Source organism: Pseudophryne corroboree (genome assembly GCF_028390025.1).
Source record: "Pseudophryne corroboree isolate aPseCor3 chromosome 3 unlocalized genomic scaffold, aPseCor3.hap2 SUPER_3_unloc_48, whole genome shotgun sequence".
Classification (NCBI taxonomy): Eukaryota; Metazoa; Chordata; class Amphibia; order Anura; family Myobatrachidae; genus Pseudophryne; species Pseudophryne corroboree.
Window position 1 is genome coordinate 201,108 of NW_026967539.1, and position 144,179 is coordinate 345,286.

Sequence of the window (144,179 nt, forward strand, 5' to 3'; positions counted from 1 at the left end):
AGATCCACATGGGCCTAGTGCAGAAAATGATCAAGGGCCTATTGTGAGAAAGTGAGGAGGTGTGGCTAATGTTGTGTGGGTGTGGCCAGTGACCTATGGGTGTGTACACTCCTTACACTATAATCCCCAAGGTCTCCCAAAATAAGTAAAAGTAGAAAAACAACATCACTTTGTGAAGAAATTAGAATTATAATTTAAATTCTCATCATTTATGGAAACCATGTGACCAGCTGGGCAGTTTATCATCATCAGGCTGTCATGTTGATGGGCCTATTTTTATCTGGGGCCTGGAGCTGTAGTTCCATCCGCCCCATTGTTAATCTGGCCCTGCCGGTGGTGCCTAACTCTACCAACTCTACCACTCCGCAGCAAAACCTAACCCTCCCTCTCCCACAGCCTACCCCTCCCCAGTCATACCTAACACTAACCCACCCCTCCCAGCAGCCTAACCCTAACCTCCCCCGGGACCCTAAAGGCCCTGAACGGATAATAGAGGGGTTTATATTTCCGCCTCAGGGTTGTTTGTTCCTCTTCTTTTGTCCTCTGCACAAAATATTTTTTTTAATCTGTCACTCGCTCCACCAAGGTCAGGGGACCAGTACTGATAAGAGTAGTAGCCCCCCCCCCCCCCCCCCCCCCCGCCATCTTAAGTGCGCCAGGCTCCCGAAAGGCTTTTTCCGGCCTTAGCCACGGTCTCCCCATCTACTTCCAGCAGGATATCATGCCCATATGGGCTAGATGCGTCATGGCGTGGAGAGTTATAAAATAGAGAGAGAAAGAAACCAGCCAATCAGCTCCTGTCATTTTTCTAACACATCCTGTAACATGACAGTTCGGGGCTGATTGGCTGATACTTTTTGTCTCCATTTTATCACTCTCCAAGTGATGACGCATCTAGCGCATGTCTCTGACCACACTGCGTCTATGACTGTGACTGCGCTCAGGCTGATCCAGTGACCTCCGGGCATTCCATATCCATCTGAATGCGCCAGAATCACTGCAGTGACTCCATGCCACAGAGAATTCAGGCTGGTATCAGGGCGACGGGGCACCTGCCCTGATCTACCTTACAAAGCGGCCAACCTGACATTGGCAATATAATCTATTGATGTCACCTGACTGAGACTCCTGATTTTTTTCGGTAGACCCCCGGATGAAAGAGGATCACCCACATTTTGTCCACTTTCTAGTGAAGTGGGAAGCATAGGTTCACATCAGGAATTGTGGGTCAAAATGGAGAATGTGAAGATAGTGGGTCCCACATCATTCAGGTGCGGTGGTAGAGGAAAACCAACAGAGGTTTATTATTATTATTACCAGTTTGTTATATAGCGCACACATATTCCGCAGCGCTGTACAGAGAATATATGGCCATTCACATCAGTCCCTGCCCCAGTGGAGCTTACACTCTATATTCCCTATCACATATACACACACACACACAGTCACACTAGGGTTAATTTTGCTGGAAGCCAACTAACCTACCAGTATATTTTTGGATTGTGGGAGGAAACTGGAGAACACCCACACAAGTACGGGGAGAACATACAAACTCCACACAGTGAGGGCCATGGTGGAATAGAACCTATGACCTCAGTGCTGTGAGGCAGTAATGCTAACCACTACCCCATCCGAATGGGTTATAAACAGCTCAGCAGCACACCTCTGTAATCCAAATTCACACCACAATTCCCACCACAATCTCCTGACAGAACATTACTGTACTTCTTAGTCTGGGAGCCGGGAGTCTCTTCAGCTCTCTGGGTAGCTCTACTTATACCCTCAGAAGCTTCATATTGCTGGGGTGTGTGTGACCTCTGTGTCTTAAGGGGGGTACACACGGAGAGATCAGTGTTTAAAATCTAAGCAATCTGACTAGATTGCTTAGATTTAAGCACGGATCTGCCGTGTGTATGCACCCCAGCAATAGTGATGCGCGGCCCAGCGTAATTCATGTTACTTTAGCCCCACCCCTTCCCCACAGACTCGTATGTCATTGTATACTGTGGTGCCTGATCATGTAAGCGCCTGGCCCCGCCCCTGGAGCGCGCTTGTATTGTCACAATGAGAACTTGGGTGACAAATATTTATCACATCCATATTAACATTCAGATTGTGGTAAATATGCCCCTAAGGGACTGGCAGACCCTCCCATCTCCTGCACTCTCTATGCCGCTGTCACCCTCTGTGTCCAGGCATTGCTCTACAGCACTTTGCCCTCTCTCAGTGGCTCCTCTTTGCTTGGTATAATGACAGTCCCAGTGCGGGATAACGTCTTCCAGCACTGAATTCCGCTGCTTCACTCTCTTTGGTGCAGTTTTCTGCACACAAAACAGTATTGGATGGCACCGTCCCATCACTCAGCTCCATCTATCCAACCCATCTAACAGGTGAGTGTTCTCTACGAGCATTACATGAGCAATGTGCCTATTTGTCATACAGGTTGAGTATCCCTTATCCAAAATTCTAAATCCCACATTTTTGGGTCCCCTACTGAAATAATGACATATATATTATATATTATGTGTATATATAGATATATTATATAGATAGATTATATAATATAATATATAAATATATGTGTCATTATCTCAGTAGGGGAACCAAAAATGTGGGATTTTTAATTTTGGATAAGGGATACTCAACCTGTATTAAGTAATGTTCTGTCTTTGTGGTCTTAAAAAAATAAAAAAAATATTAGATAGGCTTGTTTTATAGCTGTGCCTCTATGCGTGGGCCTTATTCAGAGTCGTTAGCAAACAAAAAAAAGTTACTAATCGGGCAAAATCATGTGCACTGCAGGGGGGGGGGGTAGATGTAACATGTGCAGAGAGAGTTAGATTTGGGTGGGGTGAGTTCAATCTGAAATCTTAATTGCAGTGTAAAAATAAAGCAGCCAGTATTTACCCTGCACAGAAACTATATAACCCACCCACATCTAACTCTCTCTGCACATGTTACATCTGTCCCCCCTGCAGTGCACATGGTTTTGCTTATTGGTGTGCTTTTTTAGTTGCTAACAAACCTAAACAACCCCCTGCAATGTTTAGTGTACGACACTTCTGATTAATCTGTGACTGTATGCAGGGGTGCTTTAATAGTGGAGGAGGCGCAGACTCCCGGTGACCCCCTCCTCTCCACGAGGCTCAGGCGCAATGGGCGGAGTCTAGTGCACATGTGCAGCTCTCCGGAAATATGGTGCCCGCCACGGTCCAGTGACAAATTTAGAACTGTGCGTGCGCTGCAGCTATTTTTGGTGGGACTCTTGCAGTGGCGGCAGAGCCTATCATGTGACTCCGGAAAAGTATTTACAATACTTTGCACCCATGATAGAAACGCCGGTGACTGTATGTGTAGGGAGACCAGGTGCTTTGTGTAGATGACTGCTCTCATATCCGTGCTATGTATATACCCCGGGAGGTGTCTGACTACCAGCTATCAGAGTGTAACGTATAGTACATTTATGTTTTATCACATCGTACTGTTACATCTACCCCTACTCTATTACCCCTATATCTACCCCTACTCTACTGCCCCTATATCTACCCTACTCTACTGCCCCTATATCTACCCCTACTCTATCTCCCCTATATCTACCCTTACTGTATTACCCCTATATCTACCCCTACTCTTATTATATCTACCCCTACTCTACTGCCCCTATATCTACCCCTACTCTTATATATCTACCCCTACTCTTATATATCTACCCCTACTCTATTACCCTATATCTACCCCAACTCTACTGCCCCTATATCTACCCCAACTCTACTGCCCCTATATCTACCCTACTCTACTGCCCCTATATCTACCCCTACTCTATTACCCCTATATCTACCCCTACTCTATTACCCCTATATCTACCCCTACTCTTATTATATCTACCCCTACTCTACTGCCCCTATATCTACCCCTACTCTTATATATCGACCCCTACTCTATTACCCCTATATCTACCCCAACTCTTATTATATCTACCCCTACTCTACTGCCCCTATATCTACCCCTACTCTTATATATCTACCCCTACTCTATTACCCCTATATCTACCCCAACTCTACTGCCCCTATATCTACCCCAACTCTACTGCCCCTATATCTACCCTACTCTACTGCCCCTATATCTACCCCTACTTTATTACCCCTATATCTACCCCTACTCTATTACCCCTATATCTACCCCTACTCTTATTATATCTACCCCTACTCTACTGCCCCTATATCTACCCCTACTCTTATATATCGACCCCTACTCTATTACCCCTATATCTACCCCTACTCTTATATCTACCCCTACTCTACTGCCCCTATATCTACCCCTACTCTTATATATCTACCCCTACTCTATTACCCATATATATACCCCAACTCTATCTCCCCTATATCTACCCCAACTCTACTGCCCCTATATCTACCCCTACTCTACTGCCCCTATATCTACCCCTACTCTATTACCCCTATATCTACACCTACTCTTATTATATCTACCCCTACTCTACTGCCCCTATATCTACCCCTACTCTTATATATCTACCCCTACTCTATTACCCCTATATCTACCCCTACTCTATCTCCCCTATATCTACCCCAACTCTACTGCCCCTATATCTACCCCTACAGTACTGCCCCTATATCTACCCCTACTCTATTACCCCTATAACTACCCCTACTCTATTACCCATATATCTACCCCTACTCTTATTATATCTACCCCTACTCTACTGCCCCTATATCTACCCCTACTCTTATATATCTACCCCTACTCTATTACCCCTATATCTACCCTTACTATGGCGGCGCGTTCTGACACAGCGGCTGTGAGAATGGGACAGAGGCACAGATGTGCAAGCCGAAAGAAGAACCATAGAAATATCACCGACTCCTGCGGTGTTCTTACCCCCGTGCTGGTTGTGCTGTGCCTGGCCCTGGGAGCCGTGCGAGGCTTGGAGGACAGGATCGTTTTCACCCGTGACCACCTGTTGGCGTTCCGCGATCAGGCTGGTCTGGCGTCACCTGTAGGGAGGCTGGTGCATGACTCGCTGGAGGGCTCCGTTACAGGCGCGACAGGCGGCGTTGGCTCCGGTGGGGTCAGCGCTGGTCCTGTGGTGGCTGGCGGGCCCGGCCGTGGTGCGACGGAGGGGGGCGCGTACCTGCCACGTCATCGCAGTGCGCGACCACCACGTGATCCACGGTCCGGAGTTGCTGCTGGAGCTGGCGGGGGGGCCCAAGGCCCGCATCACTGTGGTGTGCGAGTGCCAGCTGAACTGAGAACTGCTGCTGACGCCGAGGCTGACAGGGGTGATTGCAGCTTGTGGTCCAGTAAATGGACTCGAGCAGCTGATTCTCCTGCACCTAGTGGAGGTATGGGCCGATCAGAGGGGGCGAATATCTGGAGAAGGACCATGCCTGAAGGGGACACAGGGGGATGACGAGGGGGCACATCGAGGCCGCAGATTCTGGAGGCCAATTAGTTTGATTAGGTCTATATGGAAGCGTAGACCTCGTAGGGAGAGGAAGCAGAAGCGGGGGAAAAGAGCTGGCATTAGATTGAGACTGCGCCTATGCCCCTACAGAGCTGCTCTCCCCAGTGTTTTCTTCGCAAATGTGAGGTCTCTTCCAAATAAGTGAGATGAGATCTGGGCAATAACGGCCAGTCAGTTTTTTATTAATTCTTGTTCTCTTATGATATTTACAGAGACTTGGCTGAATGACTTTATGTTGGACACTGCTGTACAGATTGCGGACAGAACATTATTTAGATCAGATAGGACCTTGGATTCCGGTAAATCCAAAGGGGGAGGTGTTTGTGTGTACCTGAACGATAGTTGGTGTTCCGATGCACTTCTTATTGATACCTTTTGTTCAGCTAATATACAATATGCTATTGTTAGATGTCGTCCTTTCTACCTGCCGAGAGAAGTCTCAGTAGTAATTGTGGTTGTTGTCTATATTCCCCCAGATGCTCGTGTCGTATCCGCTTTAGGATGTCTGTATACTGCCATAACTAAATTAGAATCTAAATATGTCGATGGCGTAGTTTTAGTGGCAGGTGACTTTAATCAGGCTAGATTGAAGACTATCCTCCCTAACCATTACCAGTATGTAAAGACTCCTACTAGGGGGGGAAATGTATTAGATCATGTGTATTGTAACATCAAGGAGGCTTATTCATGCTTTAGGCATGCTAATATTGGTAATTCGGATCATATTTCCTTGTATTTGGTGCCATTATACAGACCCTTAGTCCGACGTTTTAAACCTGATAGTAAAATTGTTACAATATGGCCACAGGGCGCCATGACTAGATTCCAAGATATTTTGGAATTTACGGATTGGGGCTTGTTTGTTATAGAATCCCAGGAGGAGGAGAATGATAACGCGGTAAATGTAGACCATCTTACTTCTATGGTATTAGGCTACATTAACTGTTGCATCGAGAGTGTAACTGTTAAAAAACGTATGAAACTCTTTGCCAACAATAAACCTTGGATTAATAGCACGGTGAGATCGTTATTAGCAGCGAGGGATAGAGCTTTTAAATCCAATGATCCAGTCGCTTTTAGGGTTGCCAGATCAAACTTAAAACAAGGAATTTGTGATGCAAAAAAGGCTTTCTCTGTCATGCTTGAAACTAAATAAAAAAATGACAGGTATGCGAGAAGTATGTGGAAGGGAATTCAGGACATTACTGACCGTAAAGCAAATAAAAGTTATTTAAAACAACCAGTAGATCCCACATTTGGCGAAACGTTGAATATTTTCTATTCACGTTTTGACAAGGAAGCTGACCTCCCTCGCACATGTGTGGTTAATGAAGGTAACGGTGAGCCACTCGTGCTAGATGAGTTGTCCGTTAGGAAATGTTTTGCTGCTACCAATCCCAGTAAAGCCTCAGGCCCCGATGGAATCCCAGGGAGTGTTATTAAAAATTGCTCAGAACAATTAGCAGGTATTTTTACCATAATTTTTAATCTCTCCCTAGCACAGTGTATTGTTGCTCAGAACAATAATTTTTAATCTCTCCCTAGCACAGTGTATTGTTGCTCAGAACAATTAGCAGGTATTTTTACCATAATTTTTAATCTCTCCCTAGCACAGTGTATTGTTCCTAAAAATTTTAAATCAACAGTAATCACTCCCATCCCGAAAAATTGTAAAATTAATACTAATGAGCCAAACGATTTTAGACCAATTGCCCTTACGTCATTAATTATGAAGTCATTCGAAAAACTGGTTATTAGACATTTAAAGGGCTTTATACCAGCTACCCTTGATCAGTTTCCATTTGCATATAGGGCAAATAGATCTACTGACGACGCAGCCCTTACCCTATTTCACCATGTGCTTACTCATCTAGAAAACAGGGATTCTTCAGTAAGAATTTTATTCGTAGATTATAGTTCGGCTTTTAACACCGTCATTCCTACTTCTTTAATTACTAAATTGACTCAACTAGGTGTGGACAGTTTTGTCTGTAGATGGATCTTTGACTTTTTAACTAATAGGCCTCAGGCAGTCAGGGTCAATAACAAAATCACAAATGAGGTAATGATTAGTACAGGAGTGCCACAGGGATGTGTGTTGAGTCCATTTCTTTATTCCCTGTTTACCCATGATTGTGTCTCTATTTCTGACACGGTGCATATACTTATTGCAGATGATATTGCTATCGTAGGCCTCATTAGTGGAAATAATGACTCTGAATTTATATCCGAAGTATGTAGGGTGGAGAAATGGAGTCAAGATAATCATCTGATTCTTAACGTCACAAAGACAAAAGAGATGATCTTAGATTTTAGGACAACAAATGGGTATACTTATAGTCCTTTGGTCTTGGACAAGCAAGAGGTGGAGTTAGTTACATCTTTTAAATTTTGGGGTATGATCATATCTAGTGACTTGTCATGGTACTATCATATTGACAATATCATAAAGAGAGCCCAACAACGGTTATATTTTCTTAGAAAAATGCATTTAGCAGGAATATCTGAGCCAATTTTAGTTAATTTTTATTCATGTATTATTGAAAGCGTGCTTACATATGGTATTTCTGTCTGGTATGGAAACTGTAAGGTGGCAGAGCGTGAATCGCTTGACAGAATTGTTAAAACTGCCGGAAGAATAGTTGGTTTATCATTGCCAAATATCCAATCCATTTATGAAAAGAAGCTCCTTAAGAAGGCCAGGAGTATATTGAATGACGTAACTCACCCCAATTATGGGGTATTTACCCTGCTTCCTTCTAATTTACGTTATAGATCTTTGTTGTGTAAGACCAGTCAGTTGAGGCACAGTTTTTTCCCTAGGGCAATCAATATGTGTGACAGGACGGTCCCGTACGAAAGCACTCGCCGCTTTCGCGTCCCGTCTCCTGCGCACAGATTGGAAGGTTAGGTCACATGAGGCCTGACCACATAGGGGATTCCCGCTTACCGTCAGTAACCGCCTGTTACTGACTCCACCCACTGCGCTGTGGATGGGTTTATGCTGCCACCACCAAACTCCTAACCTGCCGTGGCGTTTGGAACCACGGTTCTGCTCTGTATGTGCCGACGCACTGCCTTACCACCCCTGTGTGGTGTTGACGAATCCCCACTAGCCACTTGCTAAGCCTCTACCGGTAGCTGGCGGAAGGCGGAACTTGGAGACGTTAGGTGCTTCCCTGGACAGCCGGAGGACGGGGCTATGTTTGGCATAACCCTGTAGGTCACAAGATGACGCTGTCTTCTTGAGGCAAATGGTATTTATTTGCTCAATAGTTCTAAAGAGAACTCTTCCCTATTGCTAGGGGCAACAGCATACAGCAAGATGATCCAGCAGAATAAGATGGTACAATTACAATACAACTCTGGAGGCACGCAGGTCTCCTTTTTATGTCAGTTTTCCACACAGTACCACAGGGGGGTAAGCCCTCCCTGTCTTCTCCAACCAATCAGGTTATTTTACAAAATACCAATAAATAAATTACATTTCAAAAGGAGATAAGTGCAATAAAACAATATCCTCCTTCCTGTCACCCAGACAACGTTTGGTATCAGATTAACATTCACTATTGATAAATTTATCACATAGCTTCAAAATACAAATGTTTCTGTCTCATTCACATCTACAGGCAAACCCAGTGTTTGAGATTACAACAGGAAAGGCTACAATACAACAATCAGTCTTCCTTCCTGCATCTGCCATTCAGGGTTCGTATATCAATTAAATCAGTTACATGAAACAGGTTCCAAGCCCAGAACTACTTTACATATGGGATAAGGAGATTCCTGTGAGTAACATTTCTCTCTAAGGTACTTACACATCAAAAGGTTTTGTCATTCACACCTCTCTGCTAGGACAGGGCCATTAGCATGCCACTTCCTACTGACAGGAGATGATTATTCAGACATTGATAAGAGTAAGTGCATTTTCCCCTTTAAGTACAGGTGACCATATCTTGAATATAAAATAGATACAGTTAAACATGCATTCCTACAATTGTGCACAGAGCACTACATATGACATGTTAAAACACATCATTAAACAAACTTTTAAACAGTCCGCGCCCAGCGCCGTAAGTACGTTTAACAGTGACGCCAAGCGCCCATTGTCCCTTAATATGGCGCCGGGCACGAGGGTTGACCCCTCAAGTGCCGCAGCGGCCATTGTCCACGTGGGCTGGGGTCTCTCCGGCCACACTCCTCCCCCCCATTCAAGCGGGTCAACCAGGGATCCATGTCCCAACGATTTGGTCCCTGGTCCCGCAGTCCTTAATGGGGTTGAAGGTGACGCTACCTGGGGGCGTAGGCTCCGGCCTAGACAGTTCATCCATAGTGCAGTGGGCCTCTCTTCGTGGGTGCACAATGTTCAAATAGTCCACCTGAAGTCCAAGTTCAAGGCTCCACCACAAAAGTCTGTCCAATTTCCCCAAGGTAGGTTGCAGCCACCTAACAGGTGGGTGGTAAGTCACCACGGTGGGGGGCCAGTTACACACAAGTGCCACCCACGGTGTCCCAATTGTGGCATACCCCACCTCCCACAATAGCAGTAGACTGCTCAAACAGGCCACAGGGTGCTCCTGCCCATATGGCTCTTTCTGGCTCGGTACTACTCCCAGTCCGTGCAGTGGCGCAGTAGTTCGTAACACACAGTCCTGGTCAAGAATGTGCGCCATCAGCACTGGAGCGGGTACCCGAGCCTCCTTCAATGACTGGAATGCCAACTCGCAAGTGGGTGCCAAGTCCACTGACTTGGGAATGCCCTTCCTAGCCATCTCTGTCAAGGGGTTCACTACAGGACTAAAGTCAATGACAACGTGTCCGTAGGGCCTTACAGGTTCTAAGGTCAGTACCGGTCTGGGTGATGTGGGTCGGGGACAGCCTCTGGTTGCTTCCACCCCCTCTGGTTTGGGCCTACCCCTGTCTCCTCCCACATGGTGCCCCAGGCACTGCACCTCCGTCATACCTATCTGGCAACTGTCTGCCCGAACTGTCAGACCTGCCCTCCAATCCTCTTCTGTCGACCTATGACTCGGGAAACCTACCCTGTCACCTAGCTCTACTCTTCCCTCCTCGTCCGCTACCTGTGCCACAGTGATGGTGGCCAGACCACCAGCCTCTGAATCCTGTGTGGCATCCACTACAGGGAGGCCGCGTGTCTTCCCCGATCTACTGAGCACAGGCAAGGGACCTGCGCTATGTCCACAGCAACTTGCTGCAAGGGTTCTCCTATGGGCAGAGGCCCAGAGACAACACAACCGCTGGAGTGCCCCAGCTGCCAACGCATGGCACCAGCCTTACAGTTGGTCTGGGCGTCATCCGACATTCCAGACCAGGGTAAGATCTGTGTCAGGCACTTCAGGGTACGGTCAGTCTCCGGGTTACTGTCCAAAGGGGTTTCGCTGGCAACCGACACCGGTTGCGCAGGAACGTTCCCTGGGGGGACCAGTTGGACACATTCCCTATCTGGTCTATCCCCTCCCACTTTCCTGGCTACCCTGTACCTTAACCCTTCCCGCCAGGTCAAACTTCCTGCCCCAACCCTGTCAAGGCCGCTGCCAGAGTGGCGTCTCATGCCTTTCAGGGATGGGTCAGAGGGTTGAGCCTCCCTAAACTCCTGCCTGCGGCCCTCAATCTCTCCTAAATTAGGACACACTACAGGGGGATCTAGGTGGGGACTACTAGGGTCAGTCTGGTAGGGGTCAGTCATGGAAAAGCCAGTGTGGTTTCTCATACTCACCGCCGGAGTTGGCAAACCACTTGGGTCAGGAGCATCATTGGGCACCCCCACAGGATCAAATGAGCTGGAACCAACATCCTCTGCGTTGCTAGGGGACGTAGGCATACCAGAGGCAAAAGGCATGCGGGGTCGATGTGCCGATCTAGCCGCTGTAATCTCTTCCTCTGCACTGGTTGATGCTGTGGTTGGCTGTGCTGGCAGTTGTCTAGCAGCTGTAGTCTTTTCCTTTGGGCTGGGCTGTGCTGGAGTAGCTGATGTCAACGGTGGTTGTGGAACTTGACTCCGGGGAATGGCGCCAGCAAACGTGGTGACGATCCCACCACCCAGGTCATTTCCTAGGACCACATCAGTTGGGAGACCATCCATGATGGCAACTTCTCGCAACTCTGGTCCAGCTCCTCAGTCCAGGTAGACTCTCTCCATGGGAACCTCTTTCTCTGTTCCATCTGCCAGGGTGACCTTGGCAGTGCGACCCTGCAATACTGCAGCAGGATCTATAAGGTGGTGGCTCACCACAGTGATTGAGGCCCCAGAGTCTCTTAGGCCTTCTCCCTGCAGGGGTCCCACGTGGACCGGCTGCAGGTGCCTCCACATGTTGTGTAGGGGCTGTTTGGCCATGCAGGTGACTCTCTCCGCAGAGTGCACCTGTCTCTCGCCACACTCCATCGGACTGACTGGAGGGGGAACAGTCTCTGTAGGCTCCTCTCGACAAACAAGCGATCCGGGCTCCAGCACTCGGATTTGGGGCACGAGTCTGGGGTGCTTGGGATGCAGGACAGTTCATCCTCAGATGTCCGATTTTCCCACAGCCGTAGCACTTCTCCAGTCGTGGCACCGGTGATCTCTGATCATCTCAAAATATCTCCCTACCAGACCTCTCCGCTCTGCACAAGATCTGCGTCTCTCATCCACATGTATTACCTGTTCCCACTCAAAATTACAGGACTTTACCCGGGCTTCACCCACTCTGTGGAATGCACTCCCACGCACAATAAGACTCTCCTCTAGTCTCCAAACCTTTAAACGTTCTCTGAAAACTCATCTCTTCAGACAAGCCTACCAAATTTCAGACCCACACACATAACCTTCACAGCTTCCCTATCAAGTTACATCCCCTCTGTACAGTCCACATAAACTCACATTTTGTCTTCCAACATTGCTGGGTGATCATATCATATAAGAACCTAGCAACCTGGGGAACCATTATGTGACAGGTAGCATCTATCCTTGTGTATCAATGCCTATTTCCCTATAGATTGTAAGCTTGCGAGCAGGGACTTCCTACCTCTGTCTGTCTGTCTGTCTGTCTTTGCCCAGTTTTGTTCTATAATTGTTGTTCTAATTGTAAAGCGCAACGGAATATGCTGCGCTATATAAGAAACTGCTAATAAATAATAATAAATAAATAAGGGACGCTGCAGTGCGGTTGCTGGCCAAGAGCACCCGGGTTGGAAGATGCTTGTCTTTGGGGGTGAAGAGCTGAAGAGGGGGGTCCCCTTGGTGGTACAGTCTTTTGGAGCTGGCTGCTGGCTGGGCGCTTCTGGCCCTGTGGCCGAATTGCCACATACTTGTCTGCTAACTGGGCAGCCATCTTTAAGCTGGGTGGCTCCCGATCTAGCATCCACTCCTTCACTTCTTGGGCGCACCTGCGGTAGAACTGCTCCCTGCAGATCAGGTCGATCAGTGCGTCTCATGTAGTGGCTTCAGAATCATTCACCCACTTCACCACGTACTGCCGCAGCTGGGTGGCAAACTGCCCATGGGTGCTGCTAGGATTCTTGGGCAAGTCTCTGAACTTCTTCCGGTAAGACTCTGGAGTGATGAAGAATCGCTGGAGGAGGGCCTTCGTGACTTTGTCGTAATCCCCACAGTCCTCCGTGGCCACTCCCCGATAGGCCTCCAATGCCTCTCCATGCAGAGTGGGCACAAGGTGTCTCACCCACTCCGACTTGGGTAAATCATGTAGTTTACAAGTCCTTTCAAAAACTTGTAAATGTCCATCAATGTCCCCCTTACTGTCTGCAAACTTGGCAAACTGAATGCGTCCCGATCTGTGTACAACAGCTGACAATGGCTCCCGGGGTACCACGGCCTGTGGTGCCCACTCATCACGCCACATCTGGATGATGATCAAGCGCTCTTGCTCCGTTGCCCTTTCCCCCAATTCAGCTAGCCGATCTGCTAGGGTATCCGGGCCGCCGCCCCTGGAACGTTGGGATCCTGGCCTTGCTAGGGATTGCTGGAAAACATTGCTGCTGTGAGAGAGGGCGGGGCTTGTGGGTCTCACCGGCTCCTTACGAAGGTCCACTGTTGGGCCGTCCTCTGCGATGCTGACGCCGTCAGTGCTTTCCACCTCCGCCCGATGGGACTCCTCCACGCTCATGAGCGCCGCCTTCATGACGCTTCTGGACGCATTGAAAGGGATATCCACACCCTTCTCCTGGCACACGATCTCCAGATCATCCTTGGACATTCCGCTGAATTCCGCCATCTTGTGCGTTCTCCTGTGCTGCAATTACTCCTCTCCTGAGTAACTCGGCTTCTCCAATCGGGTGACCGAAAAGCCGCCTGGGATTATCCCACCGCTATGCCACCAAATTCTGTGACAGGACGGTCCCGTACGAAAGCACTCGCCGCTTTCGCGTCCCGTCTCCTGCGCACAGATTGGAAGGTTAGGTCACACGAGGCCTGACCACATAGGGGATTCCCGCTTACTGTCAGTAACCGCCTGTTACTGACTCCACCCACTGCGCTGTGGGCGGTTTTATGCTGCCACCACCAAACTCCTAACCTGCCGTGGCGTTTGGAACCACGGTTCTGCTCTGTATGTGCCGACGCACTGCCTTACCACCCCTGTGTGGTGTTGACGAATCCCCACTAGCCACTTGCTAAGCCTCTACCGGTAGCTGGCGGAAGGCGGAACTTGGAGACGTTAGGTGCTTCCCTGGACAGCCGGAGGACGGGGCTATGTTTGGCATAACCCTGTAGGTCACAAGATGACGCGGTCTTCTTGAGGCAAATGGTATTTATTTGCTCAATAGTTCTAAAGAGAACTCTTCCCTATTGCTAGGGGCAACAGCATACAGCAAGATGTTCCAGCAGAATAAGATGGTACAATTACAATACAACTCTGGAGGCACGCAGGTCTCCTTTTTATGTCAGTTTTCCACACAGTACCACAGGGGGGTAAGCCCTCCCTGTCTTCTCCAACCAATCAGGTTATTTTACAAAATACCAATAAATAAATTACATTTCAAAAGGAGATAAGTGCAATAAAACAATATCCTCCTTCCTGTCACCCAGACAACGTTTGGTATCAGATTAACATTCACTATTGATAAATTTATCACATAGCTTCAAAATACAAATGTTTCTGTCTCATTCACATCTCCAGGCAAACCCAGTGTTTGAGATTACAACAGGAAAGGCTACAATACAACAATCAGTCTTCCTTCCTGCATCTGCCATTCAGGGTTCGTATATCAATTAAATCAGTTACATGAAACAGGTTCCAAACCCAGAACTACTTTACATATGGGATAAGGAGATTCTTGTGAGTAACATCTCTCTCTAAGCTACTTACACATCAAAAGGTTTTGTCATTCACACCTCTCTGCTAGGACAGGGCCATTAGCATGTCACTTCCTACTGACAGGAGATGATTATTCAGACATTGATAAGAGTAAGTGCATTTTCCCCTTTAAGTATGTCAGGTCCGGGTGTTTTTGTGAATCCGTAAACCCTGAACCAACCACAGGTGTAGGTGCTGGTGGGAAATGAAAGCAGGGAGGACGAAGGAAGTTCCGTTTCATATTTTATTAGAAATAACAATTCAGTAAGGTGTTAAATGGCAAGTTGTTAATCATCATATTATACTGAAGTATTGCAGGAATGGCAGAAACAATATGCAGAATAACACTCAAAGATAATTAAAAGAAATGTTCATGAAACTGTATGCAAAACAAGCTGATGAATAAATGTAGAATTGTCCAAATATAAACAAGCTTTGATGCTGAACTGCAGAATGTGTTTAACTGGTTAATGCAGACATGAAGAAATAACTGTAAGGGTTCGCAATGGAGTTTTGAGAGTTAACTGAGAGACTGTGAAGAATTATCCTTGTAATGACAACATAACAAATAAAAAGTTCTGAATTGGGTTACTTGCGGGTTCCGGGGATCACTGTGAAACTGTAGTAGATGACAAGGTGATGAATGGGTTAAATGCAGAGTTGAACAAACGAACAGCTGAGAGAAACAGAATCCTCCAGACTTTGAATGATAGGCAGACTGACAAGGTAACCTCATGCAGGACACTGGGAATCCAACTATTTCCAATAGGAGTGCAATTAACTGACAGCACAGCAGAGAGCCGGTAGATCTTTCAGCAGTGAAGGCTGCAGACGGACCTCTGGGAACGGAGGCGATATCTGGACCACGGGAATCACACAGGAATGCACGGAGAGAGCTCAGAGCTAGAGCACAGCTTTGATACAACAAAGCACTGGCCCAGAGTGACATAATCCCAGCCTACTTAAAGGCAGCACAAGCACGGGATTGGCTTACACCTGCCCACAGGTGTTTTCACAAGTGCTCAGTATTAGCTATTTGGTCTCCAACATGGCCACCTCCTATACAGCAGACACACCGCAGTGCCTTAGGCCATTTGGTCCCCGCACTCACAGTTCCCAGACTCTGCATTACCTGTGCCATTGATCACGCCATGTCCCCACACGGGCGCACAGCACCGCGAGCAACCGCACTGGCAACGGATGAACCCCAGAACCCGCAAAGGTGAGAGACCGGTTCGTGACAGTACCCCCTCTTCTACGGGTGGTCTCCGAACACCTTTGAACCTTGTCAGGATTTTTGGAGAAGTATTTCTGTACCAGTCTTGGAGCATGAACATCTTCAGAGAAAACCCAGGATCTCTCCTCCGGACCGTAACCCTTCCAGTCGACCAGAAACTGTAAACGTCCATATCGGGAACGTGAGTCCACAATCTCCTTAACTTCAAATTCCTCATTCTGCAAAGAGTGAACTTTAGGAGATTTGGACTGGGTAGTACGGAACTTATTGAGAATCAAAGGCTTCAGTAAAGATGTATGAAAGGCGTTAGGAATTCTCAAAGACGGTGGCAGCTTGACTTTGTATGACACAGGGTTGAGTACCTTTACAATGGGAAATGGACCAATAAACCTGGGAGCAAATTTCTTAGAAGGAACTTTGAACTTGAGATTGCGCGTAGAAATCCAAACTTGGTCTCCCACTTTGTAATTCGGTACAGCTTTACGTTTTCTATCTGCAAAAGATTTATAACGAGCGGAAGTTTTGACCAAGGACTTACGTACACAACTCCAGATGCTAGATAGACGTTGAAGCTCTTGATCTGCCGCTGGGACCTCTAGGGCTGGCAATGGATGAAACTCTGGCACACGAGGATGAAATCCGAAGTTAATATAAAAGGGCGTAGATTCTGAAGATGAATGGAAGAGATTATTATGAGCAAATTCTGCCAATGGAAGGTAGTCAACCCAGTCATCCTGTGAGGACGATATATATAGCCGGAGAAATGTTTCAAGGTCTTGGTTGACTCTCTCAGTTTGTCCATCTGTCTGAGGATGATATGCAGAAGAAAAGTTCAACTTGACATTTAAAGATGAACAAAGCGACCTCCAAAACTTGGCCACAAACTGTGTTCCCCGATCAGAGATAATTTCTCGAGGAAGGCCATGCAACTTGAAGATTTCAGAGAAGAACAATCTGGCTAGTAAAGGGGCTGATGGTAACCCAGTTAATGAAATGAAATGTGCCATTTTCGAAAATCGATCCACTATCACCCAAATGGTATTTCGCCCTTTTGATGGAGGTAGATCGGTCACGAAATCCATTGAGATATGAGTCCATGGTTGTTTGGGTATGGATAGTGGATGTAGTAGACCTGGTGGAGAACTTCTTGGACTCTTATGTTGGGCACATTTAGGACATGCTGCTATAAACTCTTGGACATCGGCTTTGAGATGTGGCCACCAATAAGACTGTTGAATAAATTTGAGAGTCTTTAGAACCCCAGGATGACCCATGAAGGAAGAGGAGTGAGCCCAGGTAAGCAGCCGTTTTCGAAGACTTGTGGCGACAAAGGTCTTGCCAAGCGGAGGAACTGGAGAGGTTCGAGTCATTAAAAAGGACGTAGGATTCACAATGGCTTGATTCGTGGTAGCATCGTTTAATTCAGAAGAAGCAAAGGACCGGGAAAGGGCATCTGCCTTTTTGTTCTGAGACCCTGGACGATAGGTGAGTTTGAAATCAAATCGTGAGAAGAAAAGCGCCCATCGAGCTTGTCGTGGATTCAAACACTGAGCTGACTGCAGATACAGAAGATTCTTATGATCAGTATAAACTGTAATGCGATGTTGAGCTCCTTCTAGAAGGTATCTCCACTCCTCAAATGCCAACTTGATGGCAAGTAACTCTTGCTCACCGATTGCATAATTACGTTCTGCCGGGAGGAACTTACGGGAGAAATATCCACAGGGATGGACCTTTTTATCTTCAAAGACTTGTGACAACACAGCTCCTACTGCTTCTGTAGATGCATCCACCTCTAGTAGAAAGGGACGATTCAAATCAGGCTGTCGAAGAATGGGGGCTGACACAAAGGCTTGCTTTAAATCAGAGAAGGCTTTGATTGCTTCAGAAGACCAGTTCGTAGGATTTGCTCCCTTGCGAGTTAGGGCTGTGATGGGAGCAGCTAACGTAGAATAATTCTTGATGAATCTCCTATAGAAATTCGCAAAGCCAAGAAATCGCTGAATCCCCTTGAGAGTTGAAGGAGTGGACCAATCTCGGATAGCTTGTACCTTACCTGGATCCATACATAGCTCTGATCCAGAAATGATGTAACCAAGGAACGGTATGGAAGATACTTCAAAAGTGCACTTCTCTAACTTACAATAAAGTTGATTTTTCCTCAGACGTGTCAGAACCTCTTTAACTTGGTGACGGTGAGACTTTAGATCCTTAGAGAATATTAGGATATCATCCAGGTACACTACTAGACACTTGTAGAGAAGATCACGAAAAAGTTCATTCACATAGCTTTGAAAAACTGCAGGTGCATTACAAAGACCAAAGGGCATTACGAGGTATTCGTAATGCCCATCCCGGGTATTAAAAGCAGTCTTCCACTCGTCCCCTGCACGGATGCGGATTAAATTGTAGGCCCCTCGGAGATCCAGTTTTGTAAACACAGTAGCTCCCTTTACCCGGTCAAATAATTCTGGAATTAAGGGTAATGGATACTTGTTTTTCACAGTGATCTCATTGAGTCCACGGTAATCTATGCATGGTCGTAACCCACCGTCCTTCTTCTTAACGAAAAAGAATCCGGCTCCTGCAGGTGAAGAAGATGGTCTGATAAATCCTTTGATTAGATTTTCCTGTATATAGTCAGACATAGCTTGCGTCTCTGGGATGGATAGCGGATAGATTCGTCCCCTAGGAGGGGTTTTGCCTGGAACCAGGACGATTGGGCAGTCCCATTCGCGGTGAGGAGGTAGAGAGTCTGCTGCTTGTTTACTGAAAACATCTGCAAAAGATTGATACACCGGAGGTAGGTCGGGAAGGCTAATTGACCGGAGAGGTACAATTGAGGCTAAACAGTCCTTGGTACAAGATTTACCCCACGAAAGGACTTCCATGGTTTGCCAATTGAGTTGAGGATTATGTTTCTGCAGCCAAGGTAAACCAAGTATCACATCTTGAGAGGCTTTGGGAATCACGTAGAAGGAGAGGTATTCGGAATGGAGCACACCAACTTTCATCTTGAGACATACGGTTCGATGAGTAATTATACCATCTGGAATTCGACTTCCATCCACTGCTGTAACGGCAACTGCTGCTTCCAGAGGCATGGTTTGAACTTTAGACCGCATGACAAAGGCTGAGGAGATGAAGTTCTCGGCTGCCCCGGAATCTAGGAGGGCTGAAACCTTCACTGTAGAACTTGGAACTTCTAATTGAATAGACAAGGTCGGCTCTTTCCCAGAACGTGGTTCTAAAGTAACTCCTAGCTTAAGCTCCCTTGAATAAGCTAGGAGCGAGAGTTTTCCAGGCCGGAGTTTGCAGGATTTAACTAAATGTTCGGAGGACCCACAGTACATGCAGAGGTTACCCTGTCGACGATGAAGTCGTTCCTCCTCTGTGAGGCGAGAGCGCCTAATCTGCATAGGTTCTTCTGTTGTTACCGGCGACTGTGATGAAGAATCTTGTCGAGGCCTAGGATGATAACGTGGACTAGATCGCTCTGTCCTGGATTTCTCTAAAAAGATCGCTCTCTGTAGCGTAGGTCAAGTTTGTTACAGAGAGAAATCAATTCATCCAGTGTAGTAGGCACATCCCGGATGGTTAAATCATCCTTGATTTTCTCTGAAAGTCCATTCCAAAACGCGGCGATCAGGGCCTCCTCATTCCAATTTAACTCTGAAGACAACGTACGAAACTGAATAATATATTGACTGACAGGACGTAAACCTTGACGCAGACGGAGAATCTCTAAAGATGCTGAGGTGGTTCTGCCTGGTTCGTCAAAGATTCTCCGGAAGGATGATACGAACTCCTTGTAATTAGAGAGGATAGGATCACCTCTTTCCCATAATGGAGATGCCCACTCCAGAGCCTGACCGGAGAGGAGGGCAATAATATATGCAACCTTAGAACGAGCTGATGGGAAACTGGCGGACAACAGTTCAAACTGGATCTCGCATTGATTCAGGAATCCTCTGCAAAGTTTTGGGGTTCCGTCAAACTTACTTGGAGAGGGTAACTGCAAACAGGACGTAGGTAGCGTCTCAGGAGAAGCTGTAGTGGTAACTGGGACAACTGGAGTTGGAATCTGGACTAGAGACGTTTTAATAGCTGTATGAAGAATCTCTAAACGGTCTGCCATAGTTTGCATAAACTGCACTATTTGTGTCTGTATAGACTCCTGGTTTTCCAGACGGGAAAGGATATCTGAGGTAGCACCGCCTCCTGCGAATTGGTCACTTGACGGATCCATGTGGCCAGTGCTTACTGTCAGGTCCGGGTGTTTTTGTGAATCCGTAAACCCTGAACCAACCACAGGTGTAGGTGCTGGTGGGAAATGAAAGCAGGGAGGACGAAGGAAGTTCCGTTTCATATTTTATTAGAAATAACAATTCAGTAAGGTGTTAAATGGCAAGTTGTTAATCATCATATTATACTGAAGTATTGCAGGAATGGCAGAAACAATATGCAGGATAACACTCAAAAGATAAATAAAAGAAATGTTCATGAAACTGTATGCAAAACAAGCTGATGAATAAATGTAGAATTGTCCAAATATAAACAAGCTTTGATGCTGAACTGCAGAATGTGTTTAACTGGTTAATGCAGACATGAAGAAATAACTGTAAGGGTTCGCAATGGAGTTTTGAGAGTTAACTGAGAGACTGTGAAGAATTATCCTTGTAATGACAACATAACAAATAAAAAGTTCTGAATTGGGTTACTTGCGGGTTCCAGAGATCACTGTGAAACTGTAGTAGATGACAAGGTGATGAATGGGTTAAATGCAGAGTTGAACAAACGAACAGCTGAGAGAAACAGAATCCTCCAGACTTTGAATGATAGGCAGACTGACAAGGTAACCTCATGCAGGACACTGGGAATCCAACTATTTCCAATAGGAGTGCAATTAACTGACAGCACAGCGGGGAGCCAGGGGATCTTTCAGCAGTGAAGGCTGCAGACGGACCTCTGGGAACGGAGGCGATATCTGGACCACGGGAATCACACAGGAATGCACGGAGAGAGTTCAGAGCTAGAGCACAGCTTTGATACAACAAAGCACTGGCCCAGAGTGACATAATCCCAGCCTACTTAAAGGCAGCACAAGCACGGGATTGGCTTACACCTGCCCACAGGTGTTTTCACAAGTGCTCAGTATTAGCTATTTGGTCTCCAACATGGCCACCTCCTATACAGCAGACACACCGCAGTGCCTTAGGCCATTTGGTCCCCGCACTCACAGTTCCCAGACTCTGCATTACCTGTGCCATTGATCACGCCATGTCCCCACACGGGCGCACAGCACCGCGAGCAACCGCACTGGCAACGGATGAACCCCAGAACCCGCAAAGGTGAGAGACCGGTTCGTGACAAAGTACAGGTGACCATATCTTGAATATAAAATAAATACATTTAAACATGTAATCCTACAATTGTGCACAGAGCACTATATATGACATGTTAAAACACATCATTAAACAAACTTTTAAACAGTCCGCGCCCAGCGCCGTAAGTACGTTTAACAGTGACGCCAAGCACCCATTGTCCCTTAATATGGCGCCGGGCACGAGGGTTGACCCGTCAAGTGCCGCAGCGGCCATTGTCCACGTGGGCTGGGGTCTCTCCGGCCACACTATGCTTAATGGTTTAGGGGGTAGATAGGAGCGTAGTACCTGCCTATCTGTGTTCCTACGGCTTTTATAAATATCTTAAAAATATTTTATGGTGTTGTACTTGTGAATTCTGTCTCACTCATACGGAAATCTCATTGTTTGTTCATACGTGAATATTTAATGATAATAAATTCAATTCAATTCAATACTCTATTACCCCTATATCTACCCCTACTCTACTGCCCCTATATCTACACCTACTCTTATAATATCTACCCCTACTCTATTACCCCTATATCTACCCCTACTCTTATTATATCTACCCTTACTCTATTACCCCTATATCTACCCCTACTCTACTGCCCCTATATCTACCCCTACTCTACTGCCCCTATATCTACCCTTACTCTATCTCCCCTATATCTACCCCAACTCTACTGCCCCTATATCTACCCCTACTCTACTGCCCCTATATCTACCCCTACTCTACTGCCCCTATATCTACCCCTACTCTACTGCCCCTATATCTACCCCACTCTACTGCCCCTATATCTACCCCTACTCTATTACCCCTATATCTACCCCTACTCTATTACCCCTATATCTACCCCAACTCTATTACCCCTATATCTACCCCTACACTACTGCTCCTATATCTACCCCTACTCTATTACCCCTATATCTACCCCTACTCTACTGACCCTATATCTACCCCTACTCTACTGCCCCTATATCTACCCCTACTCTTTTTATATCTACCCCTACTCTACTGCCCCTATATTTACCCCTACTCTTATATATCTACCCCTACTCTACTGCCCCTATATCTACCCCTACTCTATCTCCCCTATATCTACTCCTACTCTACTGCCCCTATATCTACCCCTACTCTTATTATATCTACCCCTACACTACTGCCCCTATATCTACCTCTACTCTTATATATCTACCCCTACTCTATTACCCCTATATCTACCCCTACTCTATTACCCCTATATCTACCCCGACTCTACTGCCCCTATATCTACCCCTACTCTATTACCCCTATATCTACCCCTACTCTATCTCCCCTATATCTACCCCTACTCTACTGCCCCTATATCTACCCCTACTCTATCTCCTCTATATCTACCCCTACTCTTATTATATCTACCCCTACTCTACTGCCCCTATATCTACCCCTACTCTTATTATATCTACCCCTACTCTACTGCCACTATACCTACCCCTACTCTTATATCTACTCCCTACTCAATTGCCCCTATATCTACCCCTACTCTATTGTCCCTATATCTACCCCTACTCTTATTATATCTACCCCTACTCTATTATCCCTATATCTACCCCTACTCTTATATCTACCCCTACTCTATTACTCCTATATCTACCCCTACTCTTATATCTACCCCTACTCTATTGCCCCTATATCTACCCCTACTCTTATATCTACCCCTACTCTACTGCCCCTATATCTACCCCTACTCTATTACCCCTATACCTACCTCTACTCTTATAATATCTACCCCTTCTCTACTACCCCTATATCTACCCCTACTCTATTACCCCTATATCTATCCCTACTCTATTACCCCTATATCTACCCCTACTCTTATAATATCTACCCCTACTCTGTTACCCCTATATCTACCCCTACTCTATTACCTCTATATCTACCCCTACTCGTATTATATCTATCCCTACTCTAATACCCCTATATCTACCCCTACTCTTATTATATCTACCCCTACTCTATTACCCCTAGATCTACCCCTACTCTTATAATGTCTACCCCTACTCTTATAATGTCTACCCCTACTCTATTACCCCTATATCTACCTCTACTCTTATTATATCTACCCCTACTCTATTACCCCTATATCTACCCCTACTCTTATTATATCTACCCCATCTCTATTACCCCTATATCTACCCCTACTCGTATTATATCTGCCCCTACTCTATTATCCCTTTATCTACCCCTACTCTTATAATGTCTACCCCTACTCTATTAGCCCTATATCTACCCCTACTCTTATTATATCTACCCCTACTCTATTACCCCTATATCTACCCCTACTCTTATTATATCTACCCCTACTATATTACCCATATATCTACCCCTACTCCTATTATATCTACCCCTACTATATTACCCCTACATCTACCTCTACTTTTATTATATCTACCCCTACTCTATTACTCCTATATCTACCCCTACTCTTATAATGTCTACCCCTACTCTATTACCCCTTTATCTACCCCTACTCTACTGCCCCTATATCTACCCCTACATCTACCTCTACTCTTATTATATCTACCCCTACTCTATTACCCCTATATCTACCCCTACTCTTATTATATCTACCCTTACTCTATTACCCCTATATCTACCCCTACTCTTATTATATCTACCCCTACTCTATTATCCCTATATCTACCCCTACTCTTATAATCTCTACCCCTACTCTATTACCCCTATATCTACCCCTACTCTTATTATATCTACCCCTACTCTATTACCCCTATATCTACCCCTACTCTTATTATATCTACCCCTACTCTATTACCCCTATATCTACCCCTACTCTTGTTATATCTACCCCTACTATATTACCCATATATCTACCCCTACTCTTATTATATCTACCCCTACTATATTACCCATATATCTACCCCTACTCTTATATATCTACCCCTACTCTTATTATATCTACCCCTACTATATTACCCCTACATCTACCTCTACTTTTATTATATCTACCCCTACTCTATTACCCCTAATCTACCCATAATCTTATTATATCTGCCCCTACTCTATTACCCCTATATCTACCCCTACTCTTATTATATCTACCCCTACTCTATTACCCCTATATCTACCCCTACTGTTATTATATCTACCCCTACTCTATTACCGCTATATCTACCCCTACTCTTATAATGTCTACCCCTACTCTATTACCCCTATATCTACCCCTACTCTACTGCCCCTATATCTACCCCTACTCTATTACCCCTATATCTACCTCTACTCTTATTATATCTACCCCTACTCTATTACCCCTATATCTACCCCTACTCTTATTATATCTACCCTTACTCTATTACCCCTATATCTACCACTACTCTTATTATATCTACCCCTACTCTATTACCCCTATATCTACCCCTACTCTTATTATATCTGCCCCTACTCTATTACCCCTATATCTACCCCCACTCTTATAATGTCTACCCCTACTCTATTACCCCTATATCTACCACTACTCTTATTATATTTACCCCTACTCTATTACCCCTATATCTACCCCTACTCTTATAATGTCTACCCCTACTCTATTACCCCTATATCTACCCCTACTCTTATTATATCTACCCCTACTCTATTACCCCTATATCCCTACTTTTATTAAATCTGCCCCTACTCTATTATCCATATAGCTACCCCTACTCTTATTATATCTACCCCTACTCTATTACCCCTATAGCTACCCCTACTCTTATTATAACTGCCCCTACTCTATAACCCTATATCTGCCCCTACTCTATTACCCTATATCTGCCCCTACTCTATTACCCCAAAATAAAATTGATAACACATTTGAAACAATTATTTGTACAGTAGCTGGCATTAACCAAATGGATATTTATCACTAATTTATCAACGCTAAGGGGTGTATGGGGCTCATTCCGAGTTGATCGCTAGCTGCGTTCAGTCGCTGTGCAGCGTTGAGGCAAAAAAAGGCACTTCTGAGCATGCGTATGTGGCGCAATGTGCACACGCGAAGTACTATTACAACGAACGATGTAGTTTCACACAGGGTCTAGCGTAGCTTTTCAGTTGCACTGCTGGCCGCAGAGTGATTGACATGAAGTGGGCGTTTCTGGGTGTCAGCTGACCGTTTTAAGGGAGTGTTGGGAAAAACGCAGGCATGCCAGGAAGAACGCAGGCGTGGCTGGGCGAACTCAGGGCGTGTTTGTGACGCCAAAACAGGAACTGAATAGTCTGAAGTGATCGCAAGCGCTGAGTAGGTTTTGAGCTACTCTAAAACTGCACAAAAAAAATTTGCCGCCGCTCTGCGATCCTTTCATTCGCACTTCTGCTAAGCTAAAATACACTACCAGTGGGCGGCGGCATAGCGTTTGCACGACTGCTAAAAACTGCTAGCGAGCGAACAACTCGGAATGACCCCCTATGTACTAAACCTTGCAGAGAGATAAAGAACCGGCCAATCAGCTCTTAACTGTCATTTTTCAAGCACAGCCTGTGACATGGCAATGAGGAGCTGATTGGTAATTTATCTCCGTCACTAAGTTATAATGCACAACACCCCTGATAGACAAACAGCCTGACACTTCCATGTACAGACACATGACCGCGCTTCAGCCAGCTCAGATCCTCCACGTGAAACGCCGTAATTCAGAGGATCTGAAGCGCGGTCCTGGCGCACAGAGGTCTCTCCCTGGCTCAGCACAGATGAGAGGACACACTCCTGTATTAGAAATGAAAGGGATAATAAGGGAGAGAGAAGGATACGTTCCCTCCTCCCAGGCCTGGCCCATACACTCCCGGATCAATACCTCCTGTCATTAGGTTCTGAGAGCTCTCTCCTGCTACCACTGGGATCTGCACATTAGATGGTAAGTGCTCCCCGCAGCAGCACCATGTCCACCACCCGCTCCTGCTCCAGGAGGACAAGCTCCACGTTCTGGTGCCTGTTCCCCCACGTCTGCCTGGTCTGTTCCCTGGTTGTGTATAGCATCATCGGAGCTGTTGTGTTCCAGCTACTGGAGGGCGCCGTCCACAACACAACATCGCAATTCACTAAACTACTGGATGAACTCTGGGATGTGTCTCATAACTCCAGTGTCAGCAACGGTAAGTTATCAAGACAACACAAATATACACACACAGCACAAATACACACACAGCACAGATATACACACTAACACAGCACAAATACACACACAGCACAGATATACACACTAACACAGCACAAATATACACACAGCACAGATATACACACTAACACAGCACAAATGTACACACAGCACAGATATACACACTAACACAGCACAAATATACACACTAACACAGCACAAATGTACACACAGCACAGATATACACACTAACACAGCACAGATATACACACTAACACAGCACAAATACACACACAGCACAGATATACACACTAACACAGCACAAATACACACACAGCACAGATATACACACTAACACAGCACAGATATACACACTAACACAGCACAAATGTACACACAGCACAGATATACACACTAACACAGCACAAATACACACACTAACACAGCACAAATACACACACAGCACAGATATACACACTAACACAGCACAAATACACACACAGCACATATATACACACTAACACAGCACAGATATACACACTAACACAGCACAAATGTACACACAGCACAGATATACACACTAACACAGCACAAATACACACACAGCACAGATATACACACTAACACAGCACAGATATACACACTAACACAGCACAAATGTACACACAGCACAGATATACACACTAACACAGCACAGATATACACACTAACACAGCACAAATACACACACAGCACAGATATACACACTAACACAGCACAAATACACACACAGCACAGATATACACACTAACACAGCACAGATATACACATTAACACAGCACAAATATACACACACAGCACAAATACACACACAGCACAGATATACACACTAACACAGCACAAATATACACACACAGCACAAATATACACACAGCACAGATATACACACTAACACAGCACAAATATACACACAGCTCAAATATACACACTAACACACAGCACAAATATACACACAGCACAAATATACACACACAGTACAAATATACACACACAGTACAAATACACACACAGCACAGATATACACACTAACACAGCACAAATACACACACAGCACAGATATACACACTAACACAGCACAAATATACACACAGCACAGATATACACACTAACACAGCACAAATGTACACACAGCACAGATATACACACTAACACAGCACAAATATACACACTAACACAGCACAAATGTACACACAGCACAGATATACACACTAACACAGCACAGATATACACACTAACACAGCACAAATACACACACAGCACAGATATACACACTAACACAGCACAAATACACACACAGCACAGATATACACACTAACACAGCACAGATATACACACTAACACAGCACAAATGTACACACAGCACAGATATACACACTAACACAGCACAAATACACACACTAACACAGCACAAATACACACACAGCACAGATATACACACTAACACAGCACAAATACACACACAGCACAGATATACACACTAACACAGCACAGATATACACACTAACACAGCACAAATGTACACACAGCACAGATATACACACTAACACAGCACAAATACACACACAGCACAGATATACACACTAACACAGCACAGATATACACACTAACACAGCACAAATGTACACACAGCACAGATATACACACTAACACAGCACAGATATACACACTAACACAGCACAAATACACACACAGCACAGATATACACACTAACACAGCACAAATACACACACAGCACAGATATACACACTAACACAGCACAGATATACACATTAACACAGCACAAATATACACACACAGCACAAATACACACACAGCACAGATATACACACTAACACAGCACAAATATACACACACAGCACAAATATACACACAGCACAGATATACACACCAACACAGCACAAATATACACACAGCTCAAATATACACACTAACACACAGCACAAATATACACACAGCACAAATATACACACACAGTACAAATACACACACAGCACAGATATACACACTAACACAGCACAAATACACACACAGCACAGATATACACACTAACACAGCACAGATATACACACTAACACAGCACAAATATACACACAGCACAAATACACACACAGCACAGATATACACACTAACACAGCACAAATGTACACACAGCACAAATATACACACTAACACACAGCACAAATATACACACAGCACAAATATACACACTAACACAGCACAAATACACACTAACACAGCACAAATACACACACAGCACAAATATACACACTAACACAGCACAAATACACACACACACACAGCACAAATACACACACAGCACAAATATACACACTAACACAGCACAAATACACACACACACACACAGCACAAATATACACACAGCACAAATATATACACTAACACAGCACAAATACACACACACACACACACACACACAGCACAAATACACACACAGCACAAATATACACACTAACACAGCACAAATACACACACACAGCACAAATATACACACTAACACACAGCACAAATATACACACAGCACAAATATACACACTAACACACACAGTACAAATATACACACAGCACAAATATACACACTAACACACAGCACAAATATACACACAGCACAAATATACACACTAACACACACAGCACAAATATACACACAGCACAAATATACACACTAACACACAGCACAAATATACACACAGCACAAATATACACACTAACACACAGCACAAATATACACACAGCACAGATATACACACTAACACACAGCACAAATATACACACAGCACAGATATACACACTAACACACACAGTACAAATATACACACACAGTACAAATATACACACAGCACAAATATACACACTAACACAGCACAAATACACACACAGCACAAATATACACACAGCACAAATATACACACTAACACAGCACAAATACACACACACAGCACAAATACACACACAGCACAAATATACACACTAACACAGCACAAATACACACACACACACAGCACAAATATACACACTAACACACAGTACAAATATACACACTAACACACAGCACAAATACACACACAGCACAGATATACACACTAACACAGCACAAATATACACACACAGCACAAATATATACACTAACACAGCACAAATACACACACACACACACACACACACACACACACACACACACACAGCACAAATACACACACAGCACAAATATACACACTAACACAGCACAAATACACACACACAGCACAAATATACACACTAACACACAGCACAAATATACACACAGCACAAATATACACACTAACACACACAGTACAAATATACACACAGCACAAATATACACACTAACACACAGCACAAATATACACACAGCACAAATATACACACTAACACACACAGCACAAATATACACACAGCACAAATATACACACTAACACACAGCACAAATATACACACAGCACAAATATACACACTAACACACAGCACAAATATACACACAGCACAGATATACACACTAACACACAGCACAAATATACACACAGCACAGATATACACACTAACACACACAGTACAAATATACACACACAGTACAAATATACACACAGCACAAATATACACACTAACACAGCACAAATACACACACAGCACAAATATACACACAGCACAAATATACACACTAACACAGCACAAATACACACACACAGCACAAATACACACACAGCACAAATATACACACTAACACAGCACAAATACACACACACACACAGCACAAATATACACACTAACACACAGTACAAATATACACACTAACACACAGCACAAATACACACACAGCACAGATATACACACTAACACAGCACAAATATACACACACAGCACAAATATACACACTAACACACAGCACAAATATACACAGCACAAATATACACACTAACACACACAGTACAAATATACACACACAGTACAAATATACACACAGCACAAATATACACACTAACACACACATCATAACTATACACACTAACACAGCACAAATACACACACACAGCACAAATATACACACTAACACACAGCACAAATATACACACAGCACAAATATACACACTAACACACACAGTACAAATATACACACACAGTACAAATATACACACAGCACAAATATACACACTAACACACACAGCATAAATATACACATTAGCACACACACACACACACACACACACACACACACACACACACACACACCACAAATATACAGGGTGATTCAAAAGTCGCAGTACACCCTTTTGTCTCAAAAACTGTGCAGGAAATGGGAAAACTGAATACTCCAGTAAGGTATGGGTGAGGTGGGCTATCTTTTAGGGTATGTACCGAACATGGGCGCCATCTTGAAATCGGCCATCGTAAATCTAAGTTAGTTTTTTCAAATGGGAAGGGTGTCGTGTAACATGTCAAACAGCATCAGAATTAGCTGAAACGTTTATTGCAGCAAACAGATGTAAAACAGCAGCTATGGGGGGTCATTCCGAGTTGATCGCTCGTTAATTTTTTTTCGAAACGGAGCGATTAGTCGCTAATGCGCATGCGCAATGTCCGCAGTGCGACTGCGCCAAGTAAATTTGCTATTAAGTTTGGTATTTTACTCACGACATTACAAGGTTTTTTCTTCGTTCTGGTGATCGTAGTGTGATTGACAGGAAGTGGGTGTTTCTGGGCGGAAACTGGCCGTTTTATGGGTGTGTGCGAAAAAACGCTGCCGTTTCTGGGAAAAACGCGGGAGTGGCTGGAGAAACGGAGGAGTGTCTGGGCGAACGCTGGGTGTGTTTGTGACGTCAAACCAGGAACGAAACTGACTGAACTGATCGCAGTGGCAGAGTAAGTCTCGAGCTACTCAGAAACTGCTAAGAAGTGTCTATTCGCAAATCTACTAATCTTTCGTTCGCAAATCTACTATGCTAAAATTCACTCCCAGTAGGCGGCGGCTTGGCTTGTGCAAAGCTGCTAAAAGCAGCTTGCGAGCGAACAACTCGGAATGGGGGCCATGGTTCTAAAGTTACACCACTTTTTTTGTTGCAGGTAAGTGAAGATGGCTTTGACAAAAGAGGAGAGAATTGAGGTCATTTTGATGTCTGGAGAATGAAGTTTCCATGTCATAGCTGCAGATTTTAACAACCGGCACCCAGAGAGACCTCCAATTTCACATAACACTGTCAGGTGCCTAATTTGCAAATTCCGAGAAACTGGGACTGTGGCTGACAAGTGACGGAGTGGTCGTCCAAAAAGTGCTACTGACGAGACAACCTCAGCAATGGTTTTGGCATCCTTCATGAAGAGCCCACAATGCAGCACATGACGTTTGTCAGCAGAATGTGGAATCAGCCAGTCATTGATCGTACGAATCCTTCATGCCATCGATGGCATCCATTCAAGATCCAGCTACTCCAGTACCTAGCGATGGATGACCCAGACAGACGTATGCAGTTTTACACGTGGGCCTTAGAGCAACATCAACTGGATCCCTCTTTTGCACGAGGCATCTTGTTCAGTGATGAGGCAAACATTTATGTCAGTGGTGAAGTTACCCGTCACAGCCACAGGATGTCATAGCTGCAGATTTTAACAACCGGCACCCAGAAAGACCTACAGATATCAAAATGACCTCAATTCTCTCCTCTTTTGTCAAAGCCATCTTCACTTACCTGCAACAAAAAAAGTGCTGTAACTTCTGGACCATAACTGCGATTTCACATCTGTTTGCAGCAATAAACTTTTCAGCAAAGTCTGATGTTGTTTGACATGTTACGCAACACCCTTCTGTTTTCCCATTTCCTGCACAGTTTTTGGAAAAAAAAGGGTGTACTGCGACTTTTGAATCAACCTGTACACACACACGGCACAAATATACACACTAATAAACAACACAAATATACACACAGCACAAATATGCACACTAACACACACACACACACACACACACACACACACACAACACAAATATACACACATGCGCAGCACAAATATACACACTAACACACAACACAAATATACACTAACACTTTCTTGAATCATGGTGCCCTAGAGTGTTAGTATTTTTTTTTAACTGCACCCCTAGGCCAGCGCAGATTGTGTTATATGTGGTGGTGGCAGGACTGCTCCTCTGTGTGTTATATGTCACCGGTGGGGTCAGTGATGTGGTGGTGGCAGGACTGCTCCTCTGTGTGTTATATGTCACCGGTGGGGTCAGTGATGTGGTGGTGGCAGGACTGATCTCCTGTGTGTTATATGTCACCGGTGGGGTCAGTGATGTGGTGGTGGACAGGACTGATCTCCTGTGTGTTATATGTCACTGGTGGGGTCAGTGATGTGGTGGTGGCAGGACTGCTCCTCTGTGTGTTATATGTCACCGGTGGGGTCAGTGATGTGGTGGTGGCAGGACTGCTCCTCTGTGTGTTATATGTCACCGGTGGGGTCAGCGATGTGGTGGTGGACAGGACTGATCTCCTGTGTGTTATATGTCACCGGTGGGGTCAGTGATGTGGTGGTGGTGGCAGGACTGCTCTCCTGTGTGTTATATGTCACCGGTGGGGTCAGTGATGTGGTGGTGGACAGGACTGATCTCCTGTGTGTTATATGTCACCGGTGGGGTCAGTGATGTGGTGGTGGTGGCAGGACTACTCTCCTGTGTGTTATATGTCACTGGTGGGTCAGCGATGTGGTGGTGGCAGGACTGCTCCTCTGTGTGTTATATGTCACCGGTGGGGTCAGCGATGTGGTGGTGGACAGGACTGCTCCTCTGTGTGTTATATGTCACCGGTGGGTCAGCGATGTGGTGGTGGTGGCAGGACTGCTCTCCTGTGTGTTATATGTCACCGGTGGGGTCAGCGATGTGGTGGTGGCAGGACTGCTCTCCTGTGTGTTATATGTCACCGGTGGGGTCAGCGATGTGGTGGTGGACAGGACTGCTCTTCTGTGTGTTATATGTCACCGGTGGGTCAGCGATGTGGTGGTGGTGGCAGGACTGCTCTCCTGTGTGTTATATGTCACCGGTGGGGTCAGCGATGTGGTGGTGGTGGCAGGACTGCTCTCCTGTGTGTTATATGTCACTGGTGGGGTCAGCGATGTGGTGGTGGACAGGACCGCTCCTCTTTGTGTTATATGTCACCGGTGGGTCAGCGATGTGGTGGTGGTGGCAGGACTGCTCTCCTGTGTGTTATATGTCACCGGTGGGGTCAGCGATGTGGTGGTGGTGGCAGGACTGCTCTCCTGTGTGTTATATGTCACCGGTGGGGTCAGCGATGTGGTGGTGGCAGGACTGCTCTCCTGTGTGTTATATGTCACCGGTGGGGTCAGTGATGTGGAGGTGGACAGGACTGATCTCCTGTGTGTTATATGTCACCGGTGGGGTCAGCGATGTGGTGGTGGACAGGACCGCTCCTCTTTGTGTTATATGTCACCGGTGGGTCAGCGATGTGGTGGTGGTGGCTGGACTGCTCTCCTGTGTGCTATATGTCACCGGTGGGGTCAGTGATATGGTGGTGGACAGGACTGATCTCCTGTGTGTTATATGTCACCGGTGGGGTCAGTGATGTGGTGGTGGACAGGACTGCTCTCCTGTGTGTTATATGTCACTGGTGGGTCAGCGATGTGGTGGTAGTGGCAGGACTGCTCTCCTGTGTGTTATATGTCACCGGTGGGGTCAGTGATGTGGTGGTAGTGGCAGGACTGATCTCCTGTGTGTTATATGTCACTGGTGGGTCAGCGATGTGTTGGTGGTGGCAGGACTGCTCTCCTGTGTGTTATATGTCACCGGTGGGGTCAGCGATGTGGTGGTGGACAGGACTGCTCCTCTGTGTGTTATATGTCACCGGTGGGTCAGCGATGTGGTGGTGGTGGCAGGACTGCTCTCCTGTGTGTTATATGTCACCGGTGGGGTCAGCGATGTGGTGGTGGCAGGACTGCTCTCCTGTGTGTTATATGTCACCGGTGGGGTCAGCGATGTGGTGGTGGCAGGACTGCTCTCCTGTGTGTTATATGTCACCGGTGGGGTCAGCGATGTGGTGGTGGCAGGACTGCTCTCCTGTGTGTTATATGTCACCGGTGGGGTCAGCGATGTGGTGGTGGCAGGACTGCTCTCCTGTGTGTTATATGTCACCGGTGGGGTCAGCGATGTGGTGGTGGCAGGACTGCTCTCCTGTGTGTTATATGTCACCGGTGGGGTCAGCGATGTAATGGTGGACAGGACTGCTCTCCTGTGTGTTATATGTCACCGGTGGGGTCAGCGATATGGTGATGGCAGGACTGATCTCCTGTGTGTTATATGTCACTGGTGGGTCAGCGATGTGGTGGTAGTGGCAGGACTGATCTCCTGTGTGTTATATGTCACTGGTGGGTCAGCGATGTGTTGGTGGTGGCAGGACTGCTCTCCTGTGTGTTATATGTCACCGGTGGGGTCAGCTATGTGGTGGTGGACAGGACTGCTCCTCTGTGTGTTATATGTCACCGGTGGGTCAGCGATGTGGTGGTGGTGGCAGGACTGCTCTCCTGTGTGTTATATGTCACCGGTGGGGTCAGCGATGTGGTGGTGGCAGGACTGCTCTCCTGTGTGTTATATGTCACCGGTGGGGTCAGCGATGTGGTGGTGGCAGGACTGCTCTTCTGTGTGTTATATGTCACCGGTGGGTCAGCGATGTGGTGGTGGTGGCAGGACTGCTCTCCTGTGTGTTATATGTCACCGGTGGGGTCAGCGATGTGGTGGTGGTGGCAGGACTGCTCTCCTGTGTGTTATATGTCACCGGTGGGGTCAGCGATGTGGTGGTGGCAGGACTGCTCTCCTGTGTGTTATATGTCACCGGTGGGGTCAGCGATGTGGTGGTGGTGGCAGGACTGCTCTCCTGTGTGTTATATGTCACTGGTGGGGTCAGCGATGTGGTGGTGGACAGGACCGCTCCTCTTTGTGTTATATGTCACCGGTGGGTCAGCGATGTGGTGGTGGTGGCAGGACTGCTCTCCTGTGTGTTATATGTCACCGGTGGGGTCAGCGATGTGGTGGTGGTGGCAGGACTGCTCTCCTGTGTGTTATATGTCACCGGTGGGGTCAGCGATGTGGTGGTGGCAGGACTGCTCTCCTGTGTGTTATATGTCACTGGTGGGGTCAGCGATGTGGTGGTGGCAGGACTGCTCTCCTGTGTGTTATATGTCACTGGTGGGGTCAGCGATGTGGTGGTGGTGGCAGGACTACTCTCCTGTGTGTTATATGTCACCGGTGGGGTCAGCGATGTGGTGGTGGTGGCAGGACTGCTCTCCTGTGTGTTATATGTCACCGGTGGGGTCAGTGATGTGGTGGTGGCAGGACTGCTCTCCTGTGTGTTATATGTCACCGGTGGGGTCAGTGATGTGGTGGTGGCAGGACTGCTCCTTTGTGTTATATGTCACCGGTGGGGTCAGCGATGTGGTGGTGGCAGGACTGCTCTTCTGTGTGTTACATGTCACCGGTGGGTCAGCGATGTGGTGGTGGTGGCAGGACTGCTCTCCTGTGTGTTATATGTCACCGGTGGGGTCAGCGATGTGGTGGTGGTGGCAGGACTGCTCTCCTGTGTGTTATATGTCACTGGTGGGGTCAGCGATGTGGTGGTGGTGGCAGGACTACTCTCCTGTGTGTTATATGTCACCGGTGGGGTCAGCGATGTGGTGGTGGTGGCAGGACTGCTCTCCTGTGTGTTATATGTCACCGGTGGGGTCAGCGATGTGGTGGTGGTGGCAGGACTGCTCTCCTGTGTGTTATATGTCACCGGTGGGGTCAGCGATGTGGTGGTGGCAGGACTGCTCTCCTGTGTGTTATATGTCACCGGTGGGGTCAGCGATGTGGTGGTGGTGGCAGGACTGCTCTCCTGTGTGTTATATGTCACCGGTGGGGTCAGCGATGTGGTGGTGGACAGGACTGCTCTCCTGTGTGTTATATGTCACCGGTGGGTCAGCGATGTGGTGGTGGTGGCAGGACTGCTCTCCTGTGTGTTATATGTCACCGGTGGGGTCAGCGATGTGGTGGTGGACAGGACTGCTCTTCTGTGTGTTATATGTCACCGGTGGGTTAGCGATGTGGTGGTGGCAGGACTACTCTCCTGTGTGTTATATGTCACCGGTGGGGTCAGCGATGTGGTGGTGGCAGGACTGCTCTCCTGTGTGTTATATGTCACTGGTGGGGTCAGCGATGTGGTGGTGGCAGGACTGCTCTCCTGTGTGTTATATGTCACTGGTGGGGTCAGCGATGTGGTGGTGGCAGGACTGCTCTCCTGTGTGTTATATGTCACTGGTGGGGTCAGCGATGTGGTGGTGGTGGCAGGACTACTCTCCTGTGTGTTATATTTCACCGGTGGGGTCAGCGATGTGGTGGTGGCAGGACTGCTCTCCTGTGTGTTATATGTCACTGGTGGGGTCAGCGATGTGGTGGTGGTGGCAGGACTACTCTCCTGTGTGTTATATGTCACCGGTGGGGTCAGCGATGTGGTGGTGGTGGCAGGACTGCTCTCCTGTGTGTTATATGTCACCGGTGGGGTCAGCGATGTGGTGGTGGTGGCAGGACTGCTCTCCTGTGTGTTATATGTCACCGGTGGGGTCAGCGATGTGGTGGTGGACAGGACTGCTCTTCTGTGTGTTATATGTCACCGGTGGGGTCAGCGATGTGGTGGTGGACAGGACTGCTCTTCTGTGTGTTATATGTCACCGGTGGGGTCAGTGATGTGGTGGTGGTGGCAGGACTGCTCTCCTGTGTGTTATATGTCACCGGTGGGTCAGCGATGTGGTGGTGGTGGCAGGACTGCTCTCCTGTGTGTTATATGTCACCGGTGGGGTCAGCGATGTGGTGGTGGTGGCAGGACTGCTCTCCTGTGTGTTATATGTCACCGGTGGGGTCAGCGATGTGGTGGTGGACAGGACTGCTCTTCTGTGTGTTATATGTCACCGGTGGGTCAGCGATGTGGTGGTGGTGGCAGGACTGCTCTCCTGTGTGTTATATGTCACCGGTGGGGTCAGCGATGTGGTGGTGGACAGGACTGCTCTTCTGTGTGTTATATGTCACCGGTGGGTCAGCGATGTGGTGGTGGTGGCAGGACTGCTCTCCTGTGTGTTATATGTCACTGGTGGGGTCAGCGATGTGGTGGTGGCAGGACTGCTCTCCTGTGTGTTATATGTCACTGGTGGGGTCAGCGATGTGGTGGTGGCAGGACTGCTCTCCTGTGTGTTATATGTCACTGGTGGGGTCAGCGATGTGGTGGTGGTGGCAGGACTACTCTCCTGTGTGTTATATGTCACCGGTGGGGTCAGCGATGTGGTGGTGGCAGGACTGCTCTCCTGTGTGTTATATGTCACCGGTGGGGTCAGCGATGTGGTGGTGGCAGGACTGCTCTCCTGTGTGTTATATGTCACCGGTGGGGTCAGCGATGTGGTGGTGGACAGGACTGCTCTCCTGTGTGTTATATGTCACCGGTGGGGTCAGCGATGTGGTGGTGGTGGCAGGACTGCTCTCCTGTGTGTTATATGTCTCCGGTGGGGTCAGCGATGTGGTGGTGGCAGGACTGCTCTCCTGTGTGTTATATGTCACTGGTGGGGTCAGCGATGTGGTGGTGGCAGGACTGCTCTCCTGTGTGTTTTATGTCACCGGTGGGGTCAGCGATGTGGTGGTGGACAGGACTGCTCTCCTGTGTGTTATATGTCACCGGTGGGGTCAGTGATGTGGTGGCAGTACTGCTCTCCTGTGTGTTATATGTCACCGGTGGGGTCAGCTATGTGGTGGTGGTGGCAGGACTGATCTCCTGTGTGTTATATGTCACCAGTGGGGTCAGCGATGTGGTGGTGGCAGGACTGCTCTCCTGTGTGTTATATGTCACCAGTGGGGTCAGCGATGTGGTGGTGGCAGGACTGCTCTCCTGTGCGTTATATGTCACCGGTGGGGTCAGTGATGTGGTGGTGGCAGGACTGCTCTCCTGTGTGTTATATGTCACCGGTGGGGTCAGCGATGTGGTGGTGGTGGCAGGACTGATCTCCTGTGTGTTATATGTCACCGGTGGGGTCAGTGATATGGTGGTGGCAGGACTGCTCTCCTGTTTGTTATATGTCACCGGTGGGGTCAGCGATATGGTGGTGGCAGGACTGCTCTCCTGTGTGTTATATGTCACCGGTGGGGTCAGCGATATGATGGTGGCAGGACTGCTCTCCTGTGTGTTATATGTCACCAGTGGGGTCAGCGATATGATGGTGGCAGGACTGCTCTCCTGTGTGTTATATGTCACTGGTGGGGTCAGCGATGTGGTGGTGGACAGGACTGCTCTCCTGTGTGTTATATGTCACCGGTGGGGTCAGCGATGTGGTGGTGGCAGGACTGCTCTCCTGTGTGTTATATGTCACCGGTGGGGTCAGCTATGTGGTGGTGGCAGGACTGCTCTCCTGTGTGTTATATGTCACCAGTGGGGTCAGCGATATGATGGTGGCAGGACTGCTCTCCTGTGTGTTATATGTCACTGGTGGGGTCAGCGATGTGGTGGTGGACAGGACTGCTCTCCTGTGTGTTATATGTCACCGGTGGGGTCAGTGATGTGGTGGCAGGACTGCTCTCCTGTGTGTTATATGTCACTGGTGGGGTCAGCGATGTGGTGGTGGACAGGACTGCTCTCCTGTGTGTTATATTTCACCGGTGGGGTCAGTGATGTGGTGGCAGGACTGCTCTCCTGTGTGTTATATGTCACCGGTGGGGTCAGTGATGTGGTGGTGAACGGGACTGCTCTCCTGTGTGTTATATGTCACCGGTGGGGTCAGCGATGTGGTGGTGGCAGGACTGCTCTCCTGTGTGTTATATGTCACCGGTGGGGTCAGCGATATGGTGGTGGCAGGACTGCTCTCCTGTTTGTTATATGTCACCGGTGGGGTCAGCGATGTGGTGGTGGCAGGACTGCTCTCCTGTGTGTTATATGTCACCGGTGGGGTCAGCGATATGGTGGTGGCAGGACTGCTCTCCTGTTTGTTATATGTCACCGGTGGGGTCAGCGATGTGGTGGTGGACAGGACTGCTCTCCTGTGTGTTATATGTCACCGGTGGGGTCAGCGATGTGGTGGTGGACAGGACTGCTCCTCTGTGTGTTATATGTCACCGGTGGGTCAGTGATGTGGTGGTGGACAGGACTGCTCTCCTGTGTGTTATATGTCACCGGTGGGGTCAGCTATGTGGTGGTGGCAGGACTGCTCTCCTGTGTGTTATATGTCACCGGTGGGGTCAGTGATGTGGTGGTGGCAGGACTACTCTCCTGTGTGTTATATGTCACCGGTGGGGTCAGCTATGTGGTGGTGGCAGGACTGCTCTCCTGTGTGTTATATGTCACCAGTGGGGTCAGCGATATGAAGGTGGCAGGACTGCTCTCCTGTGTGTTATATGTCACCGGTGGGGTCAGCGATGTGGTGGTGGCAGGACTGCTCTCCTGTGTGTTATATGTCACTGGTGGGGTCCAGCGATGTGGTGGTGGACAGGACTGCTCTCCTGTGTGTTATATGTCACCGGTGGGTCAGTGATGTGGTGGCAGGACTGCTCTCCTGTGTGTTATATGTCACCGGTGGGGTCAGCGATGTGGTGGTGGAAGGTCTGCTCTCCTGTGTGTTATATGTCACCGGTGGGGTCAGCGATGTGGTGGTGGCAGGACTGCTCTCCTGTGTGTTATATGTCACCGGTGGGGTCAGCGATGTGGTGGTGGACAGGACTGCTCTCCTGTGTGTTATATGTCACCAGTGGGGTCAGTGATGTGGTGGCAAGACTGCTCTCCTGTGTGTTATATGTCACCGGTGGGGTCAGTGATGTGGTGGTGGTGGACAGGACTGCTCTCCTGTGTGTTATATGTCACCGGTGGGGTCAGCGATGTGGTGGTGGACAGGACTGCTCTCCTGTGTGTTATATGTCACCGGTGGGGTCAGCGATGTGGTGGTGGCAGGACTGCACTCCTGTGTGTTATATGTCACCGGTGGGGTCAGTGATGTGGTGGTGGACAGGACTGCTCTCCTGTGTGTTATATGTCACCAGTGGGGTCAGTGATGTGGTGGCAGGACTGCTCTCCTGTGTGTTATATGTCATCGGTGGGGTCAGTGATGTGGTGGTGGCAGGACTGCTCTCCTGTGTGTTATATGTCACCGGTGGGGTCAGTGATGTGGTGGCAAGACTGCTCTCCTGTGTGTTATATGTCACCGGTGGGGTCAGCTATGTGGTGGTGGCAGGACTGCTCTCCTGTGTGTTATATGTCACCGGTGGGGTCAGCGATGTGGTGGTGGACAGGACTGCTCTCCTGTGTGTTATATGTCACCGGTGGGGTCAGTGATGTGGTGGCAGGACTGCTCTCCTGTGTGTTATATGTCACCGGTGGGGTCAGCGATGTGGTGGTGGAAGGTCTGCTCCTCTGTGTGTTATATGTTATGTTATGTTTAGCAGCTACCAGTGCTGGGTTTGCCTATCACATGGACCATAAATAATTTGATTTGGTCCTGGACCCCCTGCCCAGGGCACCCCTGATAGTGCCTCACTGCCCTAACACACACAAACCCTACTTAGCAACTTTCTGACTTCCCCATGTGGGAGGGGCAGTCCGGTCAGCACTGCAGGGGTGTGTGGCCTCATCCCTCATCACGGGTGGACAGTACGGTGATGCAGCGCAATCATATCATCATGCCCCCCCCTCCCACAATTCAATGACCAGATTACTGACATTGTATCCAGGGGCGTCAGAACATTTATAGGTTGATTGGGGGGGCTCACGATAGATCCTCATTTTGGTGGAGGCACTGGGTAGGAGGAGGCGATTCTAGGGTGGGGGGGGGTGGGGGGGGAGAAAAGGAGGCAGCACCATGGTGAGGAAGAGGCCGCACCATATAGATGAGACCGGGAGTCCCACTGATGAAGGCGCTGCAATGGGGGATAGAGAAGCCTGGGACTGCAGCACTGCGCCAGCAAACACCATCATGAGGCTGGCCCCCGGGACCTCTGGGGAGCAGGGAGGGACAGCAACAGAAATTTGGAGCCCAGTACACAGATATCTCTGCACACAGCCCCATCCCTCACCTGGAACCCATACCTACACATCCCACCCATCCACTGCCACCACAATTTCCCTTAGAGGAGCAGGAGAGAGATTGAGGGGAGTTAGAGAGAAAATAAGGGTGTCGTAGAGAGAGAGGGGGAGAGGGAGAGAGAGGGAGTGGGAGCGAGCAGGAGAGACTCTTACCTGACACATCACAGCCACAGGTCTGTCATGACGACAGGAACTTCTCTGCATTAGGCCACGCCCTGTAATCACGCGTGAATCGCGGCACTGCTCTGGGGCCTGGTATGGGGGGTGCACAGCCCTGATGAACTGGCTCGGGAGCAGGAGGGGCTGCACAGACACATCTTACACTGCAGCATTCTCATTATTAGACCTTAATCATTAATGACTTTGTACTGTATCAGTCATTTATTTCTCATCATACATTAAATATACAGTATTGTGGAAATGCTCAGTAACACTGCGATACTTGTTATTTTATTCAGGAAGGGAGAGCGCTGTAAGCCCCCCTCTGCTAGACAGTACACATACACCCTAACACAGACACACACCCCACAACGCAGATATCCACTAACACAGACACACACCCCACAGCGCATATATCTACTACCACACACACCCCACAACGCAGTTATCCACTAACACAGACACCCCACAGAGCTGAAATCCACTAACACACACAACTCACAACACATATATCCAGTAACACAGACACACACCCCACAGCGCATATATCTACTAACACAGACACACACCCCACAGCACAATATGTCTACTACCACACACCCCACAGTGCTTATATCCACTAACACAGACACACCCCACAGTGCAGATATCCACTAACACAGACACACCCCACAGTGCAGATATCCACTAACACAGACACAACCCACAGCGCAGATATCCACTAACACACACCCCACAGCACAGATATCCACTAACACAGACACACCCCTCAGCTCAGATATCCGCTAACACAGACACACCCCACAGCACAGATATCCACTAACACACACACCCCACAGACTTGAAATCCACTAATACACACACCTCACAACACATATATCCACTACCACAGACACACACCCCACAGCGCATATATCTACTAACACAGACACACACCCCACAGCTCAGATATCCGCTAACACAGACACACACACCACAGCGCAGATATCCAATACCACACACACCCCACAGTGCAGATGTCCACTAACACAGATACACCCCACAGCGCAGATATCCTCTAACACAGACACACACCCCATAGCTCAGATATCCACTAACACAGACACACACCCCACAGCACAGATATCCACTAACATAGACACACACTCCACAGCACAATATGTCTACTACCACCACCCCCACAGCGCTTATATCCACTAACACAGACACACCCCACAGTGCAGATATCCACTCACACAGACACACCCCACAGTGCAGATATCCACTAACACAGACACAACCCACAGCGCAGATATCCACTAACACACACCCCACAGCACAGATATCCACTAACACAGACACACCCCACAGCTCAGATATCCGCTAACACAGACACACCCCACAGCACAGATATCCACTAACACTCCCCATGTTGCAGATATCCACTAACACAGACACACGCAACACACACACACAGATATCCACTAACAGAGACACACGCCCCACAGCACAGATATCCACTAACACAGACACACACCACACAGCACAGATATCCACTAACACAGACACACACCCCACAGCGCAGATATCCAATACCACACACACCCCACAGCACAGATATACACTACCAGAGACACACACTACAGCACAGATATCCACTAACACAGACACACACCCCACAGTGCAGATATCCACTAACACAGACACACCCCCCATAGCGCAGATATCCGCAAACACAGACACCCCACAGCACAGATATCCACTAACACAGACCCCCCCCCCCCACAGCGCAGATATCCACTAACACAGAAACACACCCCACAGCGCAGAAATCCACTACCACAGACACAAACTCCACAGCGCAGAAATCCACTACCACAGACACAAACTCCACAGCGCAGAAATCCACTACCACAGACACAAACTCCACAGCGCAGAAATCCACTACCACAGACACACACCCCACAGCTCAGATATCCACTAACACCGACACACACCCCACAGCACAGATATCCACTAACACAGACACACACCCCACAGCGCAGATATCCACTAACACAGACATACACCCCACAGCACAGATATCCACTAACACCGACACACACCCCACAGCACAGATATCCACTAACACAGACACACCCCACAGTGCAGATATCCACTACCACAGACACACCCCACAGCACAGATATCCATTAACACAGACACAAACCCCACAGCGCTGATAGCCTCTAACACAGACACACACCCCACAGCACAGATATCCAATACCACAGACACACACCCCACAGCGCAGATATCCACTACCACAGACACACCCCACAGAACAGATATCCACTAACACAGACATACACCCCACAGCTCAGATATCCACTACCACAGACATAAACCCCACAGTGCAGATATCAACTAACACAGACAAACACCCCACGCCGCAGATATCCACTAACACAGACACACCCCACAGCACAGATATCCACTACTACAGACACACCCCACAGTGCAGATAGCCACTAACACATACACAAACCCCACAGCACAGAAATCCACTAACACAGACACACACCCCACAGCACAGATATCCACTAACACAGACACATGCCCCACAGTAGATATCCACTAACACAGACACACCCCACAGCGCAGAAATCCACTACCACAGACACACACCCCACAGCGCAGATATCCACTAACACAGACACACGCCCCACAGCGCCGAAATCCACTAACACAGACACACACGCCCCACAGCGCAGAAATCCACTACCACAGACACACACCCCACAGCGCAGATATCCACTGACACACACACACACCCCACAGCTCAGATATCCACTAACACAGACACACGCCCCACAGCACCGAAATCCACTAACACAGACACACACGCCCCACAGCGCAGAAATCCACTACCACAGACACACACCCCACAGCACAGATATCCACTAACACACACACACACACACACACACACACACACACACACACACACACACACCCCACAGCTCAGATATCCACTAACACAGACACACACCCCACACCACAGATATCCACTACCACAGACACACACCCCACAGCACAGATATCCACTAACACAGACACACACCCCACAGCGCAGATATCCACTACCACAGACACACCCCACAGCACAGATATCCACTAACACAGACACACACCCCACAGCGCAGATATCCGCTAACACAGACACACCCCACAGTGCAGATATCCACTAACACAGACACACCCCACAGCACAGATATCCACTAACACAGACACACACAACACAGCACAGATATCAACTAACACAGACACACACCCCACAGCGCAGAAATACACTAACACAGACACCCCCCCCACAGCACAGATATCCACTAACACACACCCCACACCACAGATATCCACTACCACAGACACACACCCCACAGCACAGATATCCACTAACACAGACACACACCCCACAGCGCAGATATCCACTACCACAGACACACCCCACAGCACAGATATTCACTAACACAGACACACACCCCACAGCGCAGATATCCTCTAACACAGACACACCCCACAGTGCAGATATCCACTAACACAGACACACCCCACAGCACAGATATCCACTAACACACACCCCACAGCACAGATATCCACTAACACAGACACACACCCCACAGCACAGATATCCACTAATACAGACACACACCCCACACCACAGATATCCACTACCACAGACACACACCCCACAGCACAGATATCCACTAACACAGACACACACCCCACAGCACAGATATCCACTTCCACAGACACACCCCACAGCACAGATATCCACTAACACAGACACACACCCCACAGCGCAGATATCCTCTAACACAGACACACCCCACAGTGCATATATCCACTAACACAGACACACCCCACAGCACAGATATCCACTAACACAGACACACACCCCACTGCACAGATATCCACTAACACAGACACACACCCCACAGCACAGATATCAACTAACACAGACACACACCCCACAGCGCAGAAATCCACTACCACAGACACACACCCCACAGCACAGATATCCACTAACACACACCCCACACCACAGATATCCACTACCACAGACACACCCCACAGCACAGATATCCACTAACACAGACACACACCCCACAGCGCAGATATCCACTACCACAGACACACCCCACAGCACAGATATCCACTAACACACACCCCACAGCACAGATATCCACTAACACACACCCCACACCACAGATATCCACTACCACAGACACACACCCCACAGCACAGATATCCACTAACACAGACACACACCCCACAGCGCAGATATCCTCTAACACAGACACACCCCACAGTGCAGATATCCACTAACACAGACACACCCCACAGCACAGATATCCACTAACACACACCCCACAGCACAGATATCCACTAACACAGACACACACCCCACAGCACAGATATCCACTAATACAGACACACACCCCACAGCACAGATATCCACTTCCACAGACACACACCCCACAGCACAGATATCCACTAACACAGACACACACCCCACAGCACAGATATCCGCTACCACAGACACACCCCACAGCACAGATATCCACTAACACAGACACACACCCCACAGCGTAGATATCCTCTAACACAGACACACCCCACAGTGCATATATCCACTAACACAGACACACCCCACAGCACAGATATCCACTAACACAGACACACACCCCACAGCACAGATATCCACTAACACAGACACACACCCCACAGCACAGATATCAACTAACACAGACACACCCCCAACAGCACAGATATCAACTAACACAGACACACACCCCACAGCGCAGATATCCGCTAACACAGACACACCCCACAGTGCAGATATCCACTAACACAGACACACCCCACAGCACAGATATCCACTAACACAGACACACACCCCACAGCACAGATATCCACTAACACAGACACACACAACACAGCACAGATATCAACTAACACAGACACACACACACCCCACAGCGCAGAAATACACTAACACAGACACACACCCCACAGCACAGATATCCACTAACACACACCCCACACCACAGATATACACTACCACAGACACACACCCCACAGCACAGATATCCACTAACACAGACACACACCCCACAGCGCAGATATCCACTACTACAGACACACACCCCACAGCACAGATATCCACTACCACAGACACACCCCACAGCACAGATATCCACTAGCACAGACACACACCCCACAGCGCAGATATCCTCTAACACAGACACACCCCATAGTGCATATATCCACTAACACAGACACACCCCACAGCACAGATATCCACTAACACAGACACACACCCCACAGCACAGATATCCACTAACACAGACACACACCCCACAGCACAGATATCAACTAACACAGACACACACCCAACAGCGCAGAAATCCACTAACACAGACACACACCCCACAGCACAGATATCCACTAACACACACCCCACACCACAGATATCCACTACCACAGACACACACCCCACAGCACAGATATCCACTAACACAGACACACACCCCACAGCGCAGATATCCACAACCACAGACACACCCCACAGCACAGATATCCACTAACACACACCCCACACCACAGATATAAACTACCACAGACACACACCCCACAGCACAGATATCCACTAACACAGACACACACCCCACAGCGCAGATATCCACTACCATAGACACACCCCACAGCACAGATATCCACTAACACAGACACACACCCCATAGCGCAGATATCCGCAAACACAGACACCCCACAGCACAGATATCCACTAACACAGACACCCCCCCCCACTGCGCAGATATCCACTAACACAGACACACACCCCACAGCGCAGAAATCCACTACCACAGACACAAACTCCACAGCGCAGAAATCCACTACCACAGACACAAACTCCACAGCGCAGAAATCCACTACCACAGACATAAACCCCACAGTGCAGATATCAACTAACACAGACAAACACCCCACAGTGCAGATATCAACTAACACAGACAAACACCCCACGCCGCAGATATCCACTAACACAGACACACCCCACAGCACAGATATCCACTACTACAGACACACCCCACAGTGCAGATAGCCACTAACACATACACAAACCCCACAGCACAGAAATCCACTAACACAGACACACACACCCCACAGCACAGATATCCACTAACACAGACACATGCCCCACAGTACAGATATCCACTAACACAGACACACCCCACAGCGCAGAAATCCACTACCACAGACACACACCCCACAGCGCAGATATCCACTAACACAGACACACGCCCCACAGCGCCGAAATCCACTAACACAGACACACACACGCCCCACAGCGCAGATATTCACTACCACAGACATAAACCCCACAGTGCAGATATCAACTAACACAGACAAACACCCCACGCCGCAGATATCCACTAACACAGACACACCCCACAGCACAGATATCCACTACTACAGACACACCCCACAGTGCAGATAGCCACTAACACATACACAAACCCCACAGCACAGAAATCCACTAACACAGACACACACACCCCACAGCACAGATATCCACTAACACAGACACACACCCCACAGCACAGATATCAACTAACACAGACACACACCCAACAGCGCAGAAATCCACTAACACAGACACACACCCCACAGCACAGATATCCACTAACACACACCCCACACCACAGATATCCACTACCACAGACACACACCCCACAGCACAGATATCCACTAACACAGACACACACCCCACAGCGCAGATATCCACTACCACAGACACACCCCACAGCACAGATATCCACTAACACACACCCCACACCACAGATATAAACTACCACAGACACACACCCCACAGCACAGATATCCACTAACACAGACACACACCCCACAGCGCAGATATCCACTACCATAGACACACCCCACAGCACAGATATCCACTAACACAGACACACACCCCATAGCGCAGATATCCGCAAACACAGACACCCCACAGCACAGATATCCACTAACACAGACACCCCCCCCCCACAGCGCAGATATCCACTAACACAGACACACACCCCACAGCGCAGAAATCCACTACCACAGACACAAACTCCACAGCGCAGAAATCCACTACCACAGACACAAACTCCACAGCGCAGAAATCCACTACCACAGACACAAACTCCACAGCGCAGAAATCCACTACCACAGACACACACCCCACAGCTCAGATATCCACTAACACCGACACACACCCCACAGCACAGATATCCACTAACACAGACACACACCCCACAGCGCAGATATCCACTAACACAGACATACACCCCACAGCACAGATATCCACTAACACCGACACACACCCCACAGTACAGATATCCACTAACACAGACACACCCCACAGTGCATATATCCACTACCACAGACACACCCCACAGCACAGATATCCATTAACACAGACACAAACCCCACAGCGCTGATAGCCTCTAACACAGACACACACCCCACAGCACAGATATCCAATACCACAGACACACACCCCACAGCGCAGATATCCACTACCACAGACACACCCCACAGAACAGATATCCACTAACACAGACATACACCCCACAGCTCAGATATCCACTACCACAGACATAAACCCCACAGTGCAGATATCAACTAACACAGACAAACACCCCACGCCGCAGATATCCACTAACACAGACACACCCCACAGCACAGATATCCACTACTACAGACACACCCCACAGTGCAGATAGCCACTAACACATACACAAACCCCACAGCACAGAAATCCACTAACACAGACACACACACCCCACAGCACAGATATCCACTAACACAGACACATGCCCCACAGTACAGATATCCACTAACACAGACACACCCCACAGCGCAGAAATCCACTACCACAGACACACACCCCACAGCGCAGATATCCACTAACACAGACACACGCCCCACAGCGCCGAAATCCACTAACACAGACACACACACGCCCCACAGCGCAGATATTCACTACCACAGACACACACCCCACAGCACAGATATCCACTAACACACACACACACACACACACACACACACACACACACACCCCACAGCTCAGATATCCACTAACACAGACACACACCCCACACCACATATATCCACTACCACAGACACACACCCCACATCACAGATATCCACTAACACAGACACACACCCCACAGCGCAGATATCCACTACCACAGACACACCCCACAGCACAGATATCCACTAACACAGACACACACCCCACAGCGCAGATATCCGCTAACACAGACACACCCCACAGTGCAGATATCCACTAACACAGACACCCCACCCACAGCGCAGAAATACACTAACACAGACACACACCCCACAGCACAGATATCCACTAACACAGACACACACAACACAGCACAGATATCAACTAACACAGACACACACCCCACAGCACAAATATACACGAACACAGACACACACCCCACAGCACAGATATCCACTAACACAGACACACCCCACAGCACAGATATCCACTAACACAGACACACACCCCACAGCACAGATATCCAATAACACAGGCACATGCCCCACAGCGCAGAAATCCACTACCACAGACACACACCCCACAGCACAGATATCCACTAACACAGACACACACCCCACAGCACAGATATCCACTAACACTGACACACCCCACAGCGCAGATATCCACTATCACAGACACACACCCCACAGCACAGATATCCACTGACACACACCACAGCGCAGATATCCACTAACACTGACACACCCCACAGCGCAGATATCCACTAACACAGACATACACCCCACAGCACAGATATCCACTAACACTGACACACCGCACAGCGCAGATATCCACTAACACAGACACACCCCACAGCGCAGATATCCACTAACACAGACACACACCCCACAGCGCAGATATCCACTAACACAGACACACACCACACAGTGCAGATATCCGTAAAAACAGAAACCCCACATCACAGATATCCACTAACACACACACACACCCCACAGTGCAGATATCCACTAACACACACACACACACACACACACACACACACACACACACACACACACACACACACCCCACAGTGCAGATATCCACTAACACAGACACACACCACACAGCACAGATATCCACTAACACAGACACACACCCCACAGCGCAGATATCCAATACCACACACACACCCCACAGCACAGATATACACTACCACAGACACACACCACAGCACAGATATACACTACCAGAGACACACACTACTGCACAGATATCCACTAACACAGACACACACCCCACAGTGCAGATATCCACTAACACAGACACACACCCCATAGCGCAGATATCTGCAAACACAGACACCCCACAGCACAGATATCCACTAACACAGACACACACCCCACAGCGCAGATATCCACTAACACAGACACACACCCCATAGCGCAGATATCCGCAAACACAGACACCCCACAGCACAGATATACACTACCACAGACACACACCACAGCACAGATATACACTACCACAGACACACACCACAGCACAGATATACACTACCACAGACACACACCACAGCACAGATATCCACTAACACAGACACACACTCCACAGCACAGATATCCACTAACACAGACACACACACCACAGCGCAGATATCCAATACCACACACACCCCACAGTGCAGATGTCCACTAACACAGATACACCCCACAGCGCAGATATCCACTAACACAGACACACACCCCATAGCTCAGATATCCACTAACACAGACACACACCCCACAGCACAGATATTCACTAACACAGACACACACCCCATAGCTCAGATATCCACTAACCCAGACACACACCCCACAGCACAGATATTCACTAACACAGACACACACCCCACAGCACAGATATCCACTAACACAGACACACACCCCACAGCGCAGATATCCAATACCACACACACCCCACAGCACATATATCCACTAACACAGACACACCCCACAGCACAGATATCCACTACCACAGACACACCCCACAGCGCAGATATCCACTAACACAGACATACACCCCACAGCGCAGATATCCACTAACACAGACATACACCCCACAGCACAGATATCCACTAACACAGACACACCCCACAGCACAGATATCCACTAACACAGACACACACCCCACAGCGCAGATATCCACTAACACAGACACACACCCCACAGCATAGATATCCACTAACACAGACACACCCCACAGCACAGATATCCACTAACACAGACACACACCCCACAGCACAGATATCCACTAACATAGACACACACTCCACAGCACAATATGTCTACTACCACCACCCCCACAGCGCTTATATCCACTAACACAGACACACCCCACAGTGCAGATATCCACTCACACAGACACACACCCCACAGCGCAGAAATCCACTACCACAGACACAAACTCCACAGCGCAGAAATCCACTACCACAGACACAAACTCCACAGCGCAGAAATCCACTACCACAGACACAAACTCCACAGCGCAGAAATCCACTACCACAGACACACACCCCACAGCTCAGATATCCACTAACACCGACACACACCCCACAGCACAGATATCCACTAACACAGACACACACCCCACAGCGCAGATATCCACTAACACAGACATACACCCCACAGCACAGATATCCACTAACACCGACACACACCCCACAGTACAGATATCCACTAACACAGACACACCCCACAGTGCATATATCCACTACCACAGACACACCCCACAGCACAGATATCCATTAACACAGACACAAACCCCACAGCGCTGATAGCCTCTAACACAGACACACACCCCACAGCACAGATATCCAATACCACAGACACACACCCCACAGCGCAGATATCCACTACCACAGACACACCCCACAGAACAGATATCCACTAACACAGACATACACCCCACAGCTCAGATATCCACTACCACAGACATAAACCCCACAGTGCAGATATCAACTAACACAGACAAACACCCCACGCCGCAGATATCCACTAACACAGACACACCCCACAGCACAGATATCCACTACTACAGACACACCCCACAGTGCAGATAGCCACTAACACATACACAAACCCCACAGCACAGAAATCCACTAACACAGACACACACACCCCACAGCACAGATATCCACTAACACAGACACATGCCCCACAGTACAGATATCCACTAACACAGACACACCCCACAGCGCAGAAATCCACTACCACAGACACACACCCCACAGCGCAGATATCCACTAACACAGACACACGCCCCACAGCGCCGAAATCCACTAACACAGACACACACACGCCCCACAGCGCAGATATTCACTACCACAGACACACACCCCACAGCACAGATATCCACTAACACACACACACACACACACACACACACACACACACACACACACACCCCACAGCTCAGATATCCACTAACACAGACACACACCCCACACCACATATATCCACTACCACAGACACACACCCCACATCACAGATATCCACTAACACAGACACACACCCCACAGCGCAGATATCCACTACCACAGACACACCCCACAGCACAGATATCCACTAACACAGACACACACCCCACAGCGCAGATATCCGCTAACACAGACACACCCCACAGTGCAGATATCCACTAACACAGACACCCCACCCACAGCGCAGAAATACACTAACACAGACACACACCCCACAGCACAGATATCCACTAACACAGACACACACAACACAGCACAGATATCAACTAACACAGACACACACCCCACAGCACAAATATACACGAACACAGACACACACCCCACAGCACAGATATCCACTAACACAGACACACCCCACAGCACAGATATCCACTAACACAGACACACACCCCACAGCACAGATATATAATAACACAGACACATGCCCCATAGCGCAGAAATCCACTAACACAGACACATGCCCCACAGCACAGATATCCACTAACACAGACACACACCCCACAGCACAGATATCCAATAACACAGGCACATGCCCCACAGCGCAGAAATCCACTACCACAGACACACACCCCACAGCACAGATATCCACTAACACAGACACACACCCCACAGCACAGATATCCACTAACACTGACACACCCCACAGCGCAGATATCCACTATCACAGACACACACCCCACAGCACAGATATCCACTAACACTGACACACACCACAGCGCAGATATCCACTAACACTGACACACCCCACAGCGCAGATATCCACTAACACAGACATACACCCCACAGCACAGATATCCACTAACACTGACACACCGCACAGCGCAGATATCCACTAACACAGACACACCCCACAGCGCAGATATCCACTAACACAGACACACACCCCACAGCGCAGATATCCACTAACACAGACACACACCACACAGTGCAGATATCCGTAAAAACAGAAACCCCACATCACAGATATCCACTAACACACACACACACCCCACAGTGCAGATATCCACTAACACACACACACACACACACACACACACACCCCACAGTGCAGATATCCACTAACACAGACACACACCACACAGCACATATATCCACTAACACAGACACACACCCCACAGCGCAGATATCCAATACCACACACACCCCACAGCACAGATATACACTACCACAGACACACACCACAGCACAGATATACACTACCAGAGACACACACTACTGCACAGATATCCACTAACACAGACACACACCCCACAGTGCAGATATCCACTAACACAGACACACACCCCATAGCGCAGATATCTGCAAACACAGACACCCCACAGCACAGATATCCACTAACACAGACACACACCCCACAGCGCAGATATCCACTAACACAGACACACACCCCATAGCGCAGATATCCGCAAACACAGACACCCCACAGCACAGATATACACTACCACAGACACACACCACAGCACAGATATACACTACCACAGACACACACCACAGCACAGATATACACTACCACAGACACACACCACAGCACAGATATCCACTAACACAGACACACACTCCACAGCACAGATATCCACTAACACAGACACACACACCACAGCGCAGATATCCAATACCACACACACCCCACAGTGCAGATGTCCACTAACACAGATACACCCCACAGCGCAGATATCCACTAACACAGACACACACCCCATAGCTCAGATATCCACTAACACAGACACACACCCCACAGCACAGATATTCACTAACACAGACACACACCCCATAGCTCAGATATCCACTAACCCAGACACACACCCCACAGCACAGATATTCACTAACACAGACACACACCCCACAGCACAGATATCCACTAACACAGACACACACCCCACAGCGCAGATATACAATACCACACACACCCCCCAGCACATATATCCACTAACACAGACACACCCAACAGCACAGATATCCACTACCACAGACACACCCCACAGCGCAGATATCCACTAACACAGACATACACCCCACAGCGCAGATATCCACTAACACAGACATACACCCCACAGCACAGATATCCACTAACACAGACACACCCCACAGCACAGATATCCACTAACACAGACACACACCCCACAGCGCAGATATCCACTAACACAGACACACACCCCACAGCATAGATATCCACTAACACAGACACACCCCACAGCACAGATATCCACTAACACAGACACACACCCCACAGCACAGATATCCACTAACATAGACACACACTCCACAGCACAATATGTCTACTACCACCACCCCCACAGCGCTTATATCCACTAACACAGACACACCCCACAGTGCAGATATCCACTCACACAGACACACCCCACAGTGCAGATATCCACTAACACAGACACAACCCACAGCGCAGATATCCACTAACACACACCCCACAGCACAGATATCCACTAACACAGACACACCCCACAGCTCAGATATCCGCTAACACAGACACACCCCACAGCACAGATATCCACTAACACTCCCCATGTTGCAGATATCCACTAACACAGACACACACAACACACACACAGATATCCACTAACAGAGACACACGCCCCACAGCACAGATATCCACTAACACAGACACACACCACACAGCACAGATATCCACTAACACAGACACACACCCCACAGCGCAGATATCCAATACCACACACACCCCACAGCACAGATATACACTACCAGAGACACACACTACAGCACAGATATCCACTAACACAGACACACACCCCACAGTGCAGATATCCACTAACACAGACACACACCCCATAGCGCAGATATCCGCAAACACAGACACCCCACAGCACAGATATCCACTAACACAGACACCCCCCCCACAGCGCAGATATCCACTAACACAGACACACACCCCACAGCGCAGAAATCCACTACCACAGACACAAACTCCACAGCGCAGAAATCCACTACCACAGACACAAACTCCACAGCGCAGAAATCCACTACCACAGACACAAACTCCACAGCGCAGAAATCCACTACCACAGACACACACCCCACAGCTCAGATATCCACTAACACCGACACACACCCCACAGCACAGATATCCACTAACACAGACACACACCCCACAGCGCAGATATCCACTAACACAGACATACACCCCACAGCACAGATATCCACTAACACCGACACACACCCCACAGCACAGATATCCACTAACACAGACACACCCCACAGTGCAGATATCCACTACCACAGACACACCCCACAGCACAGATATCCATTAACACAGACACAAACCCCACAGCGCTGATAGCCTCTAACACAGACACACACCCCACAGCACAGATATCCAATACCACAGACACACACCCCACAGCGCAGATATCCACTACCACAGACACACCCCACAGAACAGATATCCACTAACACAGACATACACCCCACAGCTCAGATATCCACTACCACAGACATAAACCCCACAGTGCAGATATCAACTAACACAGACAAACACCCCACGCCGCAGATATCCACTAACACAGACACACCCCACAGTGCAGATATCCACTACTACAGACACACCCCACAGTGCAGATAGCCACTAACACATACACAAACCCCACAGCACAGAAATCCACTAACACAGACACACACCCCACAGCACAGATATCCACTAACACAGACACATGCCCCACAGTAGATATTCACTAACACAGACACACCCCACAGCGCAGAAATCCACTACCACAGACACACACCCCACAGCGCAGATATTCACTAACACAGACACACGCCCCACAGCGCCAAAATCCACTAACACAGACACACACGCCCCACAGCGCAGAAATCCACTACCACAGACACACACCCCACAGCGCAGATATCCACTGACACACACACACACACCCCACAGCTCAGATATCCACTAACACAGACACACGCCCCACAGCGCCGAAATCCACTAACACAGACACACACGCCCCACAGCGCAGAAATCCACTACCACAGACACACACCCCACAGCACAGATATCCACTAACACACACACACACACACACACACACACACCCCACAGCTCAGATATCCACTAACACAGACACACACCCCACACCACAGATATCCACTACCACAGACACACACCCCACAGCACAGATATCAACTAACACAGACACACACCCCACAGCGCAGAAATACACTACCACAGACACACACCCCACAGCACAGATATCCACTAACACAGACACACACCCCACAGCGCAGATATCCACTACTACAGACACACACCCCACAGCACAGATATCCACTACCACAGACACACCCCACAGCACAGATATCCACTAGCACAGACACACACCCCACAGCGCAGATATCCTCTAACACAGACACACCCCATAGTGCATATATCCACTAACACAGACACACCCCACAGCACAGATATCCACTAACACAGACACACACCCCACAGCACAGATATCCACTAACACAGACACACACCCCACAGCACAGATATCAACTAACACAGACACACACCCAACAGCGCAGAAATCCACTAACACAGACACACACCCCACAGCACAGATATCCACTAACACACACCCCACACCACAGATATCCACTACCACAGACACACACCCCACAGCACAGATATCCACTAACACAGACACACACCCCACAGCGCAGATATCCACAACCACAGACACACCCCACAGCACAGATATCCACTAACACACACCCCACACCACAGATATAAACTACCACAGACACACACCCCACAGCACAGATATCCACTAACACAGACACACACCCCACAGCGCAGATATCCACTACCATAGACACACCCCACAGCACAGATATCCACTAACACAGACACACACCCCATAGCGCAGATATCCGCAAACACAGACACCCCACAGCACAGATATCCACTAACACAGACACCCCCCCCCCCCACTGCGCAGATATCCACTAACACAGACACACACCCCACAGCGCAGAAATCCACTACCACAGACACAAACTCCACAGCGCAGAAATCCACTACCACAGACACAAACTCCACAGCGCAGAAATCCACTACCACAGACACAAACTCCACAGCGCAGAAATCCACTACCACAGACACACACCCCACAGCTCAGATATCCACTAACACCGACACACACCCCACAGCACAGATATCCACTAACACAGACACACACCCCACAGCGCAGATATCCACTAACACAGACATACACCCCACAGCACAGATATCCACTAACACCGACACACACCCCACAGTACAGATATCCACTAACACAGACACACCCCACAGTGCATATATCCACTACCACAGACACACCCCACAGCACAGATATCCATTAACACAGACACAAACCCCACAGCGCTGATAGCCTCTAACACAGACACACACCCCACAGCACAGATAATCAATACCACAGACACACACCCCACAGCGCAGATATCCACTACCACAGACACACCCCACAGAACAGATATCCACTAACACAGACATACACCCCACAGCTCAGATATCCACTACCACAGACATAAACCCCACAGTGCAGATATCAACTAACACAGACAAACACCCCACGCCGCAGATATCCACTAACACAGACACACCCCACAGCACAGATATCCACTACTACAGACACACCCCACAGTGCAGATAGCCACTAACACATACACAAACCCCACAGCACAGAAATCCACTAACACAGACACACACACCCCACAGCACAGATATCCACTAACACAGACACATGCCCCACAGTACAGATATCCACTAACACAGACACACCCCACAGCGCAGAAATCCACTACCACAGACACACACCCCACAGCGCAGATATCCACTAACACAGACACACGCCCCACAGCGCCGAAATCCACTAACACAGACACACACACGCCCCACAGCGCAGATATTCACTACCACAGACATAAACCCCACAGTGCAGATATCAACTAACACAGACAAACACCCCACGCCGCAGATATCCACTAACACAGACACACCCCACAGCACAGATATCCACTACTACAGACACACCCCACAGTGCAGATAGCCACTAACACATACACAAACCCCACAGCACAGAAATCCACTAACACAGACACACACACCCCACAGCACAGATATCCACTAACACAGACACACACCCCACAGCACAGATATCAACTAACACAGACACACACCCAACAGCGCAGAAATCCACTAACACAGACACACACCCCACAGCACAGATATCCACTAACACACACACCACACCACAGATATCCACTACCACAGACACACACCCCACAGCACAGATATCCACTAACACAGACACACACCCCACAGCGCAGATATCCACTACCACAGACACACCCCACAGCACAGATATCCACTAACACACACCCCACACCACAGATATAAACTACCACAGACACACACCCCACAGCACAGATATCCACTAACACAGACACACACCCCACAGCGCAGATATCCACTACCATAGACACACCCCACAGCACAGATATCCACTAACACAGACACACACCCCATAGCGCAGATATCCGCAAACACAGACACCCCACAGCACAGATATCCACTAACACAGACACCCCCCCCCCCACAGCGCAGATATCCACTAACACAGACACACACCCCACAGCGCAGAAATCCACTACCACAGACACAAACTCCACAGCGCAGAAATCCACTACCACAGACACAAACTCCACAGCGCTGAAATCCACTACCACAGACACACCCCACAGCGCAGATATCCACTAACACAGACATACACCCCACAGCGCAGATATCCACTAACACAGACACACACCCCACAGCACAGATATACACTACCACAGACACACCCTACAGCACAGATATCCACTAACACAGACACACACCCCACAGCACAGATATCCACTAACACAGACACACCCCACAGCACAGATATCCACTAACACAGACACACACCCCACAGCGCAGATATCCACTAAAACAGACACACACCCCACAGCACAGATATCCACTAACACAGACACACCCCACAGCACAGATATCCACTAACACAGACACACACCCCACAGCGCAGATATCCACTAACACAGACACACCCCACAGCACAGATATCCACTAACACAGACACACACCCCACAGCGCAGATATCCACTAACACAGACACACCCCACAGCACAGATATCCACTAACACAGACACACACCACACAGCGCAGATATCCACTAACACAGACACACACCCCACAGCGCAGATATCCACTAACACAGACACACACCCCACAGCACAGATATTCACTAACACAGACACACACCCCACAGCACAGTTATCTGCTAACACAGACACACACCCCACAACACAGATATCCACTAACACAGACACACACCCCACAGCGCAGATATCCACTACCACAGACACACCCCACAGAACAGATATCCACTAACACAGACATACACCCCACAGCTCAGATATCCACTACCACAGACATAAACCCCACAGTGCAGATATCAACTAACACAGACAAACACCCCACGCCGCAGATATCCACTAACACAGACACACCCCACAGCACAGATATCCACTACTACAGACACACCCCACAGTGCAGATAGCCACTAACACATACACAAACCCCACAGCACAGAAATCCACTAACACAGACACACACACCCCACAGCACAGATATCCACTAACACAGACACATGCCCCACAGTACAGATATCCACTAACACAGACACACCCCACAGCGCAGAAATCCACTACCACAGACACACACCCCACAGCGCAGATATCCACTAACACAGACACACGCCCCACAGCGCCGAAATCCACTAACACAGACACACACACGCCCCACAGCGCAGATATTCACTACCACAGACATAAACCCCACAGTGCAGATATCAACTAACACAGACAAACACCCCACGCCGCAGATATCCACTAACACAGACACACCCCACAGCACAGATATCCACTACTACAGACACACCCCACAGTGCAGATAGCCACTAACACATACACAAACCCCACAGCACAGAAATCCACTAACACAGACACACACACCCCACAGCACAGATATCCACTAACACAGACACACACCCCACAGCACAGATATCAACTAACACAGACACACACCCAACAGCGCAGAAATCCACTAACACAGACACACACCCCACAGCACAGATATCCACTAACACACACACCACACCACAGATATCCACTACCACAGACACACACCCCACAGCACAGATATCCACTAACACAGACACACACCCCACAGCGCAGATATCCACTACCACAGACACACCCCACAGCACAGATATCCACTAACACACACCCCACACCACAGATATAAACTACCACAGACACACACCCCACAGCACAGATATCCACTAACACAGACACACACCCCACAGCGCAGATATCCACTACCATAGACACACCCCACAGCACAGATATCCACTAACACAGACACACACCCCATAGCGCAGATATCCGCAAACACAGACACCCCACAGCACAGATATCCACTAACACAGACACCCCCCCCCCCACAGCGCAGATATCCACTAACACAGACACACACCCCACAGCGCAGAAATCCACTACCACAGACACAAACTCCACAGCGCAGAAATCCACTACCACAGACACAAACTCCACAGCGCTGAAATCCACTACCACAGACACACCCCACAGCGCAGATATCCACTAACACAGACATACACCCCACAGCGCAGATATCCACTAACACAGACACACACCCCACAGCACAGATATACACTACCACAGACACACCCTACAGCACAGATATCCACTAACACAGACACACACCCCACAGCACAGATATCCACTAACACAGACACACCCCACAGCACAGATATCCACTAACACAGACACACACCCCACAGCGCAGATATCCACTAAAACAGACACACACCCCACAGCACAGATATCCACTAACACAGACACACCCCACAGCACAGATATCCACTAACACAGACACACACCCCACAGCGCAGATATCCACTAACACAGACACACCCCACAGCACAGATATCCACTAACACAGACACACACCCCACAGCGCAGATATCCACTAACACAGACACACCCCACAGCACAGATATCCACTAACACAGACACACACCACACAGCGCAGATATCCACTAACACAGACACACACCCCACAGCGCAGATATCCACTAACACAGACACACACCCCACAGCACAGATATTCACTAACACAGACACACACCCCACAGCACAGTTATCTGCTAACACAGACACACACCCCACAACACAGATATCCACTAACACAGACACACACCCCACAGCGCAGATATCCACTAACACAGACACACACCCCACAGCGCAGATATCCACTAACACAGACACACACCCCACAGCACAGATATTCACTAACACAGACACACACCCCACAGCACAGATATCCACTAACACAGACACACACCCCACAGCGCAGATATCCAATACCACACACACCCCACAGCACAGATATCCACTAACACAGACACACACCCCACAGCACAGATATCCACTAACACTGACACACCCCACAGCACAGATATCCACTAACACAGACACACACCCCACAGCACAGATATCCACTAACACAGACACACCCCACAGCACAGATATCCACTAACACAGACACACACCCCACAGCGCTGATATCCACTAACACAGACACACACCCCACAGCGCAGATATCCACTAACACAGACACACACCCCACAGCGCAGATATCCACTAACACAGACACACACCCCACAGCGCAGATATCCACTAACACAGACACACACCCCACAGCGCAGCCGCATATATCTACTTACAATTTTTACATCTAAGTTCTGAACTGACAACAGACCTGAGCTGGGACCCTGCTCCACCCGGAACCCCAAAGTATTTCTGAGCTAGGACTGGATTCTGCTGGGAACCCCTAATTTTCAACAAACAAACCGCACATCTGTAGTCTACACCCAAATTGTGCAACTGTTTAGATCGTCCACATTCTTCTGTTATGCTGTCCACTGTGTAACAATCCTCTCTCTCTCTCTTCAGATGCTGAAGGTTTCAAAAATGTTTCGCGGCAGCTGATTGTCCAGTACATGAAGACTGATAATCACGATGTTCAGTGGAATTTTCTCAGTTCCCTGTTTTTCTGTTGTACAGTATTCACTACAGTCGGTAAGCAAGGCTCAACAGCCCCCGTATACTCCTACACCCTAATAGACCCCATATACCCCTACACCCTAACAGCCCCGTATACTCCTATACCCTAACAGCCCCCGTATACTCCTACACCCTAACAGCCCCCGTATACTCCTACACCCTAACAGCCCCGTATACTCCTACACCCTAACAGCCCCCATATACTCCTACACCCTAACAGCCCCCGTATACTCCTACACCCTAACAGCCCCCGTATACTCCTACACCCTAACAGCCCCCATATACTCCTACACCCTAACAGCCCCCGTATACTCCTACACCCTAATAGACCCCATATACTCCTACACCCTAACAGCCCCCGTATACTCCTACACCCTACCAGCCCCCGTATACTCCTACACCCTAACAGCCCCCGTATACTCCTACACCCTAACAGCCCCCGTATACTCCTACACCCTAACAGCTCCCGTATATTACTCATACACCCTAACAGCCCCCATATACTCCTACACCCTAACAGCCCCCGTATACTCATACACCCTAACAGCCCCGTATACTCCTATACCCTAACAGCCCCCATATACTCCTACACCCTAACAGCCCCCGTATACTCCTACACCCTAACAGCCCCCGTATACTCCTACACCCTAATAGACCCCATATACTCCTACACCCTAACAGCCCCCGTATACTCCTACACCCTAACAGCCCCCGTATACTCCTACACCCTAACAGCCCCCGTATACTCCTACACCCTAACAGCCCCCGTATACTCCTACACCCTAACAGCTCCCGTATATTACTCATACACCCTAACAGCCCCCATATACTCCTACACCCTAACAGCCCCCGTATACTCATACACCCTAACAGCCCCCGTATACTCCTACACCCTAACAGCTCCCGTATATTACTCATACACCCTAACAGCCCCCATATACTCCTACACCCTAACAGCCCCCGTATACTCATACACCCTAATAGCCCCGTATACTCCTATACCCTAACAGCCCCCATATACTCCTACACCCTAACAGCCCCCGTATACTCCTACACCCTAACAGCCCCCGTATACTCCTACACCCTAACAGCCCCCGTATACTCCTACACCCTAACAGCCCCCGTATACTCCTACACCCTAACAGCTCCCGTATATTACTCATACACCCTAACAGCCCCCATATACTCCTACACCCTAACAGCCCCCGTATACTCATACACCCTAACAGCCCCGTATACTCCTATACCCTAACAGCCCCCATATACTCCTACACCCTAACAGCCCCCGTATACTCCTACACCCTAACAGCCCCCGTATACTCCTACACCCTAATAGACCCCATATACTCCTACACCCTAACAGCCCCCGTATACTCCTACACCCTAACAGCCCCCGTATACTCCTACACCCTAACAGCCCCCGTATACTCCTACACCCTAACAGCCCCCGTATACTCCTACACCCTAACAGCTCCCGTATATTACTCATACACCCTAACAGCCCCCATATACTCCTACACCCTAACAGCCCCCGTATACTCATACACCCTAACAGCCCCGTATACTCCTATACCCTAACAGCCCCCATATACTCCTACACCCTAACAGCCCCCGTATACTCCTACACCCTAACAGCCCCCGTATACTCCTACACCCTAATAGACCCCATATACTCCTACACCCTAACAGCCCCCGTATACTCCTACACCCTAACAGCCCCCGTATACTCCTACACCCTAACAGCCCCCGTATACTCCTACACCCTAACAGCCCCCATATACTCCTACACCCTAACAGACCCCATATACTCCTACACCCTAACAGACTCCATATACTCCTACACCCTAATAGACCCCATATACCCCTACACCCTAACAGCCCCCGTATACTCCTACACCCTAATAGACCCCATATACTCCTACACCCTAACAGCCCCCGTATACTCCTACACCCTAACAGCCCCCGTATACTCCTACACCCTAACAGCCCCCGTATACTCCTACACCCTAACAGCCCCCGTATACTCCTACACCCTAACAGCCCCCATATACTCCTACACCCTAACAGACCCCATATACTCCTACACCCTAACAGACCCCATATACTCCTACACCCTAATAGACCCCATATACCCCTCTACCCTAACAGCCCCCGTATACTCCTACACCCTAATAGACCCCATATATACCCCTACACCCTAACAGACCCCATATACTCCTACACCCTAACAGACCCCATATACCCCTACACCCTAACAGACCCCATATACCCCTACACCGTAACAGCCCCCGTATACTCCTACACCCTAACAGACCCCATATACCCCTACACCCTAACAGACCCCATATACCCCTACACCCTAACAGCCCCCGTATACTCCTACACCCTAACAGCCCCCATATACTCCTACACCCTAACAGACCCCATATACCCCTACACCCTAACAGCCCCCGTATACTCCTACACCCTAACAGCCCCCGTATACTCCTACACCCTAACAGACCCCATATACCCCTACACCCTAACAGCCCCCGTATACTCCTACACCCTAACAGCCCCCGTATACTCCTACACCCTAACAGACCCCATATACCCCTCCACCCTAACAGCCCCCGTATACTCCTACACCCTAACAGCCCCCATATACTCCTACACCCTAACAGACCCCATATACCCCTACACCCTAACAGCCCCCGTATACTCCTACACACTAACAGACCCCATATACCCCTACACCCTAACAGCCCCCGTATACTCCTACACCCTAACAGCCCCCGTATACTCCTACACCCTAACAGCTCCCGTATATTACTCATACACCCTAACAGCCCCCATATACTCCTACACCCTAACAGCCCCCGTATACTCATACACCCTAACAGCCCCGTATACTCCTATACCCTAACAGCCCCCATATACTCCTACACCCTAATAGCCCCCGTATACTCCTACACCCTAACAGCCCCCGTATACTCCTACACCCTAACAGCCCCCATATACTCCTACACCCTAACAGCCCCCGTATACTCCTACACCCTAACAGACCCCATATACCCCTACACCCTAACAGCCCCCGTATACTCCTACACCCTAACAGCCCCCATATACTCCTACACCCTAACAGCCCCCATATACTCCTACACCCTAACAGACCCCATATACCCCTACACCCTAACAGCCCCCGTATACTCCTACACCCTAACAGACCCCATATACCCCTACACCCTAACAGCCCCCGTATACTCCTACACCCTAACAGCCCCCGTATACTCCTACACCCTAACAGCTCCCGTATATTACTCATACACCCTAACAGCCCCCATATACTCCAACACCCTAACAGCCCCCGTACACTCATACACCCTAACAGCCCTGTATACTCCTATACCCTAACAGCCCCCATATACTCCTACACCCTAACAGCCCCCGTATACTCCTACACCCTAACAGCCCCCATATACTCCTACACCCTAACAGCCCCCATATACTCCTACACCCTAACAGCCCCCGTATACTCCTACACCCTAACAGCCCCCATATACTCCTACACCCTAACAGCCCCCATATACCCCTACACCCTAACAGCCCCCGTATACTCCTACACCCTAACAGCCCCCATATACTCCTACACCCTTAAGGATCAACAGCCCCCGTATACTCATACACCATAACAGCCCCCGTATACTCCTACACCATAACAGCCCCCGTATACTCCTACACACTAACAGACCCCATATACTCCTACACCCTAACAGACCCCATATACCCCTACACCCTAACAGCCCCCGTATACTCATACACCCTAACAGCCCCCATATACTCCTACACCCTAAAGGCTCAACAGCCCCTGTATACTCCTACACCCTAACAGACCCCATATACTACTACACCCTAACAGCCTTCATATACTCCTACACCCTAACAGCCCCCATATACTCCTACACCCTAACAGACCCCATATACTCCTACACCCTAACAGCCCCCGTAAACTCCTACACCCTAACAGCCCCCGTATACTCCTACACCCTAACAGACCCCATATACCCCTACACCCTAACAGCCCCCATATACTCCTACACCCTAACAGCCCCCATATACTCCTACACCCTAACAGACCCTGTATACTCCTACACCCTAACAGCCCCCGTAAACTCCTACACCCTAACAGACCCCATATACTCCTACACCCTTACAGCCCCCGTATACTCCTACACCCTAACAGCCCCCAAATACTCCTACACCCTAAAGGCTCAACAGCCCCCGTATACTCCTACACCCTAACAGACCTCATATACTCCTACACCCTAATAGCCCCGTATACTCCTACACCCTAACAGCCCCCATATACTCCTACACCCTTACAGCCCCCGTATACTCCTACACCCTAAAGGCTCAACAGCCCCCGTATACTCCTACACCCTAACAGTCCCCATATACTCCTACACCCTAATAGCCCCGTATACTCCTACACCCTAACAGCCCCCATATACTCCTACACCCTAACATCCCCCATATACTCCTACTCCCTAACAGCCCCCGTATACTCCTACACCCTAACAGCCCCCGTATACTACTACACCCTAACAGCCCCCGTATACTCCTACACCCTAACAGCCCCCGTAAATTCCTACACCCTAACAGCCCCCGTATACTCCTACACTCTAACAGCCCGCGTATACTCCTACACCCTAACAGCCCCCGTATACTCCTACACCCTAACAGCCCCCGTATACTCCTACACCCTAACAGCCCCCGTATACTCCTACACCCTAACAGCCACCGTATCCTCCTACACCCTAACAGCCCCCGTATACTCCTACACCCTAACAGCCCCCATATACTCCTACACCCTAAAGGCTCAACAGCCCCCATATACTCATACACCCTAAAAGCTCAGCAGACCCCATATACTCATACACCCTAAAGGCTCAACAGCCCCCTATACTCATACACCCTAACAGCCCCCATATACTCCTACACCCTAAAGGCTCAACAGCCCCCATATACTCATACACCCTAAAGGCTCAACAGCCCCCATATACTCCTACACCCTAAAGGCTCAACAGCCCCCGTATACTCCTACACCCTAACAGACCCCATATACTACTACACCCTAACAGCCTTCATATACTCCTACACCCTAACAGCCCCCATATACTCCTACACCCTAACAGACCCCATATACTCCTACACCCTAACAGCCCCCGTAAACTCCTACACCCTAACAGCCCCCGTATACTCCTATACCCTAACAGACCCCATATACCCCTACACCCTAACAGCCCCCATATACTCCTACACCCTAACAGCCCCCATATACTCCTACACCCTAACAGACCCCGTATACTCCTACACCCTAACAGCCCCCGTAAACTCCTACACCCTAACAGACCCCATATACTCCTACACCCTTACAGCCCCCGTATACTCCTACACCCTAACAGCCCCCCAATACTCCTACACCCTAAAGGCTCAACAGCCCCCGTATACTCCTACACCCTAACAGACCCCATATACTCCTACACCCTAATAGCCCCGTATACTCCTACACCCTAACAGCCCCCATATACTCCTACACCCTAAAGGCTCAACAGCCCCCGTATACTCCTACACCCTAACAGACCCCATATACTCCTACACCCTAACAGCCCTCGTATACTCCTACACCCTAACAGCCCCCATATACTCCTAAACCCTAACATCCCGCATATACTCCTACTCCCTAACAGCCCCCGTATACTCCTGCACCCTAACAGCCCCCGTATACTACTACACCCTAACAGCCCCCGTATACTCCTACACCCTAACAGCCCCCGTAAATTCCTACACCCTAACAGCCCCCGTATACTCCTACACTCTAACAGCCCGCATATACTCCTACACCCTAACAGCCCCCGTATACTCCTACACCCTAACAGCCCCCGTATACTCCTACACCCTAACAGCCCCCGTATACTCCTACACCCTAACAGCCACCGTATCCTCCTACACCCTAACAGCCCCCGTATACTCCTACACCCTAAAGGCTCAACAGCCCCCATATGCTCATACACCCTAAAAGCTCAGCAGACCCCATATACTCATACACCCTAAAGGCTCAACAGCCCCCTATACTCATACACCCTAACAGCCCCCATATACTCCTACACCCTAAAGGCTCAACAGCCCCCATATACTCATACACCCTAAAGGCTCAACAGCCGCCATATACTCATACACCCTAAAGGCTCAACAGCCCCCTATACTCATACACCCTAACAGCCCCCATATACTCCTACACCCTAAAGGCTCAACAGCCCCCATATACTCCTACACCCTAAAGGCTCAACAGCCCCCATATACTCATACACCCTAAAGGATCAACAGCCCCCATATACTCCTACACCCTAAAGGCTCAACAGCCCCCATATACTCATACACCCTAAAGGATCAACAGCCCACATATACTCCTACATCCTAAAGGCTCAACAGACCCCACATACTCCTACACCCTAACAGCCCCCATATACTCTTACACCCTAAAGGCTCAACAGCCCCCATATACTCCTACACCCTAAAGGCTCAACAGCCCCTATATACTCCTACACCCTAAAGGCTCAACAGCCCCCATATACTCCTACACCCTAAAGGCTCAACAGCCCCCATATACTCATACACCCTAAAGGATCAAAAGCCCCCATATACTCCTACACCCTAAAGGCTCAACAGCCCCCATATACTCATACACCCTAAAGGATCAACAGCCCCCATATACTCATACACCCTAAAGGATCAACAGCCCACATATACTCCTACATCCTAAAGGCTCAACAGACCCCACATACTCCTACACCCTAACAGCCCCCATATACTCTTACACCCTAAAGGCTCAACAGCCCCCATATACTCCTACACCCTAAAGGCTCAACAGCCCCTATATACTCCTACACCCTAAAGGCTCAACAGCCCCCATATACTCCTACACCCTAAAGGCTCAACAGCCCCCATATACTCATACACCCTAAAGGATCAAAAGCCCCCATATACTCCTACACCCTAAAGGCTCAACAGCCCCCATATACTCATACACCCTAAAGGATCAACAGCCCCCATATACTCCTACACCCTAAAGGCTCAACAGCCCCCATATACTCCTACACCCTAACAGCCCCCATATACTCCTACACCCTAAAGGCTTAACAGCCCCCATATACTCATACACCCTAAAGGCTCAACAGCCGCCATATACTCATACACCCTAAAGGCTCAACAGCCCCCTATACTCATACACCCTAACAGCCCACATATACTCCTACACCCTAAAGGCTCAACAGCCCCCATATACTCCTACACCCTAAAGGCTCAACAGCCCCCATATACTCCTACACCCTAAAGGCTCAACAGACCCCATATACTCCTACACCCTAACAGCCCCCATATACTCCTACACCCTAAAGGCTCAACAGCCCCCATATACTCCTACACCCTAACAGTCCCCATTTACTCATACACCCTAAAGGATCAACAGCCCACATATACTCCTACACCCTAAAGGCTCAACAGCCCCCATATACTCCTATACCCTAAAGGCTCAAATGCCCCCATATACTCCTACACCCTAACAGTCCCCATATACTCATACACCCTAAAGGATCAACAGCCCCCATATACTCATACACCCTAAAGGCTCAACAGCCCCCATATACTCCTACACCCTAAAGGCTCAACAGCCCCCATATACTCCTACACCCTAACAGTCCCCATATACTCATACACCCTAAAGGATCAACAGCCCCCATATACTCATACACCCTAATGGATCAACAGCCCCCATATACTCATACACCCTAAAGCAGCGGTGGCCAACCCGCGTCTCTCGAGCCGCATGCGGCTCTTTCATCCTCTTCATGCGGTTTGATCCACTCCTGGCCACCGCTGCCCGACACTCACAGCCCGGCACAGACTGGTCTCCAGCGGTGGCGTCTATCTTCAATTGCCCGCCGGCCCGTGAGCCAATCAGAGCCCACTGACCGGCAGCTAAGGCTCCTGATTGGCTGCCGGACCGCGAGCCCTGATTGGCTAACGGGCCGGCACCAAATTGAAGATAGACAGTGACATCGCCACTGGAGATTGAGGGGTAGGAGGGGTGCACGCTGCGCTATCCTTCCCCTCACAGCAGCAGCTGATCAGCGTGGTGAGCAGCGCTTTTTTTTTTTGGGGGGGGGGAGGGGGAAGCACTGTGGGGGCATGTGAATCAGCACTGGGGGCATATCTGGCACTGTGGGAGGATGTGTATCTGCACTGGGGGCATATCCAGCACTGATGGAATATCTGGCACTGTGGGGGCATGTGTGTCTGCACTGGGGGCATATCCGGCACTGTGGGGGCATGTGTATCTGGCACTGGGGGCATATGTGGCACTGTGGGGGCATGTGTATCAGCACTGGGGGCATATCTGGTACTGTGGGGGCATGTGTGTCTGCACTGGGGGCATATCCGGCACTGTGGGGGCATGTGTATCTGGCACTGGGGGCATATGTGGCACTGTGGGGGCATGTGTATCTGGCACTGGGGGCATATCTGGCATTGTGGGGGCATGTGTATCTGGCACTGGGGGCATATGTGGCACTGTGAGGGCATGTGTATCAGCACTGGGGGGCATATCTGGCACTGTGGGGGCATGTGTTTCTGCACTGGGGGCATATCCGGCACTGTGGGGACATGTGTATCTGGCACTAGGGGCATATGTGGCACTGTGGGGGCATGTGTATCAGCACTGGGGGCATATCTGGCACTGTGGGGGCATGTGTATCTGCACTGGGGGCATATCTGGCACTGTGGGGGCATGTGTATCTGGCACTGGGGATATATCTGGCACTGTGGGGGCATGTGTATCAGCACTGGGGGCATATGTGGCACTGTGGGGGCAGGTATATCTGCACTGGGGGCATATCTGGCACTGTGGGGGCATGTGTATCTGCACTGGGGGCATATCTGGCACTGTGGGGGCATACATGTATTTGGCACTGTGGGGGCATATCTGGCACTCTGTGGGGGCATGTGTATCAGCACTGGGGGCATATCTGACACTGTGGGGGCATGTGTGTCTGCACTGGGGGCATATGTGGCACCGTGGGGGCAGTTGTATCTGCACTGGGGGCATATCTGGCACTGTGGGGACATGTGTATCTGGCACTGTGAGGACATGTGTATCTGGCACTGTGGGGGCATATATGTATCTGGCACATTGGGGGCACCCATTTTTTGGCATTTTTATATGTATGTGGCACTGTACAACATGAATAAACAGGGTTATGACACAAGGTCACACTCCTACAAACATCATACTGAAAGGTGTGCGCACAAAAATGGGGCATGGCTTTGTGACAACTAGGCCACGCCCCCATTTAGGCGCGCGCATGACAGTGGCTCTTGCCCTTGCCTATGGATCATTTCTGGCTCTTTGCCTCTGACTGGTTGGCCACCCCTGCCCTAACGGGTCAACAGCCCCCAGCAGTCAGTGGGGTGCTCATACAGCTCTGCTGTATCAGTCCAGGGGTGCTCTGCTGTATCAGTCCAGGGGTGCTCTGTCAGCTGTATCAGTCCAGGGGTGCTCTGTCAGCTCTGCTGTATCAGTCCAGGGGTGCCCTGTCAGCTCTGCTGTATCAGTCCAGGGGTGCTCTGTCAGCTCTGCTGTATCAGTCCAGGGGTGCCCTGTCAGCTCTGCTGTATCAGTCCAGGGGTGCTCTGTCAGCTCTGCTGTATCAGTCCAGGGGTGCTCTGCTGTATCAGTCCAGGGGTGCTCTGTCAGCTCTGCTGTATCAGTCCAGGGGTGCCCTGTCAGCTCTGCTGTATCAGTCCAGGGGTGCTCTGTCAGCTCTGCTGTATCAGTCCAGGGGTGCCCTGTCAGCTCTGCTGTATCAGTCCAGGGGTGCTCTGTCAGCTCTGCTGTATCAGTCCAGGGGTGCCCTGTCAGCTCTGCTGTATCAGTCCAGGGGTGCCCTGTCAGCTCTGCTGTATCAGTCCAGGGGTGCCCTGTCAGCTCTGCTGTATCAGTCCAGGGGTGCTCTGTCAGCTCTGCTGTATCAGTCCAGGGGTGCTCTGTCAGCTCTGCTGTATCAGTCCAGGGGTGCTCTGTCAGCTCTGCTGTATCAGTCCAGGGGTGCTCTGTCTGCTGTATCAGTCCAGGGGTGCTCTGTCAGCTCTGCTGTATCAGTCCAGGGGTGCCCTGTCAGCTCTGCTGTATCAGTCCAGGGGTGCCCTGTCAGCTCTGCTGTATCAGTCCAGGGGTGCCCTGTCAGCTCTGCTGTATCAGTCCAGGGGTGCTCTGTCAGCTCTGCTGTATCAGTCCAGGGGTGCTCTGTCAGCTCTGCTGTATCAGTCCAGGGGTGCTCTGTCAGCTCTGCTGTATCAGTCCAGGGGTGCTCTGTCAGCTCTGCTGTATCAGTCCAGGGGTGCCCTGTCAGCTCTGCTGTATCAGTCCAGGAGTGCTCTGTCAGCTCTGCTGTATCAGTCCAGGGGTGCTCTGTCAGCTCTGCTGTATCAGTCCAGGGGTGCTCTGTCAGCTCTGCTGTATCAGTCCAGGGGTGCTCTGTCTGCTCTGCTGTATCACTCCAGGGGTGCTCTGTCAGCTCTGCTGTATCATTGCAGGGGTGCTCTGTCAGCTCTGCTGTATCAGTCCAGGGGTGCTCTGTCAGCTATACTGTATCACTCCAGGGGTGCTCTGTCAGCTCTGCTGTATCAGTCCAGGGGTGCTCTGTCAGCTCTGCTGTATCAGTCCAGGGGTGGTCTGTCTGCTGTATCAGTCCAGGGGTGCTCTGTCTGCTGTATCAGTCCAGGGGTGCTCTGTCAGCTATACTGTATCACTCCAGGGGTGCTCTGTCAGCTCTGCTGTATCAGTCCAGGGGTGCCCTGTCAGCTCTGCTGTATCAGTCCAGGGGTGCTCTGTCAGCTCTGCTGTATCAGTCCAGGGGTGCCCTGTCAGCTATACTGTATCACTCCAGGGGTGCTCTGTCAGCTCTGCTGTATCAGTCCAGGGGTGCCCTGTCAGCTCTGCTGTATCAGTCCAGGGGAGCTCTGTCAGCTCTGCTGTATCAGTCCAGGGGTGCTCTGTCAGCTCTGCTGTATCAGTCCAGGGGTGCTCTGTCAGCTCTGCTGTATCAGTCCAGGGGTGCCCTGTCAGCTCTGCTGTATCAGTCCAGGGGTGCTCTGTCTGCTGTATCAGTCCAGGGGTGCTCTGTCAGCATAGGTGGCGCTGTGCAGGTGCAGAGCATATGCGGCACTGTGCAGGTGCAGAGCATAGGTGACACTGTGCAGGTGCAGAGCATAGGCGGCACTGTGCAGGTGCAGAGCATAGGTGGCACTGTGCATGTGCAGCGCATAGGCGGCACTGTGCAGGTATGGTGCATAGGTGGTACTGTGCAGGCGCAGAGCATAGGTGGCAGTGTGCAGGTACAGAACACAGGCGGCACTGTGCAGGTGCAGAGCATAGGTGGCACTGTGCAGGTGCAGAGCATTGGTGACACTGTGCAGGTGCAAAGCATAGGCGGCACTGTGCAGGTGCAGAGCATAGGTGACACTGTGCAGGTGCAGAGCATAGGCGGCACTGTGCAGGTGCAGAGCATAGGTGGCACTGTGCATGTGCAGAGCATAGGTGGCACTGTGCAGGTGCAGAGCATAGGTGGCACTGTGCATGTGCAGAGCATAGGTGACACTGTGCAGGTGCAGAGCATAGGTGGCACTGTGCAGGTACAGAACACAGGCGGCACTGTGCAGGTGCAGAGCATAGGTGGCACTGTGCATGTGCAGAGCATAGGTGACACTGTGCATGTGCAGAGCATAGGTGGCACTGTGCATGTGCAGAGCATAGGTGGCACTGTGCAGGTACAGAACACAGGCGGCACTGTGCAGGTGCAGAGCATAGATGGCACTGTGCATGTGCAGAGCATAGGTGGCACTGTGCATGTGCAGAGCATAGGTGGCACTGTGCAGGTGCAGAGCATAGGTGGCACTGTGCATGTGCAGAGCATAGATGGCACTGTGCATGTGCAGAGCATAGGTGGCACTGTGCAGGTGCAGAGCATAGGTGACACTGTGCAGGTGCAGAGCATAGGTGGCACTGTGCATGTGCAGAGCATAGATGGCACTGTGCATGTGCAGAGCATAGGTGGCACTGTGCAGGTGCAGAGCATAGGTGACACTGTGCAGGTGCAGAGCATAGGTGGCACTGTGCATGTGCAGAGCATAGGTGGCACTGTGCAGGTGCAGAGCATAGGTGGCACTGTGCAGGTGCAGAGCATAGGTGGCACTGTGCAGGTGCAGAGCATAGGTGGCACTGTGCTAGTTTGGCGTTGGCGTTTCAGCGCACATTACAGGGGACTTCCTGTTGACCAGATGACACTCCCCCACAGTAGAAGTAATAATAGGACCTTTGGTTCCCATGTCTGACAATCTCTTCCTCTCTCCCCAGGTTACGGCCACCTGGTCCCCGTCACCGTGTTGGGGAAAGTTGCGTGTATGGTGTATGGTGCGATTGGCATTCCCCTCATGCTCCTGGTGCTGGCTGACCTAGGAGACATCCTCGCCGGCTGCATGTCCAATATGTATAAACGTGTCCGAGAATCCTGCTACAGATGTTCTGAGCGGAAGTCCACCGTGGCCAGCATGAAAGGTCGCTCAGAAAAGTCCAGTATGGAGTCCACTCTGGATAGTCGAGTGTCCGTCAAGGAGCCGCTGAACCTGATGGATGTGCTGATGAGCCAGGCGACGCTGAAGCGGAAATACCTGCAGATGCGGAACATCGAAATTTTTGAAGAAATTCTCGTAAGAGAGAACATAGTGCCCAGGAAATACCCGAATATGAAGTGCTACTCCTGCCCGGAGCTGGACAAGATGCCCTCTAGCCAGTCCGCTTTCTCAAACTTTGACAAACTTGGGGAAGAACTGGAGAAGCTGGATGTCCCGGTCATTGTCATCGTCCTGGTGGTGGTGGCCTACATCATGTTGGGGGCCCTCATCTTCCCGCGGTGGGAGGCCTGGAACACTTTGGATGCCTTTTACTTCTGCTTCGTCACCCTCACCACTATCGGGTTCGGTGATGTGGTTCCCGAACACCCAAACTATTTCCTGCTACTGTCGCTCTACATGGTGATTGGCATGGCCATAATGTGCATGGCCTTCAAGCTGATGCAGAACCGGCTGGTGTGTCTCTATAAGCTATGTATTGTCTGTGTCAGCGGGGGCAACGTCACAATGGCCCCCAGCAATGATCAGCGGTAACCGGAGTCTCTGCGCGGGTCAGGAGGTGACCAGGCCCTCACTGATTACCGGGACATGACTGGACCAGTGCACTGTCCGCTGCGTTTATCAATCAGAGAGACGCGTTTTACCTTATGTAGGGGCCCATTGATCATTGTATATTTGCCGCTGAATCCCCAAAAACACGTGGGTCTAAGATCTCCGATACCTGCTGCGATCCCTACATGCCCGCCTGTAGTCGCGTCCCCATGGTGTCTTTGGGGGGTTGCGATGTTGCCGGATTTGTTGGTAGATGGCGGTCGCTGCTGTAGTGATTTTTGCACTGCTGCACAGTGAACACAATTGCGCATGGGGGGTCATCCCGAGTTGATCGTTCGCTAGCTATTTTTAGCAGCCGTGCAAACGCTAGGCCGCCGTCCTCTGGGAGTGTATTTTAGTTTAGCAGAAGTACGAACAAAAGGATCGCAAAGCGGCTACAAAATAATTGTGTGCAGTTTCAGAGTAGCTCCAGACCTACTCCCAGCCTGCGATCACTTCAGACTGTTCAGTCCCTGTTTTGACGTCATACACCCGCCCAGCGTTCGCCCAGCTACGCCTGCGTTTTTCCTGGCACGCCTGCGTATTTCTGCTCACTCCCTGAAAACGGTCAGTTGACACCCAGAAACGCCCTCTTCCTGTCAATCACTCTGCTGCCACCAGTGCGACTGAAAAACTTTGCATCGGCCGTTGTGAAAGTACGTCGTGCGTGCGCATTGCGCCGCATACGGATGCGCAGAAGTGCCGATTTTTTGCATCATCGCTGCACAGCGAACATTTTTAGCTACCGATCAACTCGGAATGACCCCCATGATCTGTAAAAATGTGATCGGATCCCGGAAGGATGCAATCGCACTTTGATTGACAGCAATGGCCATCGTGAGGAAAGGGGGAGGGGGGGGAATTTGCGCAGCGTTGAAGGGGAGTGGTCCAACCAACACAGGCATGGCCGGACAATTTTCGTGGGGGGTGCGTGATGCCACATGCAGCCGCTCTGTTTAATAAAATGGCGGTGGATCGGCTGCATACACAGCCATGGCATCCGCAAATCCCAGTTAAGGCGGGGCTTGGCATGGTGTCTGGCCCTGCGCTGGGATCTACCAGAATCTGTCGCTGCTTCTACAACAGCAGGGAGCCATCCAGCGCAGGGAAAGTCCACACAGAATGCTTATTGTCGGCCAGCAAAGCGATCGCATCGCTGTGTCAGAAATTAGGGACGACCCCCTAAACTGTGCACGCAGGCGGAGAGCTACCATTTTTCTGGTCTCAGCGGCCGCATGTGATGTCACCTGGCCATCCAGAAAAAAATTGGCCACGCCTTCACTGTCCGAACCATGCCGCCGCAATGCCACGTTGCCCCCCGCCCCCCCCCCCCCCTCCGATGGCCACCTCTGTCAATCACAGCAATGGCACTGTGAGTGGGGGCTCATGTGCTGTGCAGGGCAGTGTAGTGGTCAGAATTGTGTCCCTTACTGAATGAGGGCCACAGTTTCGGAGGATTCCGCCTTATATGACTGCATGTGTGGTCAGTGGGGCCGCGCATGCGCAAAAGCCCAGTCAGCCGCCTGGATCCGTGGTCCCTGCAGGTGCATGATAATGCATTTACCCATACGCATCGCTTATTGCATGGAGATCCTGGGCACTAGTATCGCACCCAGATTGCATGGAATATGTGCGGAATGATAAATGAGCCCCTCAGATTTTTCTCCAGAATAAGTGCGCGCTACTTGTTAGCCGTCAGGTGATTCGCCTGTTTTAGTTGTAGCTGGAGAACATTATTTACAGAATTCCTCTGGGAAGTGTCGGTTTTACAGAAGTGGGGAATAAATTCTGCATGTGCCGTGCTACATACACTGACCTGCAGAACGCTGCAATACCTGGTGTATGAGGGCCACGTCTTTGTGTGGCCAGTAATCCTGCATGCAGAACATCCCTCAGAGCACCTACCTGGCGCAGATCTGATGCGTCTGTACATGCACCTACCATGCAGATCACCTCTCTGCCCCCTGCCAAACAGAGAACGTTCCAAGCTGCACCTGGAACTCGCACAGTTCCACCTTCTGCTGCCAGGGGTCTGTCCCAGGAGACCGCAGAATGCATGCAGTCCTTCACTGGGCAAATGACACTATCCTCACAAGCTTACACTCTAAATACGTATCAGAAGTCTGGGTACAGTATGGTTATATAACTTTACTATGATCACATTGTATTACCACAGGAAAACATGTTCCTGAAAGACTGGCCTAAGACGTGCCAAATATCATTCATTAGCTCAATGTCTTGTTCTGTGCCATATGGGAAGGTGGAGGTATACACTGTAGGGATAGACGTAGGGGAAGGTGGAGATGTATACTGTAGAGACAGACGTAGGGGAAGGTGGAGATGTATACTGTAGAGACAGACGTAGGGGAAGGTGGAGATGTATACCGTAGAGACAGACGTAGGGGAAGGTGGAGGTGAATACCGTAGAGACAGACGTAGGGGAAGGTGGAGGTGTATACTGTAGAGACAGACGTAGGGGAAGGTGGAGATGTATACTGTAGAGACAGACGTAGGGGAAGGTGGAGATGTATACTGTAGAGACAGACGTAGGGGAAGGTGGAGGTGTATACTGTAGAGACAGACGTAGGGGAAGGTGGAGGTGTATACTGTAGAGACAGACGTAGGGGAAGGTGGAGATGTATACTGTAGAGACAGACGTAGGGGAAGGTGGAGATGTATACTGTAGAGACAGACGTAGGGGAAGGTGGAGATGTATACTGTAGAGACAGACGTAGGGGAAGGTGGAGGTGTATACTGTAGAGACAGACGTAGGGGAAGGTGGAGATGTATACTGTAGAGACAGACGTAGGGGAAGGTGGAGATGTATACTGTAGAGACAGACGTAGGGGAAGGTGGAGATGTATACTGTAGAGACAGACGCAGGGGAAGGTGGAGATGTATACTGTAGAGACAGACGTAGGGGAAGGTGGAGGTGTATACTGTAGAGACAGACGTAGGGGAAGGTGGAGGTGTATACTGTAGAGACAGACGTAGGGGAAGGTGGAGATGTATACTGTAGAGACAGACGTAGGGGAAGGTGGAGGTGTATACCGTAGAGACAGACGTAGGGGAAGGTGAAGGTGTGCACTGTAGAGACAGACGTAGGGGAAGGTGGAGATGTATACTGTAGAGACAGACGTAGGGGAAGGTGGAGATGTATACTGTAGAGACAGACGTAGGGGAAGGTGGAGATGTATACTGTAGAGACAGACGTAGGGGAAGGTGGAGGTGTATACTGTAGAGACAGACGTAGGGGAAGGTGGAGATGTATACTGTAGAGACAGACGTAGGGGAAGGTGGAGGTGTATACTGTAGAGACAGACGTAGGGGAAGGTGGAGGTGTATACTGTAGAGACAGACGTAGGGGAAGGTGGAGGTGTATACTGTAGAGACAGACGTAGGGGAAGGTGGAGGTGTATACTGTAGAGACAGACGTAGGGGAAGGTGGAGGTTTATACCGTAGAGACAGACGTAGGGGAAGGTGGAGGTATACACTGTAGAGACAGACGTAGGGGAAGGTGGAGATGTATACTGTAGAGACAGACGTAGGGGAAGGTGGAGATGTATACTGTAGAGACAGACGTAGGGGAAGGTGGAGGTGTATACCGTAGAGACAGACGTAGGGGGAAGGTGGAGGTGTATACTGTAGAGACAGACGTAGGGGGAAGGTGGAGGTGTATACTGTAGAGACAGATGTAGGGGAAGGTGGAGGTGTATACTGTAGAGACAGACGTAGGGGAAGGTGGAGGTGTGTACCGTAGAGACAGACGCAGGGGAAGGTGGATGTGTGTACCGTAGAGACAGACGTAGGGGAAGGTGGAGGTGTACACAGTAGAGACAGACGTAGGGGAAGGTAGAGGTGTACACAGTAGAGACAGACGTAGGGGAAGGTAGAGGTGTATACTGTAGAGACAGACGTTGGGGAAGGTGGAGGTGTATACCGTAGAGACAGACGTAGGGGAAGGTGGAGGTGTATACCGTAGAGACAGACGTAGGGGAAGGTGGAGGTGTGCACTGTAGAGACAGACGTAGGGGAAGGTGGAGGTGTATACTGTAGAGACAGACGTAGGGGAAGGTGGAGATGTATACTATAGAGACAGACGTAGGGGAAGGTGGAGATGTATACTGTAGAGACAGACGTAGGGGAAGGTGGAGGTGTATACTGTAGAGACAGACGTAGGGGAAGGTGGAGGTGTATACTGTAGAGACAGACGTAGGGGAAGGTGGAGATGTATACTGTAGAGACAGACGTAGGGGAAGGTGGAGATGTATACTGTAGAGACAGATGTAGGGGAAGGTGGAGGTGTGTACTGTAGAGACAGACGTAGGGGAAGGTGGAGGTGTATACTGTAGAGACAGACGTAGGGGAAGGTGGAGGTGTATACTGTAGAGACAGACGTAGGGGAAGGTGGAGGTGTATACTGTAGAGACAGACGTAGGGGAAGGTGGAGGTGTATACTGTAGAGACAGACGTAGAAGAAGGTGGAGGTGTATACCGTAGAGACAGACGTAGGGGAAGGTGGAGGTGTGTACTGTAGAGACAGACGCAGGGGAAGGTGGAGGTGTATACTGTAGAGACAGACGTAGGGGAAGGTGGAGATGTATACTGTAGAGACAGACGTAGGGGAAGGTGGAGGTGTATACTGTAGAGACAGACGTAGGGGAAGGTGGAGGTGTGTACCGTAGAGACAGACGTAGAAGAAGGTGGAGGTGTATACCGTAGAGACAGACGTAGGGGAAGGTGGAGGTGTATACCGTAGAGAAAGACGTAGGGGAAGGTGGAGGTGTATACTGTAGAGACAGACGTAGGGGAAGGTGGAGGTGTATACTGTAGAGACAGACGTAGGGGAAGGTGGAGGAGTATACTGTAGAGACAGACGTAGGGGAAGGTGGAGGTGTATACTGTAGAGACAGACGTAGGGGAAGGTGGAGGAGTATACTGTAGAGACAGACGTAGGGGAAGGTGGAGGTGTATACTGTAGAGACAGACGTAGGGGAAGGTGGAGGAGTATACTGTAGAGACAGACGTAGGGGAAGGTGGAGGTGTATACTGTAGAGACAGACGTAGGGGAAGGTGGAGGTGTATACTGTAGAGACAGACGTAGGGGAAGGTGGAGGAGTATACTGTAGAGACAGACGTAGGGGAAGGTGGAGGTGTATACTGTAGAGACAGACGTAGGGGAAGGTGGAGGAGTATACTGTAGAGACAGATGTAGGGGAAGGTGGAGGTGTATACTGTAGAGACAGACGTAGGGGAAGGTGGAGGAGTATACTGTAGAGACAGACGTAGGGGAAGGTGGAGGTGTATACCGTAGAGACAGACGTAGGGGAAGGTGGAGGTGTATACCGTAGAGACAGACGTAGGGGAAGGTGGAGGTGTATAATGTAGAGACAGACGTAGGGGAAGGTGGGGGTGTATACAGTAGAGACAGACGTAGGGGAAGGTGGAGGTGTATACCATAGAGACAGACGTAGGGGAAGGTGGAGGTGTATACTGTAGAGACAGTTGTAGGGAAAGGTGGAGGTGTATACCGTAGAGACAGACGTAGAAGAAGGTGGAGGTGTATACCGTAGAGACAGACGTAGGGGAAGGTGGAGGTGTGCACTGTAGAGACAGACGCAGGGGAAGATGGAGGTGTATACTGTAGAGACAGACGCAGGGGAAGGTGGAGGTGTATACTGTAGAGACTGACGTAGGGGAAGGTGGAGATGTATACTGTAGAGACAGACGTAGGGGAAGGTGGAGGTGTATACTGTAGAGACAGACGTAGGGGAAGGTGGAGGTGTGTACCGTAGAGACAGACGTAGAAGAAGGTGGAGGTGTATACCGTAGAGACAGACGTAGGGGAAGGTGGAGGTGTATACCGTAGAGACAGACGTAGGGGAAGGTGGAGGTGTATACTGTAGAGACAGACGTAGGGGAAGGTGGAGGTGTGTACTGTAGAGACAGACGTAGGGGAAGGTGGAGGTGTATACTGTAGAGACAGACGTAGGGGAAGGTGGAGGTGTATACTGTAGAGACAGACGTAGGGGAAGGTGGAGGTGTGTACTGTAGAGACAGACGTAGGGGAAGGTGGAGGTGTATACTGTAGAGACAGACGTAGGGGAAGGTGGAGGTGTATACTGTAGAGACAGACGTAGGGGAAGGTGGAGGTGTATACTGTAGAGACAGACGTAGGGGAAGGTGGAGGTGTATACCGTAGAGACAGACGTAGGGGAAGGTGGAGGTGTATACCGTAGAGACAAACGTAGGGGAAGGTGGAGGTGTATAGTATATGTATACTGTAGAGACAGACGTAGGGGAAGGTGGTGGTGTATAATGTAGAGACAGACGTAGGGGAAGGTGGAGGTGTATACTGTAGAGAGAGACGTAGGGGAAGGTGGAGGTGTATACCGTAGAGACAGACGTAGGGGGAAGGTGGAGGTGTATACTGTAGAGACAGACGTAGGGGGAAGGTGGAGGTGTATACTGTAGAGACAGACGTAGGGGGAAGGTGGAGGTGTATACTGTAGAGACAGATTTAGGGGAAGGTGGAGGTGTATACTGTAGAGACAGACGTAGGGGAAGGTGGAGGTGTGTACCGTAGAGACAGACGCAGGGGAAGGTGGATGTGTGTACCGTAGAGACAGACGTAGGGGAAGGTGGAGGTGTATACCGTAGAGGCAGGGGAAGGTGGAGGTGTATACTGTAGAGACAGACGTAGGGGGAAGGTGGAGGTGTATACCGTAGAGACAGACGTAGGGGAAGGTGGAGGTGTATACCGTAGAGACAGACGTAGGGGAAGGTGGAGGTGTATACCGCAGAGACAGACGTAGGGGAAGGTGGAGGTGTATACCGTAGAGGCAGGGGAAGGTGGAGGTGTATACCGTAGAGATAGACGTAGGGGAAGGTGAAGGTGTATACCGTAGAGACAGACGTAGGGGAAGGTAGAGGTGTATACTGTAGAGACAGACTTAGGGGAAGGTGGAGGTGTATACTGTAGAGACAGACGTAGGGGAAGGTGGAGGTGTATACCGTAGAGACAGACGTAGGGGAAGGTGGAGGTGTATACCGTAGAGACAGACGTAGGGGAAGGTGGAGGTGTATACCGTAGAGACAGACGTAGGGGAAGGTGGAGGTGTATACTGTAGAGACAGACGTAGGGGAAGGTGGAGGTGTGTACCGTAGAGACAGACGTAGAAGAAGGTGGAGGTGTATACCGTAGAGACAGACGTAGGGGAAGGTGGAGGTGTGTACCGTAGAGACAGACGTAGAAGAAGGTGGAGGTGTATACCGTAGAGACAGACGTAGGGGAAGGTGGAGGTGTATACCGTAGAGACAGACGTAGGGGAAGGTGGAGGTGTATACTGTAGAGACAGACGTAGGGGAAGGTGGAGGTGTGTACTGTAGAGACAGACGTAGGGGAAGGTGGAGGTGTATACTGTAGAGACAGACGTAGGGGAAGGTGGAGGTGTATACTGTAGAGACAGACGTAGGGGAAGGTGGAGGTGTGTACTGTAGAGACAGACGTAGGGGAAGGTGGAGGTGTATAGTATATGTATACTGTAGAGACAGACGTAGGGGAAGGTGGTGGTGTATAATGTAGAGACAGACGTAGGGGAAGGTGGAGGTGTATACTGTAGAGAGAGACGTAGGGGAAGGTGGAGGTGTATACTGTAGAGACAGACGTAGGGGAAGGTGGAGGTGTATACTGTAGAGACAGACGTAGGGGAAGGTGGAGGTGTGTACTGTAGAGACAGACGTAGGGGAAGGTGGAGGTGTATAGTATATGTATACTGTAGAGACAGACGTAGGGGAAGGTGGAGGTGTATACTGTAGAGACAGACGTAGGGGAAGGTGGAGGTGTATACTGTAGAGACAGACGTAGGGGAAGGTGGAGGTGTATACCGTAGAGACAGACGTAGGGGAAGGTGGAGGTGTATACCGTAGAGACAGACGTAGGGGAAGGTGGAGGTGTATACCGTAGAGACAAACGTAGGGGAAGGTGGAGGTGTATAGTATATGTATACTGTAGAGACAGACGTAGGGGAAGGTGGTGGTGTATAATGTAGAGACAGACGTAGGGGAAGGTGGAGGTGTATACTGTAGAGAGAGACGTAGGGGAAGGTGGAGGTGTATACCGTAGAGACAGACGTAGGGGGAAGGTGGAGGTGTATACTGTAGAGACAGACGTAGGGGGAAGGTGGAGGTGTATACTGTAGAGACAGACGTAGGGGGAAGGTGGAGGTGTATACTGTAGAGACAGATTTAGGGGAAGGTGGAGGTGTATACTGTAGAGACAGACGTAGGGGAAGGTGGAGGTGTGTACCGTAGAGACAGACGCAGGGGAAGGTGGATGTGTGTACCGTAGAGACAGACGTAGGGGAAGGTGGAGGTGTATACCGTAGAGGCAGGGGAAGGTGGAGGTGTATACTGTAGAGACAGACGTAGGGGGAAGGTGGAGGTGTATACCGTAGAGACAGACGTAGGGGAAGGTGGAGGTGTATACCGTAGAGACAGACGTAGGGGAAGGTAGAGGTGTATACTGTAGAGACAGACTTAGGGGAAGGTGGAGGTGTATACTGTAGAGACAGACGTAGGGGAAGGTGGAGGTGTATACCGTAGAGACAGACGTAGGGGAAGGTGGAGGTGTATACCGTAGAGACAGACGTAGGGGAAGGTGGAGGTGTATACCGTAGAGACAGACGTAGGGGAAGGTGGAGGTGTATACTGTAGAGACAGACGTAGGGGAAGGTGGAGGTGTGTACCGTAGAGACAGACGTAGAAGAAGGTGGAGGTGTATACCGTAGAGACAGACGTAGGGGAAGGTGGAGGTGTATACCGTAGAGACAAACGTAGGGGAAGGTGGAGGTGTATAGTATATGTATACTGTAGAGACAGACGTAGGGGAAGGTGGTGGTGTATAATGTAGAGACAGACGTAGGGGAAGGTGGAGGTGTATACTGTAGAGAGAGACGTAGGGGAAGGTGGAGGTGTATACCGCAGAGACAGACGTAGGGGAAGGTGGAGGTGTATACCGTAGAGGCAGGGGAAGGTGGAGGTGTATACCGTAGAGATAGACGTAGGGGAAGGTGAAGGTGTATACCGTAGAGACAGACGTAGGGGAAGGTAGAGGTGTATACTGTAGAGACAGACTTAGGGGAAGGTGGAGGTGTATACTGTAGAGACAGACGTAGGGGAAGGTGGAGGTGTATACCGTAGAGACAGACGTAGGGGAAGGTGGAGGTGTATACCGTAGAGACAGACGTAGGGGAAGGTGGAGGTGTATACCGTAGAGACAGACGTAGGGGAAGGTGGAGGTGTATACTGTAGAGACAGACGTAGGGGAAGGTGGAGGTGTGTACTGTAGAGACAGACGTAGGGGAAGGTGGAGGTGTATAATGTAGAGACAGACGTAGGGGAAGGTGGGGGTGTATACAGTAGAGACAGACGTAGGGGAAGGTGGAGGTGTATACCATAGAGACAGACGTAGGGGAAGGTGGAGGTGTATACTGTAGAGACAGTTGTAGGGAAAGGTGGAGGTGTATACCGTAGAGACAGACGTAGAAGAAGGTGGAGGTGTATACCGTAGAGACAGACGTAGGGGAAGGTGGAGGTGTGCACTGTAGAGACAGACGCAGGGGAAGATGGAGGTGTATACTGTAGAGACAGACGCAGGGGAAGGTGGAGGTGTATACTGTAGAGACTGACGTAGGGGAAGGTGGAGATGTATACTGTAGAGACAGACGTAGGGGAAGGTGGAGGTGTATACTGTAGAGACAGACGTAGGGGAAGGTGGAGGTGTGTACCGTAGAGACAGACGTAGAAGAAGGTGGAGGTGTATACCGTAGAGACAGACGTAGGGGAAGGTGGAGGTGTATACCGTAGAGACAGACGTAGGGGAAGGTGGAGGTGTATACTGTAGAGACAGACGTAGGGGAAGGTGGAGGTGTGTACTGTAGAGACAGACGTAGGGGAAGGTGGAGGTGTATACTGTAGAGACAGACGTAGGGGAAGGTGGAGGTGTGTACTGTAGAGACAGACGTAGGGGAAGGTGGAGGTGTATACTGTAGAGACAGACGTAGGGGAAGGTGGAGGTGTATACTGTAGAGACAGACGTAGGGGAAGGTGGAGGTGTATACTGTAGAGACAGACGTAGGGGAAGGTGGAGGTGTATACCGTAGAGACAGACGTAGGGGAAGGTGGAGGTGTATACCGTAGAGACAAACGTAGGGGAAGGTGGAGGTGTATAGTATATGTATACTGTAGAGACAGACGTAGGGGAAGGTGGTGGTGTATAATGTAGAGACAGACGTAGGGGAAGGTGGAGGTGTATACTGTAGAGAGAGACGTAGGGGAAGGTGGAGGTGTATACCGTAGAGACAGACGTAGGGGGAAGGTGGAGGTGTATACTGTAGAGACAGACGTAGGGGGAAGGTGGAGGTGTATACTGTAGAGACAGACGTAGGGGGAAGGTGGAGGTGTATACTGTAGAGACAGATTTAGGGGAAGGTGGAGGTGTATACTGTAGAGACAGACGTAGGGGAAGGTGGAGGTGTGTACCGTAGAGACAGACGCAGGGGAAGGTGGATGTGTGTACCGTAGAGACAGACGTAGGGGAAGGTGGAGGTGTATACCGTAGAGGCAGGGGAAGGTGGAGGTGTATACTGTAGAGACAGACGTAGGGGGAAGGTGGAGGTGTATACCGTAGAGACAGACGTAGGGGAAGGTGGAGGTGTATACCGTAGAGACAGACGTAGGGGAAGGTGGAGGTGTATACCGCAGAGACAGACGTAGGGGAAGGTGGAGGTGTATACCGTAGAGGCAGGGGAAGGTGGAGGTGTATACCGTAGAGATAGACGTAGGGGAAGGTGAAGGTGTATACCGTAGAGACAGACGTAGGGGAAGGTAGAGGTGTATACTGTAGAGACAGACTTAGGGGAAGGTGGAGGTGTATACTGTAGAGACAGACGTAGGGGAAGGTGGAGGTGTATACCGTAGAGACAGACGTAGGGGAAGGTGGAGGTGTATACCGTAGAGACAGACGTAGGGGAAGGTGGAGGTGTATACTGTAGAGACAGACGTAGGGGAAGGTGGAGGTGTGTACCGTAGAGAAAGACGTAGGGGAAGGTGGAGGTGTATACTGTAGAGACAGACGTAGGGGAAGGTGGTGGTGTATAATGTAGAGACAGACGTAGGGGAAGGTGGAGGTGTATACTGTAGAGAGAGACGTAGGGGAAGGTGGAGGTGTAAACCGTAGAGACAGACGTAGGGGGAAGGTGGAGGTGTATACTGTAGAGACAGACGTAGGGGGAAGGTGGAGGTGTATACTGTAGAGACAGACGTAGGGGGAAGGTGGAGGTGTATACTGTAGAGACAGATGTAGGGGAAGGTGGAGGTGTATACTGTAGAAACAGACGTAGGGGAAGGTGGAGGTGTGTACCGTAGAGACAGACGCAGGGGAAGGTGGATGTGTGTACCGTAGAGACAGACGTAGGGGAAGGTGGAGGTGTATACCGTAGAGGCAGGGGAAGGTGGAGGTGTATACTATAGAGACAGACGTAGGGGGAAGGTGGAGGTGTATACCGTAGAGACAGACGCAGGGGAAGGTGGATGTGTGTACCGTAGAGACAGACGTAGGGGAAGGTGGAGGTGTATACCGTAGAGGCAGGGGAAGGTGGAGGTGTATACTATAGAGACAGACGTAGGGGGAAGGTGGAGGTGTATACCGTAGAGACAGACGTAGGGGAAGGTGGAGGTGTATACTGTAGAGACAGACGTAGGGGAAGGTGGAGGAGTATACTGTAGAGACAGACGTAGGGGAAGGTGGAGGTGTATACTGTAGAGACAGACGTAGGGGAAGGTGGAGGAGTATACTGTAGAGACAGACGTAGGGGAAGGTGGAGGTGTATACTGTAGAGACAGACGTAGGGGAAGGTGGAGGAGTATACTGTAGAGACAGACGTAGGGGAAGGTGGAGGTGTATACTGTAGAGACAGACGTAGGGGAAGGTGGAGGTGTATACTGTAGAGACAGACGTAGGGGAAGGTGGAGGAGTATACTGTAGAGACAGACGTAGGGGAAGGTGGAGGTGTATACTGTAGAGACAGACGTAGGGGAAGGTGGAGGTGTATACTGTAGAGACAGACGTAGGGGAAGGTGGAGGTGTATACCGTAGAGACAGACGTAGGGGAAGGTGGAGGTGTATACCGTAGAGACAGACGTAGGGGAAGGTGGAGGTGTATAATGTAGAGACAGACGTAGGGGAAGGTGGGGGTGTATACAGTAGAGACAGACGTAGGGGAAGGTGGAGGTGTATACCATAGAGACAGACGTAGGGGAAGGTGGAGGTGTATACTGTAGAGACAGTTGTAGGGAAAGGTGGAGGTGTATACCGTAGAGACAGACGTAGAAGAAGGTGGAGGTGTATACCGTAGAGACAGACGTAGGGGAAGGTGGAGGTGTGCACTGTAGAGACAGACGCAGGGGAAGGTGGAGGTGTATACTGTAGAGACAGACGCAGGGGAAGGTGGAGGTGTATACTGTAGAGACTGACGTAGGGGAAGGTGGAGATGTATACTGTAGAGACAGACGTAGGGGAAGGTGGAGGTGTATACTGTAGAGACAGACGTAGGGGAAGGTGGAGGTGTGTACCGTAGAGACAGACGTAGAAGAAGGTGGAGGTGTATACCGTAGAGACAGACGTAGGGGAAGGTGGAGGTGTATACCGTAGAGACAGACGTAGGGGAAGGTGGAGGTGTATACTGTAGAGACAGACGTAGGGGAAGGTGGAGGTGTGTACTGTAGAGACAGACGTAGGGGAAGGTGGAGGTGTATACTGTAGAGACAGACGTAGGGGAAGGTGGAGGTGTATACTGTAGAGACAGACGTAGGGGAAGGTGGAGGTGTGTACTGTAGAGACAGACGTAGGGGAAGGTGGAGGTGTATACTGTAGAGACAGACGTAGGGGAAGGTGGAGGTGTATACTGTAGAGACAGACGTAGGGGAAGGTGGAGGTGTATACTGTAGAGACAGACGTAGGGGAAGGTGGAGGTGTATACCGTAGAGATAGACGTAGGGGAAGGTGGAGGTGTATACCGTAGAGACAAACGTAGGGGAAGGTGGAGGTGTATAGTATATGTATACTGTAGAGACAGACGTAGGGGAAGGTGGTGGTGTATAATGTAGAGACAGACGTAGGGGAAGGTGGAGGTGTATACTGTAGAGAGAGACGTAGGGGAAGGTGGAGGTGTATACCGTAGAGACAGACGTAGGGGGAAGGTGGAGGTGTATACTGTAGAGACAGACGTAGGGGGAAGGTGGAGGTGTATACTGTAGAGACAGACGTAGGGGGAAGGTGGAGGTGTATACTGTAGAGACAGATTTAGGGGAAGGTGGAGGTGTATACTGTAGAGACAGACGTAGGGGAAGGTGGAGGTGTGTACCGTAGAGACAGACGTAGGGGAAGGTGGAGGTGTATACCGTAGAGACAAACTTAGGGGAAGGTGGAGGTGTATAGTATATGTATACTGTAGAGACAGACGTAGGGGAAGGTGGTGGTGTATAATGTAGAGACAGACGTAGGGGAAGGTGGAGGTGTATACTGTAGAGAGAGACGTAGGGGAAGGTGGAGGTGTATACCGTAGAGACAGACGTAGGGGGAAGGTGGAGGTGTATACTGTAGAGATAGACGTAGGGGGAAGGTGGAGGTGTATACTGTAGAGACAGACGTAGGGGGAAGGTGGAGGTGTATACCGTAGAGACAGACGTAGGGGAAGGTGGAGGTGTATACCGTAGAGACAGACGTAGGGGAAGGTGGAGGTGTATACCGCAGAGACAGACGTAGGGGAAGGTGGAGGTGTATACCGTAGAGGCAGGGGAAGGTGGAGGTGTATACCGTAGAGATAGACGTAGGGGAAGGTGGAGGTGTATACCGTAGAGACAGACGTAGGGGAAGGTAGAGGTGTATACTGTAGAGACAGACTTAGGGGAAGGTGGAGGTGTATACTGTAGAGACAGACGTAGGGGAAGGTGGAGGTGTATACCGTAGAGACAGACGTAGGGGAAGGTGGAGGTGTATACCGTAGAGACAGACGTAGGGGAAGGTGGAGGTGTATACTGTAGAGACAGACGTAGGGGAAGGTGGAGGTGTGTACCGTAGAGACAGACGTAGGGGAAGGTGGAGGTGTACACTGTAGAGACAGACGTAGGGGAAGGTGGTGGTGTATAATGTAGAGACAGACGTAGGGGAAGGTGGAGGTGTATACTGTAGAGAGAGACGTAGGGGAAGGTGGAGGTGTATACCGTAGAGACAGACGTAGGGGGAAGGTGGAGGTGTATACTGTAGAGACAGACGTAGGGGGAAGGTGGAGGTGTATACTGTAGAGACAGACGTAGGGGGAAGGTGGAGGTGTATACTGTAGAGACAGATGTAGGGGAAGGTGGAGGTGTATACTGTAGAGACAGACGTAGGGGAAGGTGGAGGTGTGTACCGTAGAGACAGACGCAGGGGAAGGTGGATGTGTGTACCGTAGAGACAGACGTAGGGGAAGGTGGAGGTGTATACCGTAGAGGCAGGGGAAGGTGGAGGTGTATACTGTAGAGACAGACGTAGGGGGAAGGTGGAGGTGTATACCGTAGAGACAGACGTAGGGGAAGGTGGAGGTGTATACCGTAGAGACAGACGTAGGGGAAGGTGGAGGTGTATACCGTAGAGACAGACGTAGGGGAAGGTGGAGGTGTATACCGTAGAGGTAGGGGAAGGTGGAGGTGTATACCGTAGAGATAGACGTAGGGGAAGGTGGAGGTGTATACCGTAGAGACAGACGTAGGGGAAGGTGGAGGTGTATACTGTAGAGACAGACTTAGGGGAAGGTGGTGGTGTATACTGTAGAGACAGACGTAGGGGAAGGTGGAGGTGTATACTGTAGAGACAGACGTAGGGGAAGGTGGTGGTGTATAATGTAGAGACAGACGTAGGGGAAGGTGGAGGTGTATACTGTAGAGACAGACATAGGGGAAGGTGGAGGTGTATACCGTAGAGACAGACGTAGGGGAAGGTGGAGGTGTATAATGTAGAGACAGACGTAGGGGAAGGTGGTGGTGTATAATGTAGAGACAGACGTAGGGGAAGGTGGAGGTGTATACTGTAGAGACAGACATAGGGGAAGGTGGAGGTGTATACCGTAGAGACAGACGTAGGGGAAGGTGGAGGTGTATAATGTAGAGACAGACGTAGGGGAAGGTGGTGGTGTATACTGTAGAGACAGACGTAGGGGAAGGTGGAGGTGTATACTGTAGAGACAGACGTAGGGGAAGGTGGAGGTGTATACTGTAGAGACAGACGTAGGGGAAGGTGGAGGTGTATACTGTAGAGACAGACGTAAGGGAAGGTGGAGGTGTATACTGTAGAGACAGACGTAAGGGAAGGTGGAGGTGTATACTGTAGAGACAGACGTAGGGGAAGGTGGAGGTGTATACTGTAGAGACAGACGTAGGGGAAGGTGGAGGTGTATACTGTAGAGACAGACGTAGGGGAAGGTGGAGGTGTATACTGTAGAGACAGACGTAAGGGAAGGTGGAGGTGTATACTGTAGAGACAGACGTAAGGGAAGGTGGAGGTGTATACTGTAGAGACAGACGTAGGGGAAGGTAGTGGTGTATACTGTAGAGACAGACGTAGGGGAAGGTGGAGATGTATACTGTAGAGACAGACGTAGGGAAAGGTGGAGGTGTATACTGTAGAGACAGACGTAGGGGGAAGGTGGAGGTGTATACTGTAGAGACAGACGTAGGGGAAGGTGGAGGTGTATACCGTAGAGACAGACGTAGGGGAAGGTGGAGGTGTATACTGTAGAGACAGACGTAGGGGAAGGTGGAGGTGTATTCCGTAGAGACAGACGTAAGGGAAGGTGGAGGTGTTGTCAAAGTCAGAAAAATATCACTATGCACACTGCCATATTTGCACCTCATGCGAGCTCCCGCTGCGCGTGCAAGAGCTCTCCCGTGCGTGCGCATACTCGCAGTCGCGTGCACCCGCAGGCGCACGATATGCGGATTTACGGTAGAGTTTGTATGCGTCTAGCGGGCGACTCAATCGATATATATTTTAACTATATAATGTATTTTGTAGATTATGGTCCCTTTGATATAATCTGAAAGTTTGGTTAATGCAGCATGTTCATGGACAGAGAGATCCCTCTTTGTTTGATACGAAGGGTCAGACAAGGGTTACACAGTGGTGTTTAGTATCCATCGGAAGAGTATTTAATTAGCAATATTCCAGTGTTGGTTTGGAGCGGATTAATCGCTCGTGCGAATAGTTATGGACATAAGAAGTTTATGTCCATTTACTATTATTTGCACTTACTTATCCATGCGGCGGGAAACCTAGTTTCCCACCCACCTGAGCAGTTGGAAATTGTCACAGCCCACCTGTATGAATCAACCTATGACCTTTTGTTATAATGCGAAGACGAATTCCTGTGTCCAATGAACAATGAGATTGTAGGGACCATTGAATTGTATTGTGTGTGGGGCATAAATAGACAAGCCGATCGTATCCAGCTCATTCTCTTCAACGGTTCTCATTGCTGATAATCGGGAGCTGGATATCCAGAGGCGCATGCGATTGTTTCCCTTTGTGCGTAAGTTTTCTCCGCAATCATATTGTCTTTCTTGTTATTGTGAGCCATATCTCTCTCTCTCTCTCTCTTCTCCCCTTTCCCTCTCTTTTCCTCTTAAAAGTGTTATTGTACTGTTATTGTATTTCATGTGTAGTTATCTGGTTAGGTAGTCTATGTTATATTGGTAGTGTATGACTTGTATTGTATTATTCTTTTGCAAGTATAAACATTCACATAAGGCGTTAGACCCTAAGATCAGTATCTGTGTATTTCTTATATTTTTAAGTGTACTCAGAGCGTCGGAGACGCTCGAACAGCTTTTAAGTTAATAAGGTTACACTGTGTTACATTCACACTCTATCTCTACACCAAGGTTTACTGCATAATACACTGTTTTATGGTATAGTTATAAAGGTTTAACATTGTGAGCGTCTGCGCCGCTGGTGATCTCCTCGTGGTCCCGAGCGTCCGCTACGCTATAGCGAATCATTACGTTAGTCGGCAGCCAATAGCGTGCCTGCCTGTGATCTCTTGGCCGTGAGCGAACGTGACGCTTGAGCGTCTCGACTACGGCTAAGCGATTGTTACACAACGTGCGTACCCTTACGGTATTCCATACGTTAATAGCGTACAGTGTTCTTAGACCTCTTAAAGGGTTTTAAGTAAGATAAATATTTAGCTTTATCAATTGGCGGCTCGTCCGTCCTTCACATATCTCTGCTAGGTAATTTCAGCAGACATTATCCATCAGCAAAGGGCGGGAGATCATATTCCTCGCAGTGCTGTCTGGATAAGCGTCTGCTTCGCTTAGTAAAGGGTGCTGAGGGAATCCGGAACCGGAGGTAAGAACAACACGCTAGTGTCTTTTAAAACTGTTTATTTCTATCTTGCGTACGCACACACGCATATCTGCATTTCTTTTTATTCGTGTATTTTCATATATCACTCTCCTGTTTGCCATTTTATAATTGATAAACGTGCTAAGAGAGATTTGTCGCTATTTCATAGTTAAAGTGTAAAAGTAATACATTAAGGGATAAATTGCAAAGCACGCACGCAGCTCTACCTAAAGATACAAGGAGAGATTGGTGTGGTGCTCGGTAGATGATCAAGGATCATCTACATTGATAAACGTGTTAGTTGTGTTACGGTGGATATCTGCATTGCGTACACGTGTCTCTAACAAAAGGCTGAGACTCGCGCACGCAACTCAAAGGCCGACGCACGCAGCGTATATTACACAACGGAGTGTCTGGGTACGCCCACGTAACTCAAATCACACGATAAGTGTTATTTTAGCAGGCGAAGAGGTGGCAACGCGATAAATAGCGCAAGTCTATTTCAGTGTCCGAAATTTAAGCTAATAGATCCTTCTCCAATTTACAACACATCTGGTCTAAAGGAAAGAAATTTCTGCGCAGAAATAGAAATAGAAAAAAAAAGTGTACATGTGGTGAGTGAGTGTTTGCATATATAAGTTTTTACAATTTTGGGGATTGAACCACAGAAATCATCGAGTTCTCGTGAAGTACATACGTGTAAGTGACATACATGGTGGCTAGGGAGGCATCCCTTGTTAAACATATAAAGAGCATTAGAGTGTAGCAGACCAGGAGGTCATACTGTAGCAGACCAGGAGGTCAGACCAGGAGGTCGCATAACAGACCAGGAGGTCCAGGTACAGCAGACAAGGAAGTCCGCTATAGAGTCAAGTAGCCCAACACCAAGAAGGGTTGGGGCGGAACCCATATAGGCCATAAAGCTCAGGCTGAAGGAATTCGCAGCTGCTGAATGTCGATTCCGTTGGTCGCTCCGTACATAAGATTAGTTGCTTATGTACTGAACGATTGTACCGCACGTAATTGTGTGCATTAGTTAGTAATCTGACCTGGTACCATTTGTGTACGAAAAGGGTCATAAACGCTATTTGTACATTCTAACGTGATTTGTGTAATTTTTTATTTTTAAAAGGGAAGTTCGCTGGTCACTCAGGAATTATCCAACAACCCCACAGTTACTGGAAAGGGTTAATGCTCTGCGGATCACACTCACATGTTCCAGTAAACAAAGGTTCATAGGGGCCCTGGGTCGAGTACGCCAGCACTATATCAGTGTGGAGGTCGTATTGGTCGGCGTGGGCGAGTAAGTGGGGTACTCGGTAAACTACCACCGTCAACCTATCTTTGAATATTTTGGTTTTTTGTAAGGGTTCGCTGAAGACCCTGATATAAAGGTCAGAGGTAGAGCAAGCAACACCTGCAAATTATGGGGGCCAGTTGTTCAGGAAGGGGGCGATCAACCTCGGTTCGGGTTGATTTAGTGAACCGACCAATCGGGTCGGCAAGGTACGTAATGTGTGAAAAATACGGTTCACACACAGAAGTTTTATGTGATGAATGGGAGAGAATGACGGTACATGATGGGGAGAAGTTCCCAAGAGTAGGCAGCTTTAGCCCAGAAGTGTTACAAAATCTAAGGAGGAGGATATGTCTCATTAAATCAGCAAAGAGACGAATCAAACATTATGATTATTTGCAGTTATGGCAACAGGAGGGTGAAATACAGAGAGGATTGGCTCAGGCGGCGGGATCTAATCCTATCAGGAAACTGATAGCCACGGCCCCGCCGCCACCATACATATCAGGAGAGAAATTGGTTGCGGAGAATGACGCACTAGGGTGTAACAAACAAACACTTAGCAACTGTGTAAATGTTAATGAGTTAACCAATGCAAGTATTAACCCGTGCAAGTTGTACCCTGTTTTGAACTTTCCCCAGGAGTGTGATCAAGAAGACGAAGCATCAACAATATCGGCGCTCTCTCTAGCAGACACCATATCAGAGACAACAGTAGGCACGGCCCAACCCTTGCGATTAGTAACAAAGGCCCCTAGCGGAGGGACAGGTGAGGTCGTATCAACGGGTAAGTACGGCACCTTACACTATGCTGAAACCATTTCACCACAGGCGGTAGAATCTAATCAGAATGACATTATTAAACTTGCTCCCGTTAGGGTAATAGCTGTTCCAAATGGGAAAACGGACACTACAGGAGTCACTCCCATTAGGAACATTGCCATGTATAGCCCATTTTCCCGAATGGAATTAAGAACCATAGTGTCTGAATTCCCTGATCCTAGGAAAGATCTAGCTGCTAGCCAGAAATACATCAGAGACCTAGGAAATACTGTAGAGCCAAATAACAAAGACTGGCAGATATTGCTGAGGGCATGTTTACCCTCCAATGTCGACTCAGCTCAATTTTTAGCTGACTGTGGATTGGATCAGGATGTACCCCTTACAGATGTGTACAACAAAGACAATGTAAAAAGAATAAATTTACAGTTAAAGGAGTATTTCCCAGCGGTAGCCAAATGGAATAGAATTTTTTCCATTAAACAAAAAGAGTCAGAAACAGCTGCTAAGTATTTTCACCGGGCACTATTAGAAATGGCAAAATACACTGGCATAGAGGACATTAGGACCAATGCAAATCATCAAGAAGTAGCAGTATCTGTGCTAATGGATGGTTTAAAAGAAGCATTAAAGACAAGGGTACAGACCACGCAACCATGTTGGCGAGGTCTGTCGGTGGCTACTTTGAGAGAGGCTGCTATTGATCACGACCGGAATATCACCAGACACAGGGAGTCACAAGGTGATAAGTTAATGGCCGTAAGTATACAGGCCCTGACCACAAAGCAGCCTTTGTTTAAATCACCAAACCTGGTGGGTAAGTCAAATGTGGTAACATGTTATTTTTGTCACAAACAGGGACACATAGCACGAGACTGTAGAGCGAAAAATTCACAAAGATCATACCAACCCCCTAGACAACGACACGACACACGACATTGGGATCAGGGTCCGCAGAGACGGAGTTATGAGCCACATACAGGGGAAACAAAAAGATATCCCCCAAAAGGAGACTGGCAAACTTCTGGCAGTTCCCATTTAACCCCTTCACAAGTAGTTGCTGCCAGCGGGATTCAGGGAGGTCACCATACCCAATAGGGGTGTGGCCATACCTGTAATCTGCAGCCAGTAAAATTGATTGCAAGTCTTGGAAGTGAACCCGAAATTGCAATAAATGTAGCTGGTAAATCATTAAACTTTCTTGTAGATACGGGGGCGGCCAAATCAGTGATAAATTCGACAGTGGGCATGAGAACCACTGGTAAGACAATTCCAGCCATAGGAGTAACGGGAGTAGTCCAGCACTACCCTGTTAGCAAACCAGCCGAGATTACAATAGGGCCTTTACATACCAAGCATTCCTTTTTGCTGGCTGCATCGGCACCGACTAATCTCCTGGGAAGAGACTTATTGTGTAAAATGGGGTGCGTCATTTATTGTACTCCTGAAGGTGTATTCATGGACATACCTGAGAATCACGCTCAGGAAGTGCGAGACATGTTAGACTCCCCATCAAAATTACTGTCACATACCATTATGACAAATAGGACTCCATCCCAAGTAGAAGAAATGACATCCCAGATACCAGAGTCACTTTGGACTAAAGATGGACAGGACACTGGATTAATGGCAAACGTAGCTCCGGTAGTTGTACAAGTAAAAGATGGTAGGATAGCTCCAAAAATCCCACAGTACCCTCTGAAGCCAGAGGTGGAGTTAGGAGTGTATCCCGTAATAGAGCGCTTGCTACAACAGGGCATTCTGGTAAGAACATCCAGCACTGCCAATAGTCCCATCTTCCCTGTGAAAAAGAGTGGGGGGAGGGGTTACCGGCTAGTGCAGGATCTAAGGGGGATTAACAAAATAGTTGAGAGTCAGTTCCCCGTAGTGCCAAATCCAGCTGTCATCCTTATGCAAATCCCTCCCACTGCGAAATTTTTCACTGTTATTGACCTCTGCTCCGCTTTCTTTTCGGTACCTCTGCACCCTAACAGCCAATATTTATTTGCATTTACATATAGAGGAGTCCAATACACATGGACTCGATTACCACAAGGTTTCATAGACAGTCCAAGTATATTTTCCCAGGCTTTGCATGATTGTTTACAGTCTTTCCAACCAGAGAGTGGATCAGTATTGATACAGTATGTGGATGATTTACTACTGTGTTCAGATTCATTGGAAGCATCCCTGAAGGATACGAAACAGCTCCTGTTTCATCTTTCAGACACAGGACACAAGGTTTCCAAAGACAAGTTACAATTATGCCAAACTAAAGTAAAGTATTTGGGACACTGTCTAACACAAGGACTGAGACACCTGACCGCTGATAGAATTCAAGCAATTAGAGACATGACTCTGCCACAAACCCAGCAACAGATCAGAACGTTTTTAGGAATGTGTGGGTATTGCCGTAACTGGATCCCAGGGTTTTCCATTCTAGCGTTACCTTTGCAGGAGATGGTCTCCTCAAACATGATCGGATTTCGCATACAGACGAATCCGAGATGGCATTTGAGAGACTTAAACAGTGCCTAACGCAGGCGCCAGCATTAGGTATGCCAGACTATGGGAAACCCTTTGAGCTGTACGGAACAGAAAGTGCTGGTTGCGCGGCAGGCGTCCTAACCCAAAAGCACGGTGATGCCAGCAGGCCGGTAGCATACTACAGCGCTCAGCTAGATACGGTAGCGCGATCCCTCCCCACATGTTTGCGAAGCGTTGCTGCGATAGCATTGCTAGTAACGAAAAGCAAAGATGTAGTGCTAGGTCACAACCTCACAATTCATACACCACATGCAGTGTCAGCCTTGCTAAATTCTGCCCAAACCAGGCACGTCTCATCAGCGCGGTTTACAAGATGGGAATTGGCACTAATGGCCCCCGTAAACATCACCATAAGGAGATGCAGTGCATTAAATCCTGCAACATATCTCCCAGGTGTGCCTGGACAGGCACAAAGGGTGGAGGATGAGAGTGGTGGGGAAGGAGGATTTAATACAAAAGATGACATGCATGATTGTATGGAATATTTGACCCATAATTTTACCGCAAGGCCTGACATCAGTGACAACCCACTGGAAGATGTAGATCTTACCTTCTACACGGATGGTAGTTGTCACAGACAGTCAGACTCGGGAGACTTGTGTACTGGATACGCAGTCGTAGACAACCAAGGCACCATAGAAGCTGAACCGCTAGGCCCACCTCACTCAGCCCAGGTTGCTGAACTGGTCGCCCTAACCAGAGCATGTGAATTGGCTAAGGGCAAGTCAGCCAATATCTACACCGACTCTAGATACGCATTTGGGGTAGTCCATGATTTCGGAGCCCTATGGCGCCTTAGAAATTTCATGACGGCAGCTGGTACACCGGTAGCGCATGCAGCTCACATCAAAAGGCTTCTAACAGCGATACAGGAACCCGACAGAGTGGCTGTTATCAAGTGTAAAGCACACACATATAGCCAGGACCCAGTATCACTTGGTAACAGCCGAGCAGACGAAGCTGCTAAGTTAGCAGCTGGTACCCCCAGACAGACAGACACCACACAACTGATGGTATTTAATACCATCAACACACAGAAGCTGTGTGAAATGCAAAATTTGTGTTCCACACAGGAAAAGGCAGTCTGGAAGGCAAAGGGATATGGCCAGGAGTCCTCAGGACTCTGGACGGATGGACAAGGTAAACCAGTGGCCCCCAGAGCATATCTTCCATGTTTAGCTGAGGCAGCACACGGGCTGACTCATCTGGGCAAGGAGGGAATGTGTAAGTTGGTAAGAGCATATTGGTGCGCCCCAGGATTTTCATCTCATGCAGGTAAAAGAGCAATGTCATGCCTTACCTGTTTGAGAAAGAATATCGGAAAGGCAATACCAACAGAACCATCTCATATCCCACCTACAGGCGGCCGTTTCCAGGTAATACAGATTGACTTTATCCAATTACCCCCTTGTCGAAATTTGAAATATGTACTTGTTTGTATAGATGTGTTCTCAAATTGGGTCGAAGCATTTCCTGCGGCCACAAATACCGCTATGTTTACTGCTAAGAAAATTGTGCAGGAATTTGTATGTAGATATGGTATCCCTAGAATAATCGAAAGTGATAGGGGTACCCATTTTACAGGTGATGTCTTTCAAGAAATGTGTAAGTTGATGGGAATTGATAGCAAGCTGCACACTCCATACCGTCCACAGGCGAGTGCGAAGGTGGAAAGAGTGAACAGCACTATTAAAAATAAACTGAGCAAAGTTATGGCAGAAACAGGATTGACATGGCCAGAAGCTTTACCCATTGTACTATACAGCATCAGAACCACTCCCAGGTCCTCTCTTAATCTGTCTCCCTTTGAAATCTTGTTTGGTCGACAACCGCATGTTATGATTAACCCTCAGGATGATTTGAAGTGTAACAATGAAGTGACTGTAAAATACTTGATTAACATGAGTAAACAGCTAAGGAATCAAAATGATAATTTGAAGTTAGTGATTCCTGATTTACCAGATAGTAATTGTCATGACATTGAACCTGGGGATTATGTAATGATACGGAATTTTCTAAGCTCAGGTTGCCTTATTGACAGATGGGAAGGACCATACCAAGTCTTATTGACTAGCACTACAGCATTGAAGGTTGCCGAGAGAGAGACTTGGGTTCATTCGTCCCACTGTAAGAAGGTTGCTGATCCAGAGAGGTCCCGTGATAAGGAACAGACGGTAGAGGAAGTTGTATCACTGGAGTGTCTGTTCCAGGAGGACTGAGGCGGCACCGGAGCATTGAAAATCACAAGATCGAAAGCAGTTGTCGATTCCCTGTTCCCTTTTATTGTTTTTCTCCACTTCCCATCCCCTCTCCCTCAACTATTTTTTTTCCCCCTTCTCATTCTTCTCCGTTTCCTCCTACAAGATGGACTTGCCTCAAGAGACTGTGATCCGGATTTTCCTGTTGACCATGATGTTGACCAGAGCAGTCTGTTCCGGCGAGAGTACCATGGAGGTCGAGAGAGGTTCTGGAATGGGTTCTGATGACAAAGATGGAGGCGTAGTCTTCCAAGAACAACTTAACCAACAAGTAAAGGCGAGTATCAGAAAACGATCCGATAGCATTGACAATAGAAGGAATTGTGAAGGATTGTTAGCTGAAGAAAACTGTATCTGTAGGCTCTGTGACAATGTAGTTGAGGATGGGTGCATCAAGAAATGCCAATCCAGTTTTAATATCCACATGGACCGGCATCCCTTGAGTGACTATCACTGCTTAGTGGGTAGTGTGTTAAATCAAACAGATTGTTGGGTATGCTCTCAAGTACCTCAAGGTCATAGCAAATCAGGACTAGTACCATTTCCTTTAACGGTAGGGGAGGTACTTGAGCTAAAGGGTGGGAGACCGGTGGACAGGAGGTTTAATATCTCCAGTCCTCCTAGTTTGAAGCTCCACCAATATCATGTGGATAGATCCCTAATATGTTTTAACATTTCCAATCCCCGAAAGCCGGGAAATTGGGAAGTGTCATGGAGTAACCAAACCATGACCTTTTCATATAGAGCAGATAGAATGCCGACAGAAACAGAGCTTATACGCCACATAGCCAGTAGAGAAAAATCTTTCCGATATAGGTATACCCTAGGAAATAGGATTACGAGAGTTGGAGAGGTATCACCAGGATACTGTGCACATATCGTACAAACTGATACGTGTACTAGACAGATGGGAGAATTAGGGTTAGGAGATTTCACATGGAAGATGTGTAATATGGTTATGTCCTACTCCGTCCCATATGTTCTCCCCGATGATGCATATTTCATATGCGGGAGGAAGGCGTATAAGTGGCTTGCCCCAAACTCTGAAGGATTGTGTTATATTGGAAAAGTACTGCCTGAGGTAATGACTGTATCACATGCCAAAATGAAAGATATACACCGTGTTGCCCAAGCTCCTTATACTCACACTCATTACGAGCACGTAGTTAAACGGCACCTGATAGAAAGAACAGAGCATCCGGCCTCTGACATGATCCATGAATCAACCGGGATTCAGGTTCTACTCGCGTTAGACATCACTCGCACCGCCAGAGGAGTGTTGAATTATAAATACATATCTGCGCTCGCAAATTTGTTAGACAATATCACTGAAATGTATGACGACACTTTTAGGTATACCGGAAGGGAGCTTCAAGCTTATAAAACAGAACTGGTTCAGCATAGAATGGTTCTCAATTATCTCACGGCAGTGACAGGCGGATATTGTGTCACACTGGCAACGCAGTACGGCGTGAAATGCTGCACATATATAACGAATAGTACAGAGGATCCGGTCGAGGTCATAGACCAAAAGATGGATGACATTCTCCAATTAAAGTGGGAATTTCGCAGGAGACACAATCTCACCTTTGCTGCTGTGGGTAATGAGCTGACTGGTTGGGTGTCATGGTTGAACCCGCGAAATTGGTTCTCTGGTTTAGGAGAATGGGCTCAAGGAGTCATAATGGATGTAGGGAAGTTTCTCCTATGTATCTTAGGTGTTGTCATATCAATTGGCTTGATATTTAGATGCGGTCAGGCTTTAATGAAGTGCAAACGTAGTACCAGGGTAATGAGTCTAAGGAGTGAGGAAATTGTAATTCCAATGGATTTGATTTATGACCCAACGGTAGAGACAATGATGTGATGAAAATGCGATTATACGGTCCGTTTCTTTCACCTGTTTTTCCGTTTTCTCCAAGGTAAAAAGACCCACTTGGACGAGGAATTTGACGAGCCTGTATACAGACAACTGATGGATTAAAGAAGAAGTTTTGACAACCTTATACACAGATATTTGATGAACTATGCCATAGACCCCCAGTTTCCCTAGAAATTTTAAATTTACGCTAGCCCAACACTTTTTGTAAGTCTATGGACATTGACAAAGCTTTTGCTCACACCTATTGGCAAAAGCCCAAAGAAGACTGCATTCAACAGACACCGAACAAGACTTCAACCGACAAATGTTCATTAACCTGACATAGAATACCACTGCATTTACCATAATTGTGTCTTATCTTCATCTCTACAACCTTCAGGTAATAACACACATAGTCGATAGGGAATACCAGCACAGATATCAGCAATCACATATTCCCCCATTCATGTATCATCAACTAAAATGTGCTCCCCCATTTTTGTTACAACCAAAAGCCGAAAAGAGCTCGGTAAAGTTTGACAGCCCATCCACAGACCCTTAATACGGGATAAGAAGGAATTCAAATGTATACTTCGCAATACCTCGAAGCTTGATCTAAAACACGTACGGCACGATGATACATGACCCCCCAAAACATGGATTCATACACACATGCTTCTGCTATCTCACTAGGTCATACCCTTTTCACACCTTCTTCTCTCCTCCCTTACCCAATCATGGAAATGTATTTACACTTGACATATATTTTTCTCGTTTTGAAGTGTTTTAGGAAGTGGCAGTTATTGTTGACTGCCAAAGGGTGGACTGTCAAAGTCAGAAAAATATCACTATGCACACTGCCATATTTGCTGCTCATGCGAGCTCCCGCTGCGCGTGCAAGAGCTCTCCCGTGCGTGCGCATACTCGCAGTCGCGTGCACCCGCAGGCGCACGATATGCGGATTTACGGTAGAGTTTGTATGCGTCTAGCGGGCGACTCAATCGATATATATTTTAACTATATATTATATTTTGTAGATCATGGTCCCTTTGATAGATTCTGAAAGTTTAGTTAATGTAGCATGTACATGGACAAAGAGATCCCTCTTTGTTTGATACGAAGGGTCAGACAAGGGTTACACAGTGGTGTTTAGTATCCATCGGAAGAGTATTTAATTAGCAATATTCCGGTGTTGGTTTGTAGCGGATTAATCGCTCGTGCGAATAGTTATGGACATAAGAAGTTTATGTCCATTTACTATTATTTGCACTTACTTATCCATGCGGCGGGAAACCTAGTTTCCCACCCACCTGAGCAGTTGGAAGTAGACACAGCCCACCTGTATGAATCAACCTATGACCTTTTGTTATAATGCGAAGACGAATTCCTGTGTCCAATGAACAATGAGATTGTAGGGACCATTGAATTGTATTGTGTGTGGGGCATAAATAGACAAGCCGATCGTATCCAGCTCATTCTCTTCAACGGTTCTCATTGCTGATAATCGGGAGCTGGATATCCAGAGGCGCATGCGATTGTTTCCCTTTGTGCGTAAGTTTTCTCCGCAATCATATTGTCTTTCTTGTTATTGTGAGCCATATCTCTCTCTCTCTCTCTTCTCCCCTTTCCCTCTCTTTTCCTCTTAAAAGTGTTATTGTACTGTTATTGTATTTCATGTGTAGTTATCTGGTTAGGTAGTCTATGTTATATTGGTAGTGTATGACTTGTATTGTATTATTCTTTTGCAAGTATAAACATTCACATAAGGCGTTAGACCCTAAGATCAGTATCTGTGTATTTCTTATATTTTTAAGTGTACTCAGAGCGTCGGAGACGCTCGAACAGCTTTTAAGTTAATAAGGTTACACTGTGTTACATTCACACTCTATCTCTACACCAAGGTTTACTGCATAATACACTGTTTTATGGTATAGTTATAAAGGTTTAACATTGTGAGCGTCTGCGCTGCTGGGGATCTCCTCGTGGTCCCGAGCGTCCGCTACGATATAGCGAATCATTACGTTAGTCGGCAGCCAATAGCGTGCCTGCCTGTGATCTCTTGGCCGTGAGTGAACGTGACGCTTGAGCGTCTCGACTACGGCTAAGCGATTGTTACGCAACGTGCGTACCCTCACGGTATTCCATACGTTAATAGCGTACAGTGTTCTTAGACCTCTTAAAGGGTTTTAAGTAAGATAAATATTTAGCTTTATCAGTGTATACCGTAGAGACAGACGTAGGGGAAGGTGGAGGTGTATACCGTAGAGACAGACGTAGGGGAAGGTGGAGGTATATACTGTAGAGACAGACGTAGGGGAAGGTGGAGGTGTATACTGTAAAGACAGACGTAAGGGAAGGTGGAGGTGTATACTGTAGAGACAGACGTAGGGGAAGGTGGTGGTGTATACCGTAGAGACAGACGTAAGGGAAGGTGGAGGTGTATACCGTAGAGACAGACGTAGGGGAAGGTGGAGGTGTATACCGTAGAGACAGACGTAGGGGAAGGTGGAGGTGTATACCGTAGAGACAGACGTAGGGGAAGGTGGAGGTGTATACCGTAGAGACAGACGTAGGGGAAGGTGGAGGTGTATACCGTAGAGACAGACGTAGGGGAAGGTGGAGGTGTATACCGTAGAGACAGACGTAGGGGAAGGTGGAGGTGAATACTGTAGAGACAGACGCAGGGGAAGGTGGAGGTGTATAATGTAGAGACAGACGTAGGGGAAGGTAGAGGTGTATACTGTAGAGACAGACGTAGGGGAAGGTGGAGATGTATACTGTAGAGACAGACGTAGGGGAAGGTGGAGGTGTATACTGTAGAGACAGACGTAGGGGAAGGTGGAGGTGTATACTGTAGAGACAGACGTAGGGGAAGGTGGAGGTGTATACTGTAGAGACAGACGTCGGGGAAGGTGGAGGTGTATACTGTAGAGACAGACGTAGGGGAAGGTGGAGGTGTACACTGTAGAGACAGACGTAAGGGAAGGTGGAGATGTATAATGTAGAGACAGACATACGGGAAGGTGGAGATGTATACTGTAGAGACAGACGTAGGGGAAGGTGGAGGTGTATACTGTAGAGACAGACGTAGGGGAAGGTGGAGGTGTATAATGTAGAGACAGACATACGGGAAGGTGGAGGTGTATAATGTAGAGACAGACGTAGGGGGAAGGTGGAGGTGTATACTGTAGAGACAGACGTAGGGGAAGGTGGAGGTGTATACTGTAGAGACAGACGTAGGGGAAGGTGGAGGTGTATACTGTAGAGACAGACGTAGGGGAAGGTGGAGATGTATACTGTAGAGACAGACGTAGGGGAAGGTGGAGGTGTATACCGTAGAGACAGACGCAGGGGAAGGTGGAGGTGTATACTGTAGAGACAGACGTAGGGGAAGGTGGAGGTGTATACTGTAGAGACAGACGTAGGGGAAGGTGGAGGTGTATACTGTAGATACAGACGTAGGGGAAGGTGGAGGTGTGTACTGTAGAGACAGACGTAGGGGAAGGTGGAGGTGTATACCGTAGAGGCAGGGGAAGGTGGAGGTGTGTACCGTAGAGACAGACGCAGGGGAAGGTGGAGGTGTATACAGTAGAGACAGACGTAAGGGAAGGTGGAGGTGTATACCGTAGAGACAGACGTAGGGGAAGGTGGTGGTGTATACTGTAGAGACAGACGTAGGGGAAGGTGGAGGTGTATACTGTAGAGACAGACGTAGGGGAAGGTGGAGGTGTATACTGTAGAGACAGACGTAGGGGAAGGTGGAGGTGTATACTGTAGAGACAGACGTAGGGGAAGGTGGAGGTGTATACCGTAGAGACAGACGTAGGGGAAGGTGGAGGTGTATACCGTAGAGACAGACGTAGAAGAAGGTGGAGGTGTATACCGTAGAGGCAGGGGAAGGTGGAGGTGTGTACCGTAGAGACAGACGCAGGGGAAGGTGGAGGTGTATACAGTAGAGACAGACGTAAGGGAAGGTGGAGGTGTATACCGTAGAGACAGACGTAGGGGAAGGTGGTGGTGTATACTGTAGAGACAGACGTAGGGGAAGGTGGAGGTGTATACTGTAGAGACAGACGTAGGGGAAGGTGGAGGTGTATACTGTAGAGACAGACGTAGGGGAAGGTGGAGGTGTATACTGTAGAGACAGACGTAGGGGAAGGTGGAGGTGTATACCGTAGAGACAGACGTAGGGGAAGGTGGAGGTGTATACCGTAGAGACTGACGTAGAAGAAGGTGGAGGTGTATACCGTAGAGACAGACGTAGGGGAAGGTGGAGGTGTGTACCGTAGAGACAGACGTAGGGAAAGGTGGAGGTGTGTTTTCTGCAAAGGGGACAGGACGACTGATCCGTATTAAGGAGAGGATGATGGGGCCATGTATCGTGAGATCTTGGGCAAAAACCTCCTTCCCTCAGTAAGAGCATTGAAGATGGAACGTGGCTGGGTCTTCCAGCATGACAATGACCCCAAACACACCGCCCGGGTAACTAAGGAGTGGCCCCGTAAGAAGTATTTCAAGGTCCTGGAGTGGCCTAGCCAGTCTTCAGACCTCAACCCAATAGAAAATCTGTGGAGGGAGTTGAAAGTCCGTGTTGCCCGGTGACAGCCCCAAAACATGACAGATCTAGAGAAGATCAGCATGGAAGAGTGGGCCAAAATACCTGCTACAGTGTGTGCAAACCTGTTCAAGAACTACAGGAAGCGTCTGACCTCTGTAATAGCCAACCGAGGTCATATTACAAAGTATCGAGTTCAACTTTCTGATTGTCCAAATATTTATTTTCCACAAGAATAAACAAATAAATAGTGTAACAATCATACAATGTGATCTCCAGATTCTGTCTCACAGGTGAAGTCTATGATGGAAATTACACACCTCTCTCATCTTTATAAGTGGTCAACTTGCACAATCGGTGGCTGACCAAATACTTTTTTGCCCACTGTATTAGTGATGGTGGAGATGGTCTCTCAGTGTGTTAGGAATAACACGGGTGCTTTGTTTCCCCGCACAGTTCTATGAGATGTGTAAGAATTGTGCAATAAATGTTTCTCGCACTGTAAGCACTTGTGTGTCTGTTATATCACTGGAGAGTAATATTCCCGCAAAGTTCTAGATTTCTGATTCTATAATGTCTAGGCTCCATGACCACAATGGCCAACATCCTATAGAGGCCCAACATTCAGTAGAGACAGTGTCTGTGATCAGTATACTGTATAGGTCACTATGGCTGGTGTGTCTCATGGTCCACGTCATTGGGATTGATCCAGAAGCGGACACATCTTTGGCGGCCACACGTCTGCAACATTATGCAAATACAGTATACAGCCATTGCCTGGTGCAGGGCCATCCTAGCTGCAATGTACGCCCTGGGAAAAGTAATGCACTGCACCCCCCTGATAGTGTGCATGGCTGCTCCTCTCCCCGTCCCCCCCTCCACCTGTCTGTGTGTGTGGCTGCAGCTCCCCCCCACACCACCGCCCCTGTTTGCTCTACCCCCTACCCCTGGGGTGTAAAAAAAAAAAAGTGCGCACCATGTAAAAAAAAGGAAAAAACTCCCACTCAGTTGAATACCAAACATCTTACACCTGCGGGAAAGACCCTGTGCTGCAAGAATTTATTAAAAATGTGATCCCAATTGAATCTGCCCAGCAGCACCTGCCAACATTGAGGTTCTCCCCTCTGGAGATGCTGAGAGAGTACAATAGATGCAAATGGCAGATGTGGACATAAGTAAACTCTGCGTCATTAGGCCGCAAGTGGGTGGGGCCAAATTGATGCAACTGTTACATAAATGACCACACCCCCTCCACATTTTCCCATGACATCTTTAACAATCCCCACCCCCCAAAAAACTGGTCCCCTGCTCCATTAGTAACTCTTAGAAATAGCCCGTCCTACTGAAGATCAGTCAGGGAATGAGCTAATGGCTACGCTTCTATAGAGAAGAGTGCTGCAGGCTCGGGATATTGAGATGAAAACTCTATGAGGGTCAAAATATATATTTTTCCTGTAGGACTGGGTCCCAACTATGGGCCTAATTCAGATCTGATCGCAACAGCAAATTTGTTAGCGGTTGGGCAAAACCATGTGCACTGCAGGGGAGGCAGATATAACATGTGCAGAAAGAGTTAGATTTGGGTGGGTTATTTTATTTCTGTGCAGGGTAAATACTGGCTGCTTTATTTTTACACTGCAATTTAGATTTCAGCTTGAACACTCCCCACCCAAATCTAACTCTCTCTGCACAAGTTACATCTGCCCCACCTGCAGTGCACATGGTTTTGCCCAACTGCTAACAAAAATCCTGCTGCGATCAACTTGGAATTACCCCCCATGTGCAGTGCAGGTGGGGCAGATGTAACATGTGCAGAGAGAGTTAGATTTGGGCGGGGTGTGTTCAAACTGAAATATAAATTGCAGTATAAAAATAAAGCAGCCAGTATTTACCCTGCACAGAAACAATATAACCCACCCAAATCTAACCCTCTCTGCACATGTTACATTTGCCCCTCCTGCACTGCACACGTTACATCTGCCCTCCCTGCAGTGCACATGGTTTTGCCCAACTGCTAACAAATTTGCTGCTGCGATCAACTCTGAATTACCCCCCGTGTCCTTGGGTACCTGTTATAGGAGCCCCCAGCTTGTAGGTTAAGCATGTGGAGAGGCTCTTTGGGGTACTTCTCCCAATTTCTGACAGGTATCGCAGGAGGCTCATTAATGCTTCACATCATGGAATACCTTGGGCCAGAAAAACCTGATCCTAAAATGTCCTGCCGTTGAGCTATCATGTGCTAAGGTCAACAACTGCTGTTTATAACTCTGGAGAACAACAAATTGTTTTAAGACAGAACAGTGGCCCCGATCATCATTAATAGAGGAAATTCTCTACATCAACCCATTCATCCTCTCTACTTTATATCCTATAGTACCTTATTGTAAAACACTATCCACTGACGTCCGAAGTTATCTGAATTCTCTCTTATCCACCTTCTCCAGGTCAACTCCTGAACCCGTATTCACACAAATATTCTCAGCAATGGGAGAACTCAGCATCCATGGATTGGGGTCAGAAGCAGTAGGGGGTTGAATCTGAGTGAGACCTGCACTAGTGTAAGAAGAAACAGAGACAGTCTTGGTTGAGGGGGTCATTCTCTGGGTACGGCTACTGGTCACCACTTGAGCAAAATGTTTAACCAGTTCCTGTCCTTGCTCATTTCCCAGAATGACTCAGAAACCCTACATCCACTGGGCCATGAGCTGCACCCCAGTCCAGGTGCACACGAGATACTGGTATATACCACACATGATAACCTGCAGAGGCGATTCAGACCCTTTGGTCCTGCAGGATCTCATCTGCCAACACCAGGTCAAATTCTGAGTGTTGGAGGCTTCCGAACCTTTCAAACTCTGCTCCTCCTGGTCATCCACCTAGACAGACTATAAATAACCTTTCATGTTTCTGGGAGTTAGTTGACCCTCCTCCGCTAACAGGTCCACAACATACACCCCATCCATCACCAGTTCTCCAGCAAGATGGAGATATTTCCCTTTAAAACCCACTGCTGGTTGGTAGACCATGTTTACAGGGGCAGAACGAGCTCCAGGAAAAGGTCCTTGAGACCGAGGGCAATGCTTCTGCATGTGCCTGGCTAATTACAATGGTAACATATTCGGGAAGAGGCCAGTTGCACTGGTGAGTGTTGAGGTGCACCATCCCTTCAGTAACCTAGGGCAGATAATGGTCTGGTTATCTGGATCTCTCTCTTGCCCATTCTCGGTGCCCCTGGTTGTCTTTCCTCTGACAGAATACTCATCTGCCATTCAGGCTGCTGATTCAGAGTTAGGAGGTTTACAATCAACTCACCCACTCTGGAACTTGTGGTGCCATTGTATTTAATAATTGTTCCAGCACCACTTTATTCAGGATTTGTTTAGAGGAATATGTGTGTCGTCCATTCCACCACTGCTGGCAAGTTCTCTAAAGTTGTCTCTCAAATTGAGTATATGAGTTATGCCCTCCACAAATCAGAGTCAGGAATTTGGCTGATAGGATTTGGGGGTGACTTGGAAATTTTGCCAGCAGGGCTCCATTTATCAATTCATGGCTTCTCACGTCCTCAGTTACTAGAGATTGTTAGGCTTGTTTTGCCAATTAAGCTAGGTCCTGCATAACGAGGTCATTCCTCCTCATCAATCTGGTGCACCGTCATCATTTTTACCCCTTCCTTAAATCTGGGCGCATCCTTATATCCCAGCCATGGCTTTCTTCTACCTTCTTCTTGCACCACTTGTCTTGCAGGTACTTCTTGGTAGATATTTACCCTAGCACGGTTTGTATCACTCCTGCCATCTCCAAGGAGGTAGCTCTGTCCCCTAGGGCTTTCTTCCACTGCTCCAATGTTTCAGTTGTCTCTGGCCTCAGCATTTCCCCCGTTCCTGTCACCGCCGCTGTGGCCTGATCAGTCAAATTCCTAAAGGCGAGTGATTAACTTGCCTACACTCGCCTCACACACTTTCTTAATTCACAGAACTTATTAGACCCACATCAATCAGGCTTTCGTTCCCAACACTCCACAGATACAGCACTGACTAAGGTAGTGAATGACCTGGTCACTGCAAAGTTTAAAGGCCACTACTCCCTTCTAATTCTCCTGGATCTATCTGCTGCTTTTGACACTGTTGACCACTCTCTTCTCATACAGACACTACAATCCCTAGTGTGAGGATACCGAGTGACCTGGGTATTCCGGGGTTCAGGGATCACACAGTGGAGCGGGTTACAGTGAAAGCAAGGTGATCTTTATTCAGGGAGACCCAGAAATCCAGTGACCAGCAAGCAGGGTTATACTAATAATGTCCACTCAGAGTTCAGCAAAGTCCTTACCAGCTGCTGTATATCTCCTCCAGTCCTGGGCAGTAATGACAGCTGTAGCAGGGCACACAAAGTGGCTGGTCACTGATTATCCTGAGATGGGACAACACCCCAACCTCCAGTGAGTCTAGCTGTGCACCCACACCTCCACGCACACACAGGGGTATATTTACTAAGGTCCCGATTTTGACCGAGATGCCGTTTTTTCATCAAAGTGTCATTTCGGTAATTTACTAAGCAAAAATCACGGCAGTGATGAGGGCATTCGTAATATTTTGGAAGTCCTAGGAAAAAATCACGAATCAATACACCATCGGTCAAATACGCCTGCAATTTGGTAGAAATCGGGAATTTACTAAAAAGTGCAAAACACAAACACTGCCGACAATAGCCAAACACTGCCGTGCAGAAATACAAATCGTGAAAAAGTGCTAAAAAAAAACAGACCTGCTTTTTTATCCCGTGTTTGTATAGGCATGCACGGATCCATGAGATCCGTGCATGTTTTTCAGTGGGAACGGGGGGGAAATGTTATAAATTTTCTGAAAAAAAATTGCGTGGGGTCCCCCCTCCTAAGGCAAACCAGCCTCGGGCTCTTTGAGCCGATCCTGGTTGCAAAAATATGGGGAAAAAATGGACAGGGGTTCCCCCATATTTAAGCAACCAGCATCGGGCTCTGCGCCTGGTCCTGGTTCCAAAAATACGGGGGACAAAAAGAGTAGGGGTCCCCCGTATTTTTGAAACCAGCACCGGGCTCCACTAGCTGGACAGATAATGCCACAGCCGGGGGTCACTTTTATACAGTGCCTTGCGGCCGTGGCATCAAATATCCAACTAGTCACCCCTGGCCGGGGTACCCTGGGGGAGTGGGGACCCCTTCAATCAAGGGGTCCCCCCCCCAGCCACCCAAGGGCCAGGGGTGAAGCCCGAGGCTGTCCCCCCATCCAATAGGCTGCGGATGGGGGGCTGATAGCCTTTATGATAAGTGTTTGATATTGTTTTTAGTAGCAGTACTACAAGGCCCAGCAAGCCTCCCCCGCAAGCTGGTACTTGGAGAACCACAAGTACCAGCATGCGGCGGAAAAATGGGCCCGCTGGTACCTGTAGTACTACTACTAAAAAAATACCCCAATAAAGACAACACACACACACCTTGAAAGTATAACTTTAATACATCCATCCACACCTCCATATACACATACTTACCTTATGTTCCCACGCAGGTCGGTCCTCTTCTCCAGTAGAATCCATGGTGTACCTGTAGAAAAAATTATACTCACATAATCCAGTGTTTTCGGCTCCTCTGTAAATCCTTTTGTAATCCACGTACTTGAAAAATAAAAAAAACGGATACCCGACCACGAACTGAAAGGGGACCCATGTTTTCACATGGGCCCCCTTTCCCCGAATGCCAGAAACCCACTCTGACTGATGTCTAAGTGGGTTTCTTCAGCCAATCAGGGAACGCCACGTTGTAGCACCCTCCTGATCGGCTGTGGGCTCCTGTACTGTCTGACAGGCGGCACACGGCAGTGTTACAATGTAGCGCCTATGCGCTCCATTGTAACCAATGGTGGGAACTTTCAGGTCAGCGGTGAGGTTACTTTCGGTCAACCACTGACCTGAAAGTTCCCACCATTGGTTACAATGGAGCGCATAGGCGCTACATTGTAACACTGCCGTGTGCCGCCTGTCATACAGTACAGGAGCACACAGCCGATCAGGAGGGTGCTACAACGTGGCGCTCCCTGATTGGCTGAAGAAACCCACTTAGACATCAGTCAGAGTGGGTTTCTGGCATTCGGGGAAAGGGGGCCCATGTGAAAACATGGGTCCCCTTTCAGTTCGTGGTCGGGTATCCGTTTTTTTATTTTTCAAGTACGTGGATTACAAAAGGATTTACCGAGGAGCCGAAAACACTGGATTATGTGAGTATAATTTTTTCTACAGGTACACCATGGATTCTACTGGAGAAGAGGACCGACCTGCGTGGGAACATAAGGTAAGTATGTGTATATGGAGGTGTGGATGGATGTATTAAAGTTATACTTTCAAGGTGTGTGTGTGTTGTCTTTATTGGGGTATTTTTTTAGTAGTAGTACTACAGGTACCAGCGGGCCCGTTTTTCCACCGCATGCTGGTACTTGTGGTTCTCCAAGTACCAGCTTGCGGGGGAGGCTTGCTGGGCCTTGTAGTACTGCTACTAAAAACAATATCAATCACTTCACAAAGGCTATCAGCCCCCCATCCGCAGCCTATTGGATGGGGGGGACAGCCTCGGGCTTCACCCCTGGCCCTTGGGTGGCTGGGGGGGGGGACCCCTTGATTGAAGGGGTCCCCACTCCTCCAGGGTACCCCGGCCAGGGGTGACTAGTTGGATATTTGATGCCACGGCCGCAAGGCACTGTATAAAAGTGACCCCCGGCTGTGGCATTATCTGTCCAGCTAGTGGAGCCCGGTGCTGGTTTCAAAAATACGGGGGACCCCTACTCTTTTTGTCCCCCGTATTTTTGGAACCAGGACCAGGCGCAGAGCCCGATGCTGGTTGCTTAAATATGGGGGAACCCCTGTCCATTTTTTCCACATATTTCTGCAACCAGGATCGGCTCAAAAAGCCCGAGGCTGCGTGGGAAGGAGGGAGGACCCCACGCAATTTTTTTTTTACATTTAAACTTTATTTTTTTGTCTAACAAAGTGCACAATGAAGCCCAGCACGGATCTCTCAGATCCGGACGAGATTCATTGTATTAAAGTCGGCAGTGTTTTACAAGTCACTCACGTAAAACACTGCCAAAAAAAATGAATGACATCGACATCGGAAAACCCGAAAATGCAGAATACGGCAGCTTAGTAAATTAGTCGTAATAAATTAAAAAAGTTGCAGTTTTACACTTTCGATGTCATTCGTGATTATTCTCCCACCAAATCGGGAGAATTACGAATGTTAGTAAATATACCCCACAGTCTCTTTTTTCCAGCAACCTCCAGTGAGTCTAGCTGTGCCCCATCAACTCCACACACACAGACTCCCCCAGCAACCTCCAGTGAGTCTAGCTGTGCACCATCACCTCCCCACATACAGTCTCTTTCCCCCAGCAACCTCCAGTGTGTCTAGCTGTGCCCCATCAGCTCCACACACACAGTCTCTTTCTCCCAGCAACCTTCAGTGAGTCTAGCTGTGAACCATCACCTCCCCACACACAGTCTCTCTCCCCAAGCAACCTCCAGTGAGTCTAGCTGTGCACCATCACCTACACACACATTCTCTTTCCCCCAGCAATCTCCAGTGAGTCTAGCTGTGCCCCATCACCTCCACACGCACAGTCTCTTTCCCCCAGCAACCTCCAGTGGGTCTAGCTGTGCCCCATCACCTACACACACACACACACACACACACACACACACACACACACACATTCTCTCTCCCCCAGCAACCTCCAGTGAGTCCAGCTGTGCACCATCACCTCCACACACACAGTCTCTTTCTCTCAGCAACCTCCAGTGAGTCTACTGTGCACCATCACCTCCCCACACACAGTCTCTTTCCCCCCGCAACCTCCAGTGAGTCTAGCTGTGCACCATCACCTCCCCACACAGTCTCTTTCCCCCAGCAACCTCCAGTGAGTCTAGCTGTGCACCATCACCTCCACACACAGTCTCTTTCCCCCAGCAACCTCCAGTGAGTCTAGCTGTGCACCATCACCTCCACATACAGTCTCTTTTCCCCAGCAACCTCCAGTGAGTCTAGCTGTGCCCCATCACCTACACACACACACACACACACACACACACACACACACACACACACACACACACACACACACACACACATTATCTCTCCCCCAGCAACCTCCAGTGAGTCTAGCTGTGCCCCATCACCTCCCCACACAGTCTCTTTCCCCCAGCAACCTCCAGTGAGTCTAGCTGTGCCCCATCACCTCCCCACACAGTCTCTTTCTCCCAGCCACTTCCTGACTCCCACATTTCTCTCTTGCTGGTTCTTTATATCTCCTCCTTTCTGATTGGTGGATCAGGTTGTCAGTCTTATCAGAGGGGATTGGGGAAGGAGGAGGACTTTTCTAAAAGGAACACTCCCTTGCTGTATGCTTCTGCCAGACTTCCTGTGTGTGACTGAGGGCTTCAATTTAAGAATATAGAACTTGGGCCATAGGATTAACTCTCCTTTTTAACATGAAGGCAAAACCTAGACATCCCTTTCCCTGGTCTCCTCACAACTAGGTCTTCAGGACACAGTCCTCTCTTGGTTCTCATCCTACCTATCTAATCGCTTCTTCAGTGTTCGCTCCTCTGATTCCACCTAATCTACGCTACCTCTCAGTTGGAGTACCACAAGGCTCAGTCTTTCTCCTTCTCTACATCATCTCTTGGTAAACTAATCAGCTACGCAGGTGATACTCAGATCTACCTATCCTCCCCTGATTTGTCACTATCTGTATTGGTCAGGGTCACTGAATGCCTTTCTGCTGTTTCATCATGGATGACATCTCGCCACCTCAAACTAACTATTTCCAAAACAGAATTAATTATATTTCCACCGGCCAATAGTAGTTTCCAATCTGATATCTCCATCACTGCCGAGAACTCAGCAATCATCCCTACCCCACAAGCTCGCTGCCTAGGTGTCACCCTGACTCTGACCTGTCCTTTATCCCCACATTCACTCTGTCTCACAGTCATGTTACATACATCTAAGAAACATATCCAAAATACGACCATATCTTACACAAGACACAGCAAACTCTAATCCACGCTCTCATTATCTCCCGCATTGATTATTATAATAGTCTCCTGACCGGTCTTCCCAAACATAGGCTCTCACCACTACAATCCATTCTGAATGCAGCTGCGAGGCTAATCTTCCTCGCTAGACGTTCATCGTCTGCTGATCCGCTCTGTCAGTCCCTCCATTGGTTACCGGTATTCTATCGTATTAAATATAAAATACTTTTACTCACACACAAAGCTATTAACCAAACTACACCACCATACATCTCCTCACTCATCTCATAATATCTCCCAACCCGACCTCTCCGCTCTGCACAAGATCTGCGTCTCTCATCCACACTCATTACTCGCTCCCATGCACGATTACAGGACTTTATCTGGGCTACACCCACTCTGTGGAATGCCCTCCCACGCACAATAAGACTCTCCTCTAGTCTCCAAACCTTCAAGCGTTCCCTGAAAACTCATCACTTCAGGCAGCTTATCACATCCCAGAACCGCTCACATTACCTTCATAGCTCTACTACCCAGTTATAACCGCACTGTACAGTCCACACATGTCCTCCACATATTCCCTCTTCACTTTCCCTTCCTTCTGACCCTGGTTCATCACTGCTGTGATGTGATATCATGCAGCCCACCAAGAACCTTTACAATCCAGTGGACAATGATGTAATAGGCAGCACCTATCCTTGTGTATCAATGCCTATTTCCCCATAGAGTGTAAGCTTGTGAGCAGGGCCCTCCTACCTGTATGACTGACTGTAATTACCCAGTTTTGTTTTATCATTGTGTACAATTGTACAGCGCAACATAATTTGCTGCGCTGTATAAGACACTGTTAATAAATAAATAAATTAATTAATTCCATTCTGTTTCATCACAGGGTATCTTCTTCATTTTGCTGAACTCAATCTGCAGTTTCCTGGTCTTCCTGTAAAATTTCTCTACCTCTCTCAGATCAGCATCCCTTGGGTCTGTGTATACTGAGGTCTGGGATTTCGGTAAACTCAGACCGGAGATTGCACATATTTTTAAAGAGGCAATCATTTACAAAGCACCCTGGTTTTGGGTGTAAATAATTGCTGTTTTAAAAAAAAGTGCAATCTCGGCCGAAATCCCAGACCCTGGCAAACCCGGACCCTATTACACAGTACACAGACAGGGATCCGCAGCGCCCATTACACAGCACATAGACAGGGATCCGCCATTACACAGCACATAGACAGGGATCCGCAGCGCCCATTACACAGCACATAGACAGGGATCCGCAGCGCCCATTACACAGCGCATAGACAGGGATCCGCCATTACACAGCACATAGACAGGGATCCGCAGCGCCCATTACACAGCGCATAGACAGGGATCCGCAGCGCCCATTACACAGCGCATAGACAGGGATCCGCAGCGCCCATTACACAGCACATAGACAGGGATCCGCCATTACACAGCACATAGACAGGGATCCGCCATTACACAGCACATAGACAGGGATCCGAAGCGCCCATTACACAGCACATAGACAGGGATCCGCCATTACACAGCACATAGACAAGGATCCGCCATTACACAGCACATAGACAGGGATCCGCCATTACACAGCACATAGACAGGGATCCGCCATTACACAGCACATAGACAGGTATCCGCCATTACACAGCACATAGACAGGGATCCGCCATTACACAGCACATAGACAGGTATCCGCCATTACACAGCACATAGACAGGGATCCGCCATTACACAGCACATAGACAGGGATCCGCAGCGCCCATTACACAGCACATAGACAGGGATCCGCCATTACACAGCACATAGACAGGGATCCGCAGCGCCCATTACACAGCACATAGACAGGGATCCGCCATTACACAGCACATAGACAGGGATCCGCAGCGCCCATTACACAGCACATAGACAGGAATCCGCCATTACACAGCACATAGACAGGGATCCACAGCGCCCATTACACAGCACATAGACAGGGATCCGCAGCGCCCATTACACAGCACATAGACAGGGATCCGCAGCGCCCATTACACAGCGCATAGACAGGGATCCACAGCGCCCATTACACAGTACATAGACAGGGATCCGCCATTACACAGTACATAGACAGGGATCCGCAGCGCCCATTACACAGCACATAGACAGGGATCCGCCATTACACAGCACATAGACAGGGATCCGCAGCGCCCATTACACAGCACATAGACAGGAATCCGCCATTACACAGCACATAGACAGGGATCCACAGCGCCCATTACACAGCACATAGACAGGGATCCGCAGCGCCCATTACACAGCACATAGACAGGGATCCGCAGCGCCCATTACACAGCGCATAGACAGGGATCCACAGCGCCCATTACACAGTACATAGACAGGGATCCGCCATTACACAGTACATAGACAGGGATCCGCAGCGCCCATTACACAGCACATAGACAGGGATCCGCCATTACACAGCACATAGACAGGGATCCGCAGCGCCCATTACACAGCACATAGACAGTGATCCGCCATTACACAGCACATAGACAGGGATCCACAGCGCCCATTACACAGCACATAGACAGGGATCCGCAGCGCCCATTACACAGCGCATAGACAGGGATCCGCAGCGCCCATTACACAGTACACAGACAGGGATCCACAGCGCCCATTACACAGTACACAGACAGGGATCCACAGCGCCCATTACACAGCACATAGACAGGGATCCGCAGCGCCCATTACACAGCACACAGACAGGGATCCGCCATTACACAGCACATAGACAGGGATCCGCAGCGCCCATTACACAGCACATAGACAGGGATCCGCCATTACACAGCACATAGACAGGGATCCGAAGCGCCCATTACACAGCACATAGACAGGGATCCGCCATTACACAGCACATAGACAGGGATCTGCAGCGCCCATTACACAGTATATAGACAGGTATCCGCCATTACACAGCACATAGACAGGGATCCGCAGCGCCCATTACACAGCACATAGACAGGGATCCGCCATTACACAGCACATAGACAGGGATCTGCAGTGCCCATTACACAGCACATAGACAGGGATCCGCCATTACACAGCACATAGACAGGGATCCGCAGCGCCCATTACACAGCACATAGACAGGGATCCGCCATTACACAGCACATAGACAGGGATCCACAGCGCCCATTACACAGCACATAGACAGGGATCCGCAGCGCCCATTACACAGCACATAGACAGGGATCCACAGCGCCCATTACACAGCACATAGACAGGGATCCACAGCGCCCATTACACAGTATACAGACAGGGATCCGCAGTGCCCATTACACAGTATATAGACAGGGATCCGCAGCGCCCATTACACAGCACACAGACAGGGATCCACAGCGCCTATTACACAGTATACAGACAGGGATCCGCAGCGCCCATTACACAGCGCATAGACAGGGATCTGCAGCGCCCATTACACAGCACATAGACAGGGATCCGCCATTACACAGCACATAGACAGGGATCCGCAGCGCCCATTACACAGCACATAGACAGGGATCCGCAGCGCCCATTACACAGCGCATAGACAGGGATCCGCCATTACACAGCACATAGACAGGGATCCGCCATTACACAGCACATAGACAGGAATCCGCAGCGCCCATTACACAGCACATAGACAGGGATCCGCAGCGCCCATTACACAGCGCATAGACAGGGATCCGCAGCGCCCATTACACAGCACATAGACAGGGATCCGCCATTACACAGCACATAGACAGGGATCCGCAGCGCCCATTACACAGTATATAGACAGGTATCCGCAGCGCCCATTACACAGCACATAGACAGAGATCCACAGCGCCCATTACACAGCACATAGACAGGGATCCGCCATTACACAGCACATAGACAGGGATCCGCAGTGCCCATTACACAGCACATAGACAGAGATCCACAGCGCCCATTACACAGCACATAGACAGGGATCCACAGCGCCCATTACACAGTATACAGACAGGGATCCGCAGCGCCCATTACACAGTATATAGACAGGGATCCGCAGCGCCCATTACACAGCACATAGACAGAGATCCACAGCGCCCATTACACAGCACATAGACAGGGATCCGCCATTACACAGCACATAGACAGGGATCCGCAGTGCCCATTACACAGCACATAGACAGAGATCCACAGCGCCCATTACACAGCACATAGACAGGGATCCGCCATTACACAGCACATAGACAGGGATCTGCAGCGCCCATTACACAGCACATAGACAGGGATCCGCCATTACACAGCACATAGACAGGGATCCGCAGCGCCCATTACACAGCACATAGACAGGGATCCGCAGCGCCCATTACACAGCGCATAGACAGGGATCCGCCATTACACAGCACACAGACAGGGATCCGCCATTACACAGCACATAGACAGGAATCCGCAGCACCCATTACACAGCACATAGACAGGGATCCGCAGCGCCCATTACACAGCGCATAGACAGGGATCCGCAGCGCCCATTACACAGCACATAGACAGGAATCCGCAGCGCCCATTACACAGCGCATAGACAGGGATCCGCCATTACACAGCGCATAGACAGGGATCCGCAGCGCCCATTACACAGCGCATAGACAGGGATCCGCAGCGCCCATTACACAGTACATAGACAGGGATCCGCAGCGCCCATTACACAGCACATAGACAGGGATCCGCAGCGCCCATTACACAGCGCATAGACAGGGATCCGCCATTACACAGCACATAGACATGGATCCGCAGCGCCCATTACACAGCACATAGACAGGGATCCGCAGCGCCCATTACACAGCACATAGACAGTGATCCGCAGCGCCCATTACACAGCACATATACAGGGATCCGCCATTACACAGCACATAGACAGGGATCCACAGCGCCCATTACACAGCACATAGACAGGGATCCGCAGCGCCCATTACATAGCGCATAGACAGGGATCTGCAGCGCCCATTACACAGTATACAGACAGGGCTCCGCAGCACCCATTACACAGTACACAGACAGGGATCCACAGCGCCCATTACACAGCGCATAGACAGGGATCCACAACGCCCATTACACAGCGCATAGACAGGGATCCGCAGCGCCCATTACACAGTACATAGACAGGGATCCACAGCGCTCATTACACAGCGCATAGACAGGGATCCACAGCGCCCATTACACAGCGCATAGACAGGGATCCGCAGCGCCCATTACACAGCACATAGACAGGGATCCGCTATTACACAGCACATAGACAGGGATCTGCAGCGCCCATTACACAGCACATAGACAGGGATCCGCTATTACACAGCACATAGACAGGGATCTGCAGCGCCCATTACACAGCACATAGACAGGGATCCGCTATTACACAGCACATAGACAGGGATCTGCAGCGCCCATTACACAGTACATAGACAGGGATCCCCCATTACACAGCACATAGACAGGGATCCGCAGCGCCCATTACACAGCACATAGACAGGGATCCGCAGCGCCCATTACACAGCACATAGACAGGGATCCGCAGTGCCCATTACACAGCACATAGCCAGGGATCCGCAGCGCCCATTACACAGCACATAGACAGGGATCCGCAGCGCCCATTACACAGCACAAAGCCAGGGATCCGCAGCGACCATTACACAGCACAAAGACAGGGATCCGCAGCGCCCATTACACAGCGCATAGACAGGGATCCGCAGCGCCCATTACACAGTATACAGACAGGGATCCGCAGCGCCCATTACACAGTACACAGACAGGGATCCACAGCGCATAGACAGGGATCCACAGCGCCCATTACACAGCGCATAGACATGGATCCGCAGCGCCCATTACACAGCACAAAGACAGGGATCCGCAGCGCCCATTACACAGCACATAGACAGGGATCCGCAGCGCCCATTACACAGTATACAGACAGGGATCCGCAGCGCCCATTACACAGTACACAGACAGGGATCCACAGCGCCCATTACACAGCGCATAGACAGGGATCCACAGCGCCCATTACACAGCGCATAGACAGGGATCCGCAGTGCCCATTACACAGCACATAGACAGGGATCCACAGCGCCCATTACACAGTACACAGACAGAAATCCGCCATTACACAGCGCATAGACAGGGATCCACAGCGCCCATTACACAGTACATAGACAGGGATCCACAGCGCCCATTACACAGTACATAGACAGAGATCCACAGCGCCCATTACACAGTACATAGACAGGGATCCACAGCGCCCATTACACAGTACATAGACAGGGATCCGCAGCGCCCATTACACAGCGCATAGACAGGGATCCGCAGCGACCATTACACAGTACATAGACAGGGATCCGCAGCGCCCATTACACAGTACACAGACAGGGATCCGCAATTACACAGCGCATAGACAGGGATCCGCAGCGCCCATTACACAGCACATAGACAGGGATCCGCAGCGCCCATTACACAGCGCATAGACAGGGATCCGCAGCGCCCATTACACAGCACATAGACAGGGATCCGCAGCACCCATTACACAGCACATAGACAGGGATCCGCAGCGCCCATTACACAGTACACAGACAGGGATCCACAGCGCATAGACAGGGATCCACAGCGCCCATTACACAGCGCATAGACAGGGATCCGCAGCGCCCATTACACAGCACATAGACAGGGATCCACAGCGCCCATTACACAGCGCATAGACAGGGATCTGCAGCGCCCATTACACAGTACATAGACAGGGATCCAAAGCGCCCATTACACAGCGCATAGTCAGGGATCCGCAGCGCCCATTACACAGCGCATAGTCAGGGATCCGCAGCGCCCATTACACAGCACATAGACAGGGATCCACAGCGCCCATTACACAGTACATAGACAGGGATCCGCAGCGCCCATTACACAGCGCATAGACAGTGATCCGCAGCGCCCATTACACAGCGCATAAACAGGGATACGCCATTACACAGCACATAGACAGGGATCGGCAGCGCCCATTACACAGCACATAGACAGGGATCCGCAGCGCCCATTACACAGCACATAGACAGGGATCCGCAGCGCCCATTACACAGTATACAGACAGGGATCCGCAGCGCCCATTACACAGTACACAGACAGGAATCCGCCATTACACAGCGCATAGACAGGGATCCACAGCGCCCATTACACAGTACATAGACAGGGATCCACAGCGCCCATTACACAGTACATAGACAGAGATCCACAGCGCCCATTACACAGTACATAGACAGGGATCCACAGCGCCCATTACACAGTACATAGACAGGGATCCACAGCGCCCATTACACAGTACATAGACAGAGATCCACAGCGCCCATTACACAGCACATAGACAGGGATCCGCAGCGCCCATTACACAGTACACAGACAGGGATCCACAGCGCATAGACAGGGATCCACAGCGCCCATTACACAGCGCATAGACAGGGATCCGCAGCGCCCATTACACAGCACATAGACAGGGATCCACAGCGCCCATTACACAGCGCATAGACAGGGATCTGCAGCGCCCATTACACAGTACATAGACAGGGATCCAAAGCGCCCATTACACAGCACATAGACAGGGATCCGCAGCGCCCATTACACAGCGCATAGTCAGGGATCCGCAGCGCCCATTACACAGCACATAGACAGGGATCCACAGCGCCCATTACACAGTACATAGACAGGGATCCGCAGCGCCCATTACACAGCGCATAGACAGTGATCCGCAGCGCCCATTACACAGCGCATAAACAGGGATACGCCATTACACAGCACATAGACAGGGATCCGCAGCGCCCATTACACAGCACATAGACAGGGATCCGCAGCGCCCATTACACAGCGCATAGACAGGGATCCACAGCGCCCATTACACAGTACATAGACAGGGATCCGCCATTACACAGTACATAGACAGGGATCCGCAGCGCCCATTACACAGCACATAGACAGGGATCCGCCATTACACAGCACATAGACAGGGATCCGCAGCGCCCATTACACAGCACATAGACAGTGATCCGCCATTACACAGCACATAGACAGGGATCCACAGCGCCCATTACACAGCACATAGACAGGGATCCGCAGCGCCCATTACACAGCACATAGACAGGGATCCGCAGCGCCCATTACACAGCGCATAGACAGGGATCCGCAGCGCCCATTACACAGTCAGGGATCCACAGCGCCCATTACACAGTACACAGACAGGGATCCACAGCGCCCATTACACAGCACATAGACAGGGATCCGCAGCGCCCATTACACAGCACATAGACAGGGATCCGCCATTACACAGCACATAGACAGGGATCCGAAGCGCCCATTACACAGCACATAGACAGGGATCCGCCATTACACAGCACATAGACAGGGATCTGCAGCGCCCATTACACAGTATATAGACAGGTATCCGCCATTACACAGCACATAGACAGGGATCCGCAGCGCCCATTACACAGCACATAGACAGGGATCCGCCATTACACAGCACATAGACAGGGATCTGCAGTGCCCATTACACAGCACATAGACAGGGATCCGCCATTACACAGCACATAGACAGGGATCCGCAGCGCCCATTACACAGCACATAGACAGGGATCCGCCATTACACAGCACATAGACAGGGATCCACAGCGCCCATTACACAGCACATAGACAGGGATCCGCAGCGCCCATTACACAGCACATAGACAGGGATCCACAGCGCCCATTACACAGCACATAGACAGGGATCCACAGCGCCCATTACACAGTATACAGACAGGGATCCGCAGTGCCCATTACACAGTATATAGACAGGGATCCGCAGCGCCCATTACACAGCACACAGACAGGGATCCACAGCGCCTATTACACAGTATACAGACAGGGATCCGCAGCGCCCATTACACAGCGCATAGACAGGGATCTGCAGCGCCCATTACACAGCACATAGACAGGGATCCGCCATTACACAGCACATAGACAGGGATCCGCAGCGCCCATTACACAGCACATAGACAGGGATCCGCAGCGCCCATTACACAGCGCATAGACAGGGATCCGCCATTACACAGCACATAGACAGGGATCCGCCATTACACAGCACATAGACAGGAATCCGCAGCGCCCATTACACAGCACATAGACAGGGATCCGCAGCGCCCATTACACAGCGCATAGACAGGGATCCGCAGCGCCCATTACACAGCACATAGACAGGGATCCGCCATTACACAGCACATAGACAGGGATCCGCAGCGCCCATTACACAGTATATAGACAGGTATCCGCAGCGCCCATTACACAGCACATAGACAGAGATCCACAGCGCCCATTACACAGCACATAGACAGGGATCCGCCATTACACAGCACATAGACAGGGATCCGCAGTGCCCATTACACAGCACATAGACAGAGATCCACAGCGCCCATTACACAGCACATAGACAGGGATCCGCCATTACACAGCACATAGACAGGGATCCGCAGTGCCCATTACACAGCACATAGACAGAGATCCACAGCGCCCATTACACAGCACATAGACAGGGATCCGCCATTACACAGCACATAGACAGGGATCTGCAGCGCCCATTACACAGCACATAGACAGGGATCCGCCATTACACAGCACATAGACAGGGATCCGCAGCGCCCATTACACAGCACATAGACAGGGATCCGCAGCGCCCATTACACAGCGCATAGACAGGGAACCGCCATTACACAGCACACAGACAGGGATCCGCCATTACACAGCACATAGACAGGAATCCGCAGCACCCATTACACAGCACATAGACAGGGATCCGCAGCGCCCATTACACAGCGCATAGACAGGGATCCGCAGCGCCCATTACACAGCACATAGACAGGAATCCGCAGCGCCCATTACACAGCGCATAGACAGGGATCCGCCATTACACAGCGCATAGACAGGGATCCGCAGCGCCCATTACACAGCGCATAGACAGGGATCCGCAGCGCCCATTACACAGTACATAGACAGGGATCCGCAGCGCCCATTACACAGCACATAGACAGGGATCCGCAGCGCCCATTACACAGCGCATAGACAGGGATCCGCCATTACACAGCACATAGACATGGATCCGCAGCGCCCATTACACAGCACATAGACAGGGATCCGCAGCGCCCATTACACAGCACATAGACAGTGATCCGCAGCGCCCATTACACAGCACATATACAGGGATCCGCCATTACACAGCACATAGACAGGGATCCACAGCGCCCATTACACAGCACATAGACAGGGATCCGCAGCGCCCATTACATAGCGCATAGACAGGGATCTGCAGCGCCCATTACACAGTATACAGACAGGGCTCCGCAGCACCCATTACACAGTACACAGACAGGGATCCACAGCGCCCATTACACAGCGCATAGACAGGGATCCACAACGCCCATTACACAGCGCATAGACAGGGATCCGCAGCGCCCATTACACAGTACATAGACTGGGATCCACAGCGCTCATTACACAGCGCATAGACAGGGATCCACAGCGCCCATTACACAGCGCATAGACAGGGATCCGCAGCGCCCATTACACAGCACATAGACAGGGATCCGCTATTACACAGCACATAGACAGGGATCTGCAGCGCCCATTACACAGCACATAGACAGGGATCCGCTATTACACAGCACATAGACAGGGATCTGCAGCGCCCATTACACAGCACATAGACAGGGATCCGCTATTACACAGCACATAGACAGGGATCTGCAGCGCCCATTACACAGTACATAGACAGGGATCCCCCATTACACAGCACATAGACAGGGATCCGCAGCGCCCATTACACAGCACATAGACAGGGATCCGCAGCGCCCATTACACAGCACATAGACAGGGATCCGCAGTGCCCATTACACAGCACATAGCCAGGGATCCGCAGCGCCCATTACACAGCACATAGACAGGGATCCGCAGCGCCCATTACACAGCACATAGCCAGGGATCCGCAGCGACCATTACACAGCACAAAGACAGGGATCCGCAGCGCCCATTACACAGCGCATAGACAGGGATCCGCAGCGCCCATTACACAGTATACAGACAGGGATCCGCAGCGCCCATTACACAGTACACAGACAGGGATCCACAGCGCATAGACAGGGATCCACAGCGCCCATTACACAGCGCATAGACATGGATCCGCAGCGCCCATTACACAGCACAAAGACAGGGATCCGCAGCGCCCATTACACAGCACATAGACAGGGATCCGCAGCGCCCATTACACAGTATACAGACAGGGATCCGCAGTGCCCATTACACAGTATACAGACAGGGATCCGCAGCGCCCATTACACAGTACACAGACAGGGATCCACAGCGCCCATTACACAGCGCATAGACAGGGATCCACAGCGCCCATTACACAGCGCATAGACAGGGATCCGCAGTGCCCATTACACAGCACATAGACAGGGATCCACAGCGCCCATTACACAGTACACAGACAGAAATCCGCCATTACACAGCGCATAGACAGGGATCCACAGCGCCCATTACACAGTACATAGACAGGGATCCACAGCGCCCATTACACAGTACATAGACAGAGATCCACAGCGCCCATTACACAGCGCATAGACAGGGATCCGCAGCGCCCATTACACAGCACATAGACAGGGATCCGCAGCGCCCATTACACAGCGCATAGACAGGGATCCGCAGCGCCCATTACACAGCACATAGACAGGGATCCGCAGCACCCATTACACAGCACATAGACAGGGATCCGCAGCGCCCATTACACAGTACACAGACAGGGATCCACAGCGCATAGACAGGGATCCACAGCGCCCATTACACAGCGCATAGACAGGGATCCGCAGCGCCCATTAAACAGCACATAGACAGGGATCCACAGCGCCCATTACACAGCGCATAGACAGGGATCTGCAGCGCCCATTACACAGTACATAGACAGGGATCCAAAGCGCCCATTACACAGCGCATAGTCAGGGATCCGCAGCGCCCATTACACAGCGCATAGTCAGGGATCCGCAGCGCCCATTACACAGCACATAGACAGGGATCCACAGCGCCCATTACACAGTACATAGACAGGGATCCGCAGCGCCCATTACACAGCGCATAGACAGTGATCCGCAGCGCCCATTACACAGCGCATAAACAGGGATACGCCATTACACAGCACATAGACAGGGATCCGCTATTACACAGCACATAGACAGGGATCTGCAGCGCCCATTACACAGCACATAGACAGGGATCCGCTATTACACAGCACATAGACAGGGATCTGCAGCGCCCATTACACAGCACATAGACAGGGATCCGCTATTACACAGCACATAGACAGGGATCTGCAGCGCCCATTACACAGTACATAGACAGGGATCCCCCATTACACAGCACATAGACAGGGATCCGCAGCGCCCATTACACAGCACATAGACAGGGATCCGCAGCGCCCATTACACAGCACATAGACAGGGATCCGCAGTGCCCATTACACAGCACATAGCCAGGGATCCGCAGCGCCCATTACACAGCACATAGACAGGGATCCGCAGCGCCCATTACACAGCACATAGCCAGGGATCCGCAGCGACCATTACACAGCACAAAGACAGGGATCCGCAGCGCCCATTACACAGCGCATAGACAGGGATCCGCAGCGCCCATTACACAGTATACAGACAGGGATCCGCAGCGCCCATTACACAGTACACAGACAGGGATCCACAGCGCATAGACAGGGATCCACAGCGCCCATTACACAGCGCATAGACATGGATCCGCAGCGCCCATTACACAGCACAAAGACAGGGATCCGCAGCGCCCATTACACAGCACATAGACAGGGATCCGCAGCGCCCATTACACAGTATACAGACAGGGATCCGCAGCGCCCATTACACAGTACACAGACAGGGATCCACAGCGCCCATTACACAGCGCATAGACAGGGATCCACAGCGCCCATTACACAGCGCATAGACAGGGATCCGCAGTGCCCATTACACAGCACATAGACAGGGATCCACAGCGCCCATTACACAGTACACAGACAGAAATCCGCAATTACACAGCGCATAGACAGGGATCCACAGCGCCCATTACACAGTACATAGACAGGGATCCACAGCGCCCATTACACAGTACATAGACAGAGATCCACAGCGCCCATTACACAGCGCATAGACAGGGATCCGCAGCGCCCATTACACAGCACATAGACAGGGATCCGCAGCGCCCATTACACAGCGCATAGACAGGGATCCGCAGCGCCCATTACACAGCACATAGACAGGGATCCGCAGCACCCATTACACAGCACATAGACAGGGATCCGCAGCGCCCATTACACAGTACACAGACAGGGATCCACAGCGCATAGACAGGGATCCACAGCGCCCATTACACAGCGCATAGACAGGGATCCGCAGCGCCCATTACACAGCACATAGACAGGGATCCACAGCGCCCATTACACAGCGCATAGACAGGGATCTGCAGCGCCCATTACACAGTACATAGACAGGGATCCAAAGCGCCCATTACACAGCGCATAGTCAGGGATCCGCAGCGCCCATTACACAGCGCATAGTCAGGGATCCGCAGCGCCCATTACACAGCACATAGACAGGGATCCACAGCGCCCATTACACAGTACATAGACAGGGATCCGCAGCGCCCATTACACAGCGCATAGACAGTGATCCGCAGCGCCCATTACACAGCGCATAAACAGGGATACGCCATTACACAGCACATAGACAGGGATCGGCAGCGCCCATTACACAGCACATAGACAGGGATCCGCAGCGCCCATTACACAGCACATAGACAGGGATCCGCAGCGCCCATTACACAGTATACAGACATGGATCTGCAGCGCCCATTACACAGTACACAGACAGGAATCCGCCATTACACAGTGCATAGACAGGGATCCACAGCGCCCATTACACAGTACATAGACAGGGATCCACAGCGCCCATTACACAGTACATAGACAGAGATCCACAGCGCCCATTACACAGTACATAGACAGGGATCCACAGCGCCCATTACACAGTACATAGACAGAGATCCACAGCGCCCATTACACAGCACATAGACAGGGATCCGCAGCGCCCATTACACAGCACATAGACAGGGATCCACAGCGCCCATTACACAGTACACAGACAGGGATCCACAGCGCATAGACAGGGATCCACAGCGCCCATTACACAGCGCATAGACAGGGATCCGCAGCGCCCATTACACAGCACATAGACAGGGATCCACAGCGCCCATTACACAGCGCATAGACAGGGATCTGCAGCGCCCATTACACAGTACATAGACAGGGATCCAAAGCGCCCATTACACAGCACATAGACAGGGATCCGCAGCGCCCATTACACAGCGCATAGTCAGGGATCCGCAGCGCCCATTACACAGCACATAGACAGGGATCCACAGCGCCCATTACACAGTACATAGACAGGGATCCGCAGCGCCCATTACACAGCGCATAGACAGTGATCCGCAGCGCCCATTACACAGCGCATAAACAGGGATACGCCATTACACAGCACATAGACAGGGATCCGCAGCGCCCATTACACAGCACATAGACAGGGATCCGCAGCGCCCATTACACAGCACATAGACAGGGATCCGCAGCGCCCATTACACAGTATACAGACAGGGATCCGCAGCGCCCATTACACAGTACACAGACAGGAATCCGCCATTACACAGCGCATAGACAGGGATCCGCAGCGCCCATTACACAGCACATAGACAGGGATCCGCAGCGCCCATTACACAGTACATAGACAGGGATCCACAGCGCCCATTACACAGTACATAGACAGGGATCCACAGCGCCCATTACACAGTACATAGACAGAGATCCACAGCGCCCATTACACAGTACATAGACAGGGATCCACAGCGCCCATTACACAGTACATAGACAGGGATCCGCAGCGCCCATTACACAGTATACAGACAGGGATCCGCCATTACACAGCGCATAGACAGGGATCCACAGCGCCCATTACACAGTACATAGACAGGGATCCACAGCGCCCATTACACAGTACATAGACAGGGATCCGCAGCGCCCATTACACAGTACACAGACAGGGATCCGCCATTACACAGCGCATAGACAGGGATCCGCAGCGCCCATTACACAGTACACAGACAGGGATCCGCAGCGCCCATTACACAGTACATAGACAGGGATCCGCAGCGCCCATTACACAGCACATATACAGGGATCCGCAGCGCCCATTACACAGTACACAGACAGGGATCCACAGCGCCCATTACACAGTACATAGACAGGGATCCACAGCGCCCATTACACAGTACATAGACAGGGATCCGCAGCGCCCATTACACAGCGTATAGACAGTGATCCGCAGCGCCCATTACACAGCGCATAAACAGGGATACGCTATTACACAGCACATAGACAGGGATCCGCAGCGCCCATTACACAGCACATAGACAGGGATCCGCAGCGCCCATTACACAGCACATAGACAGGGATCCGCAGCGCCCATTACACAGCACATAGACAGGGATCCGCAGCGCCCATTACACAGCACATAGACAGGGATCCGCAGCGCCCATTACACAGCACATAGACAGGGATCCGCAGCGCCCATTACACAGCACATAGACAGGGATCCGCAGCACCCATTACACAGCGCATAGACAGGGATCCGCAGCGCCATTTACACAGCACATAGACAGGGATCCGCAGCGCCCATTACACAGCACATAGACAGGGATCCGCAGCGCCCATTACACAGTATACAGACAGGGATCCGCAGCGCCCTTTACACAGTACACAGACAGGGATCCACAGCGCATAGACAGGGATCCGCAGCGCCCATTACACAGCACATAGACAGGGATCCGCAGCGCCCATTACACAGTATACAGACAGGGATCCGCAGCGCCCTTTACACAGTACACAGACAGGGATCCACAGCGCATAGACAGGGATCCGCAGCGCCCATTACACAGCACATAGGCTGGGATCCACAGCGCCCATTACACAGCGCATAGACAGGGATCCGCAGCGCCCATTACACAGCGCATAGACAGGGATCCGCAGCGCCCATTACACAGCACATAGACAGGGATCCGCAGCGCCCATTACACAGTTTACAGACAGGGATCCGCAGCGCCCATTACACAGTACACAGACAGGGATCCACAGCGCATATTACACAGCGCATAGACAGGGATCCACATCGCCCATTACACAGCGCATAGACAGGGATCCGCAGTGCCCATTACACAGCACATAGACAGGGATCCACAGCGCCCATTACACAGTACACAGACAGGAATCCGCCATTACACAGTGCATAGACAGGGATCCACAGCGCCAATTACACAGCGCATAGACAGGGATCCACAGCGCCCATTACACAGTACATAGACAGGGATCCGCCATTACACAGTACATAGACAGAGATCCACAGCGCCCATTACACAGTACATAGACAGGTATCCACAGCGCCCATTACACAGTACATAGACAGGGATCCACAGCGCCCATTACACAGTACATAGACAGGGATCCACAGCGCCCATTACACAGTACACAGACAGGGATCCGCCATTACACAGCGCATAGACAGGGATCCGCAGCGCCCATTACACAGTACACAGACAGGGATCCGCAGCGCCCATTACACAGTACATAGACAGGGATCCGCAGCGCCCATTACACAGTACACAGACAGGGATCCGCAGCGCCCATTACACAGCACATAGACAGGGATCCGCAGCGCCCATTACACAGTACACAGACAGGGATCCACAGCGCCCATTACACAGTACATAGACAGGGATCCACAGCGCCCATTACACAGTACATAGACAGGGATCCGCAGCGCCCATTACACAGCGCATAGACAGTGATCCGCAGCGCCCATTACACAGTACATAGACAGGGATCCGCTGCGCCCATTACACAGTACATAGACAGGGATCCGCAGCGCCCATTACACAGTACATAGACAGGGATCCGCAGCGCCCATTACACAGTACACAGACAGGGATCCGCAGCACCCATTACACAGCGCATAGACAGTGATCCGCAGCGCCCATTACACAGTACATAGACAGGGATCCGCAGCGCCCATTACACAGTACACAGACAGGGATCCGCAGCACCCATTACACAGCGCATAGACAGGGATCCGCAGCGCCCATTACACAGTACACAGACAGGGATCCGCAGCGCCCATTACACAGCACATAGACAGGGATCTGCAGCGCCCATTACACAGTACATAGACAGGGATCCGCAGCGCCCATTACACAGTACACAGACAGGGATCCGCAGCGCCCATTACACAGTACATAGACAGGGATCCGCAGCGCCCATTACACAGTACACAGACAGGGATCTGCAGCGCCCATTACACAGTACATAGACAGGGATCCGCAGCGCCCATTACACAGTACATAGACAGGGATCCGCAGCGCCCATTACACAGTATACAGACAGGGATCCGCAGCACCCATTACACAGCACATAGACAGGGATCCGCAGCGCCCATTACACAGTATACAGACAGGGATCCGCAGAGCCCATTACACAGTATACAGACAGGGATCCGCAGCACCCGTTACACAGTACACAGACAGGGATCCGCAGCACCCATTACACAGCACATAGACAGGGATCTGCAGCGCCCATTACACAGCGCATAAACAGGGATCCGCCATTACACAGCGCATAGACAGGGATCTGCAGCGCCCATTACACAGTGCATAGACAGGGATCCGCAGCGCCCATTACACAGTACATAGACAGGGATCCGCAGCGCCCATTACACAGTACATAGACAGGGATCCACAGCTCCCATTACACAGTACACAGACAGGGATCCACAGCGCCCATTACACAGTACACAGACAGGGATCCGCAGCGCCCATTACACAGTACATAGACAGGGATCCACAGCTCCCATTACACAGTACATAGACAGGGATCCGCCATTACACAGCGCATAGACAGGGATCCGCAGCGCCCATTACACAGCACATAGACAGGGATCCGCAGCGCCCATTACACAGTATACAGACAGGGATCCGCAGCACCCATTACACAGCACATAGACAGGGATCCGCAGCACCCATTACACAGTATACAGACAGGGATCCGCAGCGCCCATTACAGACAGGGATCCGCAGCACCCATTACACAGCACATAGACAGGGATCCGCAGCGCCCATTACACAGTATACAGACAGGGATCCGCAGCGCCCATTACACAGTATACAGACAGGGATCCGCAGCACCCATTACACAGACAGGGATTCGCAGCACCCATTACACAGCACATAGACAGGGATCCGCAGCGCCCATTACACAGTATACAGACAGGGATCCGCAGCGCCCTTTACACAGTACACAGACAGGGATCCACAGCGCATAGACAGGGATCCGCAGCGCCCATTACACAGCACATAGGCTGGGATCCACAGCGCCCATTACACAGCGCATAGACAGGGATCCGCAGCGCCCATTACACAGCGCATAGACAGGGATCCGCAGCGCCCATTACACAGCACATAGACAGGGATCCGCAGCGCCCATTACACAGTTTACAGACAGGGATCCGCAGCGCCCATTACACAGTACACAGACAGGGATCCACAGCGCATATTACACAGCGCATAGACAGGGATCCACATCGCCCATTACACAGCGCATAGACAGGGATCCGCAGTGCCCATTACACAGCACATAGACAGGGATCCACAGCGCCCATTACACAGTACACAGACAGGAATCCGCCATTACACAGTGCATAGACAGGGATCCACAGCGCCAATTACACAGCGCATAGACAGGGATCCACAGCGCCCATTACACAGTACATAGACAGGGATCCGCCATTACACAGTACATAGACAGGGATCCACAGCGCCCATTACACAGTACATAGACAGGTATCCACAGCGCCCATTACACAGTACATAGACAGGGATCCACAGCGCCCATTACACAGTACATAGACAGGTATCCACAGCGCCCATTACACAGTACATAGACAGGTATCCACAGCGCCCATTACACAGTACATAGACAGGGATCCACAGCGCCCATTACACAGTACATAGACAGGGATCCACAGCGCCCATTACACAGTACACAGACAGGGATCCGCCATTACACAGCGCATAGACAGGGATCCGCAGCGCCCATTACACAGTACACAGACAGGGATCCGCAGCGCCCATTACACAGTACACAGACAGGGATCCGCAGCGCCCATTACACAGCACATAGACAGGGATCCGCAGCGCCCATTACACAGTACACAGACAGGGATCCACAGCGCCCATTACACAGTACATAGACAGGGATCCACAGCGCCCATTACACAGTACATAGACAGGGATCCGCAGCGCCCATTACACAGCGCATAGACAGTGATCCGCAGCGCCCATTACACAGTACATAGACAGGGATCCGCTGCGCCCATTACACAGTACATAGACAGGGATCCGCAGCGCCCATTACACAGTACATAGACAGGGATCCGCAGCGCCCATTACACAGTACACAGACAGGGATCCGCAGCACCCATTACACAGCGCATAGACAGTGATCCGCAGCGCCCATTACACAGTACATAGACAGGGATCCGCAGCGCCCATTACACAGTACACAGACAGGGATCCGCAGCACCCATTACACAGCGCATAGACAGGGATCCGCAGCGCCCATTACACAGTACACAGACAGGGATCCGCAGCGCCCATTACACAGCACATAGACAGGGATCTGCAGCGCCCATTACACAGTACATAGACAGGGATCCGCAGCGCCCATTACACAGTACACAGACAGGGATCCGCAGCGCCCATTACACAGTACATAGACAGGGATCCGCAGCGCCCATTACACAGTACACAGACAGGGATCTGCAGCGCCCATTACACAGTACATAGACAGGGATCCGCAGCGCCCATTACACAGTACATAGACAGGGATCCGCAGCGCCCATTACACAGTATACAGACAGGGATCCGCAGCACCCATTACACAGCACATAGACAGGGATCCGCAGCGCCCATTACACAGTATACAGACAGGGATCCGCAGAGCCCATTACACAGTATACAGACAGGGATCCGCAGCACCCGTTACACAGTACACAGACAGGGATCCGCAGCACCCATTACACAGCACATAGACAGGGATCTGCAGCGCCCATTACACAGCGCATAAACAGGGATCCGCCATTACACAGCGCATAGACAGGGATCTGCAGCGCCCATTACACAGTGCATAGACAGGGATCCGCAGCGCCCATTACACAGTACATAGACAGGGATCCGCAGCGCCCATTACACAGTACATAGACAGGGATCCACAGCTCCCATTACACAGTACACAGACAGGGATCCACAGCGCCCATTACACAGTACACAGACAGGGATCCGCAGCGCCCATTACACAGTACATAGACAGGGATCCACAGCTCCCATTACACAGTACATAGACAGGGATCCGCCATTACACAGCGCATAGACAGGGATCCGCAGCGCCCATTACACAGCACATAGACAGGGATCCGCAGCGCCCATTACACAGTATACAGACAGGGATCCGCAGCACCCATTACACAGCACATAGACAGGGATCCGCAGCACCCATTACACAGTATACAGACAGGGATCCGCAGCGCCCATTACAGACAGGGATCCGCAGCACCCATTACACAGCACATAGACAGGGATCCGCAGCGCCCATTACACAGTATACAGACAGGGATCCGCAGCGCCCATTACACAGTATACAGACAGGGATCCGCAGCACCCATTACACAGACAGGGATTCGCAGCACCCATTACACAGCACATAGACAGGGATCCGCAGCGCCCATTACACAGCGCATAGACAGGGATCTGCAGCGCCCATTACACAGTACACAGACAGGGATCCGCCATTACACAGCACATAGACAGGGATCTGCAGCGCCCATTACACAGTACACAGACAAGGATCCGCAGCGCCCATTACACAGTACACAGACAGGGATCCGCCATTACACAGCACATAAAGAAAGGAGTAAAAGAGGAAAGCAGCGACTTACAGTACAGGACACTATAGGACAGGTACACAGTCAAGCACAGCGTGGAGACATCATGTAAAACTGTAATACCAAGAAAATCCATAATCTTCCTCTCCCACTTACTGCAGATTCCAAATAATGACACAATTGCACCATCTGTCCCAAACTTTCCTCCATGCCTCCCAAAATCAGGAAGACATCATCAATAAATTGTACATTTCCCAAATCCATACCCTCCAGCTGGACCTTTTATTTATGGTCTGTAACGATTTTTGGCTCTGTAAACTCTCATTGAGGTATAGGAAAAGTGACGTGGCAATGCCCCCTTTATCCGTGGCAATGTCCCCTTTATCCGTGGCCGCCACCCCTTTTCTAATTTGTACAGATTTTTGGGTGTAAAATGTTGGAGGGAATGCAAATCTGGGCATAACGTGTCTCCTCATATATACTGTATACGTAATTGTTAGGGTCTCCTGCCCTGTGCTGCCACGTCGTCATGGCAACCGGGAGACAAGTGCTAGTGGAGTAACCTGAGCGCAGCTGATACTCCGGTTCGGGTCTTTTGCTGTGCAGTGGTTATAGGCTCTGTGCACGGCAGGGGATCCGGTGCTGGTTTTTGTGCTCACAGTCTGTGAGGTCTGATTGGGGCGTGGACAGCACCTGCTTTATAAGGCCTCTTTTCAGGGTAAGCAGATGCTGCTGAATCTCTGTTGGTTAGTCAGTTCATGAAAGTTAGCCAGTACTGTGTAGCTTTGTATTTGTTTGTTGCTTACTGCAAATAGGCCTGGGGATTTGGTATTACACTCTGCCAATCCAGACCTAGCAGTAAGACTGGAGTCAGTCGTTTAGCTTGCTGGGGTTCTGTTATTACTCTGTGAACTTAGCAAGTTTGCGGCTGTATTCTAACACTTGCCTGTCTAATCCTGTCTCACTGTGCTAGGTGTCAGGGGTCAGTTTAGTGGCAGTAAGCTTAAACCTGTGCACTGCAAGTGAGAATCAGGATTGTGGAGGCTCTCCTTGTGTCTATCATTCCATCTCTGACCAAGGAGTTTACTGCCACACCCGTTGGTAACCCTTTAGGGTTTTGCTGTTGCCCTTAGCAACAGCATTTCGGGTTCTCTACGTATTAAAACACAACATCTTGCTTTTTACATCTGAGCAGTTCTAATACAAGGGAGATACCCAGTTCCTTAGCCTCTGGGCTTCTCTGTTCACTGTGTGTGTATTTTGTTACCCTATCACCTTCTGTGTACGTTATGTCATATTCCCCAGTTTGTCTGTGAGTCCATTTGTTTTGCATAACAGTTCAAACACCAGTACATTCCTGCAGACACTGGAGTGCATAACAGTTCTGACACTAGTACTTTCCTGCAGGCACTGGTGTGCATAACATATTCAGCAGCCTAATACTCCTGTTGAAATTTTGTGGGAATATGGAGCATACCCCTCAAAATACGTTGCAACAGGTGGTCGATCAGGTGCAGGTCCTGACTCGACAATTTAATGATTTGTCCATTAAAATGCACACCTCCCAGGCTGCTGGCGGAGCTCCCGCAGCAGCAGCACCTGCAGGGGTTAAGGAGCCGAAAGTAAATCTCCCGGATCGTTTTTCTGGAGATCGCTCGCAGTTCTTTTGTTTCAAGGAGAGCTGCAAGCTATACTTCCGGCTTAGGCCTCAGTCTTCTGGGTCGGAGATTCAGCGGGTGGGCATAGTGATTTCCTTGCTACAAGGAGACCCACAGGTCTGGGCATATGGGTTGCAGCCTGACTGTCCGTCGCTTAAAAGTGTTGATGCTTTTTTTACGGCACTGGGCATGTTGTATGATGACCCTGACAAGACGGCCTCAGCCGAGGCTCAGATTTCGATCCTTAAGCAAGGGCGAAGGCCAGTTGAGGTTTACTGTACGGAGTTTCGGAGGTTGGCCCATGATACCCAGTGGAATGACCCAGCCCTGAGACACCAGTACCGAAGAGGTCTTTCTAACCAGATAAAGGACCAACTGGTACAATATCCCTTGCCTGATAGCTTGGATCAGCTCATGCAGTTATCCATCCGGGTGGATAGACGGCTGAGAGAGCGTAGGCTTGAAAGGGAGACTGAGATTTCCTTCCTTCCCAAGGGAACCTCAGACTCTGAGGAATTTTCTGAGGAGCCTATGCAGATTGGGGCTACCCGCCTCTCCTCGCGTGAGAAGACGCGGAGGAGACAGCAGGGGTTGTGTTTGTACTGTGGGAATAAAGGTCATGTGGTAGTATCATGCCCAGAAAAGCCGGAAAACTTCAGGGCCTGAGGGTGATGGGAAATATCCTGTCAGGCCAGAAGTCAGAATTTCCCAAGAAGACTTTTATCATTCCGGTGACCTTGAAGATCCTCGGTCAAACTGTCAAGACTGAGGCCTTTGTGGACAGTGGGGCCGACAGGGTTTTTATGGACCGCCAATTCGCCCTGAAACACTCTGTTCCCTTAGTACCCTTGGCATCGGAAATTGAGATTTGTGGGTTAAACGGGGAACCATTATCCCAAGGTAAAATTACCTCTTGCACTAGCCAGATTTCTTTGTTTATTGGAGCCACACACTCTGAAAAATTGTCCTTTTATGTGACTGTCTGTACTTTTGCCCCATTGGTGTTGGGGTTACCCTGGTTAAGGGCCCACAATCCTCAATTTGACTGGGTCTCTGGGGAGATTCTTAGTTGGGGTACTGATTGTTTCAGGAGTTGCTTGAGCCTTCCAGTCAGGCTCTCGCAGCTAAGTTTGCCAGGATTGCCAGGGTGTTATGCAGATTTTGCGGACGTGTTCTCCAAAAAAGTTGCCGAGGTACTACCTCCCCATCGCCCCTATGACTGTGCCATTGATTTGTTGCCAAATGCTAAGCTTCCCAAGAGCAGGTTGTACTCCCTGTCACGTCCTGAGACTCAGGCTATGGCAGAGTACATTCAGGAGAACTTGGCTAAGGGATTTATCAGACCTTCACAGTCTCCAGTTGGGTCGGGGTTCTTCTTCGTGGGTAAAAAGGACGGTTCGTTGCGACCCTGCATCGACTTCAGGGAATTGAACCGTATCACGATTAAAAACTCATACCCACTGCCTCTCATTTCGGTCTTGTTTGACCAGCTTCGTACTGCCACCATTTTTTCTAAGATTGACCTACGCGGTGCGTACAATCTAATCCGAATAAGAGAGGGGGATGAATGGAAGACTGCCTTTAATACCCACTCAGGGCATTATGAATATTTGGTGATGCCTTTTGGGCTCTGTAATGCCCCGGCAGTCTTCCAGGATTTCATGAATGATGTGCTCAGGGAATATTTGGATAGATTCTTAGTTGTATACTTAGATGACATCCTAATCTTCTCCCATTCCCTGGAGGAACATCGGAAGCATGTACGCTTAGTCCTCCAGAAACTCAGAGACCACCGGCTTGGGGCGAAGCTGGAGAAGTGCGAATTTGAAGTTCAGCAAATCGCATTTCTAGGATATATTATCTCCCCAGAAGGTTTCCAAATGGAGGGTTCCAAGGTACAGGCAGTCCTGGATTGGGTGCAGCCCACTAGTTTGAAGGCGCTTCAGCGTTTCCTGGGCTTTGCGAATTTTTATAGACGATTTATCGCTGGATTTTCGTCTATAGTGGCGCCCTTGGTGGCACTCACTAAGAAAGGGGCGGATGTTGCTCACTGGTCTTGTGAGGCTAAAGCGGCTTTTGCCCGTCTCAAAAGGGCATTTGTTTCGGCCAAGGTGCTGCGACACCCAGATCCAGAGCGTCCTTTTGTGGTGGAGGTGGATGCCTCTGAGATGGGTATTGGGGCAGTGCTTTCTCAGATGGGAGTGTCTGATAATCGCCTTCATCCCTGTGCTTACTTTTCCCGTAAATTTTCGCCTGCCGAGATGAATTATGACGTGGGTAACCGGGAATTGTTGGCTATTACGGATGCACTCGAGGAGTGGAGACACTGGCTTGAGGGGGCTAAGTTTGTGGTCTCAATTCTCACTGACCATAAGAATCTGGCATATTTAGAGTCAGCGAAGCGTCTCAATGCCAGGCAGGCACGATGGGCTTTGTTTTTTGCTCGCTTTAATTTTTTGATAACATATCGCCCTGGGTCAAAAAACATCAAGGCTGATGCGCTCTCGCGGAGTTTTGCTCCAATCCAGGAGACCACCGAGGAGCCGTTGCCCATTGTTTCCCCATCATGTATTAAAGTGGGCATTACCCAGGACCTCTTATCATTAGTCCTTAGAGCACAGGAGCAGGCTCCTCCAGACCTTCCGGTAGGTCTTTTGTTTGTGCCTCCTAGGTTAAGACAGCGAGTGTTCCTGGAATTCCATGCCAAGAAGTCGGCAGGTCACCCGGGTATTGCCAGAACTCGGGAGTTGCTATCTAGGGCGGTGTGGTGGCCCTCGGTGGCTAAGGATGTGGATCAGTGGGTTCGGGCATGTGACATCTGTGCCCGAAATAAGACTCCTAGAGGGGTTCCTGTTGGCCCATTACATCCACTCTCTATCCCATCTAAGCCATGGACCCACATTTCAATGGATTTTGTGGTGGACTTGCCCAAATCCTCGGGGATGACAGCCATCTGGGTTGTCGTTGACAGGTTTTCGAAGATGGCGCACTTCGTTCCACTGGTTGGGCTGCCATCAGCCAGACGCCTGTCTGAATTATTTATGCTGCATGTTGTGCGTCTCCACGGGTTGCCACTTGATGTGGTCTCTGACCGCGGATCCCAGTTTGTGGCCAAATTCTGGAGGGCATTTTGTTCCGATCTCCAGATTTCTGTCAGCTTGTCATCAGGCTACCATCCGCAGTCTAATGGGCAGACTGAAAGGGTGAACCAGTCCTTGGAGCAGTTCCTCAGGTGTTATGTCTCCAAGTGTCAGACTGACTGGGTTGCTCATCTGTCCATGGCGGAGTTTGCCTATAACAACGCGGCTCACTCTGCTACAGGGATCTCTCCCTTCCTTTGTGTGTATGGGCATCATCCTAAGGCCAATTCTTTTGACCCCCTGGACTCCACGCCTGGTGGTTCCTCTGTGGTTTCGGTCCTTAGAGGTATTTGGCGGAAAGTGAAGAAAGCCCTTGTGTCTGTGTCATTAGTGACCAAAAGGGTTTTTGATAAGCGGAAAAGACCCTGCAGCTTCAAATTAGGAGACTTCGTCTGGTTGTCTACCAAGAATTTGAAGTTGAGACAGCCATCTCATAAGTTAGGGCCCCGGTTCATCGGCCCTTATAAGATCACCAGGGTTATCAATCCGGTGGCATTTCAGTTAGATCTGCCCCGTTCTTTGGGTATCAATAAAACATTTCATTGTTCCCTTTTAAAACGGGCGATTAGTAATCCTTCTTCCAGTGGAAGACCTTCCCCTCTTCTGATACGTGGCCAGAGGGAGTTTGTTGTTGAAAGGATTCTTGACTCCAAGGTGGTTCGGGGTCGGCTGTCATTTTTGGTGCACTGGAAGGGGTATGGCCCGGAGGAGCGGTCGTGGGTGCGCAGTTGTGATCTTCATGCCCCCAGACTGATACGCTCTTTCTTCTCGCAGTTCCCCGATAAACCCGGTGGTAGGGGTTCTTTGACCCCTCGTCAGAGGGGGGGTACTGTTAGGGTCTCCTGCCCTGTGCTGCCACGTCGTCATGGCAACCGGGAGACAAGTGCTAGTGGAGTAACCTGAGCGCAGCTGATACTCCGGTTCGGGTCTTTTGCTGTGCAGTGGTTATAGGCTCTGTGCACGGCAGGGGATCCGGTGCTGGTTTTTGTGCTCACAGTCTGTGAGGTCTGAGTGGGGCGTGGACAGCACCTGCTTTATAAGGCCTCTTTTCAGGGTAAGCAGATGCTGCTGAATCTCTGTTGGTTAGTCAGTTCATGAAAGTTAGCCAGTACTGTGTAGCTTTGTATTTGTTTGTTGCTTACTGCAAATAGGCCTGGGGATTTGGTATTACACTCTGCCAATCCAGACCTAGCAGTAAGACTGGAGTCAGTCGTTTAGCTTGCTGGGGTTCTGTTATTACTCTGTGAACTTAGCAAGTTTGCGGCTGTATTCTAACACTTGCCTGTCTAATCCTGTCTCACTGTGCTAGGTGTCAGGGGTCAGATTAGTGGCAGTAAGCTTAAACCTGTGCACTGCAAGTGAGAATCAGGATTGTGGAGGCTCTCCTTGTGTCTATCATTCCATCTCTGACCAAGGAGTTTACTGCCACACCCGTTGGTAACCCTTTAGGGTTTTGCTGTTGCCCTTAGCAACAGCATTTCGGGTTCTCTACGTATTAAAACACAACATCTTGCT

General features: G+C 49.7%; 1 protein-coding gene across 1 annotated transcript; it reads left to right on the forward strand.

The window, feature by feature from the left end:
• The first annotated feature begins 26,304 nt into the window (after positions 1-26,304).
• On the forward strand, positions 26,305-76,876 carry KCNK18 (potassium two pore domain channel subfamily K member 18). The gene is made up of 3 exons (XM_063949919.1): positions 26,305-26,518; positions 63,509-63,634; positions 76,068-76,876. The coding sequence occupies exons 1-3, from the start codon at positions 26,305-26,307 to the stop codon at positions 76,874-76,876; spliced, it is 1,149 nt and encodes a 382-aa protein (XP_063805989.1).
• Positions 76,877-144,179: the final 67,303 nt, after the last annotated feature.

Coding starts and splice junctions, on each gene's coding strand:
- KCNK18 (XM_063949919.1), top strand. CDS start 26,305: ATGTCCACCACCCGCTCCTGCTCCAGGAGGACAAGCTCCACGTTCTGG. Junction 26,519..63,508: donor TAACTCCAGTGTCAGCAACG/GTAAGTTATCAA, acceptor CTCTCTCTTCAG/ATGCTGAAGGTTTCAAAAAT. Junction 63,635..76,067: donor TACAGTATTCACTACAGTCG/GTAAGCAAGGCT, acceptor CTCTCTCCCCAG/GTTACGGCCACCTGGTCCCC.